The sequence below is a fragment of the Diceros bicornis genome, chromosome 3 (assembly GCF_020826845.1).
Source record: "Diceros bicornis minor isolate mBicDic1 chromosome 3, mDicBic1.mat.cur, whole genome shotgun sequence".
Classification (NCBI taxonomy): Eukaryota; Metazoa; Chordata; class Mammalia; order Perissodactyla; family Rhinocerotidae; genus Diceros; species Diceros bicornis.
The window spans coordinates 55,684,535-55,820,683 of NC_080742.1; the positions used below are offsets into that span (position 1 = coordinate 55,684,535).

Sequence of the window (136,149 nt, forward strand, 5' to 3'; positions counted from 1 at the left end):
GGAGCTGACTATCAGGGTTTGAATCCTACTTCTTCCACTGAAAGGTTGTGTTCCTTAACCTGTCCGTGTCTCAGGTCCCTCATCAGCAAAATGAGAATAACAGTAGCACCTATACTGTAGGGTTGATGTGATGTTTTAGTTAGAACAGTGTTGGGAACATAGACAGTGCTTAAATAAATTGGTGAGTAAGGCATCAAAGAGAGATTTATCAAGATTTTGTGTAAGCCCAGCCCTGACAAGTACTTAGGTGCTGTTCAAGTGGACCAACCAGGAAGAAGATGTCAGGCATATGCAGAGAAAGTACATATGCAAAGTCATGGAGGCGAGATAGAGCAGAGGATCTGGGGAGATTTGACTAACTCAGTGTGGCTGGGGGGTACTATTTATGTCTGGTATTAAGGATACATGGTGCTAGAAAGGGACTGGAGACCTTTGGAGCCCTGGTTTATTAAAGCAGACTCTGCTACTCTTTGTCATCCTCCTTCCCACTGCCTACGACTTCCTCTCTCTGGTGCTTCCTTTCCTTTTTCTGCTTTCTGTCTTGGTCTTACAGATGGCTATTTACGGATCTATGAATTTGGTTAGGACTTGGCCCTTCTGTAGTCATGCCTGCATCCTATAACTATTCTTAAAGCCAAAAGCAAGTTATTTCTTATTGCTTAAACATCTCCTGTCCAGCCCTACATAGATCTCATATCAGCAGATCTCACTTCTATCACCAGATCAGACCTCACATTGCTCTGGACTTTACCCTTGAAAACTCATTGATCCTTAGACTTCACATTCTGTATTATATTCCTAGATATGGCCTTGGTTTTCTCTTGACCAGATTTATATTCTTATGCCATCCACCCAGTCTACCTTGGGTAACTCTTTTGGACTGACCTGTCCCAGAATGCCCATCTTAGTTCTGTTGTGGAATGGAGGAGCCCTGTACCCTGCCTTGTTCTTTAGGGGAAGTTAGCTTTATGTGTGTATCCCCCAGTGACTCATCCTCTCTGACAGGTAACTGAAAGCCTGGGATGCTGAGTCTGGGGCTGAGCCAAACATAAGATTGGGACTTTACTTGTTTCATCATCTGCAGTCCATAGTCTTCATAGAAACAACCAAAAAGCAGTATTGGTGAAAGAAATAAACTGAGGACAGACAGGCCATTCAAAAGAGATATGAAACTTTAGGATGCTAGACAGAGAGGGAGAGTCCAAGCAGAGGCAGGAGACAGAACCTGGAAACACCAGGTGAGTATAAGTGAGGTCAAAGTCAAGGTGAAAGGAAATAAGCCAATTTTTGTAAGGTGATGCCCTGACCAGGACATTGGAGAAAGCTGGGGAAGATGGATGCTGAGCCATCTAAAATCACTTGGCCACTATGGAAAACAGTCAGGAGTTCCTGGAGACCATCCCAACAGTACAATGTACTGGCTGTGGACAACTCCCTTTTAAGGAAATGTCCTCCAGGCAGTATGATACCGCAAAAAGAGAATTCAGACTTGGAGATAGAAGCATACTTTGTAGTTCAGATCATGTGACCTTGGACAAAGCAAGTCATCTTTCTGAATCTTAGCTTCTTACATGTTAAATGTAGGAGGAAAAAAAGGCAACTTTCCTGCCCTGAGTATGCAACAGGTCTTTAGAAACAAAGGAAACTAATGGACGTGAAAGCCCTTAATGAAGCAGTAAAGTCAATACTAATGGAGCAAATTATAATTATGCAGGCGATTTCACTGGGGGAAGAAATGTTAACAATAGAACGTACTTGGTATTTCAAGGGTTTGCCAGTCTGTGGGAACAGGGAAATATCAAGGACAGAGGTCTGATCTAGGGATAAAATTACCAATTCATTCCACCTTCCTTTCAGGGTTCTTATGACAATTAACTTGCCAAGTTTCAACCACAAGACCATATGTTTGCTACATCGTGTGGGGAAATGTGGTTTATTCTGATTATTTGTTTGTATCAACATTATAAGTGCAGTGCTTCATTTATTACGCTGGCCCAAATTCAGTCTGTCAGGAGGCTTCACAGCACATGACAGTGTAACAATACTCTAAATGCAAGTGAATTTTAAAACAGAAGTCTAAGCTCACTCTTCCCTAGCAAATCAGTTGGCAATCACCTCAGACCTCACACAGAGTGGTGTTCATGCTGATGGCAGTCCTGACCCTTTCTAAAGTCTTGAAGGTCCTTCTGAAGTGTCAAAGGAATGTTCACATGTACGAATAACAGCTTTAATATTTAATGTACTTTAATTATTCTAATTATTTGGAAGTTGGTATTCAGTGCCCTAATTCAAGCTAGGTCATTTGACCAAAGAGACCACCATATTCTGAGCACACAGAGTAACTAAATATACGTTGAACACTTCCCTTCAATGTTTCTCTCTCACAATTACAAGTAATATGCTAAGTTCAGACACTAAAGCGTAGAATCATTATAGTACCCAAATTCACAATTATTGTTTCCTGAGGCATAGTTAGCCCACCAGGTGAGACTTGTTACTTCTTCAGCCTCATCTCTCCCCTTTGCTTCCACAGACTCCATGTTGCAGCCATACAGACAACTGTGCGGTCACTGAAATGTACCATCCTCTTCAATAATTTTGTGCCTTTGTAGATGCTGCTCTCTCTGCTTTCAACATCCTCCCCATGGCCCCAAGCCTGTTCAACTCTCATTCATCAGGAAAGCTCCTATCCAGGCTTCAAAATTCATTGCAGGCGTTATCTCCTTGGTGAAGCCTTCTCAAATTCCCATTAGATAATTCAACCCCTCTGTCCTCTGTGTCCTCAACTCTCCATGGGAGTTACTAGTGGTAACTAGTCTTGGCCCCCAAAAAGCCGCAAGCTCCTTGGGGGAGAGGAGAATGATTTGTTCATTTTCACATCTCCTTTTTCCGTCCTGGGGTCTGGCACAAGGTAGACCTCCAAAATTCTTGTGGGGCTCATGCATGCCAGAAGTCTCCTCCAATCTGGCACATTTGTCTGAAGCAGCCTCCCTGTCTCAGTCTCCTGTTTTGACCGTTTCCTGATACAAAAAGATCAGGAAAACAGGTTTTTCTTTAGGACAAATGGGCGTGGAGTATGAAAATGATATGCAAGATTAGTCAAATACAGCACTGCGTCCTTCAGGAACTGTCCAGGTACATACCTTTCAGACAGTTCAGTAGTGGAGCTTTTGTTACCAGTGGATCGGGGCCAGTGGAGGGGGCTGTGACCATCAGCTTCTTTTGGGGGTGACTTTGCTTGTCCCTGAGTTCTACACCAACTGGGGGAGGTAAGATTGTTTATCAAGAACTTTTCTTTGTGCCATAGCAACCTAAATGTTCTCCCTGATCACTGAAAGAAGATACACAGAAACTGGGCCTCCTTTCTCCCTCTTCCTATTTGTAAGAATCTTTGACTGTAACCAAGCTAATAGGCTGGGTTGAATGCAGGTGAAACTGATGAAACTGCAGTTAGAAACAAATAGAATGATGTTAAATGCTGTTGGTGATGAAGGGGTTGAAGAGTTCACTGAGGAAGAGACAAAATAAGGAGAATTAAGTCTGAGTCTCTCTGCAGGTAGGGGCAAATCAAAATTAATAATAATCTAGAGTTGTAGTTAAGAACTGACAAATAAATGGTGTGGTTATGAGAGATAGCTGATTCCAGGGAAGCAGAGAGAGAGAGCGGAGTCCAGGAGGTAAGAACTGCTTATAAGCACGATGCTCCACTTCTGGTTTCCAGGTGGTGATATTTTTGTGTGAAGATGTCATTCAGAACAATGTTCAAAATGCCGTAATCAGAGTGATATTTTGCTATCTCATCTTTAACAGATATGTTATTAATTAATGAAACATTCTAACTACTAATGAAATTGAATGTCCAATCAGACAATAGAACATATTTACACATATATATTTGTATATAACCATATGTAAATATAATTGCTTTTATTATATATATGTATATGCATTTGTGTGTATGTGTCTGTCTGTCTGCCCCCCAATACAATAAAAGCAATTGTATTTTCAGCAGATACTTTTCTTAAGCCAGCGCAATGCTCCTTCTCACCCAGCTCCTTACACTCACCATCACTGGGGAACTGTCAGGAGAGAGGAAATGGTGCTCTGGTAATTGTCCATTTGTGTTTGATAATGTACAACTAAATAATAACTTTACTGGACCACTCCCCCAACTCCTCCAAGACAAGAGATCCAGAAGTGAGGAAGTTCAGGGGAAAGGATTTTTTTTTAAGGGAATTGTTGTAGGGCTGTATTTTCGTTCCTTTCCGTACTTCTCCACTAAAAAATAGACGGAGGGATAAATGCAATGAGAGAAACACTCTGCTTTCTGCAGCAACAGTAAAGAGAGAACTAGAGACAAACAAATTATAGTATGTACATATAATGGACGACTATGTGGCCACTAAAAAATAAGTTCAATTTACGTGCTTGGACACGGCATGATGCCCAGCAGGTGTTCATGAATGAAAAAGCCTGGAGGACCAAGATTGACAACACTTTTTATAATGATTACTTCACAAGATTGAGATGGTGGGAAAAATTTCTCACTTCATTTTATATACATTGTATGGTTTAAAATGTTTGCAATGAGGCAGACTGATACATTTCTTATACAAAGAAAGAATGACTGAAGGAGGGAATGTGAATGAGAGAAGAGAATGAAGGAACCAGGGCACAGATCCCAAGAATGTGATCAAGGTGTGAAGCTCTTTTGTGGGAAGGACTAATGATTTTCTATTTCATGTTATGAGATACCATAGATATTGTGTTAAGAAAAGAAGTGGTCTATATATTTTGAAACATCCTTAATAAATTATGTTGCTAATAATATACTAGGTTCCTAATTAAACATAGAATTTATAGCAAATTTAATATAATATTAATAAAAAGGGGTATTGGGGAAGGAAAGGGAGTACATTTGGGAACCTAGTTTAATTTTAAAAAAGGGAAAAGGAGCTGGACTCCCAGAACCATAAGGCATGCAGAACAACTTGGACAAGTTTCAGAGAATCATAAAGACACAAGAGTTGGGCAGGGAGAGGGAGCGGCCGGGAGATTAACAATAAAACCCTTTTAATAAACATTATATTTTATAATGTGCATAATAATTTCATCACCTGGGTGTCTTATTGGACATTTAGGTAGTTTTTCAAAGGTTTTTTGGTATGTTTGTATGTTTTATAAAATAAATATTGAAAATATTTTCAGAGAAGAGAATTAATATATCAAACCTTAGACTTTTCATGTAAAAAGTCCACCTAAATTATATGATCTTATTTGCTTTCTACTTATTTATTTCTATTAAGTCTATGAAGTTCAATTTTGACTCTTACTATATAATTTGACACCCTGGGTATCCTTCAAATCTCATCTAGAGAAATCTCAGGGATGGTGGGGTGTAGCATAAGGGTGGTAAAAAATGAGACTGAGTTAGAGATGGCAAAGCTCAAAAAAGAAAGCAGCTCACTCTAATTTACACAGGTAATAGATGGTTGAGCCCAGATTTAAATCTACCTCTGTCTCACCAAAACTATACTCTTAAGAAAAAAACAAATTTTGTCTGAATACAAAAGTATTACATGCTCACGTAGTTGTAACTAGAGCCTCACATATCTGTTAACACTTTCTCAAATGGCAATCTTTATAGAACTGACAAAGTAGTGACTTGGCAACAAGATGTGACCGGTACCAAAGGTTCCTAACTCAGAGGTTGTTGTGAAAATAGAGTTCCACACAACAGGCATTCACTCCACTGGATAATGGGGAAAAGAGGGATATATGGTAAATAATAGCTCCAATACTAAAGATGTCAATATGTTGCCTTACATATCAAAAGGAACTTTGTGGATAAGATTAAGTTAAAGATCTTGAGATAGGGACGTTTTCCTGGATTATCTGGGTGGGCCCAATGTAGTCACAAGGTCTTTATTAGAGGGAGGTAGGAGAATCAGAGTCAGAGAAGGAGACGTGCTGATGGAAGCAGAGGGTCAGTGTCCAAGAGATTTGAAGATGCTACACTACTAGCTTTGAAGATGGAGGAAGGGACCATGAGCCAAGGAATGCAGGCAGCCTCTAGAAGGTGGAAAAGATGAGGAAATAGATTCTCCTCCAGTGCCCCCAAAAAGGAATGCAGCCTTGCTGACACTTTGATTTTAGCCCAGTGAGACTCTTTTTGGACTTCTGACCTCCAGAAACATAAGATAATAGATTTGTGTTGTCTTAAATACTAAATTTGTGGTAACTTGTTACAGCTCAATAGGGAACTACTACAAAAGGTAATAGACTCTTCTGGGTGAACTTGACGTTTCAGGCGATCAGTGTCAGTGGGAAATACAAGTGGAGAACATTGCTGATTAAGAGATGGCAGAATCACTGATATTGGAAGGGCCTCAGAGCTTGACTCTGAGATGTGTAGATGGTGAATTGTGCTTTTCCATCATTCTTCCTTAATCTCAGGTCCAAGGAAAAAGCAACATAATTAGAATGACACACATATAGCAATATGCTCACTTCATCACACAGGGTGTTTTCTGCATATTGTAGAAAAATTTAAAAAAAAACACTTTCACTAAAGTCTTAGGAAATAAGTGTCTTTGTATTTAATCCTTCCATATTTTAACTATTCTGATTTGTTCAGGCCTTTGTAAATTTTCAAGGACAAATTTAACTGCAAATAATAAATTATTTAAAACCTACAAAAAAAGGATTTCTGAACCAATTCCCATAAAGCAGACGTTTCCTGAATCTCAATCTTCCACCACCTCCCAGAAGATGCAAAAGAAGAAATTGGACAAATCACATAATCTCCCTGGAGTTCTTATTTTGTGAAATTATGCCTAATTCATTGGGATGGGCAGAGAATTTTGAATCTTAGATCTGGAAGGAACCCCAGAAATGGCAGTAGGCCAGATTTCTCATTTTGTATATGAGAAAACTAGAGCAGTTACTTGTCCAACATTTCACGCTGCATTGCCCTCTGCCTGCGCCCCTCAATGCACAATATACCAGGCTCTGTACAAGATAGTAGGAAAGCAGAAGAGGGAGATCTTTTTTTTTTTGTCCTTAAGAATATCATAATCTAGGAAGGAAAATAGACAAATAACATAAACGTATAAAATGGTTTCTTGTAAATACAATGACAGATGTAAGCACAGGATTTTGTTTGGGCTTGGAGGTGGGACTTATATCTCAGACAGGCATCACTCATCATGGATACTCACTGATTTAAAAAAAAAAACTTTGTCAACTTCTTTTTATTTTACAAAAATAATTGTGTTCTTGGTTAGTTGTTTTTAAAATACTGTCAAATAAAAGGAAGAAAATAAAAAATGTCCGTAATCATATCATCCAGGGTTATATACACACAATCATGCATATAAGTATATATTTCCAGCCTCTCTCAATATACGTATAAATTTTTTTTTAGATTTTTTTAAATTTTTATTTATTTATTTGTTTGTTTATTTATTTATTTATTTATTTTGTGAGGAGATCAGCCCTGTGCTAACATCTGCCAATCCTCCTCTTTTTTTGCTGAGGAAGACTGGCCCTGGGCTAACATCCGTGCCCATCTTCCTCCACTGTATATGGGATGCTGCCACAGCATGGCTTGCCAAGCAGTGCGTCGGTGTGTGCCCGGGATCCGAACTGGCCCGCCGCAGCAGAGCGCGCACTTAACCGCTTGCGCCACCGGGCCAGCCCCTGTATGTATAATTTTAATGGATATATATGTACATACATATATATATATATGTATGTATGTATCTTACTGTGCTATTTGTCACTTAGCACACTACTACAAATATCTCATTTTAAAATCACTGAATCTCAGAGTTGAAATGGATATACTAAATACAATCTAGTTCAAATACCAGATAAATAAACTTTTTATTTTTGAATAGGTTTATATTTACAGAAAAATTGTAAAGAGAGTACAGAGAGTTCCCAATATCTTATTATTTTCCCCTATTATTAACACCTTACAGTAGAGTGGTACATTCATTACAATTAATGAACCAATATTAATACATCAATGTTAACTAAAGTCCATACTTTATTGAAATTTCCTTAGTTTTTACCTAGTGTTCTTTTTCTGTTCCATGATCTCAGCCAAGATACCAAGTTATATTTAGTTGTCACATCTTCTTAGGCTCTTCTCAACTGTCATGGTTTCTCAGACTGTCTTTGTTTTTGATGACTTGGACATTTTTGAAGAATACTGACCAAGTGTTTTGTAGACTGTCCCTCAGTTGGGATTTGTCTGGTGTTTTCTCATGATTAGACTGGGGTTATAGGTGTCGGGGGAGGAAGACCACAGAGGTAAAGTGGCCTACTCATGATGTCGTATCAAGGGTACATCTTATCAACATGACATCACTGTTGATGTTAGCCTTGATCACTTGGCTCAGGTAATGTTGGTCGGGTTTCTCCACTGTAAAGTTACTTTTTCATCTCTTTTTCCATACTTTATTTTTTGGAAGAAAGTCACTATGCATAGCCCCACCCAAGGAGTGGGAAGTTAGTAGGTGGAGTACCTACATAAATTATTTGAAATTCTTCTGCAGAAGAGATTTATCTATTCTGCCACAGTGATTTTTTTTCAATTTTCTGTTTATTGCAGTAACATTGGTTTATAACATTGTATAAATTTCAGGTGTACATCATTATACTTCTATTTCTGCATAGATTACATCATGTTCACCACCCAAATACTAATTACAACCCATCACCACACACATGTGCCAAATTATCCCTTTCGCCCTCCTCCCTCCTCCCTTCCCCTCTGGTAACCACCAATCCAATCTCTGTCTCTATGTGTTTGTTTATTGTTGTTATTATCTACTACTTAATGAAGGAAATCATACAGTATTTGACCTTCTCCCTCTGACTTATTTCACTTTGCATAATACCCTCAATGTCCATCCATGTTGTCACAAATGAGTGATTTATTTATTCAATCATTTACTTATATCAGTATGGACTCATGGATACATATTTTAAACTTTGGGTTATAATCTAATACTGCTTTATTTATTGTGTGCTCAAATTGTACCATCTTTGGCCTTTAGGAACTTTTTCAGCTGGCTTTTGTCTCTCTTTGACATATCACATCATTGTGTGTATGTGCGTGTTTAGCACGTCCTTACTTTCCGGCACTATAAGGTATTACAATTTCATCTTTTATATTTCCTGCCTTAGACCTAGAATCAGCCATCTCTTAGGGAGCCTCGTTTCCTTTTATTGGAGAATGGTGTTAGAAACCAAGATCTGGGTACTAAGCATGCTTATTACTAGCGGAGTGTTTTGCTTCTAGGTCCTCTCAGAAAGGAAATACATGCGTGCATGCTAACCCATGTATATAAACATATCCATAAACGTTTCCATGTGTAACCATCTGTACCTATGTTAAGCTAACCATGAGTTAATACTGATGTCCCCAACTCTAATCCAGTACCACCTGGATCATTCTAGCCTCTTCCCCCTGCTTATTTGTAAATTTCCACTCCAACTGTGAGAAATCTGGCTCCCACATTACATTTGTGTCTTTTCCATTTTATTCTTGGTTAGCCTGGCTAGAGATTTATCCCTTTTATTGATCTTTGCAAAGAACTATCTTTTGATTTCATTGATTTTTCTCTACCATTTTTGTGTTTTCAATATCGTTGATTTTTGCTCTCATTTTTATTATTTCTTTTCTTCTGCTTGCTTTAGGCTTATGTTGCTCTTCTTTCTCTAGTTTCCTAAAGTAGAAACTTAGATTATAGATATTAGATCTTTATTCTTTTCTAAAATAAGCATTTAATCCTATAAATTTCCTTCTAAGCACTGCTTTTGCCACATCTTACAAATTTTAATAAGTTGTATTTTCATGTTCATTTAGTTCAAAATATTTTAAAATTTATCTCAAGATTTCTTCTTTAACCCATGTGTTATTTAGAGTTGTGTTGTTTAATCTCCAAATATTTTGAGATTTTCCAGTTATTTTTCTTTACTGATTTCTAGTTTGATTCTACTGTGGCATGGGAACATACTTTATGTGATTTCTAGTCTTGTAAATTTATTGAGGTGTATTTTATGGCCCAGAATGTAGTCTATCTTGTTGAATGTTCTATGTAAACTTGAGAAGAATGTGTATTCTCCTATAATTAGGTGAAGTTTTCTACAAATGTCAATTAGATCAAGTTGGTTAATAGTGCTGTTTATTATCAATATCCTTAGTGATTTTCTCCCTGCTTTGTGTATCAATTACTGAAAGAGGGATGTTGAAGTCTCCAACTATAATAGTGCATTTGTCTGTTTCTCCTTTCAGTTCTATCAGTTTTCACTACATGTATTCTGATGCTCTTGTGTTAGGTGCATACACATTTAGGATTGTTATGTCTTCTTGGAGAATTTATACATTTATCATTATGTAATGTGATCTTTATCCCTGCTAATATTCTTTCTTCTGAAGTCAGCTTTGCTTGAAATGAATATAGCTAATCCAGCCTTCTTTTGATTAGTGTTACTATAGTGTGTTTTTCTCCTTCCCTTTTACTTTTAATCTGAGTGTTTATATTTAAAGTGGATTTCTTGTAAACAACACAAAATTGGGGCTTTTTTTATTACTCTGACAATCTCTGAGTTTTAATTAGTATATTTAGACCATTCACATTTAAAGTGATTATTGATATAATTGGGTTAATGACTACTGTGTTGGTAATTGTTTTCTATGTGTTGCATTTGTTCTTTGTTTCCTTTTCCCCCTCCTTTTCTGCTTTGTCTGGTTTTATTGAGCATTTCTTATGACTCTATTCTATTTCCTCTCTTAGCATGTCAATTATATTTATTTTAAAACAATTTTAGTGGTTTCCATAGAGTTTACAGTACACATTTTTAACTAATCTAAATTCCCCTTTAAATAACATTAAACCACTTCCCGTGTAGTGCAGGTACCTTATAGTGGAGTGTTCCCAATGCCTCCCTCCCATCCCTTCTGAGGCTACTGTCATTCATTTCACTTCTTCATGTCCTATAATCACCCAATACATTGTTACTATTATTACTTCAAGCAGTTATATTTTAGATTAGTTAAGAATAAGCAGAATAAAAAATTTTATTTTACCTGTGTTTATTTCTTCTTCAATACTTCTCATTTCTTTTGTAGATCTAAGTTTCTGATCTATACCAATTTCCTTCTACCTGAAGAAATTCTTATAACGTTTCTTGCAAGGCAGTTCCGCTGGTGAAGAACTCTCTTAATTTTTGTGTTTCTGAGAATGTCTTTATTTCTGCTTCATATTTGAAAGATAATTTCACTGGATATAAAGTTCTAATTTGGTGGAGGGTTTTCATTCAATATTTGAAATATTTCACTTGACTCTCTTCTTTCTTTTATGGCTTCTGGTGAGAAGTCTGCTGTAATTCTTACCCTTGTTCCTTCATAGGTACATTCCCCCCCACTCTGGCTTCTTTCAAAATTTTCTCTTTGTTTTTGGTTTTCTACAGTTTGAAAATGGTATGCCTAGTTGTGGTTTTCTTGTATTCATCTTACTTAGTCTTTCTGAACGTTCTAAATCTGTGATTTAGAGTCTGTCATTAATTTTGGGAAGTTCTCAACTATTATTACTTCACATATTTCTTCTGCTCTGTTCTCTCTTTCTTCTCTTTCTGGTATTAAAATTATATATGTTACACCTTTTGAAATTGTCCCGTAGTTCTTGGATGTTCTATTTTACATTTCTTTTCCTTTCCTCTTTGACTTTCAGTTTGAGAAGTTTCTTACTGACCTATCTTCAAGCTCACTGATTCTTTCCATGGCTATGTGAGTCTGCTGAGGAGTATATCAAATGCATTCTTCACTTTTGTTACAGCATTTTTGATTTCTTGACTTTCCTTTAGATTGTTTACTTAGAGTTTCCATCTTTCTGCTTACATTACCCATCTTTTCTTGCATGCTGTCTACTTTTTCCATTAGACCCTTAACAAATTAATCCTAGTTATTTTGCATTCCTTATCTGATAATTCCAACATGTGTGTCATATTTGAGTTTGGTTCTGATGATTGTTTTATCTCTTCAGATTGTGTTTTTTCTTGCCTTTGACATGACTTCTAATTTTTGTTGAAAGTCATAGATGTTGTATCTATGTAATAGGAAATGAAATAAATAGACTTTATTGTGAGGATTTATGTTAATCTGACTAGGAGTTGGGCCATGCTTAATGTTTGGTGTAGCTATAGGGGTCAGAGGCTTCAAATTCCTCTAGTGTCCTTGTTTTTATCTCCCATCCTGACTTTGGTCTTCCCTAAGTACTTCTCAGAGAGAGAGAGAGAGAGAAGAGGAGGTGCAGAAAGAGAGAAGGAGAGTCTTGTAGCTCTTTCAGCCAAGATCCACTATTATTATATTGGAACCCTGTTGGTGTGTAGGTAAAATGTAGGGGAGAGGAAGCATTCTATAATCTTCTGATTATATCTCAGTGTTTTAGTGGGCTTGTGTGTTGGGGCTGTGACTTTCATAAGTATTTCTCCAATGAGATGGCTTTTTCCCTTCTGCCTCCTATCGCCATACATGGTTGCAGCATTCCCAATCTATTTCCTTAAAGCTCAGACCTCTGTTGACTGCGTTTTTTTCTTTTTGAGGTAAGACAAGAAGGCTAAACTGGTCCAGAATAGGAGGCATGCTCTCCACAACTGGGGTAAGGTTCTGGCATAGTCTTTTCCCCTGGAGAGTAGGCCTTTGTTATGGAGAAGGATCTGGGCATATTTCACAACGATTACTCTTCCTCTCCCTCTGCTAGAGCCATGAGGGTATCTTTCTTGCATCTTCACCATGAGAACTTGGTGGGTTTCCTGGAGGTAAAGCACACAAAAATGTGAGAGATTCTCCTGGACTGCATCCATGAAAGAGGTCTCAAACTGTGTCATATTCACTGTGTTCGTGGTGTGGAATAGTAACACATAAGCTATCCCTGATTAGGATTGTATCAGAAACCTGGGTTTCTTCCATACTAACTTTATGAGGTTTGTTGACATAAATGGTAGTTGTAAGTGTGTTGGTTCTTCTTGAACCACTGAAGAGCCCTTTGAATTAAAATGGCTTGGAACCACTAGCCTAGGCAACACTCAGTACATTCTATGTCAGGAGATCTATGAAAGGGAATATGGCAATAGACAGTACAGGAAGTATATGTCAGTAATATAACAATTATTCAATGATGCTAATATTGTTGAATACCCAAGATAATGTGTAGGCAAGATGAGTCTACTCACTGTTTTTACGAAATGTCCCTGGATATTTGGTACTCTCTCTTCCAACCAAACATGTGGTGGCTTGGTCAAGAAAGGGCCAAAATTAGTGCTCACTTTCTCCATTACTGTGTCAAGTCAATTCAGCGCAGTTTATTAGACATTCATTGAGCAGTCATTTATTTCTTATAGGCAAAGTAAACGGGAATACTGTCCAGCTGCCTGGAGTGTCCTGGAAAATTTCCCCCAAATACCATTCATTTGCATTCCAAAAGCATTTTATACCTCAGTTACAGCGATGAGCAATTCATAGGATATGCAGCTGTTTTGAGCCATGGCTAGTGGTCCCATTTCAGGATTAAAGATTAGAGAGCTGCCTCCATTTCATTACTTTTCTATATGGTCCGATTTAACATATTCATTGTTAAAAAGCAATTTCAGTTTTCTTATTGACTTTCGTCTATTCTGTAGAGTGGGTAATCTAAGTCATAAGAATGTACATTTTCCCCCATGGGGATCAGTAATGTGAGGTAGTAAAGAAAGTTTTTTTGTTACCAGTAATAATGCAGCTCATAAACTTTTAAAATATATCTTGAATTGCTCTGCTTCTAAAAAACTTTATTCATTTATCCTCTGTTATCTTAGGTTATTTTACATAGTAGTATAATTTTTCATTTATGACTCTATCTCCATCTTAAAAAGAGAGCTCCTTAATTCAGGGAGAATCTCTTATGTTTGCATCTATAGTACCTAGAAGAATGCTAGCCCAGAAACGCTGCTCAATAAATACTTGTTGAGATGAAATTAAAATGAGTACAATTCAAGTTCAGGTTTGAAATCCAGCCTAGATTTCATTACTAAGCTCTAGACCTACATATCCAAGCTGCCTGCACAGTTATCATTATTATAGTCATTGTTATACATACAATCACAGTACACCTAATGATGATGGTATTAAGTTTACAGGTCATTTCTCATGCATTACTGCAGTGACCCCTACAATAATTCTGTGAGGGGACCATCTGTAAAATAAGTATCTGCATTTTACTGATAAGAATCTTGAGACTCAGAAATTGAGACCTGCCCAATGTCTCACAGATAGTAAGTGTTAATGCCAGAGCTGGCTCTAAGTCCCAAGCAATTTATGCCTTTCTTTTGTCTAATACAGAGTTTTTCAATCTCAACACTCTTAATATTTGGTACCGAAAAATTTTTTGTTGGTGGGGTAGGGTGGCTGCTCTGTGCATTACAGCTTAACACTACCCTTGGCCTCTACCCATTAGACACTAGTAGCATCCTCTCCTCCACCCCACTGTGACAACTAAAAATGTCCCCATATATTGCTGAAGGTCTTTTGGGGGGCAAAATCAGTTCCAACTTAGAATCAATAGTCTAATAGCAGGCACAATGTGGTAAACGCTCTGAGACAAGCATCAGCAAAATGAGGGTAAAATAGGGGGGGTCCCATTCACAGTGGAGGCAGCATTTGACTTGGATCTTTACTGTAGAAAGATTGAGTTGACCTAGCAGCGTTTATCGTGATAAGAATAAATACCAAATATTTGTTGAGCATGCATGATATGTCAAATTTAACCCTAAGGAGTAAAATAGAATAAGTTTTGTTAAATGTCTTCCCAAAATGAAACACTATCTTAATGTCCATCTAGCGGAACATAGAGCCATTTGGGGTCACTTAATCTCATAATATGCAGTTAGCATCTAGATTTATCATATTCTCTATTAAAGATTACTTAGGAAAGAATTGCGTCCCATTTATTTTTGTATCTTACTAACCTATAAATCAATCCCAATCATCATTTAATTGTACTGTACATGGAGATTGTGTTTTCTAATAAGTTTCTGGCTTGTTGAGAATGTTCAAAAAATATTGAGCTTGAACGTCTTTGCATGAATGTGGAAGGAAGGAAAACCTTTAGCTCTCTTCTCTGTTTAGCCAGGGCTCTTGGACCTGCTTAGAAACTCTCTCAACAAATATGACAACCAATTTTCTGACTTAGCATTGCGGACCTAGAATAACTGGGCTAAATATTTCTCTTCCCTCCTCTTCAGAATCATTGAAAAGCTGAGAAAGATTCTGACATCTCTGAAATAATATGCTTTTCTTCCCTGAACTAACCATTTGGAAAGTGTGTAGGAGCTGTTGGTATACCCTTTTTTGAGCTCTGAGAATATATATAATTGTTAAGAATATGGATTTGGGAGTCAGACAGGCCGAGCTTTGCTGGACTCCTTGCTCTATCCATTATGACTTGCGTGACTCGGAACAGGTTAACATCTGTGAACCTCAATTTCCTCATCTATAAAATGGGGATAAGAATAATTTCCACTTAAGTTTCTTAGGAGAATCAAGTAAAAAAATGCTGTGAAACTTTTAGTGTGGTGCTTGGCACAAGTCAATAATAATTGATGGCTATCGTGATCATCATCTCATCATCTTATTTTTGTCACCACTGTTAAGTACAGAATTCTTATACAGGAAGGACTTGGTTGAAATGAGAGTGGGTACACCTTTGAAGTTGTGTTGACATATCCTTTTTATAAGATAGGAAACATCTTATAAAATTGGTCTTAGTAAAGAATGTGGGTCTGATGGAGATTCTAGGGAGGCTGAAGCTCTCTCTTACTATCCCAGGCTCTGCCTCTGATCATTAAAACCATCACCACCATCAACATCCACACCTTCTCTGTAAGAGAATATTTTCCCAGGGTGAAAGTGGGAAGAGTAGCACAACTCTTCTAGCCTAATTAATATATCTTTTAAATATTTAATAATAGGAGGTGAGTGTGTGTGTAGAAGAACAACATCAAGAAGCAAAACTGGTCAGAGTTCAACCAGGAGGAAGGATGCTCTAACCAGAAAGGATGATTCTGAAATGCTGCTCTTGGGACTTGCTACAGCAGAGTCACCTTGGAGAACTTGATAAACATGCAGATTTTTCTCATCCCACCCCGGACCTACCAACTGAAAATCTAGAGTTAGGGACTTCCATGCACATTCAGGTTTGGGAAGCCTTGAATCCAAAGTCTCAACTATCTATTGTCTCTGCCTCTCATAGTTTGAACCCGTTAGACATTTCAACGACACAACTGACTCAACTCTAGACTTATTGAGCAACCTGATGATTATAATTTGGCTTCTCTTGTAGAACAAATGTTTCAGTTCTCCAGAGCTCACAAGCCTGCTTCTGCTTTTGGCACTCTTAACTCTTCCCTTCACCTTGATTTCCTTCTTGGTCTAGACCCTCTTCTCACTCCAGGCTCCTTGCCTGTAGTGAACTCATCTGTCACCTCGGTTTCAGTTAGGAGCTATTTTGTGGCTGGACATGCACATTAGCGTAGACTTCATTACTGAACTCTAGACCCATGCATCCAAACTGCATACTCATGCTTGCCTTTGCTGTTTCCATGGGAATGCCAAACTCTACATTTGCAAAACAAAACATACTGGATCCCTCCATAACCTTATACCTCCTGTAATCCTTGCTCAATAAATGAGATGATATTGACCACTTGCCCAAGTTGGAATTCTGAGAACAATCTTTGACCACTGTCTCTTCCAACATCGTAGATCAATCAATAAGGCATGCTTATTTTTTCTCCTAGAGAGTTCTAAAGTAACTCACATCTTTATCTCTAATCTTCGGGCCATGGTTGCAGTCACCATTATATCTCACCTGGTCCCCAGCCTCCTGTCTTCAGTCTTGTTCCTTCCACTCATTCCATTCTCCATACTGAAGCAAGAGGACATTTTTAGAATACAAATCTGACCATATCACTTCCCACTACCCTCAGAATAAAGTCCAAACCTCTTCGTGGCATATGAAGTCCTTCATGATCTGGTTACTCCTTCCCTCTCCAGCGACATCACTTGGTATTGACTCTTCATATATTGTGTAGTAGCCATACTTAGATTCTTGCAATTATTCAAATGATCATTCTCTCTCTTGCTCCCAGACCTTTGCACATGCTGTTCCCTCTGCCTGGATCATCCTCTTTCTCTCCATCCCAATAAAGGAGCTATATAAATAAATAAATATATAACTAATGGATAATCAAAATATAGGTAATTGAGGATTTCTTTGTGTATGCAATGGCATGCCCATTTTTATTTAAAAAATGACTTTTATTAAAATCTTCTGAAATAAAAACTTAAAATAGGGACTTTATTTTCCAAGTGTAGTTCTGGACATGATATTTCAATTAAAGTATGCTTTGTCAGTCAGCCTTTGTCCAAGATCGCCAGATTCTGACAGATGGTGCAAAGGCTCTGGTCTTCTCAGGGCTAAGTGGATAGTGGATGCCACAGGAGGAAAAGGAGGCTTTGGTGTTATCTCAGGCCTCAAGACACTCCTGAGCTCCTGACAGTACAGGTCTCAGATACTGATGGTGGAGACGTGGGAGAAATCCTGAGACAAGGAAGATCTCCCAGGATAAGCTCAGGGCCAATTTTTAGGACTATTGCTCACTGACTCTAGGAGCTCTGCAGAGGAACCTCACTAGCTGTCATAGAGGGAGAGGGAAGATTTGGTAAGACCCACTCCCCTCACTCTCCTTAAAGACAACCTCAGCACTTCTCTTTTCTATATTGGCCTTCCTCTTTGTTTGAAGTTAAATACAATTTGAAATTCACATGGTCTTTTCCATCATTTCAAACTTTGATAATGCAGCTTATCAAAATGAAGAGTATTGTTGGCATGCATAACTCAAGAATAGAATACTTTTTAGGTAGCCCTTTAGCAATATGATCTTTACAAGGATGCATGCTGAATGTGACTGTGAAATTTAATTTAAAAAATAAGGTTTATAATGTGCTTATTTACCTTTCTGAAGTGAAATTGTCTGATCTTTCAACTAAAATGCTTCCCAGATACTGAAATCTCGTGGAGGATAGGGCTGACTGTTGGTCCTTACATCTTCGTCCCCTTCTTTATGCGTTTGGGAGTATGTGTGTATATTTATATTTTGTTCCCTCTGAACTTTTCAATAGAACTTCCTGTGAACTGGATCTCTCCACCCTGAATATCAAGTTCTCCTTTCCTCATTTCCAGTGATGGTTTGCAATGCAAATCGTTGGGTTGGTTAACACATGGTACCATAATCATGGTAACCAAATGAAGACAAGTTTGCTTTACTTCCACACCAAAGTACTTTCCAGTTCTGTATTCAGACCTGATGCCACTGCCAATAGGTCGAAGCGCATTAAAGGAACAGCAGGAGGGTTCATAGAAATAAAAACACAACAAGAACCATTGTGTTCATTTCCCACACCCTCTTCCTCTAAGTTCAGAACTTGTTACTAATAACGCCTGCCATTTCTAACTACTTTCCTACAGCTTTCTTTCCTGCAGAGGGGACGGTAGAGAGAATCACTGTGTATCTTTATCCCCAACTTGACCATGGATTTTGGCAAGCCAACTGTCCTGGTGCTCTATGACTAACTTTTAAATAGGAGCAGATAGAAACCTGGGTCACAGTTCTGTGGTCACAAAGATGTTTTAGTGTTAGCAGCTGTGATGTTCAAGGAGACGGGAAAGCCTCCAAGACCTCTACACTTTTTGAGAACAACTACAGCAAGCTGCACGGCCACTTCTGCTGAGTCTCCTTTCTTCTTGTGTAGAAACTCTTATAATTCGTTTGTTTCCAGCCTGTGGGGGAGGGGGTGTTAGTTCTCTGTTCTCATTTTCTCTCAGTTGGAATGAAAGGGCAGCTGTGGCATGTTCTGAAACTTTTTTACCTGCAGCTGTGTGACTGGGTGATTCCTAGGAAGAAAGACTATTAGCGATAAGGTAAGCAATCTAATTGTCGTTTATTCTGGCCTGGATAATTTCAGCACCTCGTGAGCGCCAGGGGCTGCCATTAACATGGAAAGGTCTAAAACACAGGGGATGGGAAGGCTCAAGGTTCAAAATTGTTAGCCGATTTCCCCTATACTGTGCGTACTATTTCAAGCAATGTTTCTGAGGTGGGATGTAGATATTATCTTTTCCTTCCTTTTGTAGCTATTCTTTGTATCGTGGGACTTTTGTGTCATTTTCACTGATTATTTTTTCGTTGCTCTCTGAAGGAGGTGTAATTCATTAAGATGAAGCAAAAGAGCTGAACTTTATGAATTCATAAACTTTTTTTTCATAAACTTTATGAATGTAGTGACTTCACTAACTGTGAAAACTGAGTTTGACGTGCTGAGGCCTTGTGGGATTTTTGGGTACAAGTAGAACCTGCTATCCAAGTGAAACTGCTCCTTTTGAAGGAGTGGAGGAAGCTGATTCAGGGACAGGCTTGCCAGAGAAATACAAGACACCCAGTTACCTTTGAATTTTTGATAAACAGCAAATTTTTTTTTGGTATAAATGTGTCCCAAATAATGCATAGGCCATACTTATGCTAAAAAGTAATTGTTTTTAATCTGAAATTCAAATGTAACTGAACGCCCTGTATTTTTAGTTGCTAAACCAGGCAGCTTGATTCAGGGATGAAAATTGAAGAAGATTGTAAGAAAATAAAAGCATCCATTCTTCTCACTATAAACTTTTCACTATAATTTTCCATTGAAAAATCACTTAATTATCATTGTTATAAATCGTATTAGGAAATGATTATATACTGGGGGTAAAACCTTAAAGAGGAAGCAATAGTCGCATTAATCATGAGTCCAGAGTTCAATGATACTTGCCTCATAATGTTAACACATGAGATTTTTTTAAATTAGTTTCCCAGCTAGATATTGAAAACGATTATGATCATGATTATATGTAGCATTTATGCCTGGTTGATAGTTAAGATACCGGAGCGCTGCGTGAATAGCCTTGCTCAGATCTTCTCTATCAGCATGCCCAAGGGGGTGTCCAGTGTGCTGGGAGCTATTGACCCCATTGTCTCTTGGGGCTGCCCCTCAGGGCAGGACTGGGAGAACTCCAGGGCTGGTCATCTCCCAGAGCAGGCTCCCCCAGGATTCTAGAGGGAGTCCGAGGGAAGCTGGGTGCAGAGTTGCTCTGAGTGTCCAAAAAGGTGGAAAGTGCTGCCCAACTTCTCAGAGCATGTCTAGGCATTGTGGGAATCCTGCAGAGTTTGCACAGTCACAAGATAATCTCTGTAAACCACAAAGGTAAATCAAACAAACTAATGAATTTTTTAGGAAGAAGGAAATTGATATGGAGAAAATAAGCATTCTTTTTGCTAATACTTGTAAATTATACCACAGAGTACAATAAAAATAGTTTAGTGTATATATTATTTCTGATGGTGAAAATAATTCGTGATCACTATAGAAGACTAAGAAATAAGAAGAAGTATGACGAAGAAAATAGCTATTGTCCTAATCCACCAAGAAGTGTTTCTTATTGGTATTCTGGAATATCCTTTCCCAATTTGAGAGAATATCATATATATACACGTAATTTTATAACATTTCTCTTATTTTGCTGTATGTATGTTTATTGTACTATAGACACTTTCTGATGACATTAAAGTTTATGGTAGCAACAGTTTTAATATTGAATAATTGAATATTTAATACTGAATAATTCTGCATCATATTAGAAAGAGCTTCCTTTTCTCTTTGTCATGTTGTCTGTAAAGAAGGACAGTTTTATTTCTTCCTTTCTAATTTTCCTTCTTTTCTTGCTTTCTTGAACTGACTGGGACATCCAGAACAAGGTTGAATAGAAGTGGGGAGAGCAGACATCCCTGCCCTGTTTGCAATTTGAGGGGAAAAGTGCCCAGTCTTTAACTGCTGGGTGTGATATTAGCTGTAGGTTTTTCACAGATACCCTTTCAGTCTGAGGAGGTTCGCTTCTATTCCTAGTTTGCTAAGAATTTTTATTATGAATGGGATGTGGATTTTGTCAAATGTCTTTTCTGCATCTAAGTGATCATCTGATTTTTATCATTTATTAAATTAATATGGTGAATTATGTTGATTGATTCATTTTTAAGTGCTTATTGCTTTATTAGAAGGTGCAATTGCAGGGCAGCAAGGGTGAGGGAAAAGAAAAATGAGGTAGAGAAGGATGGAAAGCAAATACAAGTGATACTTTAGCAAGCTGGCCACTCTGCACAGAAGTGCACTAGTTGTTCAGACAATCAGGACAACTCTGGGCCGATATTCTGATAATAAAACAACCTTGCATTCCTGGGATAAACCCCATTTGGTCCTGATGTATTGTCCACTGTACATATTATAGGTTTATTTGCTAATATTTTGTTAAGGATTTTTGCATTTATGTTTATTAAAGATATTGGCCTATAATTTTCATTTTCATAACATCTTATCAGGTTTTGGTATCAGAGTTAGGTTGGCCTCATGTGTTCAGAAGGAGTTTGTATAATATTGGTGTTATTTCTTCCTTAAATGTTTGGCAAAATTCACCAGTAAAAACATCTGGGCCCAAGGTTTCTCTGTAAGAAGGATTTTAATTACAAACTAAATTTCTTTAGTGGATATAGAGCTATTAAAAATCTTTATTTTTCTTATGTTCATTTTAGTCAATTGTGTTTTTCAAGAAATTTGCCATTTCATCTATTTTGTCAAATGTATTGGCATAAAGTTTCTTAATAATATATCCTTATATTTTTTAATATAGAATTTGTTGTGATGTCCACTTCTCATCTTTTTTGGGGGGAGAGGGGTATATCAAAATTTTAAAAACTATTCAAAGAACTAACAGTGACCTTTTTTCTTTATTATCTGTTTTCCAATTCATTGATCTTTGTGTTTATTATTATTTCCTTTTTCCTACTTCCTTTAGTGAGCACTTCCTTTAATGAGCACTCACTGAATTCCCATAGAAATGAGATTGTGGGTGGCAGCAGACCTCCTTATGTCTGGGACTCCTAGAGGTTTTAAAGTGTTAGACCAGCCCACAATTGGCCTTTAAACATTTTTTGAAAATTATGCTTTTTTTTCTTCCCCATGAGGTTTTTCTCCTCCTTTAGTGCTCCACGAAGATCTTTTCTCTGCTACAAGAGATTTGTCACTTTCCAGATTTTAATTTGTCAGGATTATTCTTGAAACATTAACTTTAATATCTATGATTTTTGTGTGTGTGTATGAGGAAGATTAGCCCTGAGCCAACACGTGTTGCCAATCCTCCTCTTTTTTGCTGAGGAAGATTGGCCCGGGGCTAACATCTGTGCCCATCTTCCTCTGCTTTATGTGGGACACCTGCCACAGTGTGGCTTGATGAGCAGTGTGTAAGTACGTGCCCAGGATCTGAACCTGTGAACCCTGGGCTGCCAGAAGTGGAGATGGGAACTTAACCACTATGCCACCAGGCCAGCCCCTATCTATGATTTTTTTAAAGCTTATTTGGCTTTTTTATGGTTATGTTGGGCAGAGCATTCTCTTGTGACTTTCCATATTCTAAATGGAATCGGACATTTAACACTTTATTTTATAATGCATTATATTTAGAGAATATTCGGTTTTTATTCTATATTTTAATGTTTTTCATTGTTATTTATTCCATAGCTTTGAAAAATTGAAATAACATTGTTTCTTCATAATAAAAGTAATTCATGGCCATTAAAAAAGATTCAGACAAATAAAAGTTACCAAAATAAAAATGAAAATCCCTCATAAAGCCAACCATTGAGAGAGAAGCACATTTAGCATTTTGAGTTAATATCTTTCTATATAGGTATTCATTGTTTTCCTTTCCCTCAAAATGAGATCATACTATACATATTTTCCTGTGACAATTATTCATTTAACAAAATCTTTCAGACATCTTCCTATGTCAACAATTATACATTTTCATAATTATTATTAATGGACGCATAATATTCCATTAGGTGAAAATCCGTAAATTATATAATTAATTCATTATTGATGTCCATTCAGGTTTTTTCTTTTTTATTTTTTTGAATTTTTTTAATTTTATTGTGGTCACATTGGTTTATAACATTGCATAAATTTCAGGTGTACATCATTATACTTCTGTTTCTGCATAGATTACATCATGTTCACCACCCAAATACTAATTACAATCTGTCACCACACGCATGTGCCTAATCATCCCTTTCACCCTCCTTCCTCCCCCCTTCCCCTCTGGTAACCACCAATCCAATTTCTGTCTCTGTGTGTTTGTTTGTTGTTGTTGTTATCTTCTACTTATGAGCGACATCATATGGTATTTGACCTTCTTCCTCTGACTTATTTCATTTAGCATAATATCCTCAGTGTCCGTCCATATTGTCACAAAGGGCTGGATTTCATCATTTCTTATGGCTGAGTAGTATTCCATTGTGTATATATAGCACATCTTCTTTACCCATTTATCAGTTGATGGGCACTTGGGTTGCTTCCAAGTCTTGGCTATTGTGAATAATGCTGCAATGAACATAAGGAGGCATAAATCTCTTTGAATTGTTGATTTCATGTTCTTTGGATAAAGACTCAGTAGTGGGATAGTTGGGTCATATGGTACTTCTATTTTTAATTTTTTGAGAAATCTCCATGCTGTTTTCCATAGTGGCTGCACCAATTTGCACTCCCCAGCAGTGTATGAGAGTTCCCTTCTCTCCACATCCTCTCCAATACTTGTTGTTTCCTGTGTTAATTGTAGCCATTTTGACGGGCATGAGGTGATATCTCATTGTAGTTTTTATTTGCATTTCTGTGATAGTTAATGATGTTGAACATCTTTTCATGTGCCTGTTGGTCATCTGTATATCTTCTTTGGTGAATTGTTTGTTCAAGTCTTTTGCCCATTTTATAATTGGGTTGTTAGTTTTTTGTTGTTGAGATGTATGAGGTCTTTATATATTTTGGAGATTAACCCCTTATCACGTATATGGTTTGCAAATATCTTCTCCCAATTGTTAGGTTGTCTTTTGATTTTGTTGACAGTTTCCTTTGCTGTGAAGAAGCTTTTTAGTGTGATGTAGTCCCATTTGTTTATTTTTTCTATTGTTTCTCTTGCCCAGTCAGACATGGTACTTGAAAATATGTTGATGATCAGTATGATGTTGAAGAGCGTACTGCCTATGTTTTCCTCTAGAAGTTTCATGGTTTCAGGTCTTACATTCAAGTCTTTAATCCATTTTGAGTTAATTTTTGTGTGTAGTGTTAGATAATGGTCTACTTTCATTTTTTCGCATGTGGCTGTCCAGTTTTCACAACCCCATTAGTTGAAGAGACTTTCCTTTCTCCGTTGCGTGTTCTTGGCTCCTTTGTCGAAAATTCGCTGTCCATAGATGTGTGGGTTTATTTCTGGGCTCTCGATTCTGTTCCATTGATCCATATGTCTGTTTTTGTGCCAGTACCGTGCTGTTTTGGTTACTATTGCTTTGTAGTATATTTTGAAATCAGAGAGTCTGATACCTCCAGCTTTGTTCTTTTTTCTCAAGATTCCTTTGGCTATTTGGGGTCTCTTGTTCCATATAAATTTTAGGATTCTTTACTCTATTTTTGTGAAAAATGTTGCTGGAACTTTGATAGGGATTGCATTGAATCTATAGATTGCTCTAGGAAGTATGGACATCTTAACTATGTTAATTCTTCCAATCCAAGAGCATGGAATATCTTTCCGTTTCTTTGTGTCTTCTTCAATTTCTTTCAGCAATGTTTTATTGTTTTTCTTTCAGATCTTTCACCTCTTTGGTTAAGTTTATTCCTAGATATTTTATTCTTTTTGTTACAATTTTAAATGGGATTGTATTCTTAATTTCTCTTTCTGCTGCATCATTGTTAGTGTATAGAAATGCAACTGATTTTTGTGTGCTGATTTTGTATCCTATAACTTTACTGTATTCATTTATAATACTAGCAAATAGCTTAAAACAATGTGTTAAAAAGATCAGACACCATGATCAGGTGGGATTTATTCCAGGGATGCAGGGATGGTTCAACATCCGCAAATCAATCAACGTGATACACCACATTAATAAAATGAAGAATAAAAATCACATGATCATCTCAATAAATACAGAGAAAGCATTTGACAAGATACGGCATCCATTTATGATAAAAACTCTGAATAAAATGGGTAGAGAAGGAAAGTACCTCAACATAATAAAGGCCATATATGACAAACCCATTAGCTAATATCATCCTCAATGGTGAAAAACTGAAAGCTATCCCTCTAAGAACAGGAAGCAGACAAGGATGCCCACTTTCATCACTCCTATTTAAGATAGTATTGGAAGTCCTACCCAGAGCAAGCAGGCAAGAAAAAGAAATAAAAGGGATCCAAATTGGAAAGGAAGAAGTGGAACTGTCACTATTTGCAGGTCTTTTCTAACCTTCTGCTATTATAGCCAAGACTAGACTGATCTTCAGAAGTATTCTGCTATTATAGCCAAGACTAGACTGATCTTCAGAAGTATTTCTGACTATTTCCTTAGAAGAAATTATTTGAAGTAGAATTATTGGCTATAAATATATACAGTATAAAAGACTCCAAATACCCTTCAATCAGATTTCTTAATTGTTAACATTTTACTTCACTTGCTTTATTATTGTCTCTCCCTCTTTACACACACACACATACCTGAAACAAGACCACTTTTTTACACAGTCATAGTACAATTATCAAAATCATAAAGTTTACATTGACACAATACTATTGTCTAACTACAGACTGTATTCATCTTTGGCCCATTATCTTAATAAGGTCCTTAAAACAAACATAAAAAATATGGTTCCGGGGTCCAACCTAATTGTCCTATCATTTTAGTTTTCTTTAATGTGTAATAGTTCTTCAGCCTTTCTTTGGTCTTTCGTGACAGTGACATTTTTAAAATAGAACAGGCTAGTCATTTTGTAAAATGTCCCTCAATTTGGATTTATTGGATATTTCTCCCTGATTAGATTCAGTTTATGCATTTTTGGTGGGAATACCACAGAAATGACAGTGTGTCCTTCTCGGTGCATCATATCAGGAGGACCACGGTGTTGCTATGTTCCATTACCCAAGATGTGGATATTGATCACTTGATTAAGATGATGTCTGCCAAGTTTTTCTGCTGCAAAGTTACTATTTTCCCCTCTGTATTTCTTGAGGAAATATTTTGAGACAATTTAGATATCCTATTCCTCAAACAACTTTCTCCCACTAATTTTTGCACCCAATTACTGAACTTGTTTATTACTACAATGTGGATCAGTTGATGATTTTCTCACTCTATCATTCCGTCTATGGTTATTTGCTGGAATTCTTCTCTAAAAAATAGCTTTTCCTCCTCTCCATAGTCTGCATCTCTTAAACATTGGTACATATTACCTAACTGCTCTCCAGTAAGGTTTCACTAATTAATATTTCCACAATGATTAGTGTCAATTTCCCCACCTTCTAGGTGTTCTCACTCTAATGAATTTCCATTTAAGAATCTAATATGGTAACATTGTCTTTTTAGTTTCCATTCCTTGAATATTAATAAGGTTGTTTACATTTACATTTTTTAGTCATTCATAGATTTTCTATTTTTGAATTGCCTGATCATCACATTGCTTCTACTTCTATGTATCTTTTACTTATTAATTTTTAATTGTATGTCATACATTAAGGATATGAAAACTTCTAATGTCACATATGCTGCAAATATTTTTACAGTTCTTTTTTTTAAACATTTTGACATGTTTGTTACTTTTCCCACAGTAAATTTTAAATTCTTTTCTGGTTAAATTTATCATGATTTCACTTCATTGCCTTTGTTACCATTTCTCTGCATGCTTTCGCTACCTCAAGATTAGAAAAATATTCACCAATATTTTATTCTAGGACTATTTTTATTTTATTTTTTCATATTAAATTCTTAACCCTATTGAATTTTTTTTTTTGCTTGAGGAAGATCTGTCCTGAGCTAACATCTGTGCCAATCTTCCTCTGTTTTATATGTGGGTTGCTGCCACAGCATGGCTGCTGATGAGTGGTGTAGGTCTACACCTGGGAGCCAAACCCAGGCCACTGAAGTGGAGTGCACCAAACTTAAGCACTAGGCCATCGGGTCAGCCACCTATTAAAATTTATTTTGATGAATTGTTTAGGATTCTATTTTTGTTTTGTTTTGTATTTTGTTTTTTTAACTAAAATTTTAATTTAGAAATAATTGTAGGTTTCACACAGTATTAAGAAATAATATAAAGTCTGCCTGCCTTAATGAAGGAATCTTTTCAACAATGCATAGATAACCTACTTCTGCATATGCAGATTTTTATCTAGGACAGGCTTTGTCTTCCCAACATAATCAATAGATACAAAGCTGTAATATCATGATAGTTTCTTATGATCATTTAAAATTAATGATATCTGTTCCCTTCCCTACATTCCCTGAGATTTTGTGGTTATGATCACGGTGGGAAAGGAAGGATGATGACATCTCTGATTTCAGAGGAGTAAACACTTAGAATCTGCCTCTGTAAATAATCCAGGTAGGAAAGGGATTTAGACACAGAAGCTGGCTTAAATCTTGATCTCATTTCTTCACTACCAGCTATTTTTTGTGTTCTTGGACAGAACGGCTTTCTCACTTATATAGTTAAGAATTTTACCATCATGATAGTTTCCTTTTGGACTGAAATATGATGCAATTTTTTTCGTATAACTATATATTTTAAGATTTGAGATGTGTGCACCTGAAGATTTTAAAACGAATTGCTTGACCAGTCATTCTTTTAAAGGAATTAGGAAAGGTCTATGGAAGGAAGGTATGATAGATCCCAACTGAAAGTATTCTGAAGAGAAATAACTATCTGTATTGTCAGGGTTCTCCAGAGAAATGAAACAGGATATACATACAGGCATATCTCATTTTATTGTGCTTCACAGATATTGCATTTTTTCGTAAGATCCTCTGCCAGCAAAAAGATTACGACTCACTGAAGGCTCAGATGATGGTTAACCTTTTTTAGCAATAAAGTATATTTTAATTAGGGTATGTACATTGTTTTTCTAGACATAATGCTATTGCACACTTAATAGACTACAATATAGTGTAAACACAACTTTTATATGCACTGGGAAACCAAAAGATTTGTGTGACTCGCATTATTATGATATTCGCTTTATTGCAGGTGGTCTGGAACCGAACTCACAATATCTCCGAGGTATGCTTGTATCTGTATCTATAGTTATCTATATATAAAGAGAGAAATATCTATATCTACCTATCTATTTATCTATCTCTCTGTCGGCTCACACAATTATGGAAACTGAAAAGTTCCATGATCTGCTGTCCGTAAGCTGGAGACCCGGAAAAGCTGGTGGTGTAGTTCCAGTTTGAGTCTGAAACGTGAGAACCAGGGGCATCAATGGTGTAAATCCCAGTACCTGAGCAGGAGGAGACTGATGTCCCAGCTCAATCAATCCAGCAGAGAGAAAGAATTTTTCCTCCACCTTTTTCTTGTATTCAGGCCCTCAGCAGATTGAAGGATGCCCATCCACACTGGGGAGAGCAATCTGCTTTATTCAGTCCACTGATTCAAATGCTAATCTCTTCTGGAAACACTCTCATAGACACACCCAGAAATAATGATTAGCCAAATATCTGAGCACCCCGTGGCCCAGTCAAGTGGACACATAAAATTAATCATCACACCATCAGATAGGATGACTTGTATTTTCAGTAAGCTACCATTAAACAACATCTGTTTAATTGTTGCAAAGCCACTGCTGAATAGCCCTTCAGTGAAATTTATGCTATAATTGCTCGTATGCATTTTAATCCCCTTGTCTGGCACATTTGCCTAACTATTACCCCATCTTCAAGAGTCAGATCCAATACTTTCCCTTCCAAGAAGCCTTTGTTGATGCCGCTAAATGAACATCTTCCTCCTTTAATATTTGAGAACAGTAGTTTTGCACTTCTCTTAAAGTGCATATTATATTCTGCCTCACAATATAGTTAATAAGTACTATTTCTTGTAAGCAACTGTAAACTCCTCAAAGTTTCTTTGTACACAGTAGACAGTAAAATATTTAATTGAATCAAATTAGTAGATATCATTATTGAATTTATTTATATAATACTTCATTTATACAATGTGCTTTCATGAGCAACTGCTAGTGCCTGGTACTGTGCCTGACATGATAGAGATGACAAAGATGAGTAAGTCACAATTCCCACCTAGTAAGAGCAGAGACTGAGTCCAGGGTCAGAGGTATTCATTCATTCATTCATTAAACAGTTATTGTTGATCACCTCTTATTATCCATGTCCTAGACTAAGTACCACAGATACAGAAATGAGTAAGTCATGGTCTTTGCCCCCAGGAGTCCATTTAGTTGAGTGGGAAAGGCAGAAGTGTAAATAAACCACTTAACTTGAGTGGGAAGAGTGCTACAACAGGTTTTGCATAGGTAGTGTGAGTGCCAGAAGCAGGCTGGGGTGGGAGCGGAGAGGAGAAAAAGTGCTATAGAATAAGTTCTATTTGAACTAAATGAAATGGTATCCAGTAAAGAGAGGGGCAGCGCTAGTAGGGGAATCTGCACCCGGTGTGATCAGAGAGGCGGGAGCATTTGAGAACAACAAGCAGTTCGTGCATCCAGAATATGGTGTACGTGAAGGAACCTGGATTGCAATTATGTGAGAATGGGACACCAGAGGTAGATCACAGATGCCCCCACATCCTTTCATTCTCCCTCCGTAGGATGAGACAAGGCACATGTTGAGAAGACAAGAGTAGAAATGATGAAAAAGGGGAATCGTGGAGAAAGAAAAATCTCTTTAAAGTTGGAAAAGGACTGTAACAGGGCTGGCCACAGATGAATCAGCTGATCCAACTCTACCAGCCTGAAAGGCATTTCAAGTTTCCAGGAAGCTGTATGTATGGTTCTTGAATTAATAATCTTTTGCTTATTTTCTCCAGCAAAAGACAAAAACTCCAAGTCCAAAAGAACTGACTTTGGGTTCCAACTTGGGCACAACTGCCTTGTCTTTAAATCCAGCTTGCTCCTAAATGGCAGGAGTGAGCACCCTTCACATATTTCATGGTGGGAGGAAGCCACCCACAAAACAAGTCATCACAGACTGCATGTTCCTCCAGCAGAGTGTTGACAGAACACTCTCTTCCCCAGGATCTGCCTCTACTTCACCGAATCATTTGGAAATCTTTACACGTGTTCGTGGGACTTTGATGCTTGGATAGGCAGGAAGAGCAGAAGGGCATTCCTGGCTTGGCTTTTTGAGTAATCTTCCAAGCCTGTAAGTAATAGGAACAGTGTTTCATTCTTCCCACTTTTATAGTTTTAATGAACATGGCTTTAAAATATTTTAAAAACGTGAGCTCCGTTGGTCAAATATTAAACAGTCTCTGTGGAGGCTAGAAATAGTATAATCAACTTATGGAATTATCTCATCCCTTCCAATTCTCTCCTATTATGCAAGAGGAAATTACATTTCAAGACAACTTGAAACTACATGCCCAATGTCATACAATCCGTTAACTATTTGTTGATTAATTAAAATAATTTACTTTTTTTTTTTCCCTGACGATGAGTTAAGATCTTTCATCTGCTTGTTAGCTGTTGGAGGGCACATAAGAGAAGGTAAAAGAAGGTGTTTACTCAGATAGCATTGGTCGAAATGGCAGAAGTGGACATCAAGTATATATTTATATATGTATGTGTACACACGTATATGTATGTGTGTGTGTATATACGTATATATATTTTTTTTAATATTATCATTTTTCTAATTCAGATCTACAGTGCATTATTCCCTGATGCTATATACCTATTCCTGGCAAGTTTCACTTCTAATAAGTTGCTTAACTGCTAAATACCAAACTATCTTTAATGATTTCATAACCAAATTAGCTTCGATATTTCTCAATTGATTGTTGGCATTCATTTAAATAGCCATTCATTCAACAAACATACATTGAGTACCTTTTCTATGCAATTATGATATGAAAGCTAAGATCTCTGTCCTGAAGAACATCCCAGGATGTTAAAGAGAAGCATAAACACAGACTTATAAAACAATGTGAAAATACTTTACTAATGATTTACACTGAACTATGGGATTACAGAGGAGCAACTAAAACCACATTCATACAGGGAGAGCATGTAGGTAGAGAAGATAAGAGGGGGCTGAGGGTTGAGGTATAGAATACTCAAAATTTAGAGGCTGGAAAGGAGAAAACCGGCAAAAGAGCCTGAGAAAAATGCTTTGAGGGAGATAGGAGAAAATCTAGGAGAGTGTGGTATTAAGAAACAAACGAAAAGATTGTTTCCATTAAGAGGAAGTGGTCAACTGTTGAAAATTCTAAAATGATGAGAACTGATAGCTGACGGTTAGCTTACTGATTTAGGTGGGTTATAAAGAGAATGGGAGGTGTGGATGGTGCTGTACATGGGAGACTTTTGCTACGATCCAAATGAGACTACAAGTTCTGATTCACATCGGGTTGATAGCAACAGAGGTGTTTGGTCTGAGATATGTTGTAAGGGCCTCTCTCTCCTTTTTTCCGCAATGGCTTGATGTGAAGCATGAAAGGAATAGAAGAATCAACGAAGGCTCATGAGTTCTTGGCCTGAATAGCAGTGCCATTTATTGAGATGGGGAACACCGGAATAGGGGCAGGTATGTGGAGGGTCAAGTAGAAGTTAAGGAAAGAATAAAGATATGTGGCACATATTAAGTTAAAGATGTCTATAAGTGTCCAGGTGGAAATGTCAAGTAACTGGGAATACTCCATTCTGGAACTCAGGGGCTCTATTCTGAAGCTCTGGGCCAGATTTGGAAATATGAGTTTGGGAATCATCATAGGCTGAATAGAGAACTAGAGTAGGAGTTGGACAGAGTTTGAGGGGGTCAATGGAGGATTATTTTAACTTGGGAGACATTATATCGTGTTGTAAACTGAAGGGAATGGTCCAGTAGAGAGGAAAAATGGTGCCCAAGCAAAGTCTGTGAGCAGAATAGAGGTAATGGAGATGCTTGAAATTGAGATTTTGGGGGGTGTTCACTTACAGTGATGAAGTATGACCGTGTCAATGGAGTGGAGGGAAGGATTGTTGAAAGGGAGCAGATTATTGAACTGAGTGGTCACATGTTGATAGGTCTTCTAGATTGACATGAAATCTTCCAGAAAGATGACAGGAATACCATCCTATAATTTTCAGTAAATGAGGGCAAATGTCCTATATGTTTATGCCTGCATAGTCTGATAGCATATGCTTCAAAGGACAGAATAAACAAGGTCTGAAAGCAGCAGTAAAGAACATGGAGGTGGGGCCGGCCCCGTGGTTTAGCGGTTAAGTGCACGAGCTCCACTACTGGTGGCCCGGGTTCAGATCCCGGGTGCGCACCAACCCACCGCTTGTCGGGCCGTGCTGAGGCGGCATCCCACATACAGCAACTAGCAGGATGTGCAACAATAACATATAACATACAACTATCTACTGGGGCTTTGGGGAGAAAAAAGGGGAAAAAAAAAGGAGGAGGATTGGCAATAGATGTTAGCTCAGGGCTGATCTTCCTCACACACAAAAAAAAAGAACATAGTCTCCAAGACTATGGTCTTGATTCAGTGGGTGAAAAAGAAAAAGCCACAGCTTCAGAGAGTGGCAAAGGAAATCGTGTGCAGGTTTCAATTAGAGAAAGGAGGTGAAGGTACATTCAGTGAAGAGCTCAGGGTAAAGGGGAGTTAGTGGGTGACAGTCCGTGAATTCCAGAAGGCACAGGGATTGGAAGAGTCTGATAAGGGTAGGAGACTGGGCCAGCTGAGGCTATGCTCACTGCCATGTGAGCATGGCTCTAGGCCATGATGGGATTAGTCCTGAGGTCTTCTAGGGTAAAAAGCATGAATTAGTTCTATTAGAGTGTCAGCCTCTCAGGACTGGTCTGTTAGTTTGTGGCAGTGAGGTAAGTGGTATTGAGTCTCTTGGTAACCATCTTTTTAAGAGCATGAGGGGCTCTGGAGGCTTCCCTTTTAAACTTCTATGGGTGTCGTTATAGCTGGGAAAGAGGCAGGTCTTACTAGAGCACATGGCTCTATGTAGCCTTGTCTTACATCCTCCTATTGGAGAAGTCACTGTATATTGAGGATGGAGAGCAGCAAGGCAGATCTGGACACTACTTGAGATATTATGAAGCTTTGAACAGAGGCTGTGATAATGAGGATCCGTAGCAGACACGTAAAGACGGTGGTCCCTTGTGGACCTCGGGGCTGTTCTCTCATTATGATGTTCTCTTCTTGACCACGGGGCTCATTCAGAAGAGGTGGCCAAGACTAGAGCTACAACCTGTAATTATAGCTTTGAAATTAAGTCCATAGTTAAAGGGATTTCCAAGCTCTGCTATAGCTAGTCTAACTAGTCTCAGGGAAATCTGCTTTCTCATGGTCACAGAAATATTTTATTCTCACACTCGCCAAATATAGCTACTTCTCAATTATTTGACCTAAGTATTTTCAAGATGACACATATTATCCACAAACTAATGTGTCAAAAAACTGTTGCATTGATTGGTGATTCTTCTCCTTTGCTTGACAATTCTTGCCAGAACAATGACAGGAAGCAACACAGAGAAGAGAAGGAAAAAGAAAAAAAAACTGAGCAATATGGGTATTGATTGTTTTGTATACATTTTTCATTAAATTTTCCCAATAACCCTATGAAGTGATTATTTTATACTCATTACAGAGATGAGAAAATAGATTATCAGAGAAGTTTGAAAATTTCCCCAAGGAGGTGTCAGGAAAGCAGCAGAGCTGAGATGAAAATCTGGAGTTATCTGACCTGAAAGCACTTGCTCTTTTAACCACATAAGAACCAAGAATGCTGGCTAAGCCAACTGGGTGTTTCTTTCCCAAATAATCAGGCGATCAACTAACAGTTACAGATTATTTACGCTGGGCAGAGTGCTGTGCTGGGATCAATGGGGAACACAGAAAGAAATAAAGCACAGCCCCTGTTCTTCCAGTATGAACAACCTGTTTGGCAAGACAACCTGTTTGCAGAGAGGTGCAAAAAGTTAAATAACCCAGAGGATGAGAATGTAATCATTGTCATCACTCTAAGTATCAAATTCTATGATTTCACTGTGGGCTGGAGTCTTCATAGCGAAAAGGAGCGTGTATGGTTTTTGAATTTGCTCAAGTGAAAGAAAATGTGATGTAAAATTAATGAAACACAGCCAATTTTTTCTTATTTTGATTATTTTAAAAATTTGAAACCTTGATAACATTTTAGTACATTTCTTTTTTTTTTTTTTGTCTTTTCAATACGTTGTTTTTTTGTTTTTTGTTTTCTTTTTACAAAATTGAGTTCTTGGTGCATATATAGTTTTGCATTCTCTTTTTTTTAATTAAACATGAAGATAATACATTTCCCACATTAATGGAAGCTCTTTATAGACATAAAGATTAATGACATAGTAATCAGAATAGAAGGGATCTGAAGCGAGAGAAAGGACTCTCAGGCACAGGGCACAACATGATCTGGGGTGAGGATTCGCTTTGGCCCAAGTCAGGGTTGGTAAGAATTTGGTTTCAAGTGGTCCTGAGGACGAGGGGTTAACTAGAAGAGTCAGCAGAGGCTACATGCTGTAACTTCTGCCCTTCAGTCCACTGGGCAATTCAGGACTGCCACCTGATCTGTGTCCTTTCCAAAGGGCTGCTCTGGGGGTCATGCCAGTGGATGCCAAAGGAAGGTCATTCAAGCATTGGAGAGTCCATTTCCAGAAGCAGATTTGTTTACTAACTGGGAAGGCATCCACCAAAACACAGGGAACAAAAGAGTTTTTCTCTACAAACCGGTCCCTGACCCTTGCCTTTAGCAAGGGTTCCCACTTTCCTTGGCAAGTTTTTCCTACTCCATAGCCAAGTACAACTGAGCTGGCAGGGAACATATCCTCACTGGTTGTGCAAGGCTCGTGGCTGAGGTCGAACATTCCGTTGTAGAAGGAAGTTTGGGGACATACGAATAAAGCAGCACCTTTATCTAAAATTTTGTTGACTTTTACAGTGTTATATTTGAAAAAGTGGTAGCTAGGTTAAAATTTGACATTATAGTACAGAAACAGCAATTCGAGGACTGAGCTTTTCGATAGCTCCTTCTCCCACTACAGAGCAAAATCTGTGCTAGACACTCGCTTTAAGCTGAGGTCAGTGAAGAAGCAAGATTATTTTGGGGATCTTATTTTTCTATAATACATTATTCTTTTCTTCAAACCCTGATCCTTTATTGAGTCTGATATTTCATGAATTTTTGTTAAGTGTGATTTTGGAGTTTTTCCTCCATTGATATTTTGCACTGTCGGAGTTGGTGCTCTGATCACAATTCATGTGCACAAGATGCAAGGCATTGCCAAAGAGAACATTTTTTTTTACTCAATAGACCCAAAGCCTATGTAGAATTAAATCACTAAAAATTAAAGGCAGTTCCTAAAGGTAATTTTATCTAGTGTTATGAATTCTAGTATACCAAACAATTCTATAAAGTTTAGAAATACAATCTTATCTGTATTACTTTTGTCCTGTTATCATCAAAATTTTTATGAACATTTGTTTGCGCCCAGAAGATATTCCTAAAGTCAACTTTCTAACGTTAGCTGACTAAAAGACTCACTGTTAATATAGATATTAACTATCCACCTTTTGCCCTAATTTTTGACTAATTCTAAATTTCTTAGTAATTGCTTTTTTTACATAAAATTAAAAATCATCACAATTGTGATTAATTTTTGCAGTAATTTATTATTACAACAATCAATGTATATTTATACTTCAACTGAATGATAGAATTTTAACATATAAAGTATATAAGGAGACTCTTACTGCCAATTGCACCTAGAATATTCACCTATAATTAAATGAAAATATTCAAATGTTTACAATAAATCTGAGTGACTTGCCTTGTTGAAATGCTGATTAGAAATGGTGGTCTACATGTCATGTGATAGTGATTATGCATAAGTTTAGGGATGCAAGACATGCTGCTGAAGTAGATATTTGATTATTTCTGTAAATTTAAAGAATAAACTAATGAAAATTCAAGTAGATGCCATGGAAAGAATTTCCTTATCAAGTGTGGTTTTGAGCCCTAGCTTTGCTACTCGAGTTTTGTACATATTTATTCAGCACCTTCTGTGTCCTGAGAATTCAGTCAAATGCCATAGACACATAAATGGGGGAGAGGGAGACCCTTGTTCTCAACATGCTGATAGTCTAGGGAGTTTGAACAGTGTACACAGCTGCTCTAAGCTCTGTCTCCTCCTCCGACTCTGCGAGCCTCATAAGTCAATAAAGGTCAAATAAGCTAATGGGGGCAGCTAATACTTCTTGTGCCATGTGCCTAATATATTTATTAATATTCTAATTGTCCCACCCACCCTATAGGGTAGATAGTACAGCTTAATAGTCGTGGGAACACGTCTGAGTCCAGCGCCTTGGTTTGAATCCTGGCTGCCATGTACCTTTGCCTATGCAGCTTCACCTCTCTGCTCTTCAATTTAAAACAAAATCAGGACAATTAGATTACTTCCTTCATTAACAATTAAATTAAATAATAGATGTATAGAATTCAGCATAGAATCTAGCACATAATAAATACTTCACTGAGGTTTACAGTTATTAAAATTCAGTACAATTTTTCCCCAATTAGAAAATAAAGGAATGTAGAGGGGTTATACAATTTACACAGGGCCACACAATAAGTTGCAGAGATGAGACTCAGCTAGGTTGATCTGTTGTCAAAGCCCTCATTTTTTACATTTTGGGCCTCTAAAAATATCTTTATATTGTAACTGTTGGATAAATTTGAAGGATACTTATTATGTTAATCAATACTTTTAAACTTTCTACTTGGCTGGGTGTGTCTTCCAGTCCAATTTCTTTACTCTCTGTCCACATCTCAGACCACCAGAATATGGATGTGGCCTGGTGACAGATAAGGACATGTATGTCCCTCTCTCCAGCTGCCTCTCCATTCAGAGAACCATTTCACTGCATTGAAACAGGGAACTCGGCTCAGGTGGATGAGCCAGGATCCCAAAGATTGTGAAGCGGGATCCACTCATTGGACTGTGAGCATTCTGGTCTTCTCTTTCTCACTGAGCCAAGCCGGAAAGCTGAGCTCATTGTGTCTGACTTGTTTGTGTGTATGTTTTAAAATTAGTTTGCCAAATTACTTTCCGATGATGGCGGAGAAGTCGCATGAATCTGACAACCCCCAAGGAGGCCAGGAAAAGAGCAGGAGAGAGATCCTGAGGTCCACCAAGAGGGCATGGGCTCCCCTGGATGAGCAGCTGCCTCCTGGCTCTGAGGAGGAAAGCCAGAGGTTCACCACCCCCATGCTAGGTGAGAACAGGCCCTCAGGCCTATTTGAAAATGTCCTACTGTGGGTGGTGAGGGATGTGGGGGCTTTTGGCTGCGGGCAAATGATTTTGGAGCAAGAACTTGGCTTTGAAGTTACCAGTATTCCCAGAATGATTCCGGAAACTCCTATGAAACGGGCACTTCTGGCTTCCCTCACAGACAGTCCTAATGGAAATAGATCAACTAAAGAATGAACACTGCCCCTTTCCCCTCCAACGTCCCTTCATCTTAAATCCCCCAGGACCCTGAAGCTGTGTGGACTGCATGTCAGAGACATGAGGCTTCCTTCAGGACATCAGACACTTTATTGAAAGGCTCTTATTTGCTGGATCTTGCATCCATAATCATTTTAATCAAGGAGTAATAAGTAAGACAACACTCGTCCCTCCACTATGATGTAACTGTTTGATGGTTTTTCTGCTTTGCTCACCACCGAATTCATTCTATCCCTTCATAGCACCTCAACAGAAGAATAAGCATCTCCCATCTCCACCTGGCCTTTTATGTTCACCAGATACCTTGTAGGGAGTAATTTAGGTACCTCATTGTTTGGTGGGATAAAGTCAAAGAAAATCAGCCCAGAGTAGCCTGTAGCCAACCAGAATGGAAACAAATATTTCACAGGAAATGCTGCCTTCATATCCTTTTCTTTTTGCCTGTTGACTATTTTTTGAGCCAGTGATAAAGATCCACGGTTAAAAGACTGGTGCCTTTTAACACAGGGCCTTTGGCAATCCTGGGACTCTAGTGCTATTTGTCCCTGAAATGAATGCAAATTTGGTTTCTAACCTGGCAGCGAAGTCCTTGCAAATAAACATCACTGGCTAGCTGCCTTAGGGAAATGTCGTGATTCAATAAGGAGAGGCTCCACGGTGATTTGTATCCAACAAGAGAAAGACAAAAGTCTGGTATGATTTTTCACCCTTCCTATTCACACCAGGTAATTTTAAAATTATTCTAACATCCCTTACTTTCTGGTGATTTATTTTTCTTCCTTTTCGCATTTTCTTTTCTATTTTTTTTTTTTTTTTTTAAGTTAACAGTCTTTTGGCAAGTTTACACTTCATTCTCAGGAAAGGCTGATTATGGAAAACAGGAAGTTTTGCCTTGGGGAGAAAAATGAATAAGCTTATGGAAACATGTGACTAAATATGTAGGCAATAGGGCTATTGGGTGGTGGCTGAATACTGAGGTAGAGTCATTTTATCTGGTTGTGCTTTGAGTGACTGATCTGTTTCTTTCTCATTTGTAGAAGATTTCAAACAAGAAAGTATTCAGCAGTGGCTGGACTCTGGATTCTTGTAAGTGTTTCTTTGTGCCCTTGTACATTTCTCTTGTAAAGATCCATGAAAATAATTTGAGTCCCCCCTCTGGGGCAAGATGTGACACGTAAGGATTTACATTTTAACTGGGTGCTTGAAGAATTACTCCATTACTGCAAAAGTTATATGTCAGTTTAAAAGTATAAAATAGAATACTATTTCAGTCCCTGGCTGCTCATTGGTTTCCAAAAGTCCTTTCGTAATAAAGCCTAACTCTGTCTTTACTCTCGTCTGTTTAATTAAAAAGCAATTTAGTATAATTTATTTACACGCATTTTTGACTTGCAATACTTTTGTTTCTTTATAGTGTCTCCGTAAATGAAAACCTTCAGCAAGTTGTCGACCACACTGGTAAGATAAGGGAACCCAGGAGCTGTTATGCTTTGTGGACCTGAGTAGGAGATGTATTAACATGTCTGTGCCAATAAATCTTCTTAAAATGAGAATTATCAGAGATCCTAGAAGTGAAATAGATCTCAAAAACCATCCAGCTCAATCGCTTTGTTTGATATATAAGACTGAGGCTCAGAAAGGAGAGGTGTTATGCAGCAGCAGGTCGGGGGCTGGAAACCAGGACTCATGCCATATCATTAGCTCAGACTGTAGCAGAAAACTCACTGGGTTCTACGGGGACATTTTGCAGGGATTTAATTATGGAAATGAAATTGTTTAATTTTTCCTCACACTGTATCGTACTTTTATTTCTAAATCTACTTTCTTTTCTATTCTTCCATCTCAAAATTATGTCCTCTCTTTCTAATGATGCATTTGTTCTCGAAAAGAACAATTGACTGAATTCTAAAGCAAACATTGTAAGTATGTATTTCTGGGGCAGAAAATGTATCACACTTGTTACATTGAGATTTGATAAGAACATTATAAAAAGAAAAAGAAATTTAATTATAGGTCTCACGGTTTCCATCTGCATTACATGGAATATTGTGTTTTATAGCATCTAAGACCCCTCAATCATAAAATTCTCACATTTTAAGCACCACTCGGATAGGAAAATAAAACAACAAGCCCTGGCAATTATATATGAAAGGCAACACTGACTACAAGACACATCCTGATTTCATAAATGTTGAAATGTGAAAAAAGTGTGTTTTAAAATTGATGAAATGTCATAAATAATATATGTAAAAAATGACATAAATTAGGAGTTTAATGATTAGACGGAAAAATTATTAGTCTAATTGTTACTTACTTGGCTGGTTTTAATTATTTTACTTCCTCCACTGCCATTTAAATTAAGATTGACCATTGGCTACAAACCACTTTAAATTTGGGATTTTCTACTTAAAAAAAAAAACAAAGAACTAAGTGTATCATTGAAATTTCCTCCTTCTCCAAGCTTCTTTATTTTTTTAAATGTAAAAGTCCCACAACACCAAAATCTCTGAAAGTGTTTGCCAATAAGTTGAATTGAACTACCTCTGTTCATAATGGTTCAGACTCAAGAAAAGGCAAGAACCTAAGAAAGACAGCCAGCATTTAGTATCCCCCTGACGCTTCATCAGGCCCGGGTGGTGGTGGGAGGCCTGGCACCAGTTCTGGTGTTGTCAGTAACTGTATTAAAAGCTTCACTTCCCAGATGTTAAAGGCAAATCATGGCTTTCCTCTTCTGAATCAAGTTAATGAAGCATGAAGGCATAGACACGAGGTGAAGACCAGGAGGAAAGAAAGGGTATCAAAGTGGCTCTGAGATCAGGAATGCAGAGTTTCGAATGCCAGGTCCTTTATCTTCAGCGAGGTTTTTAATAATAATGGAATAGCTTCTTACAAGTTTAATTGAGCCTCACTTTTACAAGGCCCTTTCTCATCTATCATGTTTTAAACCCCGTAAGCGGTGTGGTAACAAGGCTGGTGTTCATTCGTGCTTTGCAAGTGAAGAATCTGGGGCACGGAGTGGTCAAGGGCCACGATTTTTGATCACAGGTGGTTAGAAGCAGGCGGAGGAACTTGAGGCCTGGCATTCTATTAGCCCCTGTGTGTGCTGATTTTAGCTGCAATAAGATCCATGCACAATGAATTCAGCGAAGCCAAGAGCCACACTGGGAAGTGTGGAAGCTAGACCAGTACCAGAAACTGGTGACCTGAAGGTGGTGGGGAGTGTGGCAGGGAGAAAAACTGTGGTGAAATGGAAAGGAACTGAAGAGGAGAAAGAAAAGTAGTCACTGCAAGAGAGAAAATCCTCTAAAGACCTGTACATCCTGGTATGACATAGAGTGGCACATTTGTTCCTAGGACAGTGGTAATAAATTACCACAAATTTGGTGGCTTAAAACAGAAATCTATTCTCTCACAGTTCTGAAGGCTGGAAGTCTGAAATCACGGTGTCAGCAAGGTAATTCTCTCTATGAAGGTTCTGGGGAAGAATCCTTCCTTGTCTCTTTCTAACTTCTTGTGGCTCCCATCAACCCTTGGCATTCCTTGGCTTATAGCTGCATCATTCCATTCTCTACCTCCATCTTCATGCAGAGTCTTCCCTGCGTGTCTTCTCCTCTTCTTATAAGGACACCAGTCATTAGATTTAGGATTGAGGACCCACCCTAGTGCAGTAGTGAGTTATGGATGGTTTCTGAGAAGAGAAATGACAGATTCCAGTGTTTATCCTGGCAATGGGAAAAAGGTACACACCTTGCGAAGAAGCTATTGTGACCTCAGGCTTGAGGTGATGGGGGCTTGGTCTGAATGTCAGCAGTGGGATGGAGAGGAGGAGGCAACAGCTTCTGGAAAATAAACAGATACGTGGGAGAAGAAGAGCAAAGCATTACAATTGGCTTTCAGATTTTGAACATGAGTGTCAGGGAGGATGAAGAGTCTCTTTTTTTGTAAGAACAGGGATTAATAATATGTCACCTGAGACAAATAAACCCTGCTGACTGCCTCTGCTAAGAGCCTTGGTCACGCAGGAGTTAAATATACAGAAAGCTGCAGACTGCTATTACTTTAGAGTCCTGTGAAAATGTAATTTGATTAGTCTATTGGATGATATTCCAAAGAACCAAATGTCTTCCATGAATCAGTCAGAAATGCTTAGGAAAACCAAAATAAAAAATGCTTTCTAAGCCAATAAAGGTGCTAATTAGTGCCTTCTGCCTATCTCACTGCATCTTCTCCAGTAATACATTTTGCAGGGTTAAGTGCGTGTCTGCTGCTTCAGATGGCAGAAGTCCACCTAACAGTCAGGAGGGTGGCTGGAGACTCAAGTATCTGAAAGGGAATCAGGACTGGCATTTTAACCCATGCGACGGGGTTTATCGAGTAGAGCAGGGAACACTGGTTTTCTTGCTTCACTTCTCCTTCAAATCAACCCTTATGAAACTTGGGAATAGTAGGACTATTAATTTTTTTTTTTTCTTTTTTCATCCTCCAATGCTTTGAGAGAGTAAAATCTGGTTTTAAAAACTTAATAAGGGTATCTTGGAAGGGAAAACAGTTGGAGAAAATATCAAAACTAAGCAACTAGAGAAGTGAGTGAGGTACAAAGGAGGCCCTAGCAAGCAAGCTTTATGTGGTATATACAGGCCATCTGTAAGGGTCCCACCTTCTACCTGGGGCAGCCTCAAGCGTGGAGCCTTCAGAAGCTTGAGGAAATCCAGGGTAACCCGGAGCAGTTTGTTTGTCCCGTTGTGGCATTCCCTAGGTGTCAAAGTTTTGCTCTGGTCAGAGGTAGCACACCCAGGAGCGAGGAGGGTAACCACGAATGAACCAAGCAGGCAGGACAGAGGCTGCAGAGAATTGCAGGGCACATTGTCTCCAACAGACTGCTGCCTGAAGGGTCCTGGGCTGGTGCTGCTGGACCTTCTGGGTTCTAAGGAAAGTCTAGGAGTCCCCGTACCGGTGAAACTGGGCCACCAGCTTGTGCCTCTCGGTTCAGGTTCATCGCTGGAAACAGGCAAAGGGAAGCAAGGACCTGACTCTGACAAGCCCGTCCTCAGGCTCCAGGAAATATACCTTACAAACTAGCAAAGTGGAAAAAAACAAAAACAAAACTAAAACCAAAAAAAACCCTCCAACAGGCAAAGAATAATAGTTTCATACTGGCCTGTGCAAGACTCTCAGCTGCCTGGATCCAAATCTGGAAAGGCCAGTCGCTGCTCCCGCAGTCAACAGGAAGTGAATACAGTAATGTGAAAATGCCCTTTGGTCTCCAAGGACCCAGGGAGCCAGGAATGCAAAAAGAAAATCAAGCAGTGAACCTAGTTAATTAATAATTTTATTACAATTTTTAAAAACAGGCTTATCGTGTGAATTTAAAAAATTATATCAATTTTCCCTGGCTTGGTTTTCTCCAAAATGTAAGCTTGGCAGCAGAGAAGGCTATGTCTGAAGGTATTGGATGGAGATAGACATTTGTGTCTTTTTAAACAAAATCAAGAAGAAAGAGTACAGGAGTCTAACAAAGGAGGTACACACTGTATCTGAACATCAGTGAGGGTGGGATTCAGGTGAGGGGGGTCAAACATCCTGCCCATCCCCTAATTGTCAGTGATGGCCAGGCCTTACAGGGCGCTGTAAGGTGGAAGGTGGGAAAGCCCTTTCCTCAGCTGGTGATAAAACTGTTTATGGCTTTCATATGTGTCATCAGACCAGAAAACTCCTCCCCTGTGACCCAGCAGAGTCCACTTTGCACATTCCCTAGGCCACATGTTGCCTTTAGGGCCTTCTTTTTCTCTTGGGGAATCCCCTTGGTTTCCTGGCAACCAGATTGCTCCTGAACATCAACAGCAGGGCTGTGGGGTGTGGTCCATGGAATGTGGCTCTGGATCTGCATGGGTACTAGAATCCAATGAAGATGCCCTGGGTGAAGGGCTGTGGATTTTTCTGGGTGACTATATTTTCTTCAGGGCTAGGGTTTTTGAAAACTCAGCAAGGCTGAGCTAACTCTTCTCATCAATATCTGAAAATGGATCATTTCCTCTCTGGCAGTTGGAGCAATTCACTGTGGCCACAATGCCAGACCTCTGGCCTGAATATACACATTCATTCATTTCTAGGAAATCCAGCACAATAGCAGACAACCAGAAAAGACTGAGGCAATGGCAAGAGTGGTGTTACTGGCAGAATATGCAGCCAATGTCCTAGAACCATGGAACGTTTTGGAGAGAAGAGGTGCTCAGAATTCCAGAGTTCTCGATGATGAGCTAACCAGGCACAAATGGAGCTCCGTGCAAAGCTATAGATGGAGGTGGTGGTGGTAGGAAAGGGGGCAGGGAGAAATAGAAAAATTTTGCTTAAACTGATAAATATTTATTTTACCTTCTATTTTGGGCAAGATTATTTAATTCATTATGGCATCAAGTCATTACAATATGACTGTTGAAAATTATACTACGCTTGCATCTATAACATGAGTAATAAAGTGGCAAATAGGATTTCTCTCACATGACAACTTCAATCAATTGGCAGTGGCTTTATGGTTTGAGATGCTCCGAAACTGAGAGAGTTCGGTGAGTCAGAGTGCTGCAGTGGATTAGCAATGCCTGCCTATGTGAGAGATGTGGTACCGAAAAGATGATATTTTTCAAATTCTGGATCTTGGAGGTGACTTGTAGGGTGAAAGAAGAGCTAAATGGGAGAAGACTGTAGAATAGCTCCCTTTTAATCCATTTAAATTATTAGAACTTTGCAAAAGAATTCCTCTGCTAAAACCCAAAGTTTTAAAACCACTGACCCAATGGGCAAAAAAGACTGGAGTTTTGGTTCCAAGTTCATTTCTAACTTGGTACATAGGTTTGAGTCAGATATTTTAACTTGCATCAATATTTGTCACCAGATGTCACATAGGACATTTAAGAAATGTCACATTTGTGTCATAATAATGATCATTCACCTTGATATTCCATGCTTGGCAGTGGCTCCTTAGAATGTTTTATGAAGCAGTTATGTATTCTCTTCAAGTTAGCGATTTCTAAAGTTTGGATATGGACCCCCAAATTACTGCTTTTCTCAAAAACCCACTCATAAAGTTTATTCTAAACAAAGGATGGCAAATAAGCTTCATCTCATTCAGTGGCTTTCCTGGCAATTCTGAGAGCCTGTCTAGGCTCTATAAGAAAGTGATGTAATTGATTAATGATGTCTGCTGTGGGAGCAGGATGTGAGTGATAGCACAGAGCCCATTTATATCCCTACTCTATTCTTAATCCTTTATCACAGGTTTATATTTTTCACCCTATATGACTCTTGTGATGATAGAGTTCTGTTTGTTTTGTAGGGCAGATGTTAATTGTATCTGTTCTCTCACTACCTCTTTAAAAGGTAGTCATGTATTCTGGGCTTAAGAATCCACTATTTGCTCACATCTCAATAATATACCTCTAGTCTTTTTCTTTCTAGACCAGTGTTCCTTTTCCATTCGGCAGGGTCACTGAGCCTTTGAAAGAAACAGCTGAAAACTATGGGTATTCTTATCTCCACTCCAAAAATTCAGCATTCAGAGACATGTTCACAGATACCTTGAGATCTATTCATAGACCCCTCCTCAGACAAGAACTCTGGCTCCAGACTGAAAGGCCATTTACTATTTTCAGCCTTCTTTCATATGTTTGGGTCGTAATTTCTCCCAATCTGTATTATCTTTCTTATGGTGAAAAACTTCACGTTCTCTTGGAAGTGCAGGGTGATAACACTTTTCAGATTTATCCATGTCACACATTTGCACCTAGGAGAGCCACAAGTGAGAGGAAATGGGAAGACTGGTGAATCTTCTGAGGAATTTGCCTATATTCTGGACACTTCCTTCCGCAGCTGTCTGCCACAATGTTATGTCATGACACAGGTTCTGAATACTGCAACAGCCCCTGAATGGGCCTCTCTGACAGCCAACATTCAGCTCTTACCTTCTGTCCTCAGCCACACTAACCAGGCAAATGGACCTTCAGCGTTATCCTTCTCACATTTACTTGTTGCTCAAAAACCTTTCATGGTTTTCCATGTCCTGACACATACATCTAAACTCCTCTTTCTGTTTTTTTTTTTTTAATTGATGATTTAATAGTTTTTAACATTGTGAAATTTTGGGTTGTACACTTTTGTTTGTCCATCACCATATATATGTCTCCCTTCACACCTTGTGCCCACCCCCCCCTCCCCCACCCTCATAGCCCCTGGTAACCACAATACAGTTTTCTCTGTCCATGTATTGGTTTATATTCCACATATGAGTGAGATCATACAGTGTTTGTCTTTCTCCTTCTGGTTTAGTTCACTTAATACCCTCCAGGCCCATCCATGTTGTTGCAAATGGGACGATTTTGTCTTTTTTTATGGCTGAGTAGTATTCCATTGTATATATATATACCACATCTTCTTGATCCAATTGTCAGTCGAGGGACACTTAGGTTGCTTCCACTTCTTGGCTATGGTGAATAATGCTGCAATGAACATAGGGGTGCATAAGCCTCTTTGGATTGTTGATTTCAGGTGCGTTGGATAGATTCCCAGTAGTGGGATGGCTGGATCATAGGGCATCTCTATTTTTAATTCTTTGAGGAATCTCCATACCATTTTCCATAGAGGCTGCACCAGTTTGCATTCCCACCAGCTGTGTATGAGGGTTCCTGTTTCTCCACATCCTCTCCAACATTTGTTGTTTTTTGTCTTGGTGATTATAGCCATTCTAATGGGCATGAGGTGATATCTTAGTGTTGTTTTGATTTGCATTTCCCTGATGATTAATGATGTTGAACATCTTTTCATGGGCCTATTGGCCATCTGTATATCTTCTTTGGAGAAGTGTCTGTTCATTTCCTCTGCCCATTTTTTGATCAGGTAGTTTGTTTTTTTGTTGTTCAGTTGTGTGAGTTCTTTATATATTATGGAGATCAACCCCTTGTCAGATGTATGTCTGCTACTTTTGACTGTGATCATGGGTTCATTACTCAACTTCTGTGGGTCTCAGTTTCATTATCTGAAAAATAAGGATAGGTCCTCAATTATAAGGCTGTTGTAGGGATTGGATGATCTGGATTGGAATCATGAATCAGATTCATTCATGATTGAAATAAATGGAAGATGTTCAATAAATGCTGGGTCCTTCATGTATTCTTTTGCCTGTCTCCATCCTTGCTCCTCATCCTTATGTACCATGAGAGATATTTCAAAATGCCCTGTGATCTAGTCAGACTAGCCCTGTCATTGTCCTTTAGACACTTTCTATAGACACTCTTCTCTCATGGCAACAGCTCTTTTCCGTTCAACAAATTCTCCCCATTCTTAAAAATCCAAGATAATTACTGCTTCTTCCATGAAACCTTTGCTCCCTACTTCATTTGTCACTGACTTTCCTCTTCACCAAGCAAGTACCACATTTCTTCAAGTGCTTGTCACACAATTTAGCCATTAATTACATTCTGTCTTGTTCACTACAGAGATGCCTTGTAGCTCATGCCTACACAATTTTGGACATGGAAATCAATCACGTGTTGGTTCATTTGAGGATGAGAAAATCTTCCATGTGATAAAAGGAAATTAAGTCCAACTCTCCTTTTTTTTGTTGCAGTTTCTTTGCATGAACAAGGAATAGTTCAAATGACTGTGAAAGACTACATGAGGTAGGTGGCAGAATGAGTGCTCCTTCACTCCGGTATTTTACAGCCAGATCTTTCAAAAATGAAATGGAGGTGAGAAAGTTTCTTAATAATGCCATGGATCTTGGGATCTTGTCACTGGTTTAGCCACAGTGCCTAGAATGTTTTCACTAGCCTTTAGAGAAGTAGAGGTTCATTAAATGTCATAAAGGAGTAAGCAAATTAAATCAACAAATGCTTACTGGGTGGGCGGGGGGTGGATGGAATTTAATTAAGACATATGCATAAATGGCATTCTACTACAATTCAACTGTTTATAAGGGTCTGTTCATAAGAGTTACATGCATATTTTCACATTACCAACGTTATTAATCATCATGCTATTCATTGAACAGTACATACAATTTCCAATGTTAGGTAGAAAGCAGCGAGAGTCTCTTAAGATGAGGATAGACTAGGTCTCAAAGAGGTCCCAAACAGCAACATCAGCATCACCTGGGGACTTAATAGAATTGTATATTTCCAAGCCCCACCCCACATATGCTGCATCAGCAAATCTGGAGGTAAGATTCAGAAATCCATGTTTTTGCAAGCCCTTTGGTGATTCTAAGGCATGCTCTAGTTTAAGAACCCTTGGAATAGACTGTGAGCTTTTTGAGGCTGAGAACTCTGCTTCCTGTGCTTCAGCCACCCTTGCATTTTCAGGATAATTCCAACTAGTTGAAAACCAAATATTCAATACTGTATCCCTCCAACTCCTACCAATTCACACCTAAAATCTACTTTGTCATAGTTTTTCCCTCTTAAAGAATTAGCTGTGTTTGCTACTCATAGAATCATAGAGCCATGAGGGACCACAGAAATCTCTCAAGCACCTCTTTCATTTTGTTGCAAAGGAAAATAAGGGCCAAGGTCGGTGACTTACTCATGCTGCCACGGCTTGATTAGAACCGTGATACACGTGGATTCTCCTGGATTCAAAACCAGGGCAGTGTCTGGGTAGCTCTGCTGAACCTTACAAAATAAAGTGTGAGCCTCACACCCAGAGTGAAACAGAAATCGTGGCAGGACTAACACAAACTGAGGTGAGGCAGTAAGTGAAAGGCTATCTTCTACCTGTCTTCAAGGCTCCCAGCAAGCTCAACTGTTACAACAAGAGTCTTTATTATTCAGAAACATGGGCTTTCTTGGCCTTAATGCAGAGAAGCAATTGAACAAAGAGGCAGAGCCCAGCTATTCTTACTACATGTGGACAAGACTAAGGCAAATTCAGGAGCCTAAGTAGAATAACTTCGTCTCCTTGGGAAAACTGGTATCTACACTATATTCTTTGATAAATTCCAATGTTGTGCCAACCAGCTGTTATATTTGATAAGGCTAGATGTATCTATGGTATATCTGAGCTATATAAAACTGAACCATATTATAACAGGGTTCCATTCTGTTTGGAAGCACTTTCAAATGACTTGCAACACAGGACTATTTAGATAGAGTGACACTTGATTTTGAGATAGTAAAGGAGTTTGTTACTGTTGCATATGGGTGGCCACAGGAGCCCTGGAGACAGCACTTAAAGATTGTTAACCACGCAATATGAAATCCTTCACCGTTATGAGAATTAATGCAGACTCACTTCAGTGGCTGCTCGCTGTACCTCTTTCATCACATAATTTTAAGTTCTTCCCAAAAGTTGGTGCCTAGCAAAGCTGTATTCCTAAAAGGTTCCCCAATGATTTGCCATCTGTCATAAGTGAGACATTCTATCACCTTTATAATGAGCACTAGTGGGCACCTAACACTTAAATTCTCACACCTTCTGTAACACAATGCTCTTGAAAAGAGGAGCAGCTCCTCGGCTGTGTGCTGTCTCTTTTTCAAAGGCGTGGCCATTATGGGATTATTAGAAATGAAGAGGAAATGCAAATGTTTGCTCTGGAAGGGAAAGATTCACAATGACCTCCCAGGGTACAATCTAAATCAACACATCTCATCTCATTGTTGGTATTTCCCTCCCACCCACTGTAGATCTCTGCATCAGTTTTCAGAAACTCCCACCCTATCCAGAGGGACCAGTTTCAACTCTTGCCATTCTGCAGCAAGTATACCACAAAGGTATGTGATTTCCAGGCACTTTTCATCCAGAGAAATCATTCTGTGCAACAATGGATTTCATGAAATTATAAATAGGCACTTGAGAAATACTTGTTGAATGGATGGGTGAGAGAAGGAATAAAGGATTTTCTAAGCTCCAACAATAAGAACCTGTTCATAAAATAGAACAAAATACAATATAAAAGAGTTAGTGAAATTAGACTAAATGTGTTTCAATGGAGAAATGGCCAAGTAAACCACTGGGCCACTCATTTTATGGAATTCTATACAGTGATAAAAGGAATAGGTAAAGAAAGATATGTACACTAACATGGAATGATCTTCAAGTCATATTTTTAAGTGAAAACAGCAAGATGTAAAAAGATACATAGAGCATGTCCCTATTTATAAAGCAAACAAATCTTTTCTTCCTTGTTGGAATCAGGAGGCAAAGCCCCAGATCCTTACACCATGTTAGAAAGTGTGAACGTGATGTTGGGTGGTGTCCTGTAAGTGGGCCTGCCAGTGAGACTCTAGGTGGCCATCGTTGAATGTGTGAATGGCTAAATAAATGAATTGTAATTAATCCAATTTAAGTGATGGAGTCATGAAAATAAAATTATCCAGACTACCTGAAATAAGCTGCTTAGTGTTGTACGCAGTGTAAAGGCAAACAAACTTCAACAAAAGAACTGAGCAAACCTAGGAAAACCTCATCAAAAGCTCTGATTCCCAGAGAGTCCATGAATTTTAAAAGGCCAATAGCAGAGTCACCAAGAAGTTCAGTGATTGGGAAATGAGTTGGTATACGTAAATATAATTTCCAGATAACTGAAGGTTGTCATTTTAATTGCCAAAGCTGAATAAAACGATTTGACAAAAGCACTTCTTGTTTCTCAGCCAAGTCCAAAAATATACAGAACATATTTTAACCCTCCCCAGGAACTTAAAATCATTGTTTGTAAACATCAGTCCTTGTAGTCTGCATTGACTGATATCTTCAACAGGTTTGTGTAGCTGAGGAAGCCCCAGGCTGATAATCTTTGAAAATATTCTTCTTTGAGTCTACTGTTTACAGTTTTTTTTCTTTTTCGTATTGCCGTCAACTAACATTTCATTGTGGTTGTCAGTGCACTGCCTCTGGCTTCTGTTCCACAGTCTCCCTGATATATCTAACTTAACATTTGCCTATTGTATAATGGAAAGCAGAATAAGTAAATTCATTAGTGTTGCATGTAAAGTACAGGCAAGCAATCCCTGAGTGGGGGTGATGGACTGTCCTTTAAGTAAGTATATATGAGCTCTAGTAAATGCCCCCTTATCTGTTTGTCTACTCAGATTCCTCTTTCATTTAATTTCTGGATGCCTGGGTGGTTGAGGTGACTAGAAAAAAATGGCTTTTGGCTAACTAAACTGTTAATAGATAAAGATATTCCTATTTTTACTGCAGCATTCCCGAATGGCTGGAATTTTGGGAAAAAGATCCAGTGGAGATTCTCTTGGATTTGGGGTTTGGTGCTGACGAGCCAGACATCTGCACACAAATCCCAGCCAGATTCCTGGGTTGTGGCTCAGCAGCCAGAGGAATCGATATCCGTGTTTTCCTTGAAGCTCAAAAGCAGCGAATGGACATTGAGAACCCTGACTTGTACAGTAAGTGAGGACCATGTGGCATCAGCAATGGCAGTGAGCGGTCAGATGAGCCACAGTATTAGGAGGGATGGTCTGGGAGATACGTGCAGTAGCAATCAACCCCTCTATCACAGTGGCTTAAAACAGTAAAGTTTATGTTTTGGTCACTCTACATGTCCACTGAAGGTTGGTGTGTATGTATGGGGGAAGGGAGATCTGCTCCATGTTGTCTGCGTTTATGGACTTGGCCCCACCATCTGGAATGTCACTGGTTGCAATGACAGAGAAAAGGCGGAAATGGAGAACCACATTTGACTCTTAAATCTTTCTGCTCAGAATTTATACATGTCAGGTCTGCTCAGATTTCATTGTCCAAAATAAGTCACGTGGCCACACTTAACCCTAAAGAGGTGAGAATGTGCAATCCTACCATATGCCCAGAAGGAATAAAACTGGCAAGACTGGTGAACAGCACTAATAGGTACCGTAGTCACACTCTCAGGAGGCAGAGAAACCAAGATCTGACAAGGCTTATCATAAGGTTCCTAGGTGAAACCTTAATTTCCTCATCTATGAGCTTGGAACACTACTTGTTCCAACATAAGCTATAAGACATAGTTATTAATCTGTCATATCTCCAGATTTGTGGATTAGTTATGCCTAAACCTCTTAGTTGTCATGCATGCCGCTATTTTTTCCCCAACTGGTGGTCAGTGGAGTACTTTTCTCTAGGACATTACTATGGCTATTCTTGGGGTATGTGTACTATGCTCAAATAATTTGAGGGAAAGATGTCTTGCAGTTAAACAGGTTTATTTACTGCAGGATTTGTTTAATGTGCTGAGGTGCGCTCTCGGTCTCCTAGAGGGGATGCAGTGCAGCATTTTCAAAATCTCTTAAATGTAGAACCCCTCTTGGAGGAACATTGAGGAACACCTCTTCCATGGAATAGAATTTGCAGAATTCTGGACCAGGGAAAATGCCAAAACCCTATTTCTGAAATAAGTTCTTTTAAATAAATAAATTCACTGAAAGGAAAGTCAAGTGAGAGAAAGTATTTCCCTCAAACAAATATCTTAGATTTTTAATTTTAGTTTCTGTTTCCTCTGTTTTCCTGTGGGTGGTGTGGGTCTAAAAAAATCTCAGCAATGAGATTTTTTAAAAAGAGTATGTAAATGTGTTGCAATGTAACATTTCTTTACCTTTGGGAAGAAATTACTATCATTTTTTGTTGTCTCCTCCTCCAAGCCATGTGTAGATGCAAGTTCTTTGATCAATTCTTTATTGGGGGAGAAAAATAACACTTACAAATGTTTGAGGAGTGTTTGAGCTGATCTGTGAAGTAAACATTTTACAGATGAAATTGACACATGGATTATAGAGGACAGGTTGGCCCCTGATCCTGTGATTGCAGGCCTACTCTTATTCCCACCACTTAACGCTGTGCTAACTTACACTAACTGCATGGTAACAATTCTCACTCAATACTTACCAGCACACTTTTGATTCAAGAAAGCTGAGAAGGTCAAATGTAAAACGAAGAATAATAAAATTAGTTTGTTGTTCTAAAAACAGAATGGAAAAGTATGTCTCATTCAAAGTCAATACAAAAGGTTCAAACTTGAGGAGATGAGAATCAATTGGTTCGTTGTTCAGTCTACCCAAGGGAAAAAAAAAAAACACTCATCCATTGCTTCACACTATTGTGTTATCTGAATTGACTGAACCAATTAAATTGTTAGGTTTTATCTTAGTCGAAGTATAAAATCTCCTATAGGATGGATGTTAAGACAATCATAAAAGAGGAATTATGACTCGGTCATACCCTTGGGCTCACAAAAGAGATTTAGCTTCAACTAAAGCTGAATTTAGGGGGAAATGTAATCAGAATGCTTCTGAAAGCATCCAGAACCCAAGAATTTCTCTAGATCTTGAAAGAATATCACGCTGCTCTGTAAGAAGCCCATCACGTTTTTTTGGATTAGAGAGATGAATAGTCAATATCTTCCCCTTTCAAGTGAAGGAAACAAACACAAAGATACGCTCATGGGAGAGTCAGTAGCATTGCTGTGATGGTGCAAACAACAGAACAGAGGACAGCATCCTTACCCACCGATGTGCCTTTGCCATGGCTGAGTTATGCAACCCTGCATGCTATCACTGGGGTTGAGAGAAGGCTGTGTAATAGAAACAAAATGTTCTGTTTCCATTACTTTGGTTTTATTATCTGGAGATACCAAAAATATTTTTCACCATTATTTTCAAAGTAGCAATGTGTCCCCAAATTAGCCCTTGCTGCATTAGGTCTCCCCAATATGCTAATTAAGTCAATATTTGCATATTGCCTAAATGATTGAGACTAGATCATCCAGAAAGGCATACAAGTTGAGGAGCTGGTTTGTTTGGAAAGGCAAATGGGTTTTCACATTAATGGCTATCCTCTCTTGGATGACTGAGGATAATATATTCCCTTCCTGAGTCTTGCACATTTATAATTTTAGCAGCTGATATTTATATAGCATTGTGCTTTTCACAACAGATGTGAGAGATGATACACAAGACAGGATTATTACCCTCATTCTCCAGATGAAGAAACTGACCATTTACTATGTGCCTGACACAAGGCTAAGCACCATGTATCTATTAATTCATTTACTTCGTGGTCATACTTCTATGAGTGGTTGACCCGGGATTTGGATCCATGCTTCTGACTCCACGTGCCATGATCTTTCCACACTCTCAAGTGGCAGTATAGACAGAGATGATAGAGGTGATGATGAGAATATCTACCACCTAAAACTGTGGAAGAATACTCAAGTTCACCTCGTATGAAAGAGCTGGGTTCACCCTCTGACATTTAGTTTAATACACAAGATTAAACTCAAGATTCATCCTTGCCTATAGTTTTTATGAATTAATACATATATGAATCCATATAGTTATGCATATTCAACTAAATATAAAAGGTATTTGTTTTCCCCTGACATAGTGATATCTCATTATGCAGGGGAATCACCTCCACAATATCCAGTGGCAGGTACTGAAAACAACTTGAGTTCCAAGAGCTTAAAGTCCTTCCCATCTTGAAAATCAAATGTTAACCAACTTCTTCAGTTTAGACTATATTAATGCAGTTTTACTGAAAAGACCCAGTCTAAAATTATGTATTCCTTGTATTGTTCAGGCCGTTTCCGACAGTTGGAAATCCTGGACCATGTGGCCAATGCCTTTTCATCTTTACTGAATGATGTTAACATTCTGCAAAACAAAGCTGAAGAGAAAGATGGAGGAAAAAGTGTGCAAAGAACCTCAGTGAGTGGAGCCAAAGATCATCAAAGAAGAATGGGTGAACTTTTCAGGAGAGCTTCAAAGCAGAACATTAGGAGGGATTGTAGCCCAGAAGCGTCAGAGTCATTGAAAATGAGGGACAAATTTTCCCTTCCCTCTGCAAAACCAGGGCAGTGTGGAGCAGAGTTACCAGCTACGACAAACAACCATGACCAAAGTCATCTGTCTCCTTCAGCAGAGCATCGGTCTCTCCAAACCTGTGTTGACTTGATACCGCATCATCCTCCCCAAGCTTTTCTGAGCAAACCTCACTCATCCATGCTAGCCAAGCAGGATCCTCCTTCCTGTGCATCTGAGGGGTCAGTCAAGGACAGAAGTCCAAAGGAGAACTTGATTCAGACTAACAAGCTCAAGAGCTTCTCTCGTCTTGCAGGCAAAGCACTAGACTCCTTTGAAATGGAAGAGGTCAGTGTTACACCTACGTGCTCAAATTCTAAGGGAAATAACCCTCACCAAGGCATCTTTTGCCTTCCAGCCCTCATCTAACCCTTTCATCTTTCAACCCCTCAGCGTTACATCTTGTTGTTCCAACTCCTGTTTAGTCTAGGACATTTAAGGTCATTCTAGTTTCTTCAGTCAGAACTACACTAATATGAAACCAGCCTTTGTTTTCAACTATTCCTTTTCCTTTTCTTGTTCACAGTTGAATCCATGGGTTATTTCTGACTTTGCTTTTGCTCAATGTTTTATTATGTATCTCATGTTTTTATCTTCTTTCTAGCTTTCCGTGTTTCACCTTCTTTGACGGTCAGTTCAACTACTTCCCACTCAGTGAAACTTGCCCACCACTCCTCCTCTGTGTTCTCATAGCCTTGTCAGGGAGAGCTTGTTCTGGTAGAGAATGTGTGTGTCTGTTGATGGCATCTCCCCCGCTAGAAAGTCAGCTCCTTGAGAACCAGGTTTTGTCCTCAAGGGGATGTGTCTTGGAAATATTTCCCCCACGATGCCTAATGCAGGGCCTTGGATGAAGAAGTAGGGACTTGGGTTTGGTTTTGATTTTATGGGACTAGTATCTTATTTGTTTGTTTGCTTTGAGATTTATTGATATTTACATAGCTTGACCTCCATTTCATACGTATTCTCTGCTCCTTCATCCCTGTCTTCTTCACTCACCTGTGCTAATTTTCACCCTCAACATCCCCACCTGCACTTCTCAGTCTTTTTTTAAAACTTTATACATGTTTTCACTCATTTCTCTATTCTTTAATATAATTAAAAACAAAGAACAGAAGATACAGGCTTTTTTGCCCCTTTTTCAGGTAAATTATCCAGAAGTGTGGCAGGATATTTATATGCAAACCCCAGGGTTGACCACCTCTCCTTTGAGCCCTCTACACGTAAAGGGCTCTGATAGCCTCTGGGGCACAGACTCTGCCTCAAGGGAACCACAGTGCAGTGGCAGGGATGGGCACGGAAACCAATAACATGGTAAGGACATTGATAGCTTTACTGATAAACTTTTATGTCACTATAGAGACATGTTTGGGATATCTGGGGAGCAAGAAAAGAGGTTCTTAACCAGCCAGGGGGCTGAAAGGATCAAGGAACTTATAGAAAGTAAGGCTGAATCATAACGTTAAAAGAAGAATAGAAGTTAGATGAATATGTCTATTGGTAGCCCTCCCCATCCACAAAGATATAAACATTACCTCAAAATATATAACTGTTAATGATCCTAATGTCTCTGTATATATGTTTATGCATGCATATGTCTTATGTCAAAAGTTATTTTAAGAACCTTAAAATACTAATCTAAATTTAAAACAGTAGCTTAAAAATGAATAAAAATTATAAATAGAGAAAAAAATAGCCCTTTGGTCAAGTGCTCTGATTTGAGGATAAACTGAGATGACACTAAAAAAGAGTATTTTCTTTTCATTCAATCTTGCAAAGATTAGTTAATTACCCAAGCAATAGTTAAATTACTATAAAGAATATCAAGAAAGTCTGCAATTCATTAGTCAGTCTGCTATATTACCCAGGACCCAAACAAGAAATTTCACCAAACTCTAGCCCATTGGCAAGGCTCATTAGGCTCTACAGTCTCCTTACTAAGCTTCCTCCGCTTCAGACTGGACTGACTTAACAGAAAATAATATTCATTGTGTGTCATCTATACGTGAGAATACAGGGAGAGATAAATATCATATTCAACATAAAGAACTAGGAAAAGACTATCAGTCCTGGTATGGTATACTTTCAAATATTCTTAAGCGATAATTATTCAAGGAAAAGCTATATATTGGTACAAATGGGGGTGGGAAGGAAGAACACACTCAGACACCAAAATAAAACAAACTTACATGTTTTGGGGCACATGGTACGTACTCAGTAAATATTTGTGAGTAAATAAATTAACATTAAAAGTATTTGATAATATTAATTTAGTCTGTGGGTGGCTTCCACAGAAAAACAGAATATTCTGTTGAACTTCATGGCCAACTTTGCTTATTCTGCTTATTTAATATCTTCCTGGATTTGTGTGTGTGAGAGGCTATATGGGTATGTAAGGCAGAGAGAGCTCTCAAAATTATATAAAAAAATTTCACTACTTGAATGTTTTGTTTTTCTAAAAAATGTATTTCAAATATTACATCCTCATCACACAGACTGGGGGGGAAAATGTTTGTTTCACTGAATACCAATGGATGAGTAAATGAAGCTTGGGTATGTTGCGTCTTAAACGGGAGCTAATGCCAGATTTAATAGACGTTTTTCAATGGCAAATTTAAAAATCCAATTACAAGAAATGAAAAATATGTGTGAAATTGGTAGATTTTCGTGGTATTTAGAACACGAGCCAATATACTTAAATATCTAGCTATCAGAATTTCAACTATGATTGGCCAAATTTTGCTGCCAGATCAATTTATGAGACTTTCCCTAGAGTCCTACTAAAGGCTGAATTTGGCAATATTTAGCTCCCTTCTCAAAATTATGATTCTAACAAAATTGGGCATAGATTTTTAAAATCAACATATTTTTGTGTTTAATTTTACTTAGTAAAACTGAGTCTGTTTCTTTTTTTTAAATTCCCAAACATATTAAAAGAATTTAATATTTTACGAAACTTCTGCAATTGTAAACTCAAGGTAGGATGCTTCTCTATATCCCTAATAAAACACCTTTAACCTTCCCTCTCTCTTTCATGCAGAGATCCTGATCTCTAGGATTCATATGTGAGAATGTTACCCATATTATTAAACAATGCCAGTTGGCGTCTCAATTAGGTGGGAAACGTTTCAAAAGTTGTACCTATTTTTTTATTTTTAATTTTTTAAATTTATTAATAAGTTTGTGTCAGGTGAAATAATCCAGGAATACACTTGGTTTCCATTTTAAATTATTGGGACTTTTTTTGTTTTTGTTCATTTTTCAATAGAAAATATGTACTTTACATTGTACTAAGTAGATTTTTCTCGGTGATAGTGGTCATAGCAAAAGAATTTTCTTCTTATACTTGAAAATTTATATAACACACACTGGTTTGAATTGAGTTACAAAACCAATAAAAATAATGTTAAGAAGTATGTCTAATTATAAGTATAAAGTAACTTCTTTGAAGAAAAAAGATGAAGGATTAAAAAGAGGGAATAAATACTTAGATTATTGAGCTATATCCTCATGGTCCTCTGTTCCTTGCTTAAAGGTCATTTTTGGCCAGATGTACCACAACCTTTATGTCCTTTGATTCAGCTTTCCATATTCAGACATCAGTCTCAAATATATAATATGATATGTAGAAATAGATTTATGTACAAGGATACACATCTCAGCATTGTTTCTATTTGCAAAATTTAGAAAACATTACAATATTGGGAGAATTCTTGAGTAAATTAATGTACCTTCAAAATATGGCCTATTGTGCAATCATTAAAGATGCTGTTTTCAAAGAAATTAATCATATGGGAAGAAAGCTCCCCCTCCAAATTTTGAGCGAAAAAATTTGATGGCTTACCTATATCCAGAATAAATGTATTAAAAAGAAAACCTGCAGAGACACACTCCAAAATATCAACAGTAACTGTTTTCTTACCTTCTTTAACTTTTTATATTTACCAAATTTCTATAGTAAGCTATGTTATTATTTTTAAAGAAACATTTTTGTTTTGTTTTAACAATAGTTTTTAATTATTCTCATTAATAGAGTAATATTTATTAATTTCTTAAAAGAATTTTAAAAATAAATTCTGCTCTATCAATTGAGAAATCAAATTTTCTTTGAGCTAAGGTTTATATAACAAGTGAGTTATGAATTTTCTGAATAGCTCTCCATAAATTTACCAAGTTCTAAATGAATTCCTTAGAGAGCTAAAATTAAATATGGGAAATGACTTGCTTTCTCCAAATATATTTAAAGCTCCTTAGGAGGAAAAAAAAAATCTAGAATAACAATAATATTATTATTTAAGTTTAGTTCAAATGCTACATCTTCCAGGCAAGACCACTATTCCTCCCACCCGGAGGTGATCTTTCCCTTCCCTTCTCCTGAACTCCTGTAGTTCTTTGAATCCTTATCATGAGTGCCTTGCACATGTCACCTGCCTACAGCACATTGTAAGCTATTTGAGTTCAGAAATCATGTTTAATCCTCTTAGCAGTGGCCAGGAGGCACTTATGATATGTTGATTAAATAAATGAAGTGAATTTATTATGAAAACATTTTTAATGAGATTGGTGTATTTTGGTGTTTCAGGTCCAGAGCTTTGAAGAAGAGACTGGTAATCCTCTTGACATGACTTCAGGAACTGTAGGTAAGAATTCATCAAGATGTGCAAATTCATCAATGGTCTTCGAGAAATAGAATGTAAATAACTGATACTCAACTTTCTTGATATGTAGACCTTAAGTTATCTTCAAGAGATGCCATATACTACTACTACTATCTACTACTACTACTGTTTCTACCTATTACTATTAAAAACCTACTAGCGGTGTACATGTAAATTTCAAAATACTTACTACAGAAATGTTGACTATCTCTGGGGCTAATGTAGTATGTGATTTGTCTAAAATTAACTCTATATGATCTGACCAGGATAGTGGAATGGATTTTACATAGGACTGGGACTAAATGAGTGAATACTGTCTGACTCCTACTGCCAACTGTTTGGTGTTGCACAAGTCATACCATTTTATTGGGCCTCAGTTTTCCCATATGTAATAAAGAGATAAGTGCAGATAATTTTTAAGTTCTCTGCCAGCACATATTCTAAATTAAGTGATTGTATGTCCTTCATATTAAACTCTCAGTGGAAACAAGTTGCCTAGATATAACAGCAAATCATCTCTTAGGATGATGTTATATTATCCCAGACAACAGAGAAGGAAGTCTTTCTCTACTCCTGGTTCTTATGTGCCCATTCAGCCATCATTGTGATTCAGCATTTCCATGATCCTATAACAGAGCTAAAAGTAGACAGGGATTAGTGAAGCAAAAGAAAGCAGATGAAGCTAGTGCATTTCCTGGAAGAAAATATGCAAATTTTTAATTTAATTTAGTGTGGTGTCAAACACATCTTTTTCATTACGAAGTGTATGTATGGGCCTCATTTTGCTAAATGCTGTTTAGAAATTATGCATTAGTAATTATAGGTCCTGCTGATTACATAAATTGTTATCCTGCTCTTTGAAGTAATTACCACATAACCTGCATTGAGGTTTATAAGACAAAAATAAGCATCTGTTTTCCATCTAATTGAATGCTTCTCAATGAAGCTGGAGGTCCCCTTGCCAATAGGAACTGCCTTCCTTGACATTCAATTAAGAGGTCTGCTATATAATGTAAGTAATCCCAATCATTCCAAAAAATGATTTGAGAAGTTAAGCAAAAGCACTAATCTACGTTTAGTCTTAAATTCAGAGAGCAAAGTAAGATGGTTGAAGGTTAGCTTAATGGAGAAAAAGCTAAATTATCGTAAAGAAAATGTGATTTTATTACTTTCAAAAGCAGTATTGGTAAACAAAGAAAAAATAGGACTGAGAAAAATATAAGTAAAACTAGTTCAATTAATAGAGAAAGGGAAAAATTATTACTTTGATATATATATGAATGAATTATATATATAAATGAATATATATTCATATATATTCATGAATGAATTTTTGACTCAAAGTTCAAAAGATGACTTCATTCAAAAGATGAAGGAACATGCACTGTTTTGACCAATAGGATATGGTAAAAATGATGCTGTGCTACTTCCAGAGCATGGCCCTTAACTCACCTGGCTGCTCCCTGGCTCTTGAGATACCTGCTCTTGGAACATTCCCTATGGAAACTCAGCCCTCAGGTTGTGAAAAGCCCAAACCACATGGAGATGCCAATGTAGGCACTCTGGCAGACAGTCTTGAATGAACTCCCATGTGAATAAGCCATTTTAGATGTCCAGTCCAGTCAAACTTCCAGATGACTCCAGCCCAGATGCCCTTTGACTACGACTGCGCAAAAGTATCCAAGCGACAACCATACGGCTGAGCTGAGTCAACCCAGAGAACCATGAGAGATAGTGACAACTTAGGACTTCAAGCCACATGTATACACACAAATAGATGAAAGCATGTGATGCACTCTTCAAATACCTTTAAAACTTAGTTAAAAGACATTTTAAAGACTATATTTTTATCTACTCATGCACAATACTTTGAATATTAGCATAAGAAGAGTATTTAGAATTTTTTTAAATGAATTTGATCAAAACTACTTCTTATAAAAGATGGGGACCCAAGGCCACAAATATACCATCCTCCCTTCACCCCTGAAATATTATCACTGAAATGACAAAAGGATATAAATATGAGGAGGAAATATATAACAGTGCCTTTTAAAAAGGGGTGGGGGGAGCCAACCATCTGTATTTCAGAAGCCTTGAGGAATTTGTTTGGGATATATTGTGGGTGAAGTTGCAAACAATTCTATAGGAAGAGATCACTTAGGGATTAAGGAGACAAGTCCACTGCAGAACTGTACTAACATGTTAAGGTCATAATTTCCAAAAGAATCTCACTTAACTCTCAAATTGGACAAGACATACCTTTCTTGTCACCTTATAAAATCAACAAACACAGCAAAATTACCACAACAAGATCTAGCAGTTCACAATCAGAGGCTATTCAGAAGAAATGCCTACCAGTAAAAGAATGACTACAAAGAACCATTAGAAATCCTCAGAAATGAATATTCTCAATGAGATATATGAAGCCATTGCATCTATGTAAGAGATGAATCTCCATCAGTAAACATTCCTTTCAGATAAAATACACAATGTTTCATTCTGTTTCTTATAATAGCAGAGTAATCCCTAACAGGCCAACCTTTTCACAGATAACTATAAATTCTGGAAAAAATATTTTTAAAACTCCTACCTAAAGGCACTGGAGAGTGACCAAAAGCAGGTAGATAGTGGAGAAGCCTTCAACACTTGGAAAAATGGCACTGGATGAGTTTCCTGTTTTTTAAGTCTTTTAGCCAGAGGGCAGGCTCTAATTGATACCATACTAAAAATTTTATAGAAATTAGCAGTCTTACTAGGTATAAAAATCAGAAGATAGTTTGGCACAATAACAACAGCTGGAAAGTGAGCAGAGAAATCTCAGAAAGAAGAGAACCAGAAAGGAAAATCCTCAAAGTCTGAGTATGAAATCTACCCAAATCTCTAGCCAATTCTTGGACTAATCATGCATGGGGAAGACTTCAAGAATCTCAGCTAAGGCTAAAAGAAATGAACTGATGTTTCCAATTGGAGTTTGATTGCAGCCAGTTTTCCTGCCTGTTGGAACAGCATACCATTCACAATGTCCAGGTACAATAAAAAATTACTAGACATGTGAAGAAACAAGAAAATATAACCTATATCCAGGAAAAAAGGCAATTAATAGAGACACACCAGGAGAAAACCCAGATGGTGAAATGAGCAGATAAGTATTTTAAGAGTATTATAATCATGCTGAAGGATGTAAAAGAAAATATGCTCACAATGAATGGAACAATAGAAAATCTCAAAAGCAAAATAGAAATTATAATAAAGAATGAAATGGAAATTCTATAAATGAAACTATATTTTCTAAAATACAAAATTTATTGTATGGGCTTAAGAACATATAGAATATGAGAAAATAAAGCCTTGGTGAATTTTAATATATATCAGTAGAAATTATCTCACTATCTGAAGAACAGGGGGAAAAAAGACATTAAAAATTATATGAAAAAAGTTATCCGAGTCTCAAGAACCTGTGGGATAATATCAAAAGGTCAAATATACACTAATTGCAGTCAGAGAAGAAAAGGATATAGAGAATTAGCAGAAAAAAATTTTTGAAGAAATAATGGTAGAAAATTTCCCAAATTTGTTAAAAGATTTACATTTTCAGATTCAAGAAGTTCAGCAATTCCCAAGTAGGATAAATACACTGAAAACCACACTTATACTGTGCAATGGTCAAACTGATAAAAATCAAAGATAAAGAAAATATTTAAAGCAGGTACAGAAAAATTACATATTGCATGCCAGGGAATAAAGATTTGGGTGACTAAAGATTTCTCGTTAGAAACAATGGAGACCAGAAGACAGTAACTGTGAACCATATGCAGCAAAAGTATCCTTCAAGAATGAAGATAAAGTAAAGACATTTTCAGATAAAAGAAAATTCAGATAGCATTATCAGCATACCTTCACTGCAAGCAATGCTAAAGGAAGTTCTTCAGACTAAAGATGGACAGTCGGGGCTGGCCCAGTGGCGTAGTGGTTAAGTGTGCATGTCCCGCTTTGGTGGCCCAGGGTTCGCAGGTTCGGATCCCAGGCATGCACCAATGCACCGCTTGTCAAGCCATGCTGTGGTGGCATCTCATATAGAATAGAGGAAGATGGCCACGGATGTTAGCCCAGGCCCAATCTTCCTCAGGAAAAAAGAGGAGGATTGGCATTGGATGTTAGCTCAGGGCTGATCTTCCTCACACACACACACACACAAAAGATGGACAGTGAATTGTGGTGTTTATACCATATGTCAGTGTAATACATGTGACAATTATAGCACAGAGGATGGGGAGGTTGGTAAATGGACCAATACAGCTGCAAGATTTCTACATTTTACGTGAAGTGGTACACTATGAAATATAAGTAGACTGAAAATTTAAAGATATAAAGCAACCAGTAAAAAATTACAAAGGTATAGCAAAATACTAATGGAAAAGTTAAAATACAAGTCCAAAAATACAATGAAGACAGAAAGTGACAGATTGAATACTGCAAGAAAATAACTGAATTATAAAAGTAGGAGACATGTGTGAGAAATTATTTAAGAATTGAGTGGAAAAAGAAATGAGCATAATAAACAAAATGTCAAAGAAGACAGATCCAAGGAATATCACATAGATGTAACAGGTGGTTATAGTTGGACTCATCTTAGTTTTGACTGAGGTTCTAGGAAAGATAGATATCAGATACAAAGTCAATGTGTGACAAATCTATATATGCAACTTTTCTAAGGAAATGGTAGGAACCAGTTCCGCAACTCCTGAACCTTTAAGCCCACCATGTATATAAAGAGGGGACAAGTTGCAGAGAGAGAGAAAAGATTGATGAAGGTATTTCATTGGCAAACACTAACGATCTGCTGGGTTCCCATTCCATCATTTGCAGGAGGATGGAGGATGCTAACTTTTAAGTAAGCAGTAAGAGGTCTTTAAGGAGACCACTCACAGAGCAACTTCATTAAATTTAACAAACATAGTCACAGTGTGACAGGCACTGTTCTAAGTGTTTCACCTGCATTATATTATTTAATCTTCAAAATAAACCTTTGAGATAGGCACTTATCCCTATTTATTAGATGAGGAAACTGAAGCACAAAGAGGGTAAATAACTTTCCATAGTCTCACAGATAGTAAAAAGTGGTTCCAAGTTTCAAATTCAGGCTATCTAGCACCAGAGTCTGCACTCTTAAATACTGCACCATGCAACTTTGAAACAACTCCCCTGCGGCTGGAAGACACGTGGTTCATGCATAAGAACAATAATGCAGGCTGTAGAATGGGTTGTGACTTCAGGTCGAGAACTGCTCCAGAGCAGGTCAAGAGGGCAAAACAAGAGTTGATCAGTGTATTTCATCAATTGTAAGATGAAAAATTTTTCCCTGAAATCAAAATATATCTTACAATTGATGGCAGGTCATGGTTTAATTGGCAGAGGTTTTTTTCTTCTGTAGTGGTACATGAATAGTGGGAGTCTTAAAATTGATGATATCTAATACTGTTTGATGACAATGGACATAAGGAAAAGGAAATGCCATCTGACCAAACTATTGACCCTGCAGTGAATCATGTTTACGTAGCCATAACAATGCAAATGCTGTTGATTGGTTTTCAGCTTTGAGAATCAACAAATAGACAAATAGGGAGTCTTAATTCTGGTCACATAACAAATTGGTAATATTTTATTATATTGATATTTTTTTTTTTTTTTTTTTTTTTTTTGTGAGGAGATCAGCCCTGAGCTAACATCCGCCAATCCTCCTCTTTTTTTGCTGAGGAAGACGGCCCTGGGCTAACATCTGTGCCTATCTTCCTCCACTTTATATGGGACGCCGCCACAGCATGGCTTACCAAGCAGTGCGTCGGTGCGCGCCCGGGATCCGAACCAGCGAACCCCGGGCCGCCGCAGCGGAGCGCGCGCACTTAACCGCTTGCGCCACCGGGCCGGCCCCTATATTGATATATATTTTGAAGGCAGAAATATATCTGTTGAGAAGTGGTAGATGGCAAGTCTGAAGAAAAGGTGAAGGAAAGGATAGGGACTCTCCTCCAAAAAGAAAACAGATGGCACCCAACCTGGGTGACTGAGGAGTGGTTTCCACAAAAGTATGAGCAATCTTCAGCAAAACCAGCAAAGAATGGTGTCAAACCCTAGGTCCAGAAACGTTAGGGAGACATTACCACTTTTAGGACTGTCGGGGCAAGGGAGGGAATAGTGACTGGAATCTGCAGTGAATAGCTGTGTAGACAGCTATGGATTTCTGCAGAAGTAAGTGGCCAAGCTTTGGATGACCCAGCTGGGAGACAGGTAGGAAAATAAATACTCTAAATGCCCTGTCTTCCTATACTCCAATCTCCGGTGGCCAAACCCAAGCTGAAGCCAGACATCAAGGAAGCTCGTGAATACAGTCCATGTGGGACACACATAGAGCAGGGTGGAGAAGAAAGGAGAGTGGATTTGGAGAAGCAAATTTAAGGTGTACAACATGATGATTTGATGTACATACACAGTGAAATAATTACTATAGTCAAGCTAATTAACATACCATCTCTTGACATAGTTACCTTTTTGTGTGTGTGTGATAAGGGAGCTTGAAATTTCTCTTAGCAAATTTCCAGTATTCCATAGTCATCACGCTGTACCTTAGATCTCTAGACTCACTCATCCTACATAACTGCAACTTTGTACTCTTTGACCAACATCTCCCCTTACCTTGGGAGATTTTAGTATTCCTTTCATCTTTTACAAGTCAAGCATGAAATAATAAAAGATGATAGAAAATATAGTAACATTATAAGTGATAACATGCACTTATTAGAAAATATTGAAATAAGTATTCTTTGCCAGTATTCTTGGAATATATATTAAAATATCTAACAATTTGTAAATGCAAAGATTCTTTAACAAGATTTCTTATACACATAGACATACACACACACACACACACACAGAACGTATAGGCCACTTTTCATAGATATAAATGCAATAATATTTTAATTCAATAATAAAAATATAAGCAACACTTTCTTCCTCCAAACAACAAAACAAAACACCAAATTTGGGACTTGGGGACTGAGTTCTCCATCCTAAAGAAAACTACAGAAAATGCTAACTTAAGGACCAAGAAAAGCTAAGGCACTTATGGAAATCATGGAGGAGGAACTTGCTCTACTAGAAATCAAGAGACTTATTATTAAGGCTCTCTGCCATTGGCAAAAAAAAAAAAAGGCTAATGGACCAGTGACATAGAGAGGTCAGAAACAGACCCTCACGTATATGGGAATGATAAGTCAGAAGGAGTATTTCAAAATCAGTGGAGAACGGATGAACATGATTGATACAGTGAATTGGTCATCCATATGGAAAAGATAGAAAGTTAAGTCCATGGCTTGTCCCACACACAAAGATAAATTCCAAGTAGAAGAAAGGTCTAAATGTGAAAAGCAAAGCATTGCTGTTTGCAGAAGAAAACACCTCAGATTCTGACCTCAGAATAAAAAACAATTCCTTAAACAGGACACCCAAAAAGCACACACTATAAAGAGAAGCATTGGTAATATTACTTCATTAAAATTATTCATATTGGTTCAACAAACACAGCATAAAAAAAGTTCAAAGACCAGTCACAAAGTAGGAGAAGGTATTTGCAATTTATATACAACAAATATTCATTTCCAGAATTAATAGATAATTTCTAAAAGTCAATCAAAAAAGGCAAATGAGTAAACAAAAATGGCCAAAACATATAAATTTTCAATTCACAGAAAAATTGTCCAATAAAGAAGAAAAAATGCTTTACTCATTATCATGAGAAACAGATAAATTTACATGACTCAACACAATTTTAGGCCCAAATGAGTGGCACAATTTTTAAAATTTGATTCTACCAAGTATTCGTGAGCCTGTGGAGAGAGAGGAGAACTCTTATGCTGCTGGTGAAATTATAAATTGGTACAACCATTTTGCAAAGCAGTTTGCAAAGCAGTTTGGCAAAATCTAGTAAAGTTAAAGATGAACAGACTCTTTGACTCGACCATTCCATTTGTAGTATATGCCCTAGAGAAATCCTCACATATATTGAGAAGAATGGAGGTATATGAGTATTTTTTGCAACACTGAAATAGTGAAAAACTTAAACAACCTAAGGGCAATCAAGTCAATAAGAAATAGGTTAAAGATATTGTAGCACGGTCATAGAGCAGAATAACATACAGCAGTGATAGTAAACAGATAATTTCATTTATCCACATGGAAAAATATCACAAATATAAGGTGGGGGTAAGTAAATCACGGTTGTGTACGTACAATATATAAAATATAGTAACATTAGCAACATTTGTTATATATTAATAATGCACTAATAATACAAAGTAAAAGCACAAAAATATGCAGGAAAAAATATAAATCCCAAGTTCAGGATCCTGGTTAACTCTGGGAGGTGTGGAGGAAGGTGAGGAGGGAGGCAATGGGATCAGGACGGGATAAACCCAGGGCTTCTACTGTATCTGTAATGTTTCCTATCTTAAAAAATCTGAGTAATGATGGAAAAGTGTTAAATATTAATAGAACTAGTAGGTGGTTACGAGGAATAGATATTTCTTCTGCTATTTTCTATAATTTCTACATGTTTGAAATATTTCCCAATTCGAGAAAATTTAACAAAAGACAAAGGTTGTCAGTAGGAATTTTACTAAACAAGATAATGTAAATGACACAATTTTCAACCTCAGTAGTAATCTATGAAATATAAATTCAAGTTTCACTAAAATAGACAAGTGAGTTATTAAATTGATGGAGGTTTAAGAGATGTAGACTCTAATGTTGGCAAGAATACAACGTTGCTTTCTGGAAGGCAATATATACCAATATATATCAGAAACCTTGCAACTGTGTTCATCTTCCGACCTGTATATACCCTCTAGAAAGTTATCATAAGGCAATTATAACAGAGGCGTGAAAAATTAGAACCACCTCAAATATCCAATATAAAAGATTGTTTAAATAAATAATGATACACAAAATGAAATATCATGTGGTCATTAAAAACGAGAACACAACTAGTATTTCCTGCCACAGTGATTAAAGACTTACCGTTAAGAGATAAAAACAAGTCACAAAATAAACTGTATGTTCCTACAGAAAAATATCTCAATTTGCTTATATAAAATTACATATATAATCTATATAATATGCATAAAAATTTCATATGAGATAAATGACAGTTAATTTATGTAATGGTGATGACCATCTCATGGTGACAAGTTTCAGGTAATATTTTTCTCTCTTCTTTCTACTTTTTATATTGTATACATTTAAATTTTTAAAACAAGTTTCTAACCCTTATCCTTCCCACAAAAAACAAAACTGATTGATCAATCAATTGAGATGGAGAGAAAGAGAGAGAGATCACAAGTGTCAACAGTGGCAATCTCTAGATGACAGAATTATACCTGGAGTTTCCTTCTTTTGTTTATCTGTATTTTCTAATTTGTCCACACAGAATAGTCGTTCAACAAAGGTAATCCTAAAGGTTAATTTTTACAATTTGGTATATTTGGAGGATGTAATGAGAGCTAAATTATTAAGGTTTTCCTAAGAGGATTTTTGCTCCAAAGCAGATTTGGAAAAGAGAACTTTGAAGATGTACATTTTACATCTTGTCTCCTGGTTGGTCTTCTTCCTCATCAGTTACCACTAAACTAAATTCTGTTTATTCTCTTTCAATTTCTCTCTCTCTCTCTCTCTCTCTCTCTCTCTCTCTCTCTCTCACCCTTCAGTGTTATTTCAAAGAAGCGGGTATACCAATTTAGAAGAACACCACAAATGACCCATTCTCCTTTCTTAAAGCAACAAATTCCATAGTCCCTGCTCCTCTTCATCTTCATTTTCTCTACCTGTAACCTCTTCCCTTAAGCTATTGCTACCTTTGGTAAATGACACCTACACAGGACTCTTCTGGAGAAACTGGAACCATTTGGTCTCTTATGCTAAATTGTGTTCCATTTGAGGGTAGGGATCTTGTTTTATTTACCCAGTATGCACAGTTCCTGGCACAGTTCCTGACCCATCAGGGAACCCCATACATACTTGTTGCCTCCCCACATTGGTCTTGTCACCTTCTGGGCTTCTCTTGTCTTATCTAGTATTGTTTCCACTCTGATTCACCAATGGTAATTTAATATTGCAACAGTGCATGATGGGCAGAGTATAATGACTGTCTTAAAATTAGCACATGGTATTTTTAATGATTTTACTGGCATGGATTTCAATATTTATAAATTAGGAATGTATCCAATTTGCATACTTCTTTCAAATCTATGAATTGGTCCTTTATTTTTGCATGTTGCATTTAGTCCTCAGTAATGTAGACAATTTATTTCCGTTTTGCATGCATTCCAGCTACATCTCTCAGAAAGCTGGTTTACCTGAATGTACACGCAATCTGTTGTTTAACTTTATACACAAATCAGTTACAATTATTATTAGGGAGCAGTTCATTGTTAATTAACAATTTACATGGATACACAGATTTGCAGTGTCCTGAGAAGTTTTAATTACATTACTTACTGTAATCATCACACTATTCTTTCCTCTTTAAAGATAAGACATCAGCAAACTAAATAACTTGCCTAAGTTTACATAGCTGGCAAAGGGAAGGACCAAAATTCAAGCCAGGATCTTTTGAATTCAAATCTAATCCTCCTTTCATATTGAATTCATTCATTCAATGAATATTTAATGAGCACTTATGCATATAAGAACCTGTTCTAGGTGCTGGGGCTACAAATGGAAGCAAAACAGAACCTAGTCTCATGGAGCTTGTAGGTATCAGGAGAAACCAATTAATTATTGAATTACGATTGTGATAAGTGTCATGAAGAATAAGGAAAAGATGAATCAAAATCTGCTAACATCCAAGAGCCAAGTACAGATTTGAATGCCTTGCTAAAGCATCCCTTTAAATTCTTGGCAACATTTATTGAGTGCTTACTCTGTGCCAGGCGTAGTTCCAGGCACTTGACATGAATTAATTCATTGAATCCTGAGTTCTCTCATTCCCATTGCACAGATGAGGAAACTGAGGTAGAGAGATTGTTTGAGTGCCCACAGCCACACACATCAGAGTCCCTAACTGCCTTTTGTTTCTGGTTGCCTTCTGAATTGACCTTGAGAGAGTGCCCCTGGTCATAAGCTCTTAGCGCTTGCCTTAAATCTAGTGCAGAAAAGCTACTAAAATAACAAAATTGCTCAAAGATGAAACACACAAAGATCATGAGACTCAGAAGATACTTATTTCTGTAGTAACCTCCTATTTGTTTTCAGGGAATTAGCACACGGGGAACAGGCATGACCATATTGAAGGGAACTGATCGCCAGTGACTGCCTGTTCACAGGACAGATTAGGACCAGGATACTGGCGAGCACAAGTCTCGGTGGCACTGTCCCTTGGCTCGGTCACCTGGCCTCCATTTGAGTCCAATTGCTTAATTTTCTGCACACCCCATGAACGCCAATCCCCAGGCTGCTGTGTGTCTGCTTTATATTTCTCCATAATGCAGTCTCTGGCTGTTTAACTGCAGCAGGCTTTATGATAAGGATTGTTGTTTGTTTTTTTCTTCCTTGGCAGTAGGCAAAGACTTAATTTTAAAAGACACACTCAAACTCAAACAGCCCTGAACGACTTACACAGAAAGCAGGGTGTTTTCTAGGCTTGTTTTTGAAATATTACAATTTTTTTATTAGGCAATTTTATCATTGTTATAAATAAGTAATTGTACTGGGGAGAAGGGATAATCCTTATTTAATTAAATTCATCTATACTCCCAGGTTGGCAGCAACAAGACATATGTGAGACTAATACCCACAGCCTGCCTCTTTGCATGTGCAATTAAAAATTCACTCTACAGTAGCACTGGCAGTTTAGTGTTGCTTTTGGCATTTACAAATTCTTTTATTTTGTGACTTTTTTTTTTACCATACACATATGCTGGAGCAGATGTTGCTTATTTGTTGTTTATTCAAATCTGTAGGCTCTGGCAGCTAACTCCATTGTTCTGTAATGAAGCTTTATTCACTGTCCTGTATTAGGACCCAGTGCCTGCACGAGAGGCTGCGTTAGTTCCCAGTAGGATGCCACAGTTATTGCCCTGGTAGTTGGCTGTTTATACTTGGAAGCTTGCACTGGGGGAAAAAAACAACAACAACAAAGGGCTGGGTGGTTACGGTCGAGGTGAGTGGAAGGGGGCGGGTGGGAAGGTCACCCCGTAGTGCTCTGCTCTGTAGTTCTGCCTGGTGGCCTCAGCCTGGCACCCAGACTCACCTGCTGTGGGGATTTGGTGTCTGAGGCTGGGAAGCATTTCCTTCCTGTTCTTTCTCTTCTTTTCCTTTCTTTTTCTCTCTTTAGTTATTTAATTCACTCACAAGCAGGGAGTCTACTGCATCTCCCCACCCCTACCCCATCTCCTTATTTCTGGTACGTCCAGAGATTCATTAGCAGGCACACTTAGCCAGAGGACCTCTGCCCAGTGCAAAACTATTTCTTCCATATATCACACCCTCATCACATCTTTCCTCATCCACATACTGTTTCTGGTTGCCCCTGTCTTGGGGGTAGCCACACTTCATAAAGTCGAGAATGTCAGGCCCATGTTGACCAAAATAAAGACCTGCCGATCCCTAGAGCTCCAATGCCAATTTGGAGACGTTTGCCTTCTGGAAAACCCCTGTCTTGGCCAGGAGGCAATCAATCAGAGATGTAACCACCTCCATCTGGCACATTATGACATGGAACCTCACTATTAACACATTTGTGATTCATCTTGTCCCAACGAGTGGTGCCAGGGATCAAACCACATCCTCCCTCCCCGTGGCAGCTGGGAGCACTCTAGCTTCCCAGCATGCAGAGTTAACACATTGGCTCCTGTGACATCGCAAGTAACAATTCTTTTAATTATCACACCTTCCCTTCCCCCTTCCCACCCACTCCACAGACATTTTGGCACCATGGGGATATTTTGCAGCCGGCAATCAGTACTTTTCTTAATTGACTGAGTATGTTCCAATAGCGTGAAGCCTAGTATTATCCATTACTGAATGAAAAGGGCAGTTGCCTGATGCTAAGCTCTATAGATATAACACCCTATCCTTGTTTGAGAGCTTTTACTTCCATAAGGGTGCTGTAGTGTTCATTCATAATATTTTTTAAAAAACTTCGTTTCTCTTAATTGTCTATATATAAATGTGAATCTCCTTAGGATTGAATTCCGGGTCTTTTCCATTCTGGCCTTAGTCCATCCTGACAGTCTCACTTCCTCTCTCATAGCCTAAACTCTGCATATATTTGGTTACTTAGTGTCCCCCAGCATTCCTGCTTTTATGTCTCCGTAATTACATTGCTCCCTTTCCATGGAATCCACTTCCAATCTCCTTTTCCACATGCCAAAAGCCATCCATCGTTCAAAGTCTCAATTCAGTTATTACTTCTTCTGTCATCTCCTCCAAGAACCCTATTCCCTGGGGATACATTTTCTTCAGTGCTCCTGTAAATTTAGATATATGCCTTTACCGTGGGCCTCAACACAGTTTGCCTTGAATTATAATTAGCTGGTGCAAAACATATGTCCCTAACTAAATCGTTACTTCTTTTGAGGATTCTTTGCATACATCCTTGTAGTCGTCTCTCAGCTAGGGGCTGGCATCACATCTCCAGAGGAATCAGCATGATAAATGGGTTTAAGGAATGGGAATAAATCTTATTGAGTGTTCTGTGCGCCAGGGATTACACAAAGCACTTTAAATTTTTAATTCATCCTCAAAACAACCATGGGAGTAAGTAGATTTTACTCCCATTTTACAGATGAGGAAACTGAGGCTCAGAGAGGATAAATAATTGGATCAAGCTAAGCCAACTAGTGAGCGACTGAGCTAGGACTCACAGATCTGTCTGATCCCTAAGCTTTTATCCTTGCTAAAACATTCCTCTATCTCCCTGGCAAAAAATTTAATGTTTGCCTGTTAGAATAGTCTAGATACCACTCTAATATAAAAATGTAGGTAGAACTAGATTTATAGTTCAACAGAGAAAATACTGCTGTATTTCTAAGAAAATATTAAAATCAAAGTATGTTAGTATGGTTGAAATGATCCACACCCAAAAGAGGGAACAAACCACTTTATGATTTAACTAGGGACTTAGTTTATTTAAATTCAGACAGTAATAATAATGATGATGATGATGATGATAATTCAAGCCCCCACAGAACTGTTATAAAAATTATAAAAGTATAATCCCCTCATAAAAATTAATTTTTTTGTTTAACAAGAGATGTGTTTCAGAGTTTTTTCAGAGGATAGTGTATGTCAAATATAAAACCAAGAATCCTTTATTTTGTTTTAACCTGAGAGGTTGTTTTGGAAGGGGATTAGAAAATCAGTCTCTCACAGGACTTTCTGACCCTGGAGTTGTGAGTATGAAAAAAAGCAAGAGCGTGGCCAAGGCGGTTGATAGAAGCCTCCAGAGTAAGGAAGGGGAGGTGAAGTGGATGCACTTCAGATGCTCTTTATCTCACATTTTATCCCCTGTTCTTGCCCCAGCTCAGCCCCACCACTTTCCTCCCACTTTCTAGGTCCCTTTAATGCCTGGGCAAGCGCTAGTATTGATCCAATATTCAAGGTGAATATTGCATCAAGAAACGAGGCCATTAATTAAGGAGTTGGTGTTTTGCCACAAGTCCCAGGTAGTATGAAAGTAATGTGAAGATAACGGCTTGGGAGAGAACAAAGGGAAAATTATAGCTTTCCATCTCCTTTTCCAGGATCTGTTAGAAGGAAGGTCCCAGTTCTTGTTTTGTGTAGCAAACATCATCCTGTATGATAAGCATGAGGCTCTAGAAAAGATTAAGCAAATATGGTATCCCCATGAAAAGGGAACTGGAGTTAGAAGAAGCTTTAAACATTAGGGTTCTTCCTTCCTTAACTATCTTATTCTGGCTGTTCTTGCCTTGGAAAGAGAGTTGGCATTTCTGCCTCCTAGCCTTCCTTGGGAAAGTTGAAGCCAGAGGTGAGGCTGGTTCTTCTTCCTGGGAAGAGAGGTTAGAGAGGGGCTCAGAGCCAGAGCAGCTGAGATTTTGATTGGTTTCTTCTGCTGCCAACTCTCTTCTGCTCTGGTGCCCACACAGACGTCAATGATGATATCTGACATGGTCTATTTCCTTCAGCATGTGCAATTTGCCCACCTGCATGGCAATCGCACAGGTTTAACCTTGATCAGGGTCTGATGCATTAACCAATAGGATTTAAAATTTATTTTCTGAACTATAACATGACATGAACTTGTAGATATTGTATTTTCATTAAATGACTTTCTTTTAAAAATGAGTAGAGTTGGTCTACAGGGAGTTTCAAATTTATATTTTTATCATTACTGTTCCTATTATATTAATAGATTATATTAATAATATAAATTCTCACCTCCTGAGAAATAAGACTATTTTAAAAACCAGTATTTGCTCTTTGTTAACTGTAAAGTAAACAAATTTTGATTTCCTAGCAGTCCAAAGACCCTGACATGCATACCCTGCTAACCAACTAGGGGACCTGACATCTATTAGAAGCTCAAAAAGTATTTGTTCAATGGGTGAATGAGATCAACAAAGATCTCTCAGAAGCTGTATTTCTGCCCATGATAAAAAGAGGGCAAAATCGCGCCCCTCCCTAAATGTCTGCATAGTGCAATGATACAAGACAACTGAGAGAGACAGACAGACAGACATGATGACCAAAGCCCAAAGGCTTAAATGAAACCAAGGCCACTTAGATGGCACTTTGCAAAGATAATGTAACCCAGTATCATAGATTTCTGTTGATCTGACTTGATATGGAAAAAGAGCTTTGAATTTAGAGGAATAAAAGACTTTTTATGTCTGTCAGACTACCATTTTCAAATATTAATATTAAATATTATATCAGCTGGGGATTTCATCAGGGAAACTGAAAGTTTATGTGGAGATACTGAATAAAAGATATGAACCAAGATATTTCTGGCAAAGCATTTTTTTTCTTTTTGTTTATTTTCCTTTGTGCATATTGTCAATTCATTCTACACTTTCCAATACCTTCTCAATATATTTTTTCACAAAGTAAATTTTTACATCAGGTAAACTAGCAAATCTAATAATTTCAATTTACACTTGGTGTCTACACTTACGGTAATTTTTATTCTGTTTTTCTCTAGATGGGATGATTTCTAAGCCTGCTATCAAGCAGTCATCCTTGGGGATTTTGCTTCGCCTTTTTCTTGGGTTAGATTCTCTCCTAGAGCTCATGTCTTCTTTCTTTAGGATCTCCCTTTTTTTTTCAGAGAACATCCTCCAATGATTTCATTAGATAAAAAGGATGTAGAATCAGAAAACAAAGCTCTGCCCTCAGCATGCCTTTCCCATCAACTAGATGGTGGCCCTTAGTGCTTGGTGCACAGTTGTCATTCAAGACTTTCTTAGCATCATCAACTTGGAGATTCCCTTGGATTGGATCTTTGTTGGATCTCCTTTTTTTTGGTACTTCTCTGTCTTGATTGACATCTTCACTTTGATGGAGGACTATCTCTAGTAGCTTCCCAAGAAGTATGCAAAAGGGCTAAATTTTTTAAGACCTTCTGTATCTTAAAATGTCTTTGTCCTGCCCTCACACTTGATTGATATGTTGGCTCAGCATCAAATTCTACATTCATTTCCTTCAGAATTCTGAAAGCTTTGTTCCATTGTCTTCTTGCTTCCAATGTTCTACTGTTACGTCTAAAGCCATGGTGAACATTGTTTTATTTTTCTCTCTCTTTAGAAGCTTAAGGGTTTTCTCACTGTCTAGTGTTCTGAGATTTCATAATGATAAGTGTGGGCCTATTTCTATCCATTAGACTGGGTGTTCAGGGTCCATTTCAATCACAAACTCATGCCCTTCAGTTTTAAATTATTTGCTAATAATTTTTTAACACTGGTTTCTCTTTTTCTCTTTCTGGAAATTCTATACTTTGCATATTGGCGCTAATGAACTGGTCCTCTAATTTTTTCAAATTTGCTCTCCTGTTTTGAATTTGCTTATTTTTTATCTCTAATTTCTGGAAGACTTTCTCAGTTTATCTTCCAGCACTTCTATAGAATTCATTTATGTTTTCATATATTTACCTTATACGAGGTTTATGTTGTCAGAATGCTTTTTCTCGTATAACATCCTATTCTTATGTCATGGTTGCAACGCTTTCTCTTATCTCTGACGATATCAATGCTAGTTTGTGTGTATGCAGGGATGTATGAATTTGTGAAGTTTTCTTCTCGGTGCATAACTCCTGTTTCATCCTGGTTGATCCTTTCCAGTTGCTTATTTTGATCTCTATCTTTCATGTTAGAAGTTATCCTTAGATACCCAGCAATCCTTGACTAAGTGCTTATGATTAAGAGTGTAAGATGTTCTTAAAAATTTCATTAGAATTTCTGAATACGTGGAGGAAGCTTGTAGAATTTGAACTTACCTGTAGGTTGATGTAGAATAGACAATTTGGGGAAGAACCTCTGTATTGATATATTTAGATCATTTCTCTTAGACTGGTCAGGGTCCTCATAGAATATTCTTCTAATCTGCTGCCTAGAATAACAGTCAAGCAATAAGTGATCTGGAAACCTAATCAAGAGCTTAGACTTTTGGTGTTCAATAGTTAATGTATACATATCTGTAATATGATAGCCATACCATCAACAGAAGGTCATTGGGTACTAGACCCAAAGACCCTCTGTTTTCCGAGATTCAGTGAATCAACTTCCATTATTTTGCTGAGGTGGAGGTGGGTAGCCACTCAATATTGTGGGCTTGGGTGGAAGAGAATCTATGTTCTAACAGCTTCTCAAACAGCTCTCATCCAATCCCTATTATTTTCATGTCCACTCTCATGTCTAGTTGCAGAACTCATTGCTACTGAGGGTTCTTGTATCTTTTGATGGTTCTGAGTTATAAATAGGACTGGGTCGCGTTATTGTTGTTGTTTTGTGATTGAGCTTCCTCTGTCTAATAAGTCAGTTACTCTCTTCCACCTGTTGCTTTCTAGCTCTTAAAACTAGGTGTCTTCATATGCTTCCAGTTCTCCTCTTATGCATTTTTTTGTTTATTCTTTCATTTATTTTTTATAACAATTTTATTGAGATGTAATTTATATACCATAAAATTCACCCTTTTCATATGTACAATTCAGTGGTTTTTAGTGTATTTGCAGTTGTGTAACCATCATCACTAATTTTAGAAGATTTTCATCACCGCAAAATAAATCCCATACCCATTATCAGTCACTTCTTCATTTCTGATGTTCCCTCCTCCTAGCCTATGACACTTGCTGTCTACTTTTTGTCTTAATGCCTACTATGGACATTTCACGTAAATGGAATTGTACAGTGTGTAGTCTTTTGTGACTAACTTCTTTCACTTAGCATAACGTTTTTGAGATTCATCTATGTTGCAGCTGTATCAGTAATTTATTTCTTTCTCTTGATGAATAATATTCTATTATACGGATATGCCACATTTTACTTATTCATTCAACAGTTAATAGACATTTAGGTAGTTTCCACATTGTGGCTATTATGAATAATGCTGCTTTGAACATTTATGTATGAGGTTTTGTGTAGATATATGTTTTTATTCCTCCTAGGTATATACTTAGGAGTGGGATTTCTAGGTCATATGGTAGCTCTCTGTTTAATATTTTGAGCAGCTGTTAAATTGTTTTCTAAAGCAGATAAACCATTTTACAATCCTACCAGCAGTGAATGAGGGTTCCAGTTCTCCTCATCCTTGTCAACACTTGTTATTATCTGTCTTTTTTATTTTAGCCATCCTAGTGGTATCAAATTGGTATCCTATTTGCAGTTCCCTGATGACTAATGATGTTGAGCATCTTTTCATGTTCTTATCAGCCATTTGTATCACTTGTTTGGAGAAATGTTTTCAAATTCTTTGCCCATTTTTATTGGTGTTTTACTTGTGTTTTTGTTGTTGAGTTGTAAGTGTTATTTACATGTTCTACATAGAAGCCCCTTATCGCATACGTGACTTTCAAATATGTTCTCCTATTCTGTGGGTTGTCTTTTCATTTTCTTGATGGTGTCATTTGAAGGTCAGTTTTAAATTTGGATGAAGTTCAGTGTATCTATTTTTCTCTTGTTGCTTGTGCTTTTGGTGTCATATCTAAGAAACCATTGCATAAAACAAGGTCAGAAACATTTCCTCCTGTGTTTACTTCTAAGAGCTTTATACTTTTGTGTGTGTGTGTGTGAGGAAGATCAGCCCTGTGCTAACATCCATGCCAATCCTCCTCTTTTTGCTAAGGAAGACTGGCCCTGAGCTAGCATCTATTGCCAATCCTTCTATTTTTTTTTCCCCTTTTTCTCCCCAAAGCCCCAGCAGATAGTTGTATGTGATAGTTGCACATCCTTCTGGTTACTGTATGTGGGACACTGCCTCAGCATGGCCAGACAAGCGGTGTTTCAGTGCACACCTGGGATCCGAACCCCGGGCCGCCAGTAGCGGAGTGCATGCACTTAACCACTAAGCCAAGGGGCTGGCCCCAGAGCTTCATACTTTAGCTCTTACAAAATTGTTTATGATCCATTTGAGTTAATTTTTGTATATAGTATGAGGTAGGAGGTCCAACTTTATTCTTTACTGTGTGAATATTTAGTTGTCCCAGCAGCATTTGTTGCTAAGACTATTTTTAGTAATTTTATTGAAAATCAACTAACTATAAGTGTAAGTGTTTATTTCTAAGCTGTCTCAATTGTATTCTATTGATCTACATGTCTATTCTTATGCCAGTACCATACTGTCTTCATTACTGTAGCTTTGTTGTAAGTTTTAAATCAGAAAGAATAAGTCCTCCAACTTTGTTCTTCTTTTACAAAATTGTTTTGGCTACTCTGGGTCCTTTGCATTTCCACATGAATTTTAGAATCGGCTTGTCAATTTCTGTAAAAAAGAGAAAAGCAGCTGGGATTTTGATAGAAATTGTATTGAATCTTCAAATCAATTTGGGGACTATTGCCGTCTTAACAATATTAACTCTCCTGATCCATGTCATGGAATGTCTTTCCATTTATTTGGTCTTTTCAAATTTCTTGCAACAATGTTTTGTAGTTTTCCATGTACAAGTTACAGTACTTTGGTTAAATTTAGTCTAAGTATTTTATTCTTTTTGATGATATTATAAATGTATTTTTTTATTAATTTCAATTTTTGACTGCTTATTGCTAGTGTATAGAAATGACATTGATTTTTGTATATTGAGATTGTATCCTGCAACTTTGCTCAACTCATTTATTAGCTCTAATAGTTTTTCTAGGGGACTTAGGATTTTCTATATATAAGATCATGTTATCTACACATAGCGATAGTTGTACTTCTTCCTTTTCAACCTGGATGGTTTTTATTGTTTTTTCTTGACTAATTTTTCTGGAGATAGAAGTGAATAGAATGGACATCCTTTTCTTGTCCTTGATCTTAGAGGCAAAGCATTCAGTCCTTTACCACAAAGTTTGATGTTAGCTGTGGTGTTTTGTAGATGCCCCTTATCTGGTACAGGATATTCAGTTCTGTTCCTAGTTTGTTGAGTGTTTTTATCATGAAATTGTGTTAGATTTTGTCAAATCTTTTTTCTGTATCAATTGAGATGACCACATATGTGCATGTGGTTCTATTCAGATTTTCTATTTTTTCTAGATTAAGTTTCAGTAGTTTGTTCCTTTCTAGGAATGTATCCATTTCATTGCAGTCATCTAATTTGTCATTCATAGTATTTCCATATAATCCTTTTTGTTTTTGGAAGGTTAATAATAATGTCTCCTCTTTCATTTATGATTTATTGAGTCGTCTTTCTTTTTTTTATTGATCAGTCTAGCTAAAGTTTGTCAGTTTTGTTGATATTTTCAAAACAACAACTTTCATTTTTTATTCTTGTTATTGTTTTTCTATTGCCTATTTCACTTATCTCTCTTCTAATTTTTATTATTTTCTTGCCTCTGCTTGTTTTGCATTTTTTTTGGTGCTTCTTTTTATATATTTTTAAGGTGTAAGATTAGGTAATTGATTTGAGATACTTCTTTTTTAATATAGGCATTTATAGACATAAATTTTCCCTGAAGAACTACTTTAGCTGCATTGCATAAATTTTGATATGTAGTGTTTTTGTTTTCATTCATCTTGAAGTATATTCTAGTTTCCCTGTGATATCTTCTTTGACTTATTGCTTATTTAGGAGTGTGTTATTTAATTTCCACATATTTGTGAACTTCTCAAATTTCCTTCTGTTACTGATTTCTAACTTCATTCCATTGCAATCAGAAAACATACTTTGTATAATTTCCATCTCTTTAAATTTATCGAGGCTTATTTTATGGTCTAACATATGGTCTATCCTGGAGAATGTTCCATGTACACTTGAAAAGAATGCATATTCTTTTGTAGAGTGGAGTGTTCTATAGATATCTAAAAGGTCTAGTTGATTTATAGTGTCATTCAAGTCTTCTATTTTGTAGTTTTTCTATCCATTATTGAAGGTGGAGTATTGAAGTCTCCAACCATTATTGTTGGATTGCCTATTTCCCTCTTCAGTTCTGTCAGTTTTTGTTGTACATATTTTGGGGCTCTGTTTTTAGGTATATATGTGTTTTTCATTGTTTTGTCTTCCTGAAAAATTGACTCATCATTATAAAAGTTCTTTCTTGGTCTTTAGTAACAATTTTTATCTTAACATTAACGTAACATAAGGTAACGTATAGCCATCCTAGCTCTCTTTGGCTACTATTTGCAGCTATATCTTTTTCCATCATTTTACTTTCAATCTATTTGTTTCTTGAATTTACACTATATCTCTTATAGACTGCATATAGTTGGATCATATTTTTTCCCATTTTTCCAATCTCTTTTGTTTAGAGTGTTTAAGTTTAGTATAACTATTAATTAGGTAGGATTTATGTCTGCCATTTTGCTATATGTTTTATATCATTTTTATTCCTCTATTCCTTCATTACTGCATTCTATTTAGTTAGATAGGTATTTTCTAGTGTGCCATTTTAATTATCTTGCTGTTTCTTTTATTATATTTTGAAGTTACTTTCTCAGTGGTTGCCCTGAGGATTAAAATATCTTAAAATATTCCAGCTAGGATTAATGCCAACTTAATTTCAATAGTATATAAAAACTTTGCTCCATGGGGCCAGCCTGCTTGTGTAGCGGTTAAGTGTGTGTGCTCCACTTAGGCAGCCTGGGGTTCGCAGGTTCAGATCCCGGGCACGCACCAATGCACCACTTCTCAAGCCATTCTGTGGCGGCATCCCATATAAAGGAGAGGAATATGGGCACAGATGTTAGCCCAGGGCCAATCTTCCTCTGCAAAAAGAGGAGGATTGGCATCACAAGTTAGCTCAGGGCCGATCTTCCTCGCAAAGAAAAAAGAAAAAAACTTGGCTCCAATATAGTTCCATTCCCTCCTCCGTCCTTTGTGGTGTTATTGCCATACAAATTACATTTTTATACATCATAATTCCATTAACCCAGTTTTATAATTATTGCTTTATTAAGTTGTCTTTTAAATCAGATAAGAGAATAAAAGAATTGTAAACAAAAATACATTTTTATTGTCTTTATATTTATCTATGTAGTAACCTTTACTGGTGCTGTTTATTTCTTCATGTGGATCTGAGTTACTGTCTAATGTTCTTTCACTTCAGCCTGAAGGATTTGCTTTAGTTTTTCTTATAGGGCAGATCTGCTAGTGATGAATTCTCTCCATTTTGTTTATCTGAGAATGTCTTGAATCATCTTTAACTTTGAAAGATAGTTTTGCTGGATATAGAATTCTTAGTTGACATTCCTTTTTCTTTCAGTGCTTTGAATGTGTCATCCCATAGCCTTCTGGTCTTCATGCCTTTTGATGAGAAGTTAGCTGTTAATTTTATTGAGTTTCCCTTGTAGTGATGAGTCATTTTTCTCTTGCTGGCTTCAAGATTCTTTCTTTGTCTTTTGACAGTTTGACTATTGTGTGTCTAGGTGTAGATCTCTTGAATTTAACCTACCTGGAGTTCATTGAGCTTTTCAGTTATGTAGATTAATGTTTTTCATCAAATTTGGGAAGTTTTGGACCATTATTTCTTGACATAGTCTTTATGCATCTTTCTTTTCTCTTTTCCTTCTAGGACTCCCATTTTGTATATTGGTCCATTTTATGGTATTCCACAGCCCTCTGAGGCTCTGTTCATTTTGTTTATTTTTTAAAATATTTGTTCTTCCAACTTGGATAATTTCAATTAACTGTTTTCATGGATGCTGATTCTTTTTTCTGCCAGCTGAAATCTGATGTTGAGCCCCTGTACTGAATTTTTCATTTCAGTTATTGTACTTTTCAACTCCAAAATTTTATTTAGTTCTTTTTATAATTTCTGTCTTTATTAATGTTCTATATTTGATGTGACATTATTCTTACCACTCTTTTAATTATTTAGATACTGTATCCTTTATTTCTTTGAATACACTTATAATGACTGATTTATTGTTTTTGTCTAGAGAATCCAACATTTGCACTTCTTCAAGAACACTTTTTATTGACTATTTTTCCCTGTGTATGGGCCACACTTTCATGTTTCTTTGCATGTCTCATAATTTTTTGTTTTAAACTGGATATTTTAAATAATATAATAAGATAATTCTTGAACTCAGATACCCCCCTATGCTTTGTTGTAATGGTGGTTTGTTGTTGCTATTGTTTCTGTTTTTTGTTTGTTTGTTCATTTTAAAGTGATTTTCCTGGATTAATTCTGTAAAGTCTATATTCTTTGTCATGTGTAGTCACTGAAGTCTCTAGACACTGAGCCTGAAGTCTCTTATAGCTTAGCGGTCAGTTAATGAATGGACAGAGATTTCCTTAAGTGCCTTGGACAAATAAGTCTTCCACCCGTTGCTGATGATTTCTATGCATATGTTGGAATATGCCTATTTACAACTCAGCTTAGTCTTCACTTCTTGCTTGTGCAGAGCCTCAAGGTCAGCCAGAGGTGAGAGATTAGGGTCTTCTCAGATCTTTCCTGCTCAATCACACAGCCCTGCACCTGTGTACAGCCTTTTAGATCCACAGGAATATATAAGAGTTTTTCAAAGTCTCCTATGGGTATTAGCTAGCTTTCTATTTGCCCTAATTGGTGTCACCATCTCAGGAAGCTACAATGTTAAACAATTATTATTGATTGTTTTTGACAAATACCCTGATTATATGGCTTTCCTCACTGAATGAGCTGTGAGTCAGGTCATATAAAGACAGGTCTAGTGAGTCAGGATTTGCCAGAGAGCTGCCACACAGGTCAAATAGTCACAACTTTTAGGAATGGGTCTTTTCCGGGATTTTAACACCCTTTCTGCTTCCTCCAGTGACTTCTAGGGCTGCTGGTTTTCACAGCTATCATTGCTGCAAGGCCACTGGTTTTTAAGGCTAATGCAAAGTTGGGGAGAGAATGATGGGATTAGAGTAAGTTAAATGCCTCAAAGTTCACTGTTCTTATTTATATCCAGCTATTTTTTTCTTGAATAGATGTTCCTTAGATTGTTGCAAGCCTTTGGTTAATTTCTAGAGTTCTGAAAAAGTTAATTTTGACAATTTTTGTCAGTGTTTTTGTTGCTTTTATGGAATAATGGGGTTTAGGAGGTTATTTTTTCCACTATTCCAGAAGCACTTAGCTTCCTTTATCTCTTTGTAACAAAACGCAATTTCTTTACTGTAGCTTTAGTGGGATATTTGCAAGGAAAACATTATACATGTTCCTTCTACCATGTTAGCCCAGAGTCTACATTTGTTTTATTATTCGGTAACAATGGATTTAAAATTTTCTACTAGTAGAATATCAGGTAGTAAGACACACCAGAAGGAAAGATATTATTTGTTAAGGCTATCTTTCTTTTAAACCTCCGTATGATCAGCAGTCTGTTTTCTTTCCAGTTTATATTTATGTTATATACCCAACAATACTCTGGACCTTCCTGAATTTGAACGATGGCTTCTCAGAAATGCAGATATTATTTTGAATTCTTTATTGCTTTTTGTACAGCATAATAACATTAAGTTACATTTGTGTTATTCTTGCCATTAATAAAAGCTTCAATATTTTCTAGCTCATAAGCTTTTTCCTTACAGTCACCTGTGCAATAGCTCAAGCAGTCAGGCTTATCCACAGTTTTCAGATGCTGAACTTTGGCTCAGAGGAACTAAGTGACTTGCCACAGAACAACCAGTTAGTATGCACCAATGTTGGGAGTTAAATCCAGTCACCTATATTAAAGTTTAGAGACCTCTTCACTATGCTATCCAATGTCCTTGACCCCAGGTATCATGGAGTTTTAGATTGTTATTTAGTCCAAACCATACAGTACTTAAAGTACTTATCCAACCTCCAATATCTTCATAAACACCTAAGATAAGGGGGATGGAGAGATCTGTCCATAAATATTTCCAATCAAAGTATGCTTTATAAGGGAAGGCTGGAGCTAGATACCTTTGCTTTTGGTGGGGAGGAGACTGTGGAAGGGAAGGTGAGAATCAACTTGAGCTCACTAATTTATTTTTAAAATAACCCTGCATGCAGGCTTGCAGATTTATACTTTTTCTAGTAACTTAACAAGTATTTATTGAGCACTCATTGAGTGTCCAGAGCTGTAAATAATACAGACAAAGTCTCTACAGAAGGAAGATATGACATACAATTAATAGGTATATACACCTCATGAATACAGTAATTTTCTATGTTTTGTTCAATACTGTATATCCAGTTCCTTAGAACATATGCAGATCCTGGGTGTTCAATAAATATTTATGGAATTAATTCATTAATTAATAAGATAATTTCAGGTGTTTTTAAAGGTTATAAGAAAACGAAATGAGGTAATGGAGCATAGAGTGTCCTGGCACAGGAAGCTATGTTATATTGGATAATTAAAGGAGATTTTTTGAGGAGAGAATATCAGACACTCTTGTTATCTGATTTTAGAGGAGTCATCACTTATTTTTTGAAAACTACTTCAGAAACAATCACTGAGACCACTCCTGACTCAGCAGCTCTGCTTATACTTTCAGATCACAAGGAACCCTGGAAAGTCCTTTCTTGTTCCCTGGAGTAGAATGGCAGAAATGAACACCGGACCTCACTGGGGGTCTATTGCTAATGTTTTCCATCACTATCAACCAAGGGACTAAATGGATATTTCTTTTAAGCTGTAAGCTGTAGGCTTGAGAATGTAACTTAGCTCATGTTAATTTTATATTAATTTTCTTAAGGAGAATATGGGTGGCTTCTAGAAAGTAGAAGTTACCATAATCCAGAATTTAACCCTTAGAAAATAAAGTGATATAGGTTCATTAAACACATACTGCTAATATGTTCTCATTTTTTCTTAAACAAGGATAGAGGACTGACTGGTGAAAAACCAAAGATTTGATATGTGCCCTTTAATAGAAAATGCATGAACAAAATGTCAGGTCACACATATTATTTGTGTGACCTACAGTAAGTTATTTGAGGCCCACAAACCTCAATATTTCCATTTTCATGATGGGCATGATAAAATCTACCCGACTTGGCAGTTGTAAGGATTAGAGACAACATGTACAAAACATCAGGAACAATAATGATGAGCAGTAAATGGTAGCTATTAGTTCTACTGTTATTGCTATGGATTCATCTTGAAAGTCATTTGCAAGTTATCTTCTGTCATTTCTAAGGACAAAGATATGAAGACATGATCAGTGATTATCAATGTATTGTTCTTAGTACTCTTTGAAGCAAAATGAGACGTTAACTGATTAATTTCAAAAATTGAAATCTTTTCTTTGTTTCTTATGAACAAAGTATGTGTAATTATATAGATTTTAATTTGCAGATATGACCAATACTCTCACTAGTAACATACTAAGTGACTAATTAAAGACTAATACAAGTAGGATGTTAGAGTTTACTGAGAATTCTAATTCAGTTTTCTGTTAAGAGACCTGCCTGCTATACCATGCTTTGATAATGGTACAAGATGCCTGCTATCCATACAAATGGGTAAATTGTTGGAATTCTTCTAATTTTCAAGAATTATGGTTTATTATCAATATATTAATAACATTATCTTGAATAGGTCATGGTTTTCATTGTGGATCTTCTTGATTTTTTAAGTGTAAATTATTGTTAATTTACTTTTTTTTCATTTATCATATTTATGGCTAGCCCTTCAGGGCTTAGTGATGAATATTCATCTATTTGGGCCTTTTGCTTTCAATAATTAGATTTTTAACATGTAGGTTCTAGAGTTGAGTTATGAGTCATCCCTACCATTTGTCTTAGATTAGGTTCCCCATAAATGGACCTTCGGAAAAAGTTTGTGTTAAAGTGATTTATTAGGAAGTGTTCCCAGTTAAAACAATAGGGGAGTAGTGAGTGGGACCAGGAAGAGGAGGAGGTAATACACTTTTTAACATATCCTTTCACTCACCAACAAAGATCTAATTTTTTCATTATCTCATTGATTCCACAGGCTGTATCTGTTATTTTAGCTTTGAAAACAGCAAGTATCTTAAATCATACAGTAGATTCCCCAGATAGCTGGAAGAGTAGTTTTCGATGGCTTTTTTCTGATTTCCTCTGTGCCCAAAGCAAGAAACAGCATGAGGATTATGCGCAAGTGAATGAGATAAAAAACCCAAAGACCAAAAAGATATCTAAAATGCGTATGTTGGCAGCATAAAAACGTTAGCTTGTCTTTCAAACAATTGTCAGACTCCCAAACGTCTCCTGCATACTTTTTGCCATTCCAAAGCTGAGTACTCTGTTTGTAAAAGGGATAATTTTAATCTTGGTGGTTTGCATATATGGTCTGGTTGTCCTGGTCATATTCCAATCTAGATAGTTATACCTTCTCTTCCTCAAACCCCCTGTTGCTTATATTTCAAGTAGCATTCTTCTTTCCTTTTTAACCAACTGCTCCCAGGCACCACTGTGAGGTGGTAAACAGCTGGAGGGAGCGACCCCAGAGATGGTTGCACATCAGTGGTAGGTGTGCTTGTCCCAGCACAATTTGTCTATCAACTTGTTCAATTTTTAAAGCATTTGGCATCTTTCAAGAATAAAAGCCTGGAGAAGGGAAGGTGCTGTGATTACTCCTCTAACCTCAGTAGATTTGAAGCACTGCTCTAATTAGAATGGAGGTAACACCAACAATTAAAAAGTGATAGACCTGTGCAGAGAGGGTGATTAATGTCAAGGAGTTTCTCAATATCTAGTATTTCACTGATAACCTATAATAAAAATAGCCTTAAGTTTTAGATTGCCAAAGGTATCATACATCTATGCAATATTAATATTACCTTGAATATTAACTTGAACATTTCTAAGTTAGGCAAGAGGGGCATTGAAATAGTAACCAAATATCCCCAACAGCTTACTTAAAAGAAAATATGTGTCAACATAAAATCAAAACCATCTTGCTTTTTGTGAAGGAAACTTCAGTGTAAGTGGAATAACAAAGTTCAGACAAAGCGATTTCAGAGAAAACACATTCTGATTGGTTTTCTCCATTGACAGTTGCTCTTTAGACAAGTCCCTTACCTTCCAAATAATTCAATGTCCCATCTTTTAAGGAAAAAAAATCACCATTCTCTCCTATAATTTTCTGAATTATATTTGTGCCCCACTCCATCTCCCACAGCACTTTAGGGACGCTACCTAAAATAAGTTCAGTAAATTTGGTCGAGAGAATGGAAATAAAATATTTGAATTTCAGAAGAAAATACTTGACTTCTTCAGAAGAAATGTGCTTAAACTTACTTCTATACCACAAATCACTGCAGGAGAAGAAAATAAAGTCCCTTTTTTAAAATTTATTTTTATTGTGCTAACATTGGTTTATAACATTGTATACATTTCAGGTGTACATCATTATACTTCTATTTCTGCGTAGATTACATCATGTTCACCACCCAAATTAAAGTCCCTTTTCTATTTGTAGCAAGAGAAATGGTGGGGAAAGAATTTCAGAAGCACACTTATATTTATTGTTGTTAGAGAATGCATACACCCTCTTCAGACATTTCCTGGTGGTTGTGGCCTCTGTGGGATCCTAAGGAAGCATGGAGAAGACAGAAGCCCCTCTAGCTCACAGACTCTTAGGAAACGTTATGCCCTCTTTGTACCCATTAGTGTTAAGGGAGCAAGGACTGTGATGTCTGTACCCAGATCAAAAGTGTAACCATTTCTCCAAACTTAAGATCTTTTCTACTTTACGTATATCTCTCCGGTCACCACCCAATTTGCTCCCCCTCCCCCCCAATATGACCAATACCCCCTAACAAAGAATTAGGGCTGTTCGTGGGAAAATGCAAAGAAGACAAGTTACAATATTCTTTGGGGGATCCCTCTCATGTCCATTTCTCCTGCTACGCAACACTGCTAGAGGTATCTGAGTATTGCCAACTTTTGGTATCCAAGTTTCATAGATCTTTTGGTCAAGAAAGGGAAGGTACAGAATGTTTCTTTGCTGACCCATAGCCCAATCCCAAGACAAAATGCCACCAGGAGGCTCTTCTCCTTAGAAAAGGTAGAGATGATATTAGAAAAGGCTTTGGGCCAAGAAAGCGAAAGGGAGCCAAAGAAGGTCAAAAGCCGATTTCAGAAATTTCCCTTCCTTAATTGGGTTACAATGTAGAATCCCATAATTATGGTTGAGTATTAAGACTTAACTACAATTATTTCCAATTTGTGAATGAGGAAGCCAAGACTCATAAAAGTTAAGGAATTGGCTCAAGTTCACCCAGCTGGCAAGTTTTGACATCAGGAAAACGCCCAGATCTCTTGGACTCCAAATGGCATGCCCTGCCCAAATTCCATGCTGCCAATAACCTAACAGCTATATCTTTATTATAAAATATGCTTTCTGATGCAGATCGCATTCTATTAGAAGCCAAAATTGATAAAATGGCTTATCACATGTATCCTGAGGGAGTGGGTGACACAAAGTATTTCAGGATTCTCTCTGTAAGACCTGATTGCTCATCACCTTATAGGATGTCTGAGAGAGGAAATCCCTCTGCTCTCCTCCCCGACTCCGTGTTTACCTACCTTTGTCTTCTTCCAATTTCTAAAATATACTCATGTTACCTTTTTTCTGTATGTATTGACTATAACATTTTATTACTTTTTAAAAATAGATTTAGTCCCCCCTCCTTTTCTTTGTCTGTAAATACATGCAAGGTCTTCTTTCTACGTCTCCATGGGCTTCAGTGAACTGTGTAGAGCCAATCTGCACACTCGTATTAGATACTTAGGGGTGGGAGTGGGCTTATGGTTATTTTCAGGCAATTGAATTCTTGTCACTATAAAATAGAAGGCTTAATGACTACATTTCTAGGCCAACTCTCATACTTTACCTAGGAGGAAAGAAAGACCCATGATGTTAGTGATTTGTTCCAAGTGCAAATGATAATTAGTGACAAATCCAGACCGAAGACTCTCGGTTCTGAATCTTAAATTCTGATTATTTCATGATTAACCAATTCTCTGTGTAACGTTTTCCTATCTTATTCTTTGTTTAAACTATATGTATAAAGCTAAGTGTAAGCAGGTAAATCCACTACGCACAGCATTTTGATGTCAGGACTTATGTCTGATTTCTCTTCAAGCCCCAGAATTTACCTTACCTTAGTACCTGGCACATAGCAAACACTCAAAAATATGTATGTTGAGGAAACAAATGATCAAATACATTTTTTTTAAAAGCATGTTCTTGAAACAGTTAAAAATTAAAATAAGCTTTTCTTAGGATGTCTTTTAAAAAATCTTTTCCTTTATAAAGTTATGTTATAAATGTTTAATCAAAATAAAATGATCTCATCTAAAATTAAAACACTATGTTTCAGATTTAGCTACACTGAATGTTAAGAACCTTCTTATTAACAGATATTTGGTGAAGATAAAAATTTCAGTAAACTTTGTTAAGACTACTCTTTCTATGCTAAATCTGTGATTTTTCCAATGTTAAAAGGAGCTCAAGTTGATTCTAAAATCAAAGAACAGACAGAAGTTCAAGTGGGTTGTAATCTTGGCAAAAACATGTTCTACAAAGAAAAAAAGAATTCAGCCTCAAAATCTGTTACTGTGAGTGCATCTTCTGGTTTTCCTTTTGTAAGAGCAAAGTCCAGAAAAAAGACGCAAAACATCACATAAAGCAATGGAGTCTATTTTGTGTGACTAAAGATATTAAAATTGCTTATTTGAAATTAGGCCAACAGTATAACTCCTCTTGAAAAGTCAATTTGAAATAGGCCACCTTATGACCACAATCATGCTTTAAGTTTGGGTGTATAACCTCATGTTCTGACCACTGCCACTGATAACATTTTAAATTACCATCACTAATCTGGGTTAATAGGTAGAAATCAGTTCTTCGAATATGTTTTTGTTTGCATTTTACTATTCATAGATCCATAATTGTCCTTTTCCTTTGTTATCATGCTTCCCTTGCTATCATGAATACCACAAAGATGGCTACAACAGCTTGATTTGATTTTTTTCCCTGAAGTGGGTATTCAGGATTTCTCTTCTGAGGAGTTTTTAGCATCTGAATCCAAACAGTTTCACATGTCAGTGAAACCAGCTCTAAAGGAGGAGTCAGTGCTGCTAGAGCCCTAGATAAAGGGACTTAGTTTACATGTGCCCAGAGACTCCTGTTATAAGGCAGTTTTACTCTTTGTAAAGGCTACTGACGTCCTCCGAGTTCATTCTCAGGACATTAGACTGAAGGGGAGGAATTCTATCCTCTACCCATTCTGGGTCCTTTCTGGCTGGGCTACAAATTAAATTGAAATGAGATCAAATAGCAGGAGAAAATCAAAGCTTTATAACATGTATACATGGGAGAAAGCAGGGAAACTGAGTTTCTTGACAAATGGCAGAGGTTTTCACCTTCAATAGCATATTCAGGTAGACAAAGGATGATGTTGGGAGTGGGGGAGTCAGATATGGGAGGTGATCAGAAAGCACGGTAATCAAGAGTATGCAGATTTAAGTCCTCCTCTTCTGCACTGATAAGAGTTTCTAGAGATAAGGTCATCCTCCCTTCTTCCTGGTACAGAGAGGGAGATCCCTTTACAAATGGAGATTTCCCTTAAACAGAATTTTGATAAGAATGGGCTTAGCAAGGATCCTCCCAGTCTATTGATTTTAGGTAGTTTGGGGGAAGGTCAAATGTCCTTCAGAGAAAATAATCAAGGTAAAGAGACATATTTTGAGGTGGCCAATTCTGATTTCCCACAACTGTGAACTTCTGGAGAGGAGAAGCATGGTCTTACTCACCATGTATCCCCTGAATCTAGCACATTGCCTAACACACAGTAAGCACTCAATAGATAAATATTTGTGAAATGAATAAATAAATATAGCAAGCCTTCTTCTAGAGGGTGGCTAGTCATTGGTTTTAACATTATTTTATTTTATTTCATTGCTTAGGAGGCATATCTTGTGATTTATATGTTTCTAAAACACATATGTTGGAGAAGATGTTCTGCAGTATTCCTCATTGCTGTCAAATTAAATTAAAAGGCATTCTTAGTATTTTTCTTTACTATTTATTTTATCTTTAATCTGTGGCTTGTCCACTAGCCAAGCTCTTCAACATCTAGGCTGTGTCTTTCAATTCTCCTCATTGTCCATCCATTACCTGGCCAGAGTAGTCAATCAGCAAATAGTTGTTGTTAAATGAATGAATGAGAATATATATAAAATAATTATTATCAGAATTTAAAATGATTTGGAAGCAGTAAAAAATAATATAGTAGTGCAAAAAAAAAAAAGGTGATGTGGAAGGTACTCTTTAGAGAATCATCAACATGAACAGGACAAGGAGATGAAAGTGATTAAATATAACAGATATGGAAGGCAATGCCCCAATCCTCCATCCTTCTTTCCTCTAAGTTTGAGTGAATTGAGGTCCCTAAAACTCAAACCTCTTTTATATGGAAAAACAGATTAATCAGAATTAAAATGAAAAGATACAATGCTATGTGAAAACTAGGTTAACCATGGCAAGGCATTTTTAGTTGTCTGGTTGATTATACCGTGTATCCCTCAGGCAGGAAAGAGACAGCATATTCAAAGAGTTTAACTGAAAAGAGTTTTGAAAAGGAGTCATTTACTGAGGGGGGCTGGATTCAAAGAACCCACAAGAGATGAGGAAGAACCCCAAGGCTAGCAAGAGTAGAAAGCCATGATCACCGGTAGGTCTGGAAAAACAGAGAGAAAGAATCATATGACTGGAGCCTGGTAAAAGTTGAAGTCTTAGAAGAGAAGGAAAGCAGTGGTTGTCAAAAAGTACCCTGAAGGAGGTGTGCTGAATAAACACTCCATGTTCTTCCTCCTGCCCTTCAAACTCCTTTTCCTACTCCCACCTCCCACTGACTGAACACAAGTGAAAGCCTGGAGCAGACAGGGCAGAGAATGACTGGAGTGGGGGCACTGTAGGCAAGGAAGGGCAAATGAAGAACAATCAACATACAACTGGCTTCCCTGAGAGTTTCCCCTTTGTCTCTGAGGCAGCTGTAAGCCCCACGTCTGTCCCCTAGAATGCAGCTAGATGAAAATCATAAGCCTGATTCTTGATGAAAATATTAGTTCTCCAGCTTGGTGACTCCAAATTTTCTTTTTACCTTTCTCATCCTGGATTATTACTTTTGATGAAGTAGGCTGCCATGTAAGAGGACGACCACCTCTGACTGTCTGAGCATTTGACATAATCACCTGCCAATCAACCAGTTAACTCAAGCAAGGATAACGTTTGTTCCCAGACAGCTTCACAAGATAAAAAACATTTGGACTCCTTGTCTCTAGAACTGTGGGAATCAGTACAGAAATTAAAAGCTCCAAAGAAATTGGTATTACAAAATTTGCAATCCACCTACTATCTAAAATGGTGGTAGGAACATTGTTCATTTCACCTTGGAAACTTCTATTCTTCTATTTTAAATATGAAACAAGCACTGGATCTAAATTAAAATTTGTCATTACATTCTTCCCAGACAATGAATGCAGGTTTGCTATTAAAAATTGGATCTGTGCCCCCTCTTTTTGTCTCAGGAATATCTAATAAAAAAGTATCTATGTAGACAAGGAAGATATGTGTATTGAAACAATACAATCTTTATAGATTCATATAATTATTCTGTTTTAGAAATATTTAATTGGATTAAAATTCTGACTTGTTTCATTCCAAGATTCCGCATGGCCAAACCCCTAATATTTTATGCCTCTTAGCTCCAGGCACCCTGGCCCCTTTTCTCCTGTGGGTAGAAACATAGCTTGTGGGAGAGGAGGGAGCAGACGGCGATATCACTAAGTCACTTCCTCTAAGTATGTTACCCTAAAGTGTCCTTTTCAACAACTGTTAAGGTAGTGTGTTGATGGGACAATTTCTGAGAAAACGGTATTGAAAAGATGCCAGAAGAAGCTGTGTGACATATGTATTTAAAACTACAATGGTCAGACCATAGGACCAATAGAGATGGTTTTTCATGCTCAGTTACCTCTCAAGAAACATCCTCTTATTAGATGCCAGAAGATAGTGGGGGCACATCAGTAGCATTTTAAAGTGGAAATTTTGCAACTCAAAAATTCTATTCCCTTTCGAGTTGTCACATATTTGTGAAACAACAATTCAGATAAGCAAAATGTCAGGAAGTAGAGCACTCATATTTTCTTTCTGAAAAAGACGTGTCAAAGATGTGCACCAGCCTACTGAATGAGGAAGTTCTGTTTAAGAGGATAGGAAAGGCAAGGTTTCAGGAATTATAAATTATCCAGGCATAATACAAATATCATGAAAATTCTTAAAAGAGAAGAAACATGAAAAAATAATTTAACAACAAAATTCTGGATCAAAAATCCTGGATCATATCATAGAAAGAAGAATGTAGAAGAAAATAAAATTGTGGACCAATACTGATTAATTGGGGAGTCAAGAGATATTGTTAATTCTTGATGCTGATAATTGCAGTTTGAAATATGTTTGAATGTTTTAAGTTACCACTAATTAAATTTTAAAACATGCTATATGCCTTCTGAATTAGCAGAGGAAAAAAGCAATCAAAGAAAATATAGTCCACTTGACAAAAGAGTAAACATTGAAATTTAATTATATTAAGAATTCTACCAAATATTGAGGCCAGACACTATGCTAAGTGTTTACATAATCTCCTATAATCCTTATTTAAGTCTCTGAGATAGCTATTTATGATGCAGTTCAAAATCAGATCTGCTTAAATGCAAAGTTATGGTCTTTATTAATGCAACAGTAGGATAGCAAATATAGATTATAAATTGTGTCCCAATTCTTGTTGATTGGTATTAGCCATTAGTAATGTTGAACTGATAAATATTCTGAGGTTGAATCCCACCTCAGCAGAAAAGATTGTCGTGGACTATTAGCGATGTCTGTTTTCAGAAAAAGGGGAAGGATTTTCATCAAGTGTTCCACATATTTACTACATCAATCACAGTTATAAAAATAGGTAACATAAAATTAAAAACAATAAAACCAAATGCATATCTTATGAAAATAGTTATAGATGGAATAAATGCATCCAACAAAGAAAAGACTCAAAAGTTATTTTTAAATGTTATCCACATTTAAAAGACTCAATGAAAAGTTAAAAGCAGAATGAATGGGCAAAAATATACCAAAAAGTATGCCAATGCAAACAAAAAGAAAATAGGAATTACAAGATCACTATTAGATAGTGAAATTCAAAAAAAAACAAGGTACATACAAAAATTTATGAAATAAGGCCAAAGCTGTGACAAGAGGCAGAGACATAGTCTTTTCTCTTTTTAGAAAATATAGAATAAAAATAAATGAATGATTTGACTGATGACAATAGAAAAGAACTTAAAAAAATGTATTATTATTAACTCAAGAAGTAGGAATCCTAAAATATCAATAACTATTGAAGAAATTAAAAGTTGTCAAAGAATTTCGTCTTTTAAGATGCACCGTGGTCAGTGATTTTAAGGCTGAGTTCTTTTAAAAGTTTAAGGAAGTAGTACTACCTAAGTTTTCCAAGTTGCTTGAGAGCATAGAAAAAAAGAGAGAAACCTATCCGGTTGTTTTTTACACAAGCAGCACAATCATGATACAAAAATCTGAAAAAGAAATGTATGTGCTCACAAACACACACACGTGCACACACAAACAAATCAAAGAAATTTTTGATAAAAATTCACAATATATTATGTGAAAAGAAATAGAATATAAACTGTATGTGTTATTATTTCTTTACAAAACTCACACATATACATATGCACAAAGAAAATGTACTGGATTGACATACATGGAAATACATAACACTTTTCTGGTAGGGTTAGATTTTATATGATTTTTATTTTCTTATTCATATTTTTTTCATTTTCCAAATTTTCTTCACCACCATGTATTATTTCCATAATGCTGAAAAACAATTAATGGTATTAAGCCAAAAAGAAGTTAATTTTAAAGAAGCAGCTTTTTTTTTTAAATGATGAAGAAAGGTTATTCTGACTGAAGAACAAAGGAGAAACTGCTAACCTGGAGCAATAAACAAAAAGAAAGAAAAGAAAAAAAAGAAGAATTCTCAAGTTGTAAGGAAGAGATTGAAACAAAAATCTCCACAGGGCACTAATGGAAGTTGTCAAAACATTATGTAGAAATCGCTACAGGACAGAAACTCCTCTGCCCAAGCTGTCTGACGTAGAAGGAAGAATCAAATGGCTTCCAGAATATTTCCCACAATCATGAATATTCTCAGCCTTTCTTCAGTTCTAGGATCCGAGTCAAGATTAATATAAGCTCTGTGAGGACAGATACCTTATTGACATTGTCCATGGAGCTTCTAGAACAGTGTAGGACCCTGCAGGGGCCCAGTGAACATTTGTTAAGTGGAAGAATCTCCAGGCTCCGTCTCAGTGGCCTGTTATCCTCAGAACATTAACAGTGACATGGCCCACTGAAAGAATGTGTTTGACTGCTATAAATAACACAGATAGATTTCAGAATGAACATCAAAATTATCTTTAACAGGATGGCCCCAAATCAGCTAGATCAAGTGTCACGAAAATACAAATTAAATCATTCATTTAAGCTTAAAAACATTTATTTCTCAATGTCAAAATAGACACTGCCCTCAGTATACCTAACACTGGAAACACAACTTCTAACTGGACTAACGCAACCTTAGGCTGTGTGTATAGAAGTGAAATATCCACAATAGGAAAAGAGCCACCCTCAGCTGTTCCTTGCTGGTCAGAACATGTCTCAACTACTGAATCTAGTTCTGGGTGCCCAGTTTTAAAGCAAACATTATTAAGAAAAACCTTATTCAAAAGTACAAGACACAGGGGCCGGCTCAGTGATGTAGTGGTTACGTTCTCACACCCCACTTTGGTGGCCCAGGGTTCACAGATTTGGATCCCGGGCATGGACCTACACACCACTTATCAAGCCATGCTGTGGCAGGCGTCCCACATATAAAGTAGAGGAGGATGGGCACAGATGTTAGCCCAGAGCCAAACTTCCTCAGCAGAAAGGAGGAGCATTGGCAACAGATGTTAGCTCAGGGCTACTCTGCCTCACCAAAAAAAAAAAAAGTACAAGACACAAATGGCCTGGAGATCCTATCCTATGAGAGTTGACTTAAAGGATCTGGGGAGATGTAAGCTGAGGAGAAAAGACCTGGAGAGGACAAGAGAGTTGTCTTGAGAGGATAGACATGTTCTATATTACCCCACAGAGCAGAACTATGACCAATAAATGGAAAATGTTAAAGGAGATTTGGCTTAATATAAAGAAGCATTTTCTAAAAGGTATAGTATGCTCTGACTATGTAGGAGTAGGTCTCCGTCACAAGTGTGTAAGCACTAGCTAGATGGCCACCTATAAGGAATGTTCTGGAAGGGATTTCTGCATTGGACAGTAGGTAGCACCATCCTGGCTTCCAACCTGGGGGCCTGTAGATGGACTGTGGCCCATAGAGAGGTTTTGTTTGTTACACAAAACATTTAAAATTAATTTTTTAAATGTTTTTGGGCACACACTCTCGAGTCCAAACAATCCACACTGCTCCCTATTGTCTAATTCCTAGCTGCTTCACATACCTGTGCTACTTGCCCAGCTCCTAAAGGCATTTGAGTTTGCATAATCTGTATTGTTCAGTCCAATTCAAAGATAATTTGTTGCTGTGACTCAACTTCACCACGGAGCTGTCATAGAATTGTTTACCATTGGGAGACAGAAAAGAGAAGAACTTGGCAAAGAAATAGGTAAAGTAGAATAGATTGATGAAGATAGTAAACCCCAACAGTCTAAGGTTGAACCATTTGTTTTGTTCTACACAACTCCAGCATACATCATACCCCTGAAGACTCCTTATCTTTTTCTCCCTCCCCTCATTTATGTCTCAATTCCACAGAGTCTTTTTTTTTTTCTTTTCCTGAGCCTGTAGCATCTCCGACGACGTACTTAACTTTCCACTTTAACTACGTAAAACTTTCCACTTCTGATTGAGAAGCTTTTATTGCCAACCCAGCCCAGAAAATCAGCCCCTCAGGTTGACTTTTCTTACTGCTTTTAGCCATTCCAGATACTCTTGGCAGGGCCCTGGCTCCTCTGTGCTGTGGTTGGTGTTATGCTGCCACCTGGCGACTGTTGGGACAAAATGCCTGAGGCATTTGTCTCCCAGGCAGAAATATTTCAAACCTATAAGAGGGTGGAACAGTACTGCCCAGGCAGGGTCCACCTAATTGGGAGGGTAAAATCTAACTCTGTGAAGACAGACCTGGGCTAAAAAGAGGTAATTTCTAATAAATATTAATAACGATCCTCATCCTTGCAGGACATTTGGTCCTGTCCAAAACGTCCATCGGACATTTGGTCCACGCCAAAAGGTCCTTGATACCTGGTTATATTTGGTCCTATCCAAAACGTTCATGGAGATATTTTCTCTAGGCCAAAAGGTCCTTGATATTTGGTCCTGTCCTAAACCATTTGGCATGGGCCAAATATGCCCATGGATGTTTTGGACAAGACCAGATGTCAGGGACCTTTTTGCATGGACCAAATGTCCAATGGACCAAATGTCTTCTGTACCAAATGTCTTATGGAAGAAATGTCTTACAGATGTTTTGGATAGGATCAAATATCTGTTAATCATACTCATTAATGATATTTAATAATGATATTAATAGTGATTGAGTTCTAATAGATAATATTAAGATGATATTCTGCAACAAAAATTTATATATAATTATATCATCTTTTACATGTGCACAAAGTCTTCATGTATATATTATTAGATATTATCCTCATTGCAACCTCACAAGTAACGTATTATTACCATATTGATTTTCTCCATGAGGAAACAGACTCAGAGAGGGTAAGTGGCATGCCCAAGATCACACAGCTACTAAGTAGGAGAGTCAGAATTTGAACCCAGTAGATCTGGCTCCAGATCTCTAGAAGATTCAGTTATAAGGCCTAACTGGATCTCAGTGACATATGTTGTAGAGAAGTTGGCCCCCTGGAGCTATGGGATTGACAGAGTGGGGAAACCAGTGGTCTAAAGGGGCATGTCAAACTCATGCAGGGGTTGGTGGTGGTTTGGAACAGGATACACTCAGTAATGGAGGGTTTGTATAATAAGATATAGCTAGAGGAAAAGGATGATAAGGGTAAGGTGGGGAGTCAAGGCCCCAGTCTAGTGGAGTAGGGAAGAGCCATGGGTCCTTGGGCGTATAAGTGCCTAGGGAAAATCCCATTGGAGGTGATGAGGCTCTAATGTTCCCCCAGTCTTGGCCTAGATGGTTTCAGGAACTGGGTTGAGTTGGCCTGGGGGTGCTGGTACTACTTCCATTACTCTTTCCAGATCCATCTTGTCTTCCTCTAAGTCAGGATCTCGCTCATATTACATATTAGGTATGAGGGTGTGGGAGTGATAAATGATGCACATTTGTATCTGTCTGTCTGTTTAACCGTCTATCATAGCCACCCTGGGCTAGTGATTTCTCTCCTTTATATCATTTAATTCCTACAACCCTAAGAGAATATTTAGAATTTGCAAACTGAATTTCAAGATGTTTATTGTCTAGTTGCTGAAAAAGTGGTTTGCAGGTAGGAAAGATTTTTAGCCTCCTGAAGAAACTAAACCATCATTTTGCTTGGTGACTCTCTCAGAATGCATGTATTTGTCTTCTAAAACACAGGATAAATAAGCCTCTACTCCTGAGAAAACTGTGCCCAATTCCACCATTTGATCTCACCATCAAAGAGAGGCTCTCAAAAGCCGGTGGTTTCACAAATTCACTTAAATGAGTTTCAGAGGGTTTTTTTTCTTTATTTGTTTTTGTTTTTTGTGTTTTACATAAATGCAGGTAACTAAAGGTAACAATTATAATACAAATATACCCCTTTTAGAGTAAGTTACTCTTTATAGCTTTAGGGAACCTCTATGTGTGGTGGTTCCTTTTCATTTGGGCCAGATTGATATGGACCAACCAGCATATGGACGAATGGGCTCTGACATACAATTCGGTTCTAGTGCTCTAATGTATAATTTCATCCTAGAGTTGTAAGGAGGGGAATAGCAACCATTTTATATGAAGCTAATATTCCAGAATAGTAATTGCTTAGAGATTATCTGGAAAATTTAAAGAATGACGGTAGACCAGGAGTCCTTCACAGATTGTGGTGCAAATCTTGCACCAAAAACATACAGAAAGAGTAAAAGTTTCCAAAGTCTGTTTTGTCCATCCTTCAGCAAGTTTCAATCCTTCTGTTGAATATCTTTGGGTCTCCTAATGTTTATATAATATGGGGACAGGGAGGGTGGGGTGGAAGTCAGTCCTGTCTTGCTTTCTCCTATCCACATGCTCTGTCTGCTGCAGAGGGGCTCTGGGGGCTGAGTAAAAACAGGCTGTGGTGGGTCCTGAAGCACATAAGGGGAACTTGGAACAGGAGGTTTGTGTGGAAAATTCTTGAGGATGGACTGCCCACTGTATAGGGTTATCCAGTATAGGGAAGCCACAGTGCCAAGGCCCTTTGCATAGTACTGAAAAAAATGTTTGAGATTCTGCATTCAGCTTTTGAAAGGTTTCTGCATAATTTATCATTTATTTTGTACCCATAGTTGAGATAAGGAGGAAAATAGGTAATTTTTTTTCTAACTCTAAAAGGATCTGAAGAGTTCTAATATTGGCTGAGTTGATTGTAACAAGAGCAGTGAAGTCTTAATATTACACAGTATTGTGGAAATATTACACAAGTTAAATATTGTACAAGTAAATTTCCTGTAATAAATATATGAGGAGTATACACTATTTCGTTTCACAAATCCACAAGTATTCTATTACCCAGCTTAAAGACTCTATAAAAATTGTGCACCATAGTTAAAGGAAATCTCACAGGCAATTCCTTCCACACAAACTACTCGATTTTATAATAGGGTTTTTCTTGTTTTTGTTTTTACTCTTGTAGGTCTTTGTTATAAACCCCATACTATATTATTATTTTTTTTGTTTAAATAGTCAATTATCTTTTTAAAAGACCTAGATAATAAAATCTTTAAAACTTACCCACAGGTTTTTTTTCTTTTATTACTTTAAAGTTATTACCCCTTCAAAAGATGTCTTCTCACTTGGATTACTTCCAATGAGAAATCTGCTGCATTCCTTATCTTTGTTTTCTCTATGCATAATGTGTCTTTTTTCTCTGGCTTATTTTAAGATTTTTCTCTTTATCATTGGTATTGGGCAATTTCATTTTGATGTGCCTCAGTATAGTTTTCTTCATATTTCTTGTGGTGGGGATTTATTGAACTTCTTGAACCGAACTTTTCTTTGAAACTTTTCTTCCAGTGCTCCCCTCTTCTTTGGAATATTCCACTTATCTACATATTCAGCTACTTGGAGTTGTCCCACAGCTCACTGATGCTCTTTTGATTTTGTAAATTCTTTTTTTTTTCTTCTCTGTCTTTTGTTTGAGATAGTTTCATAGCTATGTCTTCAATTTCACTAATCTTTTCTTCTGCAATATCTAAAATGCTTTTAATACTCTCCAGTGTAAATTTTACCGGAGACATTGTGGTGTTCATCTCTAGAATTTCAATTTGGGTATTTTTTAATATCTCGCACTCTCCTTTTCACATATTTAATCTTTTTTCTAGCTTCTTGAACATATGGACTGTAGTCATAATAAGTGTTTTAATGTCCTTGTTTGCTAATTCTACCATCTGTGTCAGTTTTAGATTGGTTTCAGTTGATTGATTTTTCTCCTTGCTATGGGTCATATTTTCCTGCTTCTTTGCATGCTTGATATTTTTTATTAGATACCAGATATTGTGGAATTTACCTTATGGGTGCTAGATATTACTGTATACCTATAAATATTCTTTAGCTTATGTCTGGGACACAGTTGGGTTTCTTGGAAACAGCTTGATCCTTTCAGGTCTTGCTTTTAAGATTTGTTAAGTGGGAACAATGCTCATTCTAGGGCTAATTATTCCTTACTCCTGAGGCAAGACCCTTCTGAGTACTCTACCCAGTGAATTGTGAGGTTTTGGAATCTGGCTGGTGGGAGCAGGCACTATTCCAGGCCTGAGTGAGTGTTGGGCACTATGTCTTCTAGTCCTTTCCAATGGTTCTTTCTCCAGCTTTTGCTGTTTTCTCACATGCATGAGCTAATCAGTACTCTGCTGTATACTCAGAGGGACCCTCGAGAGTTCTGTCTTTGTGCAGCTCTCTTCTCTCCCACTCTCCCCTGCAAACTCTAGCTGACTCAGTCTTTACAGACTCTTAGTTCTGTCACCTTGATTTAAGGAGTCTCCCTGGGTTCACCCTCCCTACACCATGGCCTGTAAACTCTCTCAAGAAGGGAAGCTGGGTAATCATAGGGCTCATATTATTTGTTCCTGCCTCTCAGGGACTGCTGTCTTTAATTACCTGATGTCTATTTTCTTGAAACCATTGTTTTACATACTTTGTTCAGTTTTTCAGTTTTTCAGGTGGGAGGAAAAATCTAATTCCTATTATTCCAGCTTGCCAGAAGCAGAAGTCTTATTTAGGTCCATGACTAGTTACTATTTTCCATGTTTTACCCTTAACTACAGAACAAGAAGTAACAGCTAGGTCAAAGACATTGTTTCCTCAAAACTTTGCTCCAATTTCCTCCATCTCTCTAGGATTCACCTATTAAAAACTTACATCCTCTGATTTTTAGTCTTTCATTCTATTTGAGGCTGAATTAATGAATATGGAGTTTATAAATTTTAATTCTACAAAGGTAAGCTTCCTTCCCTTTACTTTGACCTCAGGATGAGGTAGTTGGGACTTGGGCTGTGTGGACCACCTATGGAACCATCTCTCTACCAGCTGTCTTTGCTAAGACACATGGGCAGTTAAGGCTGGTGGGAGACAGTTCTACAAGGAGATGAGGTGCTGCAGCCCCTGTTAGTGGAGCTGTTCTTGAAGGTTAGATCTAGAACACCTAAGCAGAGGTTGGATTGTTTCTTTGTTTGGTTTTTCCTTTGAACTCTTCTGCAGCAGCTAGTTCTTCAAGCAAAGGCAAATTCCCTTTTTCTCACTTAGGTTCCAGATATCCAAGCATTACATCCACCAAGAGTGAGCTTTTTCCTTTCAACCCACTCCCCAGACCCACATCCAGTCTTTTCTCTCAGGACAAATAAGGCTCTTCTCTCTGCTTCTTGTATTATATGGAGGCTACATTCCAACCTCCCTCCTGCCAGGATACTTCCTATTCTAGCCTATCTTGTAGTGTAGCTGGAAGCATTTCTCATTAAAGAAGAGAAAAAAATACTACAATTTAATCCTTAGCAGGTTGACCCTCTCATAGCCACCCATTTCCCATACCCCCATTAACATAGCATATTTACGTAAGAAGTCACAGATAGATTTAAAATTTCAAGATGCTCATGTTTACAGAGTTGTTACCTGCTCACACTTAACATTGTTCTTTCTCCGCCCCTTCCAGCCTCTCTTGATGACAAGAACAACAGTCTAAAACATGAGCAAGGACTTGCATTCATATAAAGAGTCCAGATGAAGCTAGTAAGGTGTTCTTATCTGACAATTAGTAAGAAGAAAAAGAAGTCTTAGTCCATTCAGGCTGCTATAACAGAATACCATAGACTGGGTGGCTTATAAACAACAGGAATTTATTTCTCACAGTTCTGGAGGCTAGAAGTCCAAGATTAAGGCACTGGCAGATTGGCTATCTGGTGAGGACCCACTTCCTGCATCATAGATGGTCATCCTCTCTCTGTGTCCTCACACGGTGGAAGGGGCAAGGGAGCTCTCTGGGGTCTCTTTTATAAGGGCACTAATCCCATTTATGAGGGCTCTGCTCTCATGACCTAATCACCTCCCAAAGGCTCTAACCTAATCACCTCCCAAAGGATACCATCACCCTGGGGATTAAGATTTCAACATGTGAATTTGGAGAGGACATAACATTTAGTTCATTGATATATCTATAGATATAGATATAGATATATCTCTCACATATGTATGTGTGTGTGTATATATATATATATTTATACAGACACACATAGATATATAAATTTGGATTTTTATTGTTTTGTTAGTGTGGCATTTAAGGCATATGCATTTCCTTCTGGATTTTCTTCCCTTTACAGAGATGCATCTCACAATTGTGCTGTTATTTAGTTCTAAGAGATGTTAGTTCCTCTTCCTTTGTTTCATGTTTCACTCCTGTATTAGTGATGCAATTTTACACGGACCTTCTGACAATTAAGAAAACAAATCCTTGGAATTCCCTCATTCATTTACACTTCCACAGAGTGGGCGTTTATTGAGGAGCTACAGCATGTCAGGCACATAGAGGGTTTGATCCCTGTCCTGTTGGCAGCCTGTTTTCCCTTTGCTAAGCTCAGTCCTCTTTATTTCTTTCCACAGGTGCCACCATGAACAGAGCAAACAGCTGCCACTCTGACAGCAGCGGGTTCCTGGAGGAACCGCTAGAACCACCGCCCCTGCAGGTAGAGGGCCCCTGAGGGTTGGAATAGGACTAGAAGGAAAGATAAATTTAAAGCATCCTGCCACAATTGGAAAGGACAACCAGTGTTTAGAAGACACCACAGGCACCCAAGGGACAGAGAACGATGTAGTCACACTGGACATGGTGCCAGAAAGCTCAGCATTCTGTTCCTTTTATTTTCTTCTGATTTTACTAAACAAAGAAGCTGAGCCCATAGAAAGAAGGTCCCAGATAAAGGAGTAAACCGAAGTAAACCCGGGGTTTGTAACCCTTATCTTCTGACTCCTAAGTCAATGGTAATGATAAGGAAAAAAACAAAATGCTTTTTAAACCTGGTCCTCCACCACCTTCCTGATCCATTTGCCTTTTTCCTGGTTTCTCCCACAGATGCCTTCCTTGCCAGGCAGCCAGAATCCTGCTGAGAACAGACATAGAAAGCCAAGGGATCAGAGCCAGGACTTAGTGTCATACCTGGACTGCCAGCAAGAATCAGATGAGTCTGATTCCAAGAGCATGTTGAGCATATCTTTTTCAAGTCAAGACTGGAGTGCCTTGGAAGAAAAGGCCTCAACGTCTGTGGTGGAGAAAGAGTCTCAGTTTGAAGCCATGGAGGGGCCACCAGAGCTGTCGAGCCCAGATACAGCCCTTGACAAGACCACCCCTGGGGGAGCACACTCAAGGAAAGACAGCTATCTGAGGCAGCACCTGCCCATGCCCCAAACTGACTATGAGGCCGTTGTAGGCACAGTGACCTCCAAACATGATTGTACTTTGGGGTTTATGGTGACTCACATCACGGAAGCAAAGGATGGGTCTCTGAGGCCTAAGGGAGCTGGGGAAGTGTATGTGCAAAGCCACCGCTGTGAGTCTCAAAGATCACCTGCAATTGATCATGCTCAAGACAAGTTCCCTCACATTGACTCTGAGGCCCTGAGAGGAATAGAAAGCAGTCAACTCTGTCCTGACAGCAACACCACCTTACTGAGACGAGAAAGTCCACCACAGCATGTCCCCAAGCCCAGTGAAGTCACGCCCTACACAGTTGACCTTATCCAAACATCTGAGAAGTCCATTCCCCACCTAGATAAACTGTCTAGAGACACACACCAAATGAAGCCAAGGTGTAGTGCTTTGGGTCAGATACCACCGAGGGCAGACTCTGAGATGGGAAACCTTCCTCCAAATGCTGACTCAAACTCTGTTAGCTCCAAGTCTGTGACAATCCAGGTGTCCTCCAATCTGGCGTCAGCTGCTCAGAATGCTGTGGCCTTGGGGACTGATTCTAGAGGAACAACTTTAGAATGCACTATGTGTGACCCTGTTACCACAGGACGGAGGACAGAACCAAGACAGTTCAATGATGTTTCTGTTCAGACTTACATATGTGAGCCCAGGTCCTGGCATTGCTGTTCAGCTATAAGTAATAAGGCCCAGCCCCTCACCAAATCTGTCTCTCTTGACACAGGCTACCCTAGTATCTACCCACTGGGTATCTGCCACGCCGCACCTGTGCACTGCTGCTGTCATCACCATCCCTACTGCCACTCAGAGATGCAAAGCCCTGGCCCTGGTCCCTCAACCTGCAGGCATTGCCCGTGCTGTCATCATCTGGAAGCCCAGTTCATGAAGATTTTGAAAGTCCTTCAGGACACTACAGTGAGAGAGCTGTGTTCTGTAAGTATTTACCTCTGCAAAGATGGGAAGGCAGACGCAGTAACGACAACGCCTCAGGGATCATGCCCAGCCTTCCTTTCCAAATGCGAGCTCTTGGGGCATATCTTTTCCTTTCAAGTCATGAGTAATATTTGTAGAGTGCTTTATTGTTTCAGATATATTCTTACAAATTCCTTCTTGTTTGATGCTTCCAATCACCTTGTGAAGGAAGGAAGGCAAATTTTATTCTTAATTCCCATTTTACAGAGGAATACAGAACAATAAATTCATATGTAAGGTTATAAACATTAATGCATCTGTACCTTATCTCCAATTCAGTCTAACTGAACAATTCTTTTTTTTACTCCACTTAGCTGTATAATGTTGCACAAACTATTTAATCTTTCTGAGCCTAGTCCCTGTTTTGTAAAATAGGGAGACTATTCATGTCACTGACACAGGATTGTGTTAGGATTAAAGGAGAGGAAGCTTGTAAGGCACTCAGCACACTCAGATGCTTAGCACAGTGTCCAGCACATAGAAGGCTCCAGATAGTGCTAACTGTGTGGTTGTTATGCTTATTATCAATTTTTGTCACTATTTTATTATTGTTCAGGTCTTGAATCTAGAGCTTCTCATGTCAAATAGAGGGACTTCTGGTCTACCTTTGCTAAGCTTGTTTAAAAGTGGACACTGGGGTTACTGAGAACTGAATGACCCCCATCCTTGTTCAGCCCCTGATAAATCAACCAGCATTTAATGAGTCCTTTCGGTGCCCCCTCTTCAGCAGTTCTCAAGGTGAGAAATGATCTAGGCTGTCAAGGTTAGCTGTTGATTAAAAAATTAAGAGTATCAAACACAAAACTCTATAGAGAGTAAAAAAAAGAAAAAGAAGAAGGTGGCACAGATAATGTAGGACTACAGCTGTTCAAAGGAGGGTGGAGGGCAGCTATAATTTACTGAATGTCTACTGTTTGGTGCCTGCCAGGTTACCTTCTCATTCTTTTAATTCCACAAATATTTACTGAGCGTCTATGCTAACCACTTTATTTACGGAAGTTACGGCAAGTAACCCTGATTTTCACCCATGCCGTAAATATCTATTGAGTCTCTAATATATTCAAAGTCCTCCCTCTTTTACAGATGAGGAAACTAGAATTGAGAGAGTTTAAGTAATTTTTCCAACTTCCCCCACCTGCTAAGTGGTAAGTCCAGATTCAAATTCAAATTTAGCTGACACCAAATTCTTGGACAATACACTCCAGGGAAAGATGTGTCCAACTTTAAAATATCTAAATCTGTGTAAGTGTGATGGTAATACTTATATATATATATAATAATCACACATATAGATTATTATATAGAAAGATAAGGCAAATTGCTACATGGTCCTTCAACATATAGAAATCTACATAAATGTAATATAAACATAGAAAGTGATTATATGAAAGATAAAATAATTCACTATATTACTTTTTCAAATTGCAAGACTCCCGGGCATTTGGAATATTTTTAAATCAATCATTAGTGAGGGTTAAACTAGTAAAAGTAGCCATTGAGATCAATTCTAGGTATAATATCATCCAAAATTTCAGTAGGAGAAAAGAACAAAGGCTAATGTATAGCTGGGGTCCTTTGCAGTATCAAAAGACTCAGGTTCAAATCCTGGAGAATAGTAGAAGTCGCCATTATCATCATCATCATCATCATCATCATCATCATCATCATCATCATCATCATCAGTGATATTTATTGAAGGATTTAAATGCTCTAAGCAGTGGTTTTCAATTGAGGATAATTTGCCCCCCGCCCCAGGTGACATTTGGCAATGTTTGGAGACATTTTTCATTGTCACAACTGGGGGAGGTGCTACTGGTCTTTAGTGGGTAGAGGTCAGGGATGCTGCTAAACATCTGCAATACACAAGACAGTCCCCCACAACAAAGAGTTATCTGGCCCAAAATGTCAACAGTGTCAAGGTTGAAAAACTCAGCTCTAAGGAAATAAACATTGACTTGACTACACAGTTCATGCAGGAAAATGTTAGAAATGAAAGATGGTCAGAGAAGGTGACATTTTCAGAGGCTGTAGGGTAAAACTATTAAATCCTACAATTAGATAGTTTCCGATGAAAACCAGGTTGTTGATCTAACATATCTTGAAAAATAGATTATTTTTCTAATTTACATTTTAAAGTAAGTTTTATAGTGATATATAAATTAAACCATATTTAGTTTTATATTTTGTTAAAAACAGTAAAATATAAAAAAATTAAAATTGTGTTAAAAACTCCAGAAGAAATGGAGATGTTATGGAGTTGTCAAAACTCAGAGCATTTTTAAGTTAAAGACTCAGAAAAACATCCCCACATCACCCTCCTTACATGGTAGTATGTAATAGCGCAAACACTTGACTAACTGGTAAATGCCATTTTTGTGGTCTTTTGGGTTACCTAAAATAATGGTTTGTTGATATGATTAAATTCTTACATATAATTCTTCATTGTGAATTCTTCACAATGATTTGTTAATTATTTTTTTAAATCTTTCCAGAAAAGAAAATAAGATGTATCAGAAATAAGACTTTTTGATGTTGGAAAATTCTTCTATAATGTTTGTGATTTAGAGAAAAAGAAAAGCATACAAAGTTTAAAAGGGAATATGAGCAGTTCAAAAGTTTATTGTCACTCTTACTATTGAAACTAGTTTGTTTTAATGGGCTTGGGTCAGTAGAGCAGACCATGCACGGTATTGGGTTATAACCCAGTCCTTATATTGGAAAAGAGTTCAAAACAGTCTCCTTTTTTTTCCCCTTGCTTCAGGATTCCTTTATTCTGAAACTACTTTATACCTGTAACAGAGTTGAAATGTATTTTTAGTGTTTCCAAATGACCAGAAGATGGCAGCGTTTCAGAATCTTCGATATCACTCCCTTCACAGGGAGCCACAGCCATCAAGTGATTCCTAAATCCCAGGCCCACACCTTCCAATCACAAAAGGTTACCCCACAATAACTAGATGAAGCATATAATTCAATGCTTATAATGTTCAGCCTACTTGAGCGCCATGTTTCCGTGTCCCTGACTTCACTGTCCCTAGAAGTTGGTCATCATGTAGGAATCTACTAGGACCACTCAATCAGCTCACTCCAGGGACAGTTAACTTCCCCATGAGTGTGTCCAGCCACACTGTAGTCCCTGCTGTGACTCAGAAGAAAGGAAATGAACCAGGAGACTTGGGTTTGAAATCTGACTGCCATTTTTTGACCTTGGACAAGTTAGTTAACCATTCTGTGTCAGAACACTTATCTACAAAAGAAGCCTTTCATGGTCTCTAAGATCTTTTCTGGTTTTAAGAGCCATACTTGTAGTCACCTTTCAAGCAATCTTGCCAACATCAATAATTCTTCAAACACTCCTCTAACTGGTTCGAATGCACTCATACTGAAGCAAAAGTAATTGAAGGGTTTTGCTGTGCAAAATGTGTTATTCAGTGTAAAAATTAGAGGATAGTATCAAAACCAAATTCTCCAAGCAAAATGATAGAGAGTTTTCAATGTAAAAATATCACTCTTAGGAAAGTATTTCCATTATGACAATTATGGTAAAAACAGCTACTAGGCCTCCAGGATCTTGGCCATGTGGTTTTCAGCAGAAGGGCAAGAAATCTGGGAATTCACAGAAACAGGGATGGGAGGAATTAACATAGCTGTAAGATTGGTCTCCATGGAAGGAGGAAGAAGAAAAGGTTAAAAGAGGCCTACCTGCAAAATCAGTTTCCTTTCAAGAGCTTTCCAGAAGTCCCACTCCATCTCTCCACTTCCATGTCATTGCCATCCTATCTGCAAGGAATGTTGGGAAATGTAGTTTTTTAGTTGGACACATTGCTGCCCCAAGATATTAGACTTCTGTTAATAAGAATAAAGGGGAGGGCCGGCCCCGTGGCTTAGCGGTTAAGTGCACGCACTCTGCTGCTGGCGGCCCGGGTTCAGATCCCGGGTGCGCACCGATGCACCGCTTCTGCAGCCATGCTGAGGCCGCGTCCCATGTACAGCAACTGGAAGGATGTGTAGCTATGACATACGACTATCTACTGGGGCTTTGGGGGAAAAAATAAAATAAATAAATAAAATTATAAAAAAAATAAATAAATAAAGTAGGAAATAGGAATAAGGAGGCAATTTGCCTTGGAAACAATCTGAAAAAAGGAAACATGCTAAAAGAAGAATAAAGGGGAGATCTATAGTGAGTAGGCAACTAGCAGCCTCTGCCATACTAATCAGGGAGGGGGTCCAAACCCATGGGCCTGGTAGAAATAGCATTAGGGTCCAACTAGCATTAATATCACTCAGAGTCAGATGGGTAGAGATGCTAGTGTTCTGGATCATGATCTATTTGAAGCACAATCCAACCTGGGCTAGAAAACAAGGGGGATAGCTGGTAAGAACTCAGCAAACAGCAGAGTTCCTGACAGATGGACTGGGCTTGGTGGTTGCAAGAAGATATTCAAATAAAGAAATGAAAGCAAAAGCACAGTCATACAGAGAAAGTAGGATTTAAAGAATGATTCACATCAGAAGCAATGGGGAGCAGGATTGGGAGGATAGACAGTTCAGTTCCAGATTCTAGTTCATGGGGGGATGGGATGTCTAATCTGTGCCTGCCTTACTCTGGATGGGCGGTGTGTTTGCTGGGTGGAGCTGATCTGCAGATTTCAACCACCAGGGACTGTGGCTACGCAGAGCTAAGACTAATAAAAAATATTCTAAGCAGACTTTCACTAGTCAAACACATACTATCCGAACAGATGTGTTCAATGTTATCGAGATTCAGAGTGAGGCAGTACTCAGCACCAAAGTTAAACAAGATTAAATAAGAATCAACTTTTCTAAGCACAAGGCCACACTCTGGCCCTTCCTCCCTCCTCTCCTCTGTCTATATCCTCGCACCTCTACATCACCTGGTCCTCAAGGGCCATCCAACAACCACTGCCCTCCTGTCCCAGCCTCTAGTTGCTTAGTGCAGCCAAAGGCTGGGCTTTCCCTATTCTCTTCCCCACACGTTAGCAACAGGGCTTCATTGCCAACTGGTGAGCCCAAGTGGGAAGACAGGCTACACCATGGTAAACCCTTGCAGTGAATCAGAAAGGACTTCCTTCTCAGCTCTTTCTAATTGTTCTCAGTTCACAGTCCACGAGATGGAAGCAATGAAGATGGTATGCCAGAGTTTCCGGGAGCATTTAGAGGAAACTGAACAGTACCTTACAGGACAGCAGGCACTCTTTTCCTGGGACATGTCAGAAGAGGACAGGTAATTATCAAAGGGAGCCATAAAAATAAGTACCAGCCCACATACCTGGAGCAAGGAAAGGTAATCAGGGCAGGACAGACGAGCACCAGGGAGCAGGGCTAATGAGAAGCTGGCCAATTTTCCTTCACTTTCATGTTCTTGTTCTTGCTTTCTCAGTGGGAGTCTGCGAGAACCATTTGCTGGATAGCAACACTTATTCTTTAAGGCCAGGGCTGTCAGAGGTCAGAAGATGGTCAGACAGCTGGGAAGAGGGGGACAGTCAGCAGGATATCTTTAATCAATGTGAATAGGGCTAAAGCAAGTACAAATGTTGGGGGTTATTAGAGTTTTGAAAATCTGCATTATTTTCACATAGATTAAAAATATATGTCCCAAATGTAGATTAGTCCTTGCCTGGGGTTAGGGGGTGGGAATAGGGATTAACTGTCAAGGGGCACGAGGGTTCTTATTGGAGAGATGGAAGTGCTCCAAAACTGGATGGTGGTGATAGTTACACAACTTAGCAAATTTACTAAAAATCATCGAATTGTACTCTTAAAATAGGTAAACTTTATAGTATGTAAATTATTCTACAATAGAGCTGTTTCAAAAGAAAAAAGAAAACCTGCTCTAGTAATATGCCTACCACTGATACAAGCAAAAAAGGTGACATTCTCTTTTAAGAAATGTCAAAGGAGTGACCTACAGTTTGAGAGGGACAATGGAAGACTGCACCTGGAGGTGATTGTGAAAATTGGTTCTTTTGTATTATTTACCTGCAGGGAGGAGGCCAAGCAACTGCAAACTTTACGTGAGGCCCTGCGGCAGCAGGTGGAGGAGCTGGAGTTTCAACTGGGAGACCGGGCCCAGCAAATCAGAGAAGGGGTTCTATTGGTAGGGGCCATGGGGCGCGGAGTTTGACTATACCCCGTCCGCCACAGGAGGGGTGCATTAAATGAGAAACCTGATTGTGCGATCATTTCAGATTCTAGGATTATGTGCCAACACCTTCATTTTAAGTGTAAAGAAACTGAAGCCCAGAGAAGTACATTGGTTTGCTCAAGGCCACATGGCTAGCTGATGGTGACTTAAGATTAGAACTCAGGTCACCTAACTGCCAAGCCAATCTTTTCCCCCTGCCCTGTATGTAAGAGAGAAGTATTTTTAGCCTATTTTCCAAATGAGAATAAGAAACACAGCTTTTGACCTCATATAGGCTAAGTCACCAGTAGAATCTGCTGCTAGCTCATAGAGCCCACTCTAGAGAATTCACCACCCATAAATGGCTTTCCCACAAGTCTGAGTCAGCTGTTGGTGTAAATATGGTAAATTGTCCACTCTTTGTGTTTTTGTTTTCCTTTTAGCAACTTGAGCTTCTCACAGGGGAACCACGTGAACACTTTACAAATCTGCATCCATATAACTGGGCAGAAGAAAAGAATGGCCAGACTTCGTGTGCTAACGTCCACCACGGCATGGCCCCTGGGGCCGCCTTTCCTCCCGATGATGGCCAGCAGGCTCCCTGCTCGGGTGTGACCCATTTGGCTGCCTTTTCTCCGCCCACCTTGGGGAGCAGCACCAGGATGTCTCCTCCAGCTCGGGCAGAGTTAGGTCCAGCCCCTTTCTCAAATTGTCCTGTTGAAGAAGAAGACATGAATGTCTTCCTCTAGATCAGAGTGGGTTTGATGACCTTCCTGCAAAATATAAGAGCACATTCTAGCCAGAGTGAGGATATCTAAATTTTCCCCAAGGAGAAATATTTTTATCAACCCTTCATCAGCTATTATTTTTAATGTTCTACTCTATGGTTAAACCCAGGAGGAACTCAGAATATTTTAATACTCATTCAATATAGAATAGTGAGCACTTGCTATTGCCTGGCATAGGGAATATGTGGTGGCCAAGAAATATGTATCTCAAGGTATATACGGTATACAGTCTTTGCCCTGGTGACACTTAGGTCTACTGGGGGAGATAGAATGTAAACACAGAAATACATATGAATTTGAAAACTATGAAAGTGCTTTGAAGGAAATAACAGGGTTTTATGAAAGGGAACATAGCAAGAGTCTGATTTAGATCAGGGTATCAGGAGGGCCTGGTTGAGGGAATGATAACAGGAGGGGGAAAGAAATCCGGGTCTCAGAGGTACCAGACTATCCAAAAGCCTTGAGTCAGTGGGCCAGCGAGCAATAAGGATGAAGCACCCACCATGTGCCAAGAACTCTCCCTATGCTGGAGCCGTGACTGTCAGCCAGAGTCTGAGAGCCCGGATTCTTTTTCCAGGTGTAATGGACAGCCGTGGTAGGTTTTAAGCAGGGTTGCCATTTGATCCGATTTACATTTAAAAATCACGCTGACTCCCTTGAGGAGAACACACCACTGGGGACATCCAGCTGGGCAGAGCTCCTGGTTAGGAGGCTGTTGGTGTAATCCCTGAGGTGAGGAGCAAAGCTGTCAACTTGCTTCCATCCAGGTGGGAGGCTTGTGAGGCCCCCACTCCAGTGAAATGCAGGATGTGTACACAAAGGCTGAATGCACTTGCAGTTTCTAAGTACTGCAGGAATCCTATGGTATGGGGAATACGTGAAGAAGGGACTAGTCAGAAAAACTTCATGGAAAAAGTAATGCCTTGAGGGAAGTTTATCATTTGTATAAGAAGATGAGCAAGTGGAGGTACTTCCCAGCAAGGAAACCAAGAAGCTGTTTCTTTTGAAACTACCCATTCCCAGAACCAAGCTCATAGCCTATTTCCATTCTTCATCTTCCTTGTTTTTTCGAAACCCTTTGGCTTCAGCGGAGCCCCCCTACCCTTTGGACCATACCGCAGTTTCCTCTCTTGACTGTGCTCCCTCAGAGTGTCAACATCCTTCTTCTGTCCTTGATTCTCTCTCTCTCCACACCATCTTCCTCAAAATACACACTCACTCTACAGGCATGTATATCCCCAGTTCCCAGCTCTCTCCAGAATTCCTGTCCAGCATTTTCTACTCTCTACAAGATATTTTCACCTGGAAGACTTGCCTTTATGTCTCACTCAGTATCTAAAACTGATCCCGTCATTTCTGTGAATCAGTTCATCTTCCTGGTACTTCTGTCAATGACGTTGCCATTCTTGCCATGCAGACTCAGAATCGCAAATTCACATTGTCTCCTCATTGCCCTTTTCCCTCGGAATCAGTCAATTATCACATCATTGTCAAGTCTACTGCCACAATTTAGTTTCCAGAAGTCCCTTTAGCAGCAATCACCTGGTGAGGGCACAGCTGAGGGGACTCCTAACTGCCTGTAGCTTCCTTCTCTCTGAACTACACTGGCCTCTGCCAGACTGGTCTCCCGCAGGCACCACTTGGGTCATATTTCCCTGGCCTAGGGTGAGTACCCAAGGGAGTGATTTTTGGATATCCCAGAGAATTAGAAGTCACAGGATCATACATACCAGAGCAGTCTTACCCCAAAAACCTCTGCGCCCTGGAATTGTTATGCCCCTCTCCTTGTCTCCTGCTGCCTCATCTCCCTTTACCTCATCACTATTTTGGCTTCTATATCATGGCTCAGCTTCCAACCCCAACTTGGCTCCTGCTACACTGCATTTGTACCCTTTCTAAACTCCTTAAACTCTTTACTCTTCACCTGGGTCAGACTGTTGACCTCCATTTCTCCAATGGAGAATTTGAAAAGCTCACCTGTGGTTTCTGCCTTGCTCCTGCCCCACAACACCTACTCAACGAAGAGGAACACCTGGCTCTTAGCCCTCCCTAAGCCGGCAGCCATCTACTTTACAAGTCTCGTGTCTTATTCTGCCCTTGTATGAATCTTAACTGCTATTCCCCTAAACCTCCTCGTGCTCTCCTGCTTCCTTTCCTTTGCTAATACACATGAATTCTCTTTCTAGTAAGCCCTGGGTTAGACCCCATCCTCGGCAGTGGCTATTTTTTTCTTTTTCTTTTTCTTTTCGGAACTCCTATAGCACTTTGTGCTTTTATTAGGATGCTTAGAACCTACTGCCTACTGCTTTGTTTTACCAGCGTCTGTGTGGGTCATATCTTCTCCACTAAACTTAAAGCTACTTGAGGGCTGTGTAGTGCCCTCTCCTTTTAAGAGAGACTTAAAAGGAGTTTAAGAAAGACGTTCAGGATGAAAGTTAGTGCTCCCACCTTTACCACGTGTGACATGGGCATTGCCCTCCTTGCCCCAGTTTCTTCCTCTGTAATATAGGGATAAGACAATCAACATAGGGTCGTTGAGCAGAATAAATGCAGTAAATCACATGCAGTGTTTAACCCAGTGCGTATCATACAGTAAGCACTCAATGTGTGTTGGCTAGTATTATGAGTGCCAAGAACTCAAAAAATGCAAGCTGGTTATTATCTTCCTTTTGTTGAGAAGTATTCTATTAGCAAAGTACTTTACACACAAAGGATATTAACAAGTGCTTGGGAATGAATGAGATGGGAATACACTAAATAGTCTCAGGAAACAGGGAAGAGAATGATCTGACTATGGTAGAAGCACTTTTTTAGGTGGTAGTAGGAGCTAAGTTTGGATTCAAAAAAGAGGCTTGTTTATGGATGGCTTTGACAATCAGTCAGATGGCTTAAGATATGGTGAAAGAGGAAAAGGAGACCCATTGCTTTCGGATGACAGCTAGTATATGGAATCCCCAAGGATCGCCAAGCATCCCATGGCATTGCCTGGTTTAGTCTCCTAACTCGTCAACAAATAGCACAAAAGGGGAACCAAGGTGTAGAGAGGCTGCCCATCCCACTTAGCACCTTTGCGGTCTTCAGTCCATGATGAACTGATTGCACCTCTCATAGATGTGAGACCTCTCGAAGCCCAGCGCACCTGGTGATCTGTGGATTAACTGTTAGTCTACCCAGTGGTTCTCAATTCTCAATACGCTTTAAACTCAGGGAGCCTTAAAAAATACTAATACTGAAGCCCCACCTAAGACCAATTAAATAGGAATCCCCAGGGATGTGGTTCAGGTATCTACAAATTTTAAAAGCTCCCCAAGTGATTCTGATGTGCAGTTAAAATTGAGAATTATTATTCTAGATGAAGAGGCTACCTTACAGTTCAATTTTTCCTGTACTTTATTTTAAGGACTGTCTTTTGTTTCCCATTCTTCTCCCCATACCCCCTACCCCCCCATCCCCAGCTAAAGAAGTCTTTCAACAATTCACTTGGTAGTGACAATCACTGAATAAGAAAATTGAGAGACAAGGGAAAGAAAAAAATGACATGTGGGCTTTGCTGCAGTTTTTACAGCATTGACTTCCTCCTTGCATGTCAGTTCCTACATTTCATCTTTATTTATAGAGAAGTAATGAAACAGATGACTGGTCTGTTTTCTTTTCTTTCCTCAAATTTTCTTTCTTTGCCAAATTTGACAAAACAATTAAGCATATGTATTTGATTAGGTAGGTCAGGGCAAGGATGATTTGTTTTCTCAATTTAGCACCTTCCTTCCCTGGCGGGTTATGTATGTATAAAATAGCCAATTACAAAAATCATGGAGGGCCAGCCCTGGCGGCCTAGTGGTTAAGTTCGATATGCTCCGCTTTGGCAGCTCTGGTTTGGTTCCCAGGCGTGGACCTACACCACTCATTGGTGACCATGCTGTGGCGGCAGCTTACATACAAAATAGAGGAAGACTGGCAACAGATGTTAGCTCAGGACAAGTCTCTTTCAGCAAAAAAAAAAAATTTTGGAAATATGAATAGTCTTTTAAATGTATATAGATGTTCCACCACTAGGGTAAGGCACAAGAGTTCTAGGAAGGTGAGAAAGTAGGCAATTTTCCTTTACAAGGTAAACATTAAAAGGTCAGAAACTGAGTGTTTTGATTATTATTTTTAGCACACAAGGATATGAAGCAAGGCTCTCAAGGATAGTATCTACAACAAGCACTCAGGTAACTCAAATACTCTAATCCTATAATGTCCCCTGTCTTTTGTTCTTCCACCTTTTCCATACACACACTTCAAAAAATCATGCATACACCATAGTATTTATAGCAGCCACAGTGTTCCACTCCAATATCAATTTACTCAACTTAAAATATCATAAATATCATTATGGTTATGGATAGAATGTCAAAGCATTTTCTGCAGTTACCTAGCAAAGTAAATGCCTTCCACCTCGAACCTTCAGGCCTGCCTTACTTGCCTATCTTTTTATTTCAGTGTGACACACAAGCAATGTCCCTTGACAAGCACTTATATGACAATCTCTTGTTCTCAAAAGCAGGGCCAGAGCAAAACCGCTCACTAGGCTTAGAAAACTTTTTTTTTTCTGAGAACCTAGCTTAAAGCTGAATAAGATTCCATTTTGGAGTTCAGATGTGTTTTGACAAAGTTCAGGCATGTTTTTGACCTGAGTTACTTCCACACAAAACAGATTAAAATGAAGATTTGGTGGTTGTTAGTTCATATGACCAAACTCAATAAAATGGACTGACCATGCAAGTCACCATTTGCTTATACAAAAATACAGGTCTTTTGCACGTGACAAACTTGACCTCATTTGAGCCTCACAATGTTAGGAACAGTGAGGAAGCTAAGATATGGAGAGATTGACCTACAGGGGTGCACACCGAGTCCTGCGCTTTATTAAGCAACTGTGGACTGGCGTTAAAGTCTCAAGCTCTGGAGTTAAATCCAGGGTTGGAAGCTTAAATCCAACTCCACTACTTATTATTTGTGTTGGATAAACTACTTAACCCCACTAAGCCTCAGTATCATCATCTGTAAATTAACAGAGTTAATGCATACATAATATAGCCCTTTACAGCAGGCCTAGAACATGGTTCCAGGATGATTGCATGTTGAGTATGGATTAGTATGATTAGGATGATGATGATGATAATAATAATCACAAGAGTAAAGGCAATTTTTGAATATCTACTTACATGCAAGGTACTGGGCTAAAGTAAGCACATTACGTGCATTATCACTTACCTTTTCAACAATCCTGAGAGGCAAGAATTAATACACACACACGTATCCACAGAGAGGCACACACATGCTCAAAAAGATTATAAATTGTCTAATTTCTGGTAACTAGGAAGGGATTGAGTTGACTCTCTGATTCCCCGTTTTGCCAGCGTTTCACCATAGCGGTTCCACCAGGCATTGGAGCTTATCATGTGGAGCCCACTGATGAGACCAAATCAACCCGAGTAGCCGTGCTTCTCTCTGCATTTCATATTGGGCTTTAGCAGAGATTTTCCTTCGTTAAAAAAAATAATAATAAAAGAAAGATCTCATTACTATAAAAAAGTTTGAAAAGCACTGAACTCTGCTAATGTCATGTGACTATTGCAGTCAGATACATGTTCTGAGTTGCTTTCATTCAAGAAGATGACTTCCACCACATAGAGAACCTACCAACCTAGCATATTACCATTTGTCCCCTGCCAAGAATAATGGAAAGAGGTCCTTTTCAGTCCTAAATGATTTTCTGAGGAATCTTTAATATCATTAAGTCCCCGAATCCTGCATTCTCTTTCTTTAAAAGTTGACTGTATTCAAGTTGACTATATTCAGGAAAATCCAGACCACATATTTGAAAACAAAGGAGATTGTTGCAATAAATATTTGTAGAAAGTTGATAACATAGCAAACCCTTTAATTATGATGCGCAGCTTGGTGTTGGAGTCATTTCATTTCAATGAAAAAGAAGATAAAAGTAAAATCATACTACCTGATCATTTTCAAATTTAGAAATCAACAAGGGAACAATTTAACCTTTTCTACATCAAAGGATAGGGGTCCCTTCCTTGTATTAATTTCATTCCACCCAGATTCCATTTCAGAATTGAAAGCCAAAAGCTTTGAGTAGAGAAGACTGAGTTGAGCAACAATACTTGGAAACTCAAGTCACATATTTTCCTTGGTTTTGTTATGCATGAGTGAAGACCCAGGTTGTGTGATGGAGACAAAAAGATAAAACCTTGAAGCTTGCTCTGAGCCACAGCACACACAAGGGCTGTGCAGATCTGTATAAGGAAATCCATTTTTCAGTCCACGGAAAAACATGCCCTAGAAAAGTGCCCCGTTAGATTTTGTTTAACAGATATCCTCTTATATGTGGATTTTTGTCTGCAAAGCCAGAGTTATTTTTTCTTCAAAAGGAAATAATTCTGCTGAAAAGGAAAAAATAAAATTGGAAGACTTCCTAATGACATGAAAATCTGGTCTATTATAACTGTTTTTTCTTTGGTGAGAAAGTAATCAGTTTCTGTGGTGTGACACAGTCAAATAAAATAGGACATTTGCGCAGAGGTTATAGGATAAAAGTAGTTTCCCTTTGAGAAGAAAAGTTTCTGAGTGTTTTATTATGGGATGGTGGGTTGCATATCTTATTTCAAATTGTAATTCAAACAACAAAGAGCAGCCATAAATTTCAGGGATTGTAGGTTATTGAAAATGATGTCAAATTGCCTTTCTTGAAAATTGAGAGAATGTGAACAGAAGCGAAAATATGGATGACACCTTTCTCTAACCCAAACTCAGTCTCTAACAGTCTAGTTTTAAAACATTAATAGATCAGAAGGTGAGTATGGGATGCTCTCTCTCTGAATCTGTCCCCACAATGAAAGAGCTCTCCACATCAAGAATGGTTTCTTATCATTAGAATCAAATTGAAGACTTTTCCCTTTTGGATACTTCAAGAACTCAGTGCTCTCCAATGCTGGTAATCCCCTCTAACACTCAGAGACAATCCTTCTCTTATTCATCCACCAGGAAAATGAAAGTGAAAGAAAATACTTCCTAAATGCACCTACACTTTCTTCATTCCCATTGTCATTCAATAATTGCTTATTTGCTAATGACAATATACCAGAGTCACAAGACATCTATATTTTTCTTTTTTTTTTTTTAACTTAAAGTATTTGGGGATATTTTACAACTATATAGTTTATAAGATTTAAGAAATATAATGGATATCTGGCATTTTCTCTTCCCAAAACCAAGTATTTATCTATTTTAAAAAATGACACGTTTCTACTTTGGACCGTCTATATTCTTCTACGAAGATGGATAGGCATTTGTCAAATGCATTGCTCTGTTAGCAATTCCTATGAATAAAATAAAATTTACTTCTATTTTTGTATCATCCACTGACAGTTTTATTGAGCTGTTGAAAACTGCTGAACCTTGTGAACGTCACACTGCTTTAATGAGTACACTAACGCTGATGCATTAGAGGGGAAGCTCCCCACTCTGTTCAACTCCATCACTTTCATTCCTGCTCGGTCTCACCACTTATCTGATCTGTTCCACACGACACCAAGCTTCACCAACTCCATCGCTGCTTCTCCTGTCCCCAGTGGAGGCTCCAGAGCCAGGTAGAGCTCACCAGGATATTTGTTTGTCACTTGGTCACTTGGTTTGTTTGCTTTTGTATTTTGTTTCAGGAAACAACTTCCTGTTATCTATTTAATCTGAATCAATGTAGAGCAATGGGTCATACATTTTCTTTCTCTGAAAACTCTTTATTAAAATAGGGATGTCCTTCGAAATTTAGAAGGGTAATAGGTGTACTTTCTTGCAGTTGGGTGGTCTGCTTTCTGAAAAGCTATAGATTGCAAGAATACTTTTTGTGTCCTTTTACAAAACATTCAAGTCATTTAGAATTACAGCAGAAACTTCTTCAGTCTTGTACACCTTTGTATCTTTCACATCTAATAACAGTATCTTGTTCGTAGTCACTTCTCTATTAATGCTTATTGAAAGAAATTAAAGAGAACTGCGTTGCTTTGTATAAAACAATGTTTTGAGATTTCTCTTCATTTATGCTGAAAGTGAGACATATTTATACATATATCTATGTAAAGTCATAGTACACTACTTCATATAACATTCTTTTTATAAAGACACATGTTATAGACTGAATTATGTCTCCCCAAAATTTCTGTCTGAAGCCCTAACATCCAATGTAACTGCATGTGGAAATAGGGGATTTAAGGATGTAATTAAGGTTAAATGTGGTCACAAGGGTGGGACCCCAATCCAACAGGACTGGTGTCCTTATAAGAAGAGTATGAAGCACCAGAGAGCTTTCTCTGTCTCTCTTCTCATGTGCATAGGAGAAAGGTCATGTAAAGACACAGAGAAAAGAAAACCGTCTACAAGCCAAGAAGAAAGTCCTCATCTGAAACCAACCCTGACAGCACCTTTAGCTTGGACTTCTAGCCTCCAGAACTCTGAAAAAATTTTTGTTGTTTAAGCCATTCAGTTTGTGATATTTTGTAATAGCAGCCCAAGCAGACTAATACAGATTTTGGTACCGTGAAGTGGGGTGCTGCTGTAACAAATGACCTGAAAATGTGGGAGTGGCTTTGGAACTAAATGATAGGTAGAGGCTGGAAGAGTTTTGAGGTGCATGTTCTTTTCAGAACAAGCTTTCTCATTTTTTGCAATATGGATAGACTGAGAATTTCCCCAATCTTTAAGTCTGATTCTTTTTTGCTTAACAATTCCTTCAATTTATCTCCCTCTTCTTGCATTTTACTATAAGCAGTAAGGAGAAACCAGGCTGCACCTTCCATACTTTGCTTAGAAATATCCTCAGTTAAATATCCAATTTCAGGGGCTGGCCCGGTAGTGTAGCGGCTAAGTTCGTGAGCTACACTTTGGCGGCCTGGGGTTCGCAGGTTCGGATCCTGGGTGCACACCGATGCCATGCTGTGGCGGCACCCCATATAAAGTAGAGGAAGAAGGGCACGGATGTTAGCCCAGGGCCAATCTTCTTCAGCAAAAAGAGGAGGATTGGCAACGGATGTTAGCTCAGAGCTTGTCTTCCTCACACACACAAAAAAATATATATATATATCCAATTTCATTTCTCACAGGTTCTACCTTCCACAAAACACTAGAACACAATTCACCCAAGTTCTTTGCCACTTTATAACAAAGATCACATTTCCTCCAGTGCCCAACAGCATACTCCTCATTTCTGGCTGAGACCTCATCAGAATTGCTTTTAACATCCATATTTCTACCAGCAATCTGCTCATGATGATATATGTATTCTCTAAGACAATAGAAGCTTTCTCCTCTTTTTTTGCTGAGCCCTCACCAGAATTGCCATTAACATTTATCTACCAAAACTCACTCCAAGGCAATCTAAGCTTTTTCTATCATGCCCCTAAAGAGAACTACTTTGCTCACAGTCATGTCCCCTTCCTCAGGACAGCCTGCATCTAATGACTGGTTGATATGAGGGTATGTAGGCCATGCCCCCTCACCTCAACTTGGGACAACTCTCAAGGGCCACTCTGGCTTCAGAACTCCCCATGGGGTTACCTGAGACCTTTGTTGTGACCACAGCCCAGCATCTCCCTCTGCCCAATCCTACTTCCTTCTCTCCTCCCCTAGATGTTAATTCCAAGAGTCCTCCTTGATAAACTAAATCTTCATTTCAGAATCTGCTTCCTTGGAAACCTAATCTGTGAAATATTTTATTTTCAGTTTTCTCAGAAGTGGACCCTGAAACAAGGTTACAAGTTCAAGTAGTTCGTTTGAAACGTGATCCCTAAAAACACTAGTAAAGCAGTGGGGAAGTAGGAGAGGGATGAGATGAAAATCAATGATATACATATTATCAAGCAAGTTCACAACAATGGGCAAATAGAACTTAGTTCCACTGGGAAAATCTGAGACCCAGTGGAAAACACGCTTCAGAGTTACCCTATCCAAGGGATGTGGGAGCTGGGATATTCATTAACTCCCATCAGTCACTGGTTGAAAGCTGCTCCAAGAGAATTAATTCCCCAGTATTATCAGATTGCTCTGTGTGCAGAAGGGATTGGATCCAGCCCTCAATTAACGTGTTGTAAAGACTGGCAGTTGGAAATTTGGTCAGAGTGAAAAAAAAAAGTGCCTAGAGGTGTATGTGCTATAATAGTGAAAAAACTTAAATTTGCACAAATACACCAACAAACCACTGCAGGTTGTGTTCATGTTTCTCCCTGTTACTACTGTGTCTACTCTACTGCACTAGCTTCTTTACCCATGGGGATATACCTTTGAGTATTCAAGTCAAACATAATCTCCTCTTGAAACTATATCTGGTTTCCTCTTTTTACCTGAATAGAGAAACAACTACCTCCTCCTTTGTGTCTCCAGAGTACCCTATACGGACTCCACCCTTAACACCAATGTCTGGCACTTATTGGTCACATTTCCACCTTCCCCTGGACTTCAGAGTAAGTTTCTTGAAACGAGGAGTTAAATCTTTATCTCTCTGGAATCACTTGTATTTAGCACTATACCTAGGGGCATTTGGTGAAAAAAGTATGTTTTAAAATACCAGACCTGATCTCAGGACTAAATTCCTGAGTGATATTTTCACTGGGTATAGAAATCTGCATTGACAGTATAACACTTAAAAATGTTATTCCACTGTTTTTTGGTTTTTGTTTTGCCTCCATGTTTTCTGATGAGAAATCAGCCATCATTTGAATCATTGATATTGATATGTAATGTATTGTTTTTCTCTGGCCTTTTCAAGATTTTTTGTTTTGTTTTATTTTCTGTTCTTTGATTGTGATGAGTCAGAGCATGGTTTTCTTTGAGTTTATCCTATTTGAAGTTTGCTGAACTTCTTACATCTGCAAATGTATGTCCTTTATCACTTTGGGAAATTTCCAGCCATTATTTATTCAAATATATTTCTGCACCCATTTCTTTCTCCTCTCCTTCCAGGACTGCAATAACACTAATATAAGAACATTTGATATTGTCCCATAGTTCTTTGAGGCTCTCTTCATTTTTTATCAAACTTTTTTTACCTGTGTTTTCCAGATTGGATAATTTTTATTGACCTACCTTCAAGCTCATTGACTCTTTTCCTTCTCATCTCCATTCTGCTTTTGAGATCCTCCAGTGGACTTTATATTTCTGTTATTATCTCTATGGGTTCTAAAATTTTCATTTGGTTCTCTGGTATACTTTCTATTTCTTTGTCGAGAATGTCTGTCTTTCCATATATTTCAAGAATGTTCACCCTTACATCATGAATCATCATTGTAAGAGGTGCTTTACAATCTTTGTCTGATAATTTCCTCATTGGGTCATCTTGGAGTTTACATTTGTTGATCACCTTTTCCCTTGAAGGTTGTTAACATTTTCCAAGTTCTTTGTATGTTGAGTAATTTTTTATTGTATCCTAGACGTTTTCATATTATGCTATAAGACTCGGGGTTCTGTTAGAAATTTTCTAGATAGTGTATATTTTTTTTGTTTGCTTTAGTAGGCAATCAACCCAGTTAGGTTTAGACCACAGTCTTGACCCAACTGCAGGCTGTGGTTTCAGTGTCAATTTAGTTTTCACCGACTTTCTGTATTGTCTGGCCTACTCTGTGCATGCATCATCCAGGACTCGGTTTGAGACCTAGGAGGTGACCTACACTGTAACTCAGTCCTCAAAGACTTTGCTATGTTGCTTATGATCAAGCTCTATGCATGCACAGTTCGCGATGAACCCAAGACTTTACACATAGATTTAAAGGATCCAGCTGCCTCTTATCTGTGAATCCTCCCATATTCTTTGACTCCTATGGGCTTCTTTAAATGGCTCTTCCTAGAAAACCATGGTTTTAGCATCCATGCACGATAATGAATTTCCTGAAACTAGGTCTGCCACATGGAAAAATAGCAAGAGAAAAGAGCCTGCAGAGCCCCTGCTGCTGTAGCTGCTACTGCTGATACCACCTCCACTGCTGCTGCTATAGCCACTGCCATGGGAATGCCACTTCATTACTTGAGCATGCCTGAAGTAGAACGTAGAGAAGTAAAAAAAAATATTTCTTTTCCCCAGGGACTCCTTTCCCAGTCCTCTGGCCAGAGAGAAGATTTTTCTTGCAGCTATTTCTCTTAGCACTTGTAGTATTGTTTCAAGATTCAGGCTGCCCTAGAATCTATAGCAGGAAATATGGGAGGAAAGACAAAGCAGAAACTCATCTCTATAGGTGTTGTTCCTTGAGTTTTTTATTCACCTCCCCATTTGACTTGCTATTATATACTTTTCAGGGTCCTCAGATAGTTGCTTCATATATTCTGTTCAGAACTTTTAATTGCGGTCAGTGGAAAAGCTAGGGTGGCATGTACTTACTCCATCTTAACCAGAACTGAAATTTGCCAATCTAATTGTTTTTAATATTCTGTTATAGTAAAAAATGCTAACACTTGGTTACTATGTGCTAAATACTGTGCTAAACCTCTTATATGTATGATTTATACAGAGAAAAACAACATTTTTGGTAAACATCATTATCCCCATTTTAAAAATGAGGAGACAGAGACTTACAGGGGCTAAGTGAATTGCTGGGTGTCACACAACTGGAAAACCAGGTATGATCCTAGGCTGGTCTGACTCCAGAGCCAAACTCTGAATCACTCTGCAGTATAGCTATGATCAGCTCTGTCATGCAGCCTGAGTGGGGCCAGAGCTGCAGACGCTCTGATTACACGTGAGGATCAGGCAGCAGTCTTCTCTGAGACCCATGTTTTACTAGCTTTCAGCATTGATTAGGTCAAGTTGAAAGATGTACTTATGCACACGGCAGGTTGAGATTTAATATCGCTTTGTGTTGGTTATTGGGCAGATGTTTGTTTAAAGGAAGTGGAAACAGGTGTGTGGGCCCTGATTCAATTACATGATGGAGGGAAACACACTGATCCATGGCCATTTTCAAGGAGAGATGCTGATTGTGCTAATTAATCATTTGTCTGTCAGAACAAAATAGAACATAATAGAAAATGATGTTCCAGTTACCGTAGGTATGGAACACAGACTCATGTGTCTGGCTTTCCAGCAATGAGATGCAACTGTTTATGATGACAGCAATTAAGATGCAGTACCTGAATCCTCCTGGATTATCATGTCTGAGATGGTTTGAAGGAAAGGTGTTTTATAAGCTCTTGCCAACAGCCTGGGACATCATCCAACAGGAATTGTCTCTCAAAGGAACTTTTTCCTTCAAAGAGATTAATTGAGTCCTTTTAGACTATTATGGTATCTCAGAGATATGGTTGAATGGAATATTTTTCCATTCTGTGTCTTGGAACACTCAGTCTATCTCACCTAACCAAGACATTGGTGTTCATAATGGAGTGTCAAAATAATATTTAATTCTTTCTTTCACTTATCCACTTGCCACCCAATAGCCAAAGTGGTCTTTTTTAAAACATAAATCAGGTTCATTGCTCCCCTGCATAAGGATCGCCAATGGCTTTTGAGTACATTCATAATTAAATCCCAACTCCTTACCAAGATCTACAAAGCTCTATGTGACCCAGCCCTGCATACCTCTATGACCTCATTTTATACTACTCTCTTCCTCTGTCACTGTGATCCATCTTCAAGGATCTTCTTGCTAATTCCTGAACACGTTAAAGTCATTCTCACTTCAGGGGCATTTCCCTTGCTGTTCCCTCATTGCATTTGCTATTCTACTTTCCCCAAATATTCATATTGCTAGTACCTTCTCATTTAGATCCCTAATCCAATGTTCAGATGCCACTTCTTCAGAAAGGCTTCCCTTGACAACCCTATCCAAAATAGGGCTTCTTCCTACACACACCTCTCTATATTCTCTACCACTTATCCTACTTGTTTTCTTCATAGCATTTATTCTCTGAACTTTTATTTCTTTGTTTATTTGTTTAGTGGCTGTCTCCATTACTAGAATGTAAGCTTTATGGGGAAGAGATTTGTCTATCATCTTTCCATGTTTTAACCCCAGGCCTAAAACATTGCCTGGCACATAATAAGTTCATAAAAGAATTTGATGAATGAGAGGACAAGAGAATTAATTAACTAATTAATTGATATATCAAGACTAATAAACATTGGATATACATAAATAAGACACAGTCTAATCCATCAAGGAATTGTTAGCTTGGGGAGGAAAACACATATAGCTAATAATCTGTCCGTGTTACTTCTTTGTTTATACCTTTCAAAAACTCCCCATTAACAGTAAAGTTTCTGAGCCTGAGATCATCATTTTGACCATGCAGTGGAGAAGTAGATAAAAAAAATGTTAGGGGAGCCGGCCCTGTGCCCTGGTGCTTAAGTTTGGTGTGCTCTGCTTCAGCGGCCCAGGTTCACAGGTTCGGGTCCCAGGTGCGGACCTACACCACTCATCACCAGCCATGCTGGGGTGGCAACCCACATAACAAAGTAGAGGAAGATTGGCATGGATGTTAGCTCAGGGCGAATCTTTCTCAGCAAAAAAAAAAAAAATATTAGGACAACATGGCAAAAATTAATAAAGTTAATGCAACTCAAGTAGCAGTTTTCTTCCTCTTGCTTCAGGGTTACGTCTCCTTTTAAATTAGAGGAGGCGTCTCTTGATTGCAGCATCGCAAACCTGTCTCCACGTCATATAATCCACGTCAAAGATTTTTCCTCCACTCTAGGGCCCTGCTTGCTTCACCGCCACATGGAACCTGCTCTCTGAAGACCCCTTTATTGTAAAGCTGCTTCCTCCCAAGGACCTGCTTTGAAGCAGGATTTAATATGGACAGGTTTCCTTTACCTTTAGGACCTCACGCCCTATATGGGTTTTCAGATTACAGTGAAGCACCTAAGTCAGTGATTCTCAAATCTGACTGCCTATTAAAATAACCTAAGAAGTTTCAAAAAGTTACCATTGCCTAGAAAAAAAAAACCCAGAAATTTTTATATTGTTGGTCTAGGATGGGGCCCGGGCATTGGCACTTTATGAAAGTTCTCCAAGTAATTTTAATATGTACACACGGTTGAGAACCGTTGGTATAAGTAATCTATAGGAAACTATATTTATAATGAAATAATTTTAAACATGTATGCTAAATTTGGCTTTTCTTCTAGTCCAAAGGAGAAACACCTCACAAGTCAAGCACTTCTTGGGAGGTCCCTTTGTTGTATACCTACCAATGAAGTGGTAGTGGTATCCTTGCTCACCTGCCCTCAGGCTTTGACTTTTTCTCACAAGGTGCCTCATTCAAACATTTTCCATGAGAACAACCACTAATTTTTTCAAGAAACCACACCCCTTACTTACAGATGTTGATATCACCCCAGGATTCACCCTCCTCTCTAAGTCTGCACTATTCAGTCTTGTCCTGTACCCTGGGGTTCCCCGAAAACTTCAGACCTCTGCTCTAGTCTTGTGGATGGAACAGAGAGTGGGAAGGTGGAGGAACTTATTCCCTAGATTGTGACCCATTTTCCCATGAAATGTCTGAATTCAAAAATAACTAGCTACATTACAGATTAATTTTTGAGAGATCCCCTTCTTCCTAGAATGTAAAAAGCTGGATCACTCTTCACAATGAAGAAAGCCAGATAAAAAGCACAATTTTCATAAACCTATCAGAAAGCTGAGCTCACAGGGCAATGAAGTAACTTGAAATTCAAGGAGACACAACCTCCCACCTAACCCCAAAGAGAGACAGGAATGTCTCCCCTGTGACAGAGCTTGGGAGGAAAATGATTTTCGTTTGTACATATGAAGGTTATTAATTTTTGTGCATTGATCTTATAACCTGATATCAAAATTTTAAAAAGATATTCCAAGAGAAAAAACATCAATCGATATCCCTCATAAATGTAAATGCAAATAAACATATTTTCTTGCCACCTCAGCTGAAAGGACTTAGAAGCATGGACACTCCAATAGAAACAATCACACCTAACACTTAGACCTTAGTTTCTAACATCATTCTCCAATAAAGAAAATAAGACTGCTTGGAGAAATGGCTGATTCTAGGACTGGGACAGGAAGCATACAAGATTAAACTGGAGCATCTTATAATGCCAGAAAGTAAAAAAGTGTTCAGAAACAATGCAATGGGTGTATGTCAAAGGGACACAGGAGACAACTGAAAGAGCTCCCAATGGCAAAAGATGGAACAATTTGAGCAACAAAATAAATAAAGTCATCTTGGATTATAATTCAAGGTGTAAAATAAGTATCCATGAGTCCACATCAATGTAAGTGAATGATTAGAATGAATAAGTAAATGGGGAGAAGAGACAAATCTTCCAAGCAGAAGAATTTCAAATAAGTTATGTAGATACTCCATCCTCAAGGAAGTGGACCACAACTCCCCCATGCTCCAGTGTGGGCTATGCTTAGTAAAATCCTTCCAAAGAGCACAGTACAGAAAGGAGAGAAAAACAGATACCTTCACAGTGGGAAAACCTGACAAACGCTGCCTCAGCCAGGCAATCAAGGTCAACATCAACAGTGATAATCCATGTTGATATTATTTACTCTTAAATAATGGGATGAAAATGACACTTACTTTTCTATAATCTTCCTTCTAAGAACCCATAGCCCCAGTCTAATTGTGAGGAAAACTCCAGAAAAATGCCAATTTAGGAAAATTCTACAAAATATTTGACCAGTATTTCTCGAAACTGTCAAGGACATCAAAACAAAGAAAGTCTGAGAAAATGTCATAGGCCAGAGGAGCCTATGGAAATATGATGACTAAATATAACGCGGTATACTGACAGGATGCTGGAACAGAAAAAGAGCATCAGTAAACACTAAGGAAATCTGAATAAAGTATAGACTTCAGTTAATAATAGTGTATCAACATTGGTTCATTAACTGTAAGAAATGTACCATGCTAATGTAAGCTATTAATAATAGGGCAAACTGAGTTCAGGCATATAGGAACTTTCTCTACTATCTTCATAATTTTTCTATAAATCAAATATGTTTCTAAAAAATAAAGTTTTTTTAAAAAAAGAGAGAAAGAATAATACCAACGCTCAACTAAAAAAAATTTAAAAAACAAAAATAAATAAATATAAAGAAGAAAAAAGAAAAAGAAAGAAAATATTAAGAAAATAAAAAGACCTGCCATAGACTAGGAAAAAATACTTAAAAAACTTATCTGATAAAGAATTGGCGTCCAGAACAGATAAAGCATTGTCATAACTCAATAATAAGAAAACAAACAGCCTAATTGAAAAAAAAAAGACAGAAGATTTAAACAGATACCTTAAGTAAAGTAATATATGAATGGCAAATAAGCATATGAAAAGAGACTCAAATCATTAGTCATTAAGAAAGGCAAATTAAAACCACAATGAAAAAAAAGACTACAATGACGTACCACAACATACCTATTAAGATGGTGTTAATAATAATAACAATGATACTAATTGTTATTAATAAAATATTAAAATTAAAAAAATTAATGAAATATTAATTTATACTAATAAAAAACTGGCAACAGCAAGTGTGACCAAGGATGCTGAGCAGCTGAAACTCTCATACTTTCCTGGTGGGAATGTGACCTGGTACAGCCACTTTGAAAAGAGTGTAGCCGTTTCTTATAACATTAAATATACATTTACAATATAACCAAGAAATACTACTTTTAGGTATTTACCCAAGAGAAATGAAAACAAATGTACAAACAAAAACCTATACGTTAATGTTTATAGCGGTTTCATTAATAATCACTCAAAACTAGGGGAAAAAAGCCAAATGTCCATCAATTGGTAAACAGAAAAGCAAAATACTATGTGTACATATAATGGAATACCACTCAGCAATGAAAAGAAACATGGATAAATCTTAATCGTTATGCTTATGAAAGAAGCCAGACTGAAAAACTACATACTCTATGACTTCGTTTATGTAACATTCTAGAAAAGGCAAAACTATGGGAGAGAAACAGATCAGTGGTTGTCAGTGGCTAGATTGAGAGCTGGGAATTGACTACAAAAAGGGGCATAGGGGGACTTTTGGGGTGATAGAAATGTTCTATATTTTGACTTGTGATGGTAAAGACTAAATGTTTTTGTCAAAATTCATAGAATTGCACACCATAAAAGGGTGAATTTACTGTATATATTATACCTCAATAACCTGACTTTAAAAAGCAATTAATTCCTTCTACAGAACCCAATCAGGTCTATATGCCAAACATTTTTTTATTAGTGTAATCAAACTCATCCATACAAATTACAGTCTTAAGTTAATTGTGTGAAATGTATAATTTTCAAAATGATTAAAGGAAAAAGACATATTCCATTCAAATACATAATGAGAACTCGTCGAAATTTTATTGAACTTGTTAATGAAGGAACCAGTAAGATGACAAAGTTAATTTAAAGGACAACACAAGAAAGATTTGTTTATATAATGAGTATAAGACAAATACTTGATAAAATTGCTACTTTAAATAAAGACTGGTTAATTTCTTACAGGGCAATAAATTGTATCCTTTGGGGTTCTTTTCTCTACTGAATACATATTATTTACATTTGTTATTGAATATAAAATCATTTGTATTTTATCAGATTTTGACAAACTAACATCTAACTGCAGAGCATTGTTAAATCCCTTGGCCCTAATCAATACTACAACAAGCAAGTGTACTTTCCCCTAGAGTCAGATGACCCTTTTACAGGTGTGGTAAGCAACACACTAGCATGACAAAGAAGGTCCCCACAACTACAAAAAAGGGGCATCCAGCCCCAGTGGTTTTCCCCAAACTTTTAGGTTTTTCCACTAGATACGATAGCTGGGGTGATGAGGAAGTATTCTCATCTGAGTCTGCTCAGATTAGCCCGAGTCCTCCATAGAGGTAAATTATTTGTCAGATTTCCACTTTTGCTCTTGCTCAACCCCCTGGGATTGCAGAGTATGTTTATCTATATACATCAAAAGAAAGGGTTTCCTGGGGCCGGCCAGGTGGCGCAAGCCATTAAGTGCTCACGCTCCCCTGCAGCGGCCCAGGGTTCGCCGCCCGGATCCGGGCACGCACCGACGCACTGCTTGGCAAGCCATGCTGTGGCGGCGTCCCATATAAAGTGGAGTAAGATGGGCACGGATGTTAGCCCAGGGACAGTCTTCCTCAGAAAAGAAAAAAAAAAAAGAAGAGGATTGGCAGATGTTAGCACAGGGCTGATCTCTTCACAAAAAAGAAAAAAAAGAAAGAAAAGGCTCCCTGAGTGGCCATACCTGCCTTTTAGAAATTTTCCTGGAGGCCACCCCCCGAGAATTTATCCCTATTTGAGCCATTCGCCTTATACAGCCAAAAAGTAGAAGTATGACTTGGTGTCCAGAGTCCCAGTTTGCGACAGGAAAGACAAGACTAGTTCTGGCAAAGGAAGTACCAGCAGGAGAAAGGACACATGTAGAGCGTGGCAACGGATATCAGTATAACAAAGCCAGCAGTGTGTTTTAGGGCTCTAGGCATGGGGCTGGAGTTTGGAATAGACTTCATTCACTGAAAGCACTAGAAAAGGAAAGACCCCTGCTTTAGTAGAGACAAGAGACAAGCAGTCAGGAAAGGCATCTGGGTGAAAGGAGATACATTAGGGACATGGACACTGGGATAGAAGTCTGAGGTAGAACCTGATGGCAGGAGTACAGAGGTGCGGGTACAAGATGTGGACACACTGGATGCAAATAGTGACTGATGTCTGGTTGACCTATTGGCCTAGAGCTCTTTGAATTCCCCTTTCTTGTGAATAACTAGGATCAGGCCCAAGATCTGGGGTGACAGTGGGTCCTTGGTAAGGAGAAAATGAGGAGCACAAGCCCTTGTGGAATTCCACAGACTATATCAAAGGCAGACTGTCTCTCTTATATGGATGTATATTTCAAGGAACTTCTCCCAAACTTGCTTGGATAATTATATGTTGCTGTACTAATTTAGATGGCTGGTTTATTCAATAAATAACTATTGAGTACATATTATATACCAGGCACTGTTGTAGGGTGTCAAACTGAGAAAACAAGATAGACAAGGTTTTCTTTTACGTGGCTTACATTCTAAGGGTTAAGAGCCAGGTATAAATAGACAATAGACAAGTAAACAAATGTGGAAAAACAAATGAAATTTCAAATAATAGTAAGTGCTTTTATGTAATCCATATGATAGTGATTATAGAGGTTACATTGTAGTGGGTCATCAAGGTGGACCACCTCTGCCATTGGAGCGCAGACCTAAATAATGGAATAAAGCCAATCAGATAACAAATGTTGGTGAGGATGTGGAGAAATTGGAACTCTGTTACATTGCTGGTGGGAATGTAAAACAGTGCAGCCACTGTAGAAGACAATCTGTCAATAGCTCAAAATGCTAAACATAGAGTTACCATTTGACCCAGCAATTTCACTCCTATCTACCCCCAAAAATGAAAATGTATGTTCACCCAGTACTTGTACAGGAAAGTTCATAGATGCATTGTTCATAATAACCAAAAAGTAAAAACAACACAAATCTCCATCAACTGATGAATGGATAGGCAAAATATGGTATATCCATACAAAGGAATACTCTTCAGCAATAAAAAAAGAATGAAGTACTGATACATGCTGTGACATGGATAAACCTCAGAAACATTGTACTAAGTGAAAGAAGCCAGCCACAGAAAAGCATATATTTTATTATCCCAATTATATAAAATGTCCAGAATAATCAAATCCATAGAGACAGAACGTAGATTAGCAGTTGTCTAGGGCTGGAGAATGAGGGAGAGGAACGGAAGTGACTGCTAATAGGTACAAGACTTCTTTCGAGGGTGATGAAAATACTCTGAAATTAGATGATGTGGAGGTTACACAATTCTGTAAACATACTAAAACTCATTGAATTGTTCACTTTAACTGTACTGTATGTAAATTATATCTCAATGAAGTGTTGAAAAAATAACAAGACAATGATGCAAACACCTGAGGCAGAGTGTTTCCAGGGAGGGAATTGATGGTACACCCTCTGAGCTGGCAGTGAATTTGCCCTATTTAAGAAACAGAGAGAAAGTAAGGCTGTTGCCAATTGAGGAAGAAGTAAGTAGGGACCAGGCCAGATAGGGTCTACTAAGCCAGGATAGGGAGTTTGGATTTTATTTTGAATGTAATGACAAGCCATTGGAAGGTTTGAAGTAGGATAGTGACAGGATGTGATGCATATTAAGATTAGTCTGGCTACCTTGTGAGTGATTGAACCAAGGAGCATGAAAGGAAGCCGGGAGACCAGCCAGGACCTGTTATAGTAGGTTGTGCAGCACTCAGAAACGTAGTGGATTTCTTTTTTCTTTTCTTTTCTTCCCTTTTCTTCTCTTCTCTTCCCTTTTCTTCTCTTCTCTTCTTTTTATCATAAACAAAAAGCAAGGTCACTTTATATTTAGCAGAACAGTTCTCATGAGTTGTCCCAGAAAAAGACACTAGCCAAAATATTTGACCCACTGTTAACCTTTAGTACCTCAAACTAGCCGTACGTCACTGGTCACAAGAGAACAATCTATTCATAATGAAAATTTTAAACTGCTTTGTATAATTAGTCCTTATAAAGAAGATATTATCCCAATTTAGTATCAAAACCTGCTTTTCACTCCAAATAGCACTGTCAAAGTAAGACATAGGCCACTTTATTTGTCTATGACAAGTCTTTCCACACCAATTTCCTAGCTCACAGCAGCCAAATGATTTTCCTACATCACAAACAAACTACAGTCTTCATTGCTATATTTGGAGAAGGAACAATAAGGCATCTGTAGACTAATAGCATTTGCATTAGAGTCCTCTTCTTGCCTAAGGGGTTATTTCCATTGTGCAAGCTCAAGTGGGTGGCAAAGAATAGGCAGGCTTTGTTAGACCATTACTCATGCAATGAGATTTGAGGTCTGCTGTTCAACACAGTTTTCAATGGGCACTTGCCCCAGGGCTAAATTGCTGCCTACAGACATTTTGATTATCAAATATAATCTAAAAATAAAAGAATACAAAATGCCCCTTTTTTTCTCCAGCCCCCATCCTTTCGCGTTCGTAAATTTATCTCATGGAGGAGGTCTGCTTGGCAGAATACCGTGCTCAACTTTGCATTGTCTGACCCTCGCCTCAGACTCCTCCAGCCCTCCTCCCATCCCGCGACAGGTCCCAAGGTAACTCTCCAGTTGACCCAGATATTTCTATGTCAGGAGGCAATCAACCTTGAAAGTATGAGTGATCTGACACCTTGTCTTTCAGACAGCTCCAGACATTCATATGCCATATGCCCACTTCTCCAAAAAATCAAGCCATACTCATGCACTGGTGAGTGTAACGATCATTTCAGAGCCTGTTTATCAATTCTAAACCTGCCCCTTCTTCAGAGCAATTTTCTTCCAGGTTCTTTTCTTTATAATCCTGCACATCTCCCTGTGAACTTTGTTTTGCCCCTAATCTCTCTAACTGATAACTGTTGTCCTGTGATAGCTTGGATCCTAGAGAGATCAAGCTATGCTTTAAAGTAGACTTGCAGATAACTTTAGAACTCCAAGCCCAAGCCCTGTCTATAAACTTCTATGAAACTATCTGACCACCTCTGTTACAAAGTCCCATTGTACCTCACTGATCGTTCGTCGCCTTGTGTCAAGGTGATAGCCTCACGGGTTTACTAGCTCTCAACCTGCTCTGAATTCCCCACTCCACACCAAGCGGGGGCACACTGGATGGTCTGGCTCTTTCCAACATCACACCCAAGTGGTAGGGAATCATGGGACCCTGTTTCAGACCCTCTCTCTACTTAAGTTCACCATGCTGGCATTTCTGTTTTGCCCACTCCATATAGCCATGGGACATGTAAACTCATAGCCCTGGGACAGACACAGAGGTGACCAATCAGAAGCTCAGATGGGAAGCAAGCTATAAGTACCCTGAGCTCTGAGATTCCCAAACCTTTGCAAGGGATCCTAGAGCTCTAACAGGACACTGGAAGTAGGGCACAAAATCCACACTAAAACTAAATTATTTCCCCCTCTTATCTCTCTTCTAGTTTCTCCCCTCCCTAACCCCGCAAGGGCTTTCGTATTTATGTGAGAGGAATGTTCCTTTTATCATAACCTCTGTTCTTTGATGCTCCAAGGATTGGTC

General features: G+C 38.1%; 1 protein-coding gene across 2 annotated transcripts; it reads left to right on the plus strand.

Moving 5' to 3' along the window:
- The first annotated feature begins 37,308 nt into the window (after positions 1–37,308).
- Positions 37,309–119,456, plus strand: ITPRID1 (ITPR interacting domain containing 1). 2 transcript variants are annotated; one of them, XM_058569005.1, is made up of 14 exons: positions 37,327–37,489; positions 38,760–38,808; positions 39,137–39,180; positions 47,339–47,390; positions 49,392–49,478; positions 50,908–51,110; positions 54,274–54,842; positions 59,134–59,191; positions 104,239–104,321; positions 104,708–105,994; positions 111,154–111,281; positions 112,043–112,154; positions 112,625–112,818; positions 119,381–119,456. In XM_058569005.1, the coding sequence occupies exons 1-14, from the start codon at positions 37,327–37,329 to the stop codon at positions 119,454–119,456; spliced, it is 3,105 nt and encodes a 1,034-aa protein (XP_058424988.1). The 2 variants fall into 2 exon arrangements, with proteins under 2 accessions (XP_058424996.1, XP_058424988.1); XM_058569013.1 differs by lacking the exon at positions 119,381–119,456 and having other exon boundaries at positions 37,309–37,489; positions 112,625–112,930.
- The last annotated feature ends 16,693 nt before the right edge of the window (positions 119,457–136,149 follow it).

Coding starts and splice junctions, on each gene's coding strand:
- ITPRID1 (XM_058569013.1), top strand. CDS start 37,327: ATGATGGCGGAGAAGTCGCATGAATCTGACAACCCCCAAGGAGGCCAG. Junction 38,809..39,136: donor TGGCTGGACTCTGGATTCTT/GTAAGTGTTTCT, acceptor GTTTCTTTATAG/TGTCTCCGTAAATGAAAACC. Junction 105,995..111,153: donor CAGTGAGAGAGCTGTGTTCT/GTAAGTATTTAC, acceptor AATTGTTCTCAG/TTCACAGTCCACGAGATGGA.